At 51.0% G+C, this 139,482-nt stretch overlaps 5 protein-coding genes across 10 annotated transcripts; 4 read left to right on the top strand and 1 right to left on the bottom strand.

Annotated features, from left to right (window-relative positions):
- The first annotated feature begins 3,649 nt into the window (after positions 1 to 3,649).
- On the top strand, positions 3,650 to 19,818 carry SH2D3A (SH2 domain containing 3A). 4 transcript variants are annotated; one of them, XM_033198555.1, is made up of 10 exons: positions 3,650 to 3,835; positions 7,423 to 7,559; positions 10,523 to 10,872; positions 11,718 to 11,794; positions 16,691 to 17,175; positions 17,275 to 17,390; positions 17,582 to 17,756; positions 17,844 to 17,955; positions 18,307 to 18,492; positions 19,223 to 19,818. In XM_033198555.1, the coding sequence occupies exons 2-10, from the start codon at positions 7,491 to 7,493 to the stop codon at positions 19,381 to 19,383; spliced, it is 1,731 nt and encodes a 576-aa protein (XP_033054446.1). In that variant the 5' UTR covers positions 3,650 to 3,835; positions 7,423 to 7,490; the 3' UTR covers positions 19,384 to 19,818. The 4 variants fall into 4 exon arrangements, with proteins under 4 accessions (XP_033054446.1, XP_033054447.1, XP_033054445.1 ...); XM_033198556.1 differs by having other exon boundaries at positions 16,694 to 17,175; XM_033198554.1 differs by having other exon boundaries at positions 17,582 to 17,955.
- A 651-nt stretch (positions 19,819 to 20,469) lies between these two features.
- Positions 20,470 to 33,476, bottom strand: TRIP10 (thyroid hormone receptor interactor 10). 2 transcript variants are annotated; one of them, XM_033198558.1, is made up of 15 exons: positions 33,351 to 33,476; positions 32,026 to 32,141; positions 31,870 to 31,926; positions 29,456 to 29,603; positions 29,311 to 29,373; positions 28,968 to 29,072; positions 28,743 to 28,871; positions 27,882 to 28,028; positions 27,588 to 27,782; positions 26,388 to 26,555; positions 26,023 to 26,132; positions 22,245 to 22,377; positions 21,869 to 22,008; positions 21,668 to 21,789; positions 20,470 to 20,924 (listed from the first exon to the last, which is right to left on the bottom strand). In XM_033198558.1, exons 1-15 carry the CDS (start codon positions 33,372 to 33,374, stop codon positions 20,776 to 20,778), a joined length of 1,806 nt encoding a protein of 601 aa, XP_033054449.1. In that variant the 5' UTR covers positions 33,375 to 33,476; the 3' UTR covers positions 20,470 to 20,775. The 2 variants fall into 2 exon arrangements, with proteins under 2 accessions (XP_033054449.1, XP_033054450.1); XM_033198559.1 differs by lacking the exon at positions 26,388 to 26,555.
- A 2,019-nt stretch (positions 33,477 to 35,495) lies between these two features.
- GPR108 (G protein-coupled receptor 108) lies at positions 35,496 to 43,057 on the top strand. 2 transcript variants are annotated; one of them, XM_033198560.1, is made up of 18 exons: positions 35,496 to 35,663; positions 36,400 to 36,519; positions 37,156 to 37,206; positions 37,406 to 37,488; positions 38,786 to 38,910; positions 39,034 to 39,083; positions 39,176 to 39,244; positions 39,463 to 39,567; positions 39,828 to 39,961; positions 40,067 to 40,142; positions 40,576 to 40,649; positions 40,745 to 40,862; positions 40,970 to 41,100; positions 41,190 to 41,233; positions 41,602 to 41,651; positions 41,906 to 41,989; positions 42,076 to 42,200; positions 42,710 to 43,057. In XM_033198560.1, exons 1-18 carry the CDS (start codon positions 35,544 to 35,546, stop codon positions 42,780 to 42,782), a joined length of 1,632 nt encoding a protein of 543 aa, XP_033054451.1. In that variant the 5' UTR covers positions 35,496 to 35,543; the 3' UTR covers positions 42,783 to 43,057. The 2 variants fall into 2 exon arrangements, with proteins under 2 accessions (XP_033054451.1, XP_033054452.1); XM_033198561.1 differs by lacking the exon at positions 35,496 to 35,663 and adding an exon at positions 35,821 to 36,123.
- Positions 43,058 to 53,034: 9,977 nt separating this feature from the next.
- Positions 53,035 to 96,642, top strand: C3 (complement C3). Its single transcript, XM_033198562.1, has 41 exons — positions 53,035 to 53,195; positions 54,156 to 54,348; positions 55,539 to 55,704; positions 55,787 to 55,857; positions 59,723 to 59,817; positions 59,921 to 60,003; positions 60,086 to 60,176; positions 61,038 to 61,140; positions 61,235 to 61,361; positions 61,842 to 61,957; positions 62,058 to 62,207; positions 63,741 to 63,950; positions 64,091 to 64,297; positions 66,054 to 66,212; positions 68,638 to 68,767; positions 69,033 to 69,104; positions 69,293 to 69,490; positions 71,142 to 71,250; positions 71,510 to 71,595; positions 77,034 to 77,176; positions 77,272 to 77,484; positions 78,593 to 78,659; positions 78,787 to 78,873; positions 80,584 to 80,787; positions 81,409 to 81,484; positions 81,815 to 81,974; positions 84,212 to 84,310; positions 87,632 to 87,788; positions 88,246 to 88,409; positions 89,444 to 89,602; positions 89,755 to 89,814; positions 89,939 to 90,029; positions 90,150 to 90,201; positions 92,021 to 92,108; positions 92,220 to 92,309; positions 94,322 to 94,427; positions 94,966 to 95,055; positions 95,255 to 95,338; positions 96,017 to 96,100; positions 96,186 to 96,321; positions 96,454 to 96,642. The coding sequence occupies exons 1-41, from the start codon at positions 53,122 to 53,124 to the stop codon at positions 96,593 to 96,595; spliced, it is 4,992 nt and encodes a 1,663-aa protein (XP_033054453.1). The 5' UTR covers positions 53,035 to 53,121; the 3' UTR covers positions 96,596 to 96,642.
- A 9,387-nt stretch (positions 96,643 to 106,029) lies between these two features.
- TNFSF14 (TNF superfamily member 14) lies at positions 106,030 to 112,812 on the top strand. The gene is made up of 4 exons (XM_033198563.1): positions 106,030 to 106,373; positions 108,795 to 108,831; positions 109,089 to 109,130; positions 110,845 to 112,812. Exons 1-4 carry the CDS (start codon positions 106,155 to 106,157, stop codon positions 111,267 to 111,269), a joined length of 723 nt encoding a protein of 240 aa, XP_033054454.1. The 5' UTR covers positions 106,030 to 106,154; the 3' UTR covers positions 111,270 to 112,812.
- The last annotated feature ends 26,670 nt before the right edge of the window (positions 112,813 to 139,482 follow it).

Consider the following 139,482-nt stretch of genomic DNA (forward strand, 5'->3'; position numbering starts at 1 on the left):
ATCACAGCCTTTTCCACATTCCATCAGCCCTACCCACTTCCCTAGGTTAAGCCTGATCTTCATCCAACAAATCTGATTTTTTTATAGTTATTTCTTCTTTTTTTCTTCCTTCCTTTCTCTCCCTTCCTTCCTTCCTTTCTGTCTCTCTCTTACTTTCTTCCCTCCTTTCTCTCTTTCTTCCTTTCTTCTTTTCTTTCTTTTCTTTGTTTTTCTTTTTTTCCTTTTGAGACTGAGTTCCACTCTCATTGCCCAGGCTGGAGTGCAGTGGCACAATCTCAGCTCACCACAACCTCCATCTCCTGGCTCAAGCGATTCTCCTCTGTCAGCTTTCCAAGTAGCTGAGATTACAGGCATGTGTCACCACACCCAGCTAATTTTGTATTTTTAGTAGAGACGGGGTTTCTCCATGTTGGTCAGGCTGGTCTCGAACTCCTGACCTCAGGTGATCCACATGCCTCAGCCTCCCAAAGTGCTGGGATTACAGGCGTGAGTCACCGTGCCCGGCCTGCCTGCCTGCCTTCCTTCCTTCCTTCCTTCCTTCCTTCCTTCCTCTCTTTCTCTCTTTCTTTGTTTCTCTCTCTCTCTCTCTTTCTCTCTCTTTCTCTCCTTCTTTTTCTTTCCCTCCCTCCCTTCCTTCCTTCCTTCCTTCCTTCCTTCCTTCCTTCCTTCCTTTTTTTTTTGACAGGGTCTCATTCTGTCACCCAAGTTGGAGTGCAGTGGCATGATCTCAGCTCACTGCAAGCTCCGCCTCCCAGGTTCTCCCCCACCTCAGCCTCCCACGCAGCTGGGATTACTGGCGCCTGCCACCATGCCCAGGTAATTTTTGTATTTTCACAGACAGGGTTTCACCATGTTGGCCAGGCTGGTCTCAAACTCCTGACCTCAAGTAATCTGCCCGCCTTGGCCTTCCAAAGTGCTGGGATTACGGGCTTGAGTCACTGTGCCCAGCCTCTTTCTTCTGTCACCCAGGCTGGAGTTCAGTGGCATGATCATAGCTTACTGCAGCCTCAAGCTCCTGGGTTCAAGTGATCCTCCTGCCTCAGACCCCCAAGTAGCTGGAACTACAGGCTTGTGCCACTGTGCCTGGCTAATTTTAAACTTTTTTGCAGAGAGGGGCTCTTACTATGTTGCCCAGGCTGGTCTTGAACTCCTGGCCTCAAGCAATCCTCCCACCTCAGCTTCCCAAAGCACTGGGATTACAGATGTGGGCCATGAGGCCTGGTCATCCTTGCTTCTTTATTGTCTATTCAGGAATTTGTGTCTCTTTGGTTCACTACTGACCCCTCTCTTATGCAGCACCTGGCACATATGCATGCCTTGTAAATACGTGTTGAATGAATAATTGAAAGCTCTATTGACTGCACCTGACATTTATCCCAAATCTATCCCTTTATCACCATGTCCATGGCCACCACCCAAATCCAAGCTACCAACATCCCTCTCCTTATAGACTGCAATAGTGTTTTTTTTTGTTTTTGTTTTTGTTTTTGTTTTTTGTTTTTTGTTTTGTCTTGCTCTATTGACCAGGCTGGAGTGCAGTGGTGCATCTCGGCTCACGGCAACCTCCGCCTCCTGGGTTCAAGTGATTCTCCTGCCTCAGCCTCCCCAGTAGCGGGGATTACAGGTGCACGCCACCACACCCAGCTAATTTTGTATTTTTAGTAGAGACAGGGTTTTACCATGTTGGTCAGGCTGGTCTCAAACTCCTGACCTCAGGTGATCTGCCCACCTCGGCCTCCCAAAGTACTGGGCCCTCTTTTTAAATTATTATAACCACGAGGAGGCGCTAGACCCCTTCCCTGGACAGGCCCATACCCTCTGACTGTACCAATACTAGACCGATGGGGGATAAGGAAGAAACATTCTTCCCCTCTTGAGCTTGGAGTCTATTCCACATTGGCCAAGGCCGGTGGGGGGAGCCCAGTCTGGAAATTCCCTGCTTTGCAACCCTACAGGCATCAAAACTTTTCATCCCCAAGCATCTTTGGCCCTCTAGGCCTCAATTTCCTCATCTGCAAAATGTTGGGTGAGTAACTTTCGCCGCAAAGCAGCATCGTGGAGAAAGTAGGCATGCGAAGATTGAAAGGGAGGCAGACAGAATGAAGCTCCAGAGCTCCCGGTTTGATTCTCGCCTCTACCACTTACAAGCCAGGTTAACTTGGGCAAATGGTTTAGCTGCCTTGTGCCTCAGTTTCTCCATCTGGAAAATAGAAGTGATGAAAATACTACCTATCACCCGGGTGGTCTGTTTGAAAATTAAAATAGAGGCCTCACACTTGTAACCCTAGCACTTTGGGAGGCCGAGGCAAGTGAATCACATGAGGTCAAGAGTTTGAGACCGCTCTGGCCAACATGGTGAAACCCCGTCTCTACTAAAAATACAAAAATTAGCCTGTAATCCCAGCTACTCGGGAGGCTGCAGCAGGAGAATCGCTTGAACCCGGGAGGTGGAGGTTGCAGTGAGCTCAGATTGCTACCACTGCACTCCAGTCTGGGCAATGAGAGTGAAACTCCGTCTCAAAAAGAAAAAAAAAAAAGGCAAGTTGACAGAACAGCCCTGGTATACAGTAAGTGCTCAATAAATGTTAGCTGCTGCTACTCCTTTTCAGACTGTGGTTACTGGGGCCAAGCACAGTGGCTCATGTCTGTAATCCCAGCGCTCTGGGAGGCCAAGGCAGGAAGATCGCATGAGCCCAGGAGTCCCAGAGCCTGGGCAGCATAGTAAGACCCCATCTCTACAAAAAAATAAAATAAAATTAGCCGAGCGTGGTGGTGCGCACCTTTAGTCTCAGTTGCTTGGAAGTCTCAAGCGGGAGAATCACTTGAGCCCAGGAAGTTGAGGCTACAGTGAGCTATGATCAGGCCACTGAGCTCCGGTCTGGGCAATATAGCAAGACACTGTCTCTACAAGACAAGACGGATGTTAATATGAGGAACTTATCAATAAACGTGGCCAAAGCGTCCTCTCTCTTGCACTAGGTCCCTGTCACCTTTTCTCTTGTTCATCTCCAGGCATCATGATGGAAGTCCCCCCTACCCTTCCTCCCACCTAGGAAACCACCTGAATGATTTGCCTTCCACCTCCCCCAAAGTCTCGCCCCGCTCCAGCGTGCTGTCACTGAAGGAAGCTCTCGCGTTTTCCCGGATGTCTCTCCACAAAACCCGCCACCCAAATGGGGCTTCTTTCCGGAAAATCCAGGAGGGCGGTCTGGAGGAAGCGCACCCCTCCTTACGTCACAGCTGCCACAGCTACCCCAGCCTGGCTTAAGAGCCCGAGGGAGTTGCCCTGCCCTGACCCAGAGCCTTGGCGGGGAGGGGAGAGAGACACCCCACCCCACCCTGGTACCAAAGGACCATGGGTGCTTGGGGCCGCCTGGGTGGAAGGGCGGGGCCGGGTTCTAAGGGGCGGGAACGTTGGGATGAAATTTGTTCTATTTCCCTAAGGGGCGGGGCTAAGAAGGAGGTGGTTGCGGGTGGGCGTAGTCACCCGGGGGTGGGCGTGGCTATGTACAAGGGGCGGGGCCATTGACAGGAAAAGATGCGCGGTGCTCCCCTAGTGGGCAGGGTCTATGGAGAAAGCGGTGCGTCGCACAGGGGGCGTGGCTAGTAGTAAAAAAAATGTTTCTAGGGGGCGGAGCAAGAGCCTGGGAAGTTAGTTTGAGGCGGGGCCTGCAGGAGCCGTGGTCAGGTAATTGGGCTGGGTTCCCACTAGGTGTGGTCTCGGAAGGCTGGGGCGGTGGCAACGTGGAGGGCGGGGGTGACAGCAGCCCCGAGCGGCAGAGCCTCGGCTTCCGCCTGGTCCCAGCCTCGTGGGAGCCCCGCGGGTCCTGCCTAGGTGAGTGGAGCCCCAGGGCAAATCCAGAACCAAGATTATTGGGATGGGGAGTCCTCTCTTTCCAGGTGGGGCCACCGGCTCGCAGGGAGGATCTGGGGTAGAAGCGGTCGCCTCGCGAATGAGTGGGTCGCTGTGCGTTACGCGTGTCGGTGTGCCCGGGCTCACCTGGGCGTGCCCCCCTAAGTGTATTTCCTGTGCAGCACAGAAAGCCATTGTTTCCATTTTTGCCTGAGTGATCCTTTTAAACGGCGAATCAGATCGGGCCCCTCCTGTACTTAAAACCCTTGGGCCATAGAGATTAAAATTCAAAGTCCACCAGTTTCTGCCCAGTCTCTCCTCCTGATCTCTCTAACATCGCTGCCCTCCTATCTGCTCCTTGCTCATAGTATTCCGGCTACACCAGCCACCTTGATGATGTAAAACATAAAAAAGCAGGTCCATCTCACCTCCAGGCCTTTGCCCTTCTGTACCCGTCAGCCAGACGACTCCTCGAAATCTTTGCCTAACTGCCTCCTTCTGTACTGAGGTCTCAGTTCCAATGTCACTTTATAGGAGAAGCTGTCCTGTCCCTCCTCCTTTATCATATCTCCCTGGCTTATCACTTTCATTGATAACTCCTAGAAATGGTCTGTCTTCTCCATTCATCTTGTGCTTGTTTGTGCCCAGCCGACTGCAAGCTCTGGAGGGTAGGGCGGTGCCAGGCTTTAATCTCCTTAGTCACTGTATCTCTAGGTTCTAGAACAGAGCCTGGTGCACAGCAAGTGCTCCAGCAATGTTCGTCCAATGTCAAAAGCGAGTCCTGCATACATCTGTGTTTGTATTGCCTGTGCTGGTGGTTCCCACCCTCCACATCCCTCCCCACACGTGGACACATGTTTATGATCCAACTGGAACATGAATAATTCCCTCTCTCCTCTCCCCATGCTTGGTCTGATGCCTGACTCTGCCCCCTTCTTCTCTTCCATGCCCGAATAAATGATCCCAAAGGACTCAGAGGCAGGAGAATGACTTAGTAGGCCTTTGGCTGACCTGCGGCCACCCTGCGTCCCCAAACTAACCAGAACCTTGCCATTGACTCAACTTCACTCTCACTAAGGGAGACACAAGACAGGAACTTGGGGTTGGGAGACTCTGAGACCGAGGCTAGCCCTGGTCCAGGTGACAAACAGGAAGTGCAAAGGCATTCCAAAGACACACCTGGCTTCAGGTATGCCGCACGGGCAGCTAGCTCCCTGCCCAGAGCTCCTCCCCTAAAGCCACCTAGGGCTAGTCTGGGAACTTCCTGCTGACTCAGGAGGCAGGAATTTCTCTGCAGACCCTACCAGACCCAGAAGACTTTGCAGGGCTGTGGGGACAGCTTGCAGGAGAGTAAGAAGCAGATTATCTTCTTCTGGACCATCCAGAGAAATCTCCCCCACCAGACAGACACCTGAGACACACTGGCCCTGAGGCCTGTGAGATGATCAGGAAACTACCAAAATGTCTGAGATCTAAATTCGATCATCATGATAACCAACTGTATGGGCTCTGAAATACAAGGACCTGCAAAGGCAACATTGCTGTTTGCTGACACTGCTACAAAATGTGACCTTCTAAAAATCTTAACCCTGGGTTACATTTTTTTTTTTTTCCCTAGATGGAGTCTTGCTCGGTCGCCCAGGTTGGAGTACAGTGGTATGATCTCGGCTTACTGCAGGATCCACCTCCCGGGTTCACGCGATTCTCTCACCTCAGCCTCCTGAGTAGCTGGGACTACAGGCGCCCGCCACCATGCCTGGCTAATTTTTGTATTTTTAGTAGAGACGGGGTTTCACTGTGTTGGCCAGGCTGGTCTCAAACTCTTGACCTCAGAGGATCCACCCACCTCTACCTCCCCAAGTACTAGGATTACAAGAGTGAGCCACCACGCCTGGCCCCCAGTGTTGCATTCTAAAGCAAAAAATAGGGGTGAGATTTGCACCTATCCTGAGAACCTCTGAGTGTGCGCATAGGTTGCCGAGAAGCCATGGATGTTTGTCAGTTAAATTCCCCCTGATTGGGATGTTTTTTCACCCGGAGAGTCACCTGACACACTCCCCAGAATTCCTTCCAGACCTTACTCAATGAGACCTTCCCTGGCCACATAATCAAAAATGTTCACCCAGCCTGGGCAACATATCAGCCTGGGCAAGACCCTATGTGTGTGTGTGTGTGTATATATATATATATATATATATATAAAAAGCCAGGCATGGCCAGGCGCAGTGGCTCATGCTGGTAATCCCAGTGCTTTGGGAGGTTGAGGCAGGTGGATCACCTGAGGTCAGGAGTTCGAGACCAGCCTGGCCAACATGGAGAAACCCCATCTCTATTAAAAATATTTTAAAATTAGCCAGGCATGGTGTCACACGCCTGTAGTCCCAGCTACTCAGGAGGCTGAGGCACGAGAATTGCTTGAACCCAGGAGGCGGAAGTTGCAGTGAGTTGAGATCACGCCACTGTACTCCAGCCTGGGCAACAGAGTGAGACTCAGTCTCAAAAAAAAAAAAAAAAAAAAAATTAGCCAGGTACAATGGCCCATGCTCGTAGTCCCAGCTACTCAGAAGGATGAGTAGGAGGATCACTTGAGCCCAGGAGGTCAAGGCTGCAATGAGCTGTGATTGTACCACTGCACTCCAGCCTGGGCAACAAAGCAAGACCCTGTCTCAAAAAAAAAAAAAAAGTGTTCACCCCATTACCTGTACTTTCATTATATCCCATCCATGGTTGAGTTTTTTTGTCTAGAACTCACTCATGTACACCATCATCTAGTTCATTTCTGAGGTGCCTCTCCCCAATAGAATGTCAGCTCCCAAGGCCAGAGATTTCCCATCAGTTTTGTTCAATGCTATGTCTCTAGGGACTAGAACAGAGCCTGGGACCCCATAGGTGCTCAATAAATGGGGGTTCAGTGAATTCATTAATTACATTTCTGCAAGATGGAGTGCACGATGTCATCATCAGTCATGTTTTTTTCTTCATAAAAATTGCATTATATTTGGAACAGGCACGATGGTGACATCTGTCATCCCCACTACTTGGGAGGCTGAGGCTAGAGGATTCCTTGAGCCCAGGAATTCAAGGCTAAAGTGTGCTATGATCACACCTGTGTATAGGCACTGCACTCCAGCCTGGGCACCACAGTGAGACCTCTCTCTTTAAATGCAAAAAAAAGTCTGGGTGCGGTGGCTTGTGCCTGTAATCCCAGCACTTTGGGGAGGCTGAGGCGGGTGGATCACCTGAGGTCAGGAGTTCAAGACCAGCCTGGCCAACAAAAATACAAAAAATAAAATAAAAATAAAAATAAATTAGCTGGGTGTGGTGGTGCACGCTTGTAATCCCAGCTATTTGGGAGGCTGAGGCAGGAGAATTGCTTGAACCTGGGAGGCAGAGGTTGCAGCGAGCCAAGATCACACCATTGCACTCCAGCCTGGGTGACAGAATGAAACTCTGTCTCAAAAAAAAAAAAAAAAAAAAAAAGATTTGATGGAGCTGTCTGCAAAATTAAGAAAAGGATGGAGGAAGCTGACCCAGACACTCAGGCAGAGCTAATTATTCCCATTTTACAGATGTGGAAGACTGAGGCCCGTTGTAAGTGCAGAGCTCAGCCCTTGAACCCTCTGTCCCCAAGAGCTCCATGCAGGTGCCACAGGATGGAGAAGACCTTGCTGGCCAACCCTGGTACCACGGCCTCCTGTCCCGCCAGGTACCACCCACAGCAGGGCCTCAGCACCATCTGGTGGGGAGTCTCTCCCACCCTTGCTGAGGACTCCTGGGTCCCTGGATGAGGGACTTAGTGCCAAGGTCTATTGGGACAGATGGCAGAGGGCTGGGGACTGTCTTGAAGGTTGGCTGGTTGGGGACTGTCACTATATTTAAATTATCACTTTCTTTGGGATGATGAGATTGGTGATGGAGCTTAAGGAGAGTCCTAATGCCCCCCAAACTACTCTTGGCTCAGGCTGCCTCTCCCTCTGAACTCCATCTACCTTCTGGTATCTCCCTCTAAATCTGAGGCTCCCGAGCCAGGCACGGTGGCTCATGCCTGTAATCCTAACACTTTGAGAGGCTGAGGCAGGTGGATCACTTGAAGTCAGGAGTTCAAGACCAGCCTGGACAACACAGTGAAACCACATCTCTACTAAAAATACAAAAATTAGCCGGACGTGGTGGTATGCGCCTGTAGTCCCAGCTACTTGGGAGGCTGAGGCAGGAGAATCTCTTGAACCCAGGAGGCAGAGGTTGTAGTGAGCCAAAATTGTGCCACTGCACTCCAGACTGGGTGACAGAGTGAGACTCTGTCAAAAACATAAATAAACAAACAAATAAATCTGAGGCTCCCACCTCCATCTGAAACTCAGTTGTCATCCCCAAAAATTCTGGGACCCTGAGCATCTAATGAAATCATGAGAGGCAGTATAGCTTAATAGTTAAAAGCCCAGGCCGGGCGCGGTGGCTCAAGCCTGTAATCCCAGCACTTTGGGAGACCGAGACGGGCAGATCATGAGGTCAGGAGATCGAGACCATCCTGGCTAACACAGTGAAACCCCGTCTCTACTAAAACTAGAAAAAACTAACCGGGCGTGGTGGCGGGCGCCTATAGTCCCAGCTGCTCGGGAGGCTGAGGCAGGAGAATGGCGTGAACCTGGGAGGTGGAGCTTGCAGTGAGCCAAGATCCGGCCACTGCACTCCAGCCTGGGCGACAGACAGAGACTCCGTCTCAAAAAAAAAAAAAAAGTTAAAAGCCCATAATCTAGACCCAGACACCCTAGGTTCAAATCCAAACCCTACAACTCATATTGTGTGTGACCTTGGGCAGGGTATTTGACTTCTCTGGGCCTCAGTCTCCCCATCTTTAACATAGGGATAGCAGGCCAGGCATGTTGGCTCATGCCTGTAATCCCAGCACTTTGGGAGGCTGAGGCAGGAGGATCACTTGAGGTTAGGAGTTCCAAACCAGTCTGGGCAACATAGCAGAACTCTGTCTCTACAAAAAAGAGAAAAAATACAAAAATTTGCCGGGCATGGGTGGCATGTAACTGTTGTCCCAACTACTCGGGAGGCTGAGATGGGAGGATTGCTTAAGCCCAGGAGGTCAAGTCTGTGGGTGAGCCATGATTTCTCCACTGCACTCAGCCTGGGCAATCGAGAGGGACCTTGACTCAAAAAAAAAAAAAAAAAGGCCGTAAAAAAAATGGGCCAGGCACGATGACTCATGCCCGTAATCCCAGCCCTTTGGGAGGCTGAGGCGGGTGGATCACCTGAGGTCAGCAGTTCAAGACCAGCCTGACCAATATTATGAAACCCCATCTCTACTAAAAATACAAAAAATTAGCCGGGCGTGGTGGCACGTGCCTGTAATCCCAGCTACTCGGGAGGGTGAGACAGGAGAATCGCTTGAACCCAGGAAATGGAGGTTGCAGTGAGCCAAGATCATGCCATTGCACTCCAGCCTGGGCACCAAGAGTGAAACTCCGTCTCAACGAAAAAAAAAGAAAAAAGGTATAATAATACCTACCATCCCTGTTACAGGAATTACAGGAGTTAATACTACCCTTTACATTTAAAGCAGTGCTTGAAATATAGTAAGGATTACACATGTGTCTGCTACATCTATTATTCAGTCCCCAGACCCCACGTTCACCTCTACTTTGCCTCTCTCTGGGGTCCTGGCCTTTCTACCTGCTGCCCCACACCATTTTTTTTTTTAAGACATGATCTCGCTCTGTCACCCATGCTGGAATGCAATGGCTCCATCTCGGTTCACTGCAACCTCTGCCTCCTGGGTTCAAGCGATTCTCCCACCTCAGCCTCCTGAGTAGCTGAAATGACAGGTGCACACCACCACGCCCAGCTAATTTTTATATTTTTTAGTAAAGACAGGGTTTCGCCATGTTGCCCAGGTTGGTCTCAAACTCCTGATCTCAAGTGATCTGCCCGCCTCAGCCTCCCAAAGTGCTGAGATTACAGGTGTGAACCACTGTGCCCCACCCTTCCTACCCTATTTTGACACCAGCCACCACAGCTAGCATAAGACTGCTTGCAAATGTTTATAAAAGAGGGGACCCCAATCTGGAAGCATCCAGCTAATGGCTTCTCTTGAAGCCATATTTGCATAACAAGCCCAGTGCATTTACCAAATTGGATGTTGCATCCGTCAGCATCACCTAGTGGCTGTAACAAACATTCCCAATATATCGCCAGCTAAACACAGTCAACATGTTAATGTCATAGTCCAAGGTGGTTGAGAAGTGGAGATGCAAAACTCCATAAATCAGTCAGGAGCCAAGTGCATCATGTAGCTGTGTCATCCCTCAGGGCTTTGGGGCTATCAGCTGACAGATAGGGGACAGAACCTACAAGACTGTGCAGGAAGGTTTTATGGACCAGGTCTGGATATTTCCCATAGCCCTTCTACCCCACATCCCATTGGCCAGTTATCAGATGACAACCCTAGCTGCAAGGGAGCCTGGGAAATGTAGTCTACATAGGTGCCAGCCAAATAGGGGACAGAGCTTGGTATAAAATTTCCCAGTCTTTGCCTGCCACAGAAGTTTCACTGGGGTAGCTTTTCTTGGGTGATGGGGGTGATGATGGGGGGGGGAGACACCATTAACCACTGCTCTGGGCTCGTTCCTAATTCCTCTGCCCCCTGACCTCCATCCACAGAAGGCTGAAGCTCTTCTTCAGCAAGATGGCGACTTCCTGGTTCGTGCCTCTGGGTCTCGTGGGGGCCACCCCGTGATCTCCTGCCGCTGGCGGGGCTCAGCCCTCCATTTTGAGGTGTTCCGTGTGGCCCTGCGTCCCCGGCCAGGCCGACCCACAGCCCTCTTTCAACTGGAGGATGAGCAATTCCCCAGCATGCCCGCTCTGGTTCACAGTTACGTGACAGGCAGGCGTCCACTGTCCCAGGCCACAGGGGCTGTGGTCTCTAGGCCTGTGACTTGGCAGGGGCCTCTGCGACGAAGCTTTAGCGAGGACACCCTGATGGATGGCCCAGCTCGGACAGAGCCTCTCAGGTACTCACAGTCTCCCTGCCTCCTTGAGAACACCCAGCACTCTCAGGGTTTTCCAACTCAATGGTTGACTTTTTTTTTTTTTTTTTTTTTTTAAGACTGAGTCTCACTCTGTTGCCCAGGCTGGAGTGCAGTGGTGTGATCTCAGCCCACTGCAACCTCCACCTCTCAGGTTCAAGCGATTCTCCTGCCTCAGCCTCCCAAGTAGCTGGGATTACAGGAGTGCACCACCACGCCCAGCTAATTTTTTTATTTTTTTATTTTTTATTTCTTTCTTGAGTTGAAGTCTCACTCTGTTGCCCAGGCTGGAGTGCAGTGGCACGATCTCAGCTCACTGCAACCTCTGCCTCCCGGGTTTAAGCGATTCTCCTGTCTCAGCTTCCCGATTAGCTGAGATTACGAGGGTGCATCACCACGCCTGGCTAATTTTTGGTATTTTTAGTAGAGACAGGGTTTCACCATGTTGGCCAGGCTGGTCTCAAACGCCTGACCTCAAGTGATCCACCCGCCTCAGCCTCCCATAGTGCTGGGATTACAGGTGTGAGCCACTGTGCCCAACCTTGGTTGACTTTTGAGGCCTGAACATTTTTAGTTGTGGGGGAGGAAGTGGAGATGTTGTGTGCATCGTAGGATGTTGAGCAGCATTCCTGAGCTCCATCCAACTAGATGCTGCTAGTCGTGACAACTAAAGATGTCTCCACACGTTGCTAAGAGTCCCCTGGACGGAGGTCACCTTGGTTGGTTGAGACTCACCGGTACAGAGTAACTGGACACAGGGTTTTCCAGATATTGTTGAGGGATACTCTGCTTAAGTGGGGACTACAGGTCTCTCCCACTCTGTCCCCCAGGGCAAGGAAGTGGAGCAACAGTCAGCCTGCAGATTTGGCACATATGGGACGGTCAAGAGAAGACCCCGCTGGGATAGGTGAGTGTCTACCAGAACAGCCTGTGGCTCAGAAATTGGCTTTGCCACTCACCACCTAAGAGATCTTGGTCAGATGCAGGAACCTGTTGGAGCCTCAATTTCTTGCTTTAGAAAATGATGACAATCGCGATGACTTAAAAACACTCAGGGACTTTGTGGGTGCTTAAAAATGTGTGTTTACAAGGCTGAGCGCGGTAGCTCATGCCTGTCATCCCAGCACTTTGGGAGGCCGAGGCTGGTGGATCATTTGAGGTCAGGAGTTCGAGACTGGCCTGGTCAACGTGGTGAAACCCCATCTCCACTAAAAACACAAAATTAGCCGAGCGTGGTGGCATGCACCTGTAATCCCAGCTACTCAGGAGGCTGCAGCAGGAGAATCGCTTGAACCCAGGAGGCGAAGGTTGCAGTGAGCCGAGATGACACCACTGCACTCCAGCCTGGGTGACAGAACAAAACTCTATCTCAAAAAAAAAAAAAAGTGTGTTTACAGTTATTCCAAGGAGCTGTACCTGTTTTGACCACAGCTTACCTTGCTAACAACTTCTGCTACATACCCTCCTCATGCTAGTCACACAACTCTCCTTGTAGTTGTTCGAACCCTCAGGCTTTTATTCCTGCCTTGGGGCCTTTGCACTTTACATTTCCACCAGTGACACGAACATTCTCATTCCCCTAATTTTTTCCTGAATGGCTCCTCTCCATCCAGGGTAAGTTCCGCAAAGCAGTTGAGTCTGACAGTCTTACCTAAAGGAGGACTCCTGAATGCCCCCCTCATGCTCCTGTTTTCCCATCCTTCTCCCATCCGCATTCAACATGAGCCCTTCCTGCATCCCAGGCCCTGCACAGAGTGCTAGGATACATCAGTGAACCAGAAAGAGACAAAGATCCCTGCCCGGTGGGAGCCAACAGTCTATGAAAGGACAACAAACTATGAACCACAGAAATAAGGCAATTTTGTTTGCTTCAAGTTGAAAATTAAAACACAGTAAGGGAAGGCCAGGCACAGTGGCTCAGGCCTGTAATCCCTAGCACTTTGGGAGGCTGAGGAGGATGGATCACCTGAAGTCAGGAGTTTGAGACCAGCCTGGCCAACATGGAGAAACCCTGTCTCTACTAAAACTACAAAAATTAGCCCGGCATGGTGGTGCACGCCTATAATCCCAGCTAGTCGGGAGGCTGAGGCATGAGAATTGCTTGAACCCAGGAGGCGGAGGTTGCCATGAGCCAAGATCATGCCATTGCACTCCAGCCTGGACAACAGAGTGAGACTCTGTCTCAAAAAAATAAAAAAATAAATAATAATAATAAAACAGCAAGGGAAGGGTGAGGTGGCTCAGGTCTGTAATCCTAGCACTTTGGGAGGCCGAGGTGGGCGGATCACTTGAGGTCAGGAGTTCGAGACCAGCCTGGCCAACATGGTGAAAACGCATCTCTACTAAAAAAAAAAAAAAAAAAAAAAATTAGCCATGTATGGTGGCATATGCCTATAATCCCAGCTACTCAGGAGGCTGAGGCAGGAGAATTGCTTGAACCTAGGAGGTGGAGGTTGCAGTGAGCCGAGATTGTGCCACCGCACTCCAGCCTGGGCGACAGAGTGAGACTCTGTCTCAAAAAAACCAAAGCAAACAAAAAACAGAGTAAGGGAGATAGGGACTATAAAGAAGGAGACGTGTATTGTAATTTTATTTTATATTTGTTTGTCTGTTTATTTATTTTTGAGATAGAGTTTTGCTCTTGTTGCCCAGGCTGGAGTGCAATGGCACAATATCAACTCACTGCAACCTCCACCTCCTGGGTTCAACCGATTTTCCTGCCTCAGCCTCCTGAGTAGCTGGGATTACAGGCATGTGTACCATGCCCTGCTAATTTTGTATTTTTAGTAGAGATGGAGTTTCACCATTTTGGTCAGGCTGGTCTCAAACTCCTGATCTCAGGCGATCTACCCACCTCGAACTCCCAAAGTGCTGGGATTACAGGCATGAGCCATTGCACTCGGGCAAGCAATTTTAAATAGTAGTCAGGAAAGGCCTCAGTGCAGAAAAAAATAAAATAAAATAGAAGGAAATGAGGGAGGGAACAAGGTGGATAACTGGGGGATAACCAGGCAGGAGGAAGAGGCAGTGCAAATGCTCTGGGGGCAGAACAAGAATTTAAACTGTTTTGCCTGGCGCAGTGGCTCACGCCTGTAATCCCAGCACTTTGGGAGGCTGAGGCGGGCGGATCACAAGGTCAGAAGATCGAGACCATCCTGACTAACACAGTGAAACCCTGTCTCTACTAAAACTTCAAAAAATTAGCCGGGCGTGGTGGCGGGCTCCTGTAGTCCCAGCTACTCAGGAGGCTGGGGCAGGAGAATGGTGTGAACCTGGGAGGCGGAGCTTGCAGTGAGCCAAGATCACGCCACTGCACTCCAGCCTGGGCGACAGAGTGAGACTCCGTCTCAAAAAAAAAAAAAAAAAAAGAATTTAAGCTGTTCATTCAACCAAAACACAAGTGGGTAGCTGGGTGTAGTGTTGCACCCCTGTGGTCCTAGCTACTTGGAAGGTTGAAGCAGGAGGATACTTGAGCCCAGGAAGTCAAGGCTGCAGTGAGCCGTGATCGCACCATTGCACTCAGGCTGGCCACAGAGGGTGAGCCCCTGTCTCAAATTTAAAAAAAAAACGAACAAAAGAAAGGGCCAGGTGCAGTGGCTCATGCCTGTAATCCCAGCACTTTGGGAGGCCAAGGCAGGGGGATCACAAGGTCGAGATCAAGACCATCCTGGTCAACATGGTGAAACCCCATCTCTACTAAAAATACAAAAATTAACTGGGTGTGGTGGTGCCTGTAGTCCCAGCTACTCGGGAGGCTGAAGCAGGAGAATCACTTGAACCTGGGAGGCAGAGGTTGCAATAAGCTGAGATGGCGCCACTGCACTCCAGCCTGGTGACAGAGTGAGGCTCGGTCAAGAAAGAAAAGAAAGAAAGGAAGGAATGAAGGGAGGGAGGGAAGGAGGGACAGATGAGTGTAGCTGAAGCAGAGGGAATGAGGGGAAAGTCAGAGAGAGAGACCCTGGGGCTCAGATTGTGAGGATTTTTCAGCTACAGAGAGCACTTTGGACCTTAACTCAGAGTGAGCCGGGCACTGTTGGATGGTTTCAAGTTCCTAGAAAGGAGCCTATTCAAAGGCATGGTAAATACAGTCTCCCAAAAGTCTTAGTACAGTTTTAAGTACTAGTAGTCCAGGAGGTCAACATGCCACCAACTTACAAATGACATCATTTGAAAGTTTAGGGTGAGGGGAGGGGACTTAGAGGAGGAATCCAGTAGGTGCAGCAAAATCCACCATGGCACACGGATACTCGTGTAACCAACCTGCACATTCTGTATGTGTATCCTATTTTTTGTTGTTGTTTTTTTTTTTGGTTTCTTTTTTTTTGTTTAGAAGAAATAAAAAAGAAAAAAAGAAAAAGAAAGTTTAATAAGCTTGGTTTCTTTGATACTTATCTGAGTGTCATACCATACATGGTTTGGTCATGAATTTTTTTTTTTTTTTTGAGACGGAGTCTCGCTCTGTGGCCCAGGCTGGAGTGCAGTGGCCAGATCTCAGCTCACTGCAAGCTCCGCCTCCCGGGTTTACGCCATTCTCCTGCCTCAGCCTCCTGAGCAGCTGGGACTACAGGGACCTGCCACCTCGCCCGGCTAGTTTTTTGTATTTTTTAGTAGAGACAGGGTTTCACCGTGTTCGCCAGGATGGTCTCGATCTCCTGACCTCGTGATCCGCCCGTCTCGGCCTCCCAAAGTGCTGGGATTACAGGCTTGAGCCACCGCGCCCGGCTAGTCATGAATTTTTTATACTTTCTGTCTCTCTATAGATACCTGTATTAATTATATATATTTATATAGATATATCTATGGAGAGATATATATAATCATAAAAAAGAAAAGTAAAATATCTATCATATATAAATGTAATTATATATAATATATAGGGCAACATTATACATTTAATGTTAATTTTATTTAAGATATACTTAATTTAAATATATATTATATATTTATATATATATAGATATCTATCTGTATAGATATGATATAGAGAGATATATCTATACTTAATTCTAGATACATAGATATCTTTTTTTTTTTTTCGAGATAGGGTCTCTGTCATCCAAGCTGGAGTGCAGTGGTGCAGTCATACCTCACTGCAGCCTCTGGCTCAAGTGATCCTCCCACCTCAGCCTCCCAAGTAGCTGAGACCACAGGTGCATGCTATCGTACCAGCTCATTTTCTAACTTTCTGTAGAGACAAGATCTTGTTACGCTGCCCAGACTGGTCTGGAATCCCTAGCCTCAAGCGATCCTCTCACCTTGGCTCCTCCCAAAATGCTGAGATTACAGGCATCAACCACCACACTCATCCTTTTATTTAAAAAAAAAAAGTTTAATTTCGTGGGGTCACTGCTTACCACCTTTCAGTCAGAGGGGCAAAAACAAAGAATTCAAATTTAAAATGTAGTATTCAGAATTCATAGGGTCAGGCAAGGTGGCTCATGCCTGTGATCCCAGCACTTTGGGAGGCCAAGGAGGGAGGACATTGCTTGAGACTAGAAATTCCACACCAGTCCACCAGTCTGGGCAACACAGTGAGATCCCATCTCTATAAAATAAAATTAAATAAAATAAAAGAATTTACAGAACGACAGAGATGCCAAAGTTTTCCAACCATGTGTAAGCATGTTAGCATTTCTACTATTGAGGTTGTTGAAATTCAAAACTGCCCCTGGATAGGTTGGGGTACGCCATTACTGGAATGAGTGGATGGATCAGGTGCGTAGTAGCCCATGAAGCTCTCACCCCCGCTCATTCAGCAATCTTCTCTGTGTATTCCCATTGCCCTCTCTTGTATGATCCCCAGCAGCCTTCGCCATGCCCGTATCTGCCTTGCCCCGAACGGGCAGTGACCCCTTGTTGCTGAAGGCCCCTGCTCCCCTGGGAACTGTTGCCAACAGTCTCAGAGCCTCCGATGGGCAGCTTCAAGCCAAGGCACCAGCGAAGCCTCCCCGGACACCCTCCTTCGAACTGCCTGATGCCTCTGAACGTCCCCCAACGTACTGCGAGCTGGTGCCCCGAGTACCCCGTGTCCAGGGAACATCCCTGAGCCAAAGCTGCCCAGAGCCAGAGGCCCCATGGTGGGAGGCCGAGGAGGATGAGGAGGAAGAGAACAGATGTTTTACAAGACCACAGGCTGAGATCTCTTTCTGCCCCCCTGATACCTCCTCCTGCCTCCTGGGCCCCCAGAATCGGCCCCTGGAACCCCAAGTCCTGCATACTCTCCGTGGCCTGTTCCTGGAGCACCATCCTGGGAGCACTGCCCTTCACCTGCTATTGGTAGACTGCCAGGTGGGTCACCTGCTGAGATGCTCCTCCCCAGGCCCAGGGCAAGACCCCACCATACCTACATAATCACACTTCACCTGATTTCACCATTCCCTTCCCCAGGCCACAGGCCTCCTGGGAGTGACCAGGGATCAGCGGGGCAACATGGGGGTCTCATCTGGCCTGGAGCTGCTCACTCTTCCCCATGGACGTCGCTTGAGGTTGGAACTGCTGGAGAGGTGAGACAGCCGCTTGGAATCTTGGCTGGGGGAGGCCAATTCCCCCCGACTTCCCAAGGTCTCCAAACAGCTCCCCACTCATGGTTCCCCAGGGAAGAAGGGAGATGGAGCAATGCCACATCCTGTCCCACCTCACCCCTGCATTACAAACCTCCCCACTGCCCCCAGACCCTTGCCCTCCGCTTCTGCAGGCATGAGACACTGGCGCTGGCCGGGGCACTGGCGGTGCTCGGCTGCTCCGGGCCGCTGGAGGAGCGCGCAGCCGCACTGAGGGGCCTGGTAGAGCTGGCGCTGGCGCTGCGGCCAGGGGCAGCGGGGGACCTGCCCGGGCTGGCTGCGGTCATGGGCGCCCTGCTCATGCCCCAGGTTCGTGGGGAGCACGGAGTGGAGGAAGCTGGAGTGCGGGTGACTGGGAAGACGGGAGAGGAGGCATGCGCAGGTCTCTTCTCCCAGGTGTCCCGGTTGGAGCACACGTGGCGCCAGCTCCGAAGGAGCCACACGGAGGCTGCGCTGGCCTTTGAGCAGGAGCTGAAGCCGCTGATGCGGGCTCTGGATGAGGGCGCTGGTGAGTGAAGGTCTGGGGCTTGGCATCCTCCGGGGACCCAGACCAAATTTAACAGAAATCTTAATCTAGTCCTATGCCCTGTTCCTACATCAGTTCTAGGCCCCGCCCTCCACACAGGACTTGTTCCTAGGCCACGCCTCCTTACCAGCCTTGATCCCAGCCCCTTTCCCTAGGCCCTGCCCCTTCGCCATAGACCCCGCCCCCCATGCGGGGCTAGTGATCCTGGCCCCTGTCCACAGACCCCGCTGTCGCTCAGTCCTAAGCCCCGCCCTTGCATCGGTCCTAGCTTCCACCTCTGCCCCATGCCCTATCTACAGCCCCAAACCCAGATCAGACCCTCCCCCTCCGCAGGACCCTGCGACCCCGGCGAGGTGGCGCTGCCGCACGTGGCACCCATGGTGCGCCTGCTGGAGGGCGAGGAAGTCGCGGGGCCGCTGGATGAGAGCTGCGAGCGGCTGTTGCGCACCCTGCACGGGGCGCGTCACATGGCCCGGGACGCACCCAAATTCCGCAAGGTGGCAGCCCAGCGCCTGCGAGGTGAGCATTCCCTCTGCTCTGTACTGCAGACTTCAGATGCAGCAAGTTCTGGCCGGATCCCCCAAACCCAACCTGTCCCAGGAAGGGAGCCTCTCGCCACGCCTCCCGGAGCCCCACCCAAACTGGGACGTCTCCACTCCAGGAAGGTTCTCACCCCCAAGCAAACGCTGCTTCCAGCGGTATTGCTAGGAACAGGGCCGTCCACCTCAAAACGGGCTGTCCTGCCCCCAGAGCCACCTCCGCGGGTCCCCACTCCCCCTTCCCACCTAGAACGATCCCGCACCCCAGGGATCTCGATCTCGAGGAACGCCCTGCTTCCTCCAAATGATTCCTCCCTCCTATCCTAGGGCAGCCCAGCCGACAACATACCCCACCTTCCCCGACAACCTGGGATCCCGCCACCGGTGCAGCCCCACCTCCAGGCACAGCCCCTAAGGCGGGACCCCCAGGATCTGACACCTGAAACAGGCCACCCCCTTGCACTCTAGTAGAGCCCCTCAGACACCCCACCCCCATTCCTGCAGAGGGCTGGAAGCCCCCTCCCCTCTGACCCCACCTAGTCATCCCGCAGGTGGCCCTCCGACCCCACCTAGTCATCCCGCAGGTGGGGCAAGTCCCTCCCGGGCCGCTGTTGGGTCAAAGTCCTCAGGGGAAAGGCAGGTGCGGGAGGTTGGGAGGGGCGAGGCGGGCGCCTGGGCCCCGCCCCCAGCCCACCTGACCTTGTTTCCAGGATTCCGGCCTAACCCAGAGCTGAGGGAGGCCCTGACCACCGGCTTCCTGCGGAGGCTGCTCTGGGGTAGCCGGGGCGCGGGAGCTCCGCGCGCTGAACGCTTTGGGAAGTTCCAGCGCGTCCTCGGCGTCCTGTCACAGCGCCTGGAGCCTGACAGCTGAGAGCGCAGACCCCTTTCTTCACACTCGGGACCCCCAGGTTTTTGCAGACCCCGGAAGAGACCAAAGGAGTCGTCCCATGCTCCTCATGTCCTCAGGTGGAAACCTGCCCTGTGCCTCACAGCAGAGGTGGGGAGGGCAGTCAAGGTCATCCGGGTCATGGTGAACATGTGACCTGCAGATCTGGCATCAGAGGCCAGAGTTCAAACGTGACTCCACTTCTTAAAAGCTGTGATTTCTAGCAGATCACTTCACCTCTCTGTGTCTGCCTTTAACAAAATCATGGCTGTGCAGCAGCTCAGGCCTGTAATCTCAGCACTTTGGGAGGCCGAGGCGGAAGGAAGGCTTGAGGCCAGGAGTTCAAGACCAGCCAGGGCAACATGGTGAGACCTCATCTCTACAAAAACTGAAAAATAAAAACTTTTACAAAATGTAAAAGTTGAGGCTGTGTACTTTCTAAAAATTGTGGCTGGGAATGAGACCGCAGGTGGAGAATGCCTGCACACAGTAGGTCCTCAATAAGTGCTACCCATTCTCAGAAGCTGCAGTGCATTCAGAAGGGATGAAACTTGGTGTCCTGGCTGGGCACGGTAGCTCACACCCATAATCCCAGCACTTTGGGAGGCCGAGGTGGATGGATCACTTGAGGTCAGGAGTTCGAGACCAACCTGGCCAACATGGCAAAACCCTGCCTCTACAGAAAATACAAAAAATTAGCTGGGCGTGATGGTGTGCACCTGTAATCCCAGGTACTTGGGAGGTTGAGGCAGAATTGCTTGAACCCGGGAGGTGGAGTCTGCAGTGAGCTGAGATTACGCCACTGCACTCCAGCCTCAGCAACTGCGTAAGGCTGTCTCAGAAAGAAAAAAGAAAAAGAAAAGGAAACTTGGTATCCTTCTCCCTACCTGAGTCACAAGCAGATACCCACTGACAATGATATAGGCCAACTTCCAGAAAGGGGCAGGGTTGACCCAAGGTGTGCCCAAGATCACCTTCCCTTCCTCATTCCCTGCGTGGCCTGTAAGAAACGTGGTGTTAGATACTTCCAGTCCCAGTATCTAAATCCTCTAATAAGGCACCGACTCCAGGAACTTTATGTAATTTCTTTTTTTTTTTTTTTTTTCCATTTTTGTATAAAACAAAATGGCCGGAGCCGAGCGGCAGGAAGAAAAGATGTAAAACATGAGTATTTACATCAATGGTGGAACGATGGTAGAAGGCACAGCGGGTCCGTCCGGAGTGACAGGTGGGATTTGGTTGGGGATGGAGGGGGCAGCAGGTTACACAGGTCTCAGCCGAAGCCACGGGGTCAGAAATAAAGTGCATAGGTCCTGGGGCCCCCCGTGGCCCAGAAGCAGCAGCCGACAGCCCCCTTCTTCCCGCCTCTGGCAGGGTTCAATTGAGTGTGACTCGCAGGTAGGAGGTGGGCACATAGCCCTCGCCTCCCTCTTTCCGCCTGACCCGGGTCCAGCCGTCCCCTTTGTCTTCTTCCATCAGACTGAGGTCTTCACCCTCGGCCATAGAGATGGTGCCCTCGCTGGACCCTGTGATGGGGGTGGGGGTGGGCCCAGATCTGCTTTAGGCAAATGTATTATTTTTATTTTTTATTTTTATTTATTTATTTTTTTGAGACGGAGTCTGGCTCTGCCGCCCAGGCTGGAGTGCAGTGGCGCGATCTCGGCTCACTGCAAGCTCCGCCTCCTGGGTTTACACCACTCTCCTGCCTCAGCCTCCCGAGTAGCTGGGACTACAGGCGCCCGCCACCTCGCCCGGCTAGTTTTTTGTATTTTTAGTAGAGACGGGGTTTCACCATGTTAGCCAGGATGGTCTCAATCTCCTGACCTCGTGATCCGCCTGCCTCGGCCTCTCAAAGTGCTGGGATTACAGGCTTGAGCCACCGCGCCCGGCCGCTATTTTTTATTTTTGAGACTGAGTCTCGTTCTGTCGCCCAGGCTGGAGTGCAGTGGCGCGATCTCAGCTCCCTGCAACCTCCGCCTCCTGGGTTCAAGGGATTCTCCTGCCTCAGCCTCCCAAATAGTTGGGATCACAGGTGTGTGCCACCGCACCTGGCTAATTTTTGTATTTTTAGTTGAGATGGGGTTTCAACATGTTCGCCAGGCTGGTCTGGAATGCTTGACCTCAAGTGATCTGCCTGCCTCAGCTTCCCAAAGTGCTGGGATTACAAGCCTGAGCCACCCGCCCAGCCCTGCTTTAGGCGAATTTAAACTGAACCTAGCCAGAGACACTGCCACCCATCCCCCACCAAGCCCACTCTGGCCATTCTCACCTTCAAAGTGGTAGATGGCCACACAGTGACCTATGGGCGATGTGGGTTCCTCCTCGAAATCCTCATCAAACTCCGTGTAAATGGGGGTATCCTGGCTCTCTTCCGAGGGAGGCTCTTCAGAGCTGTTTGGGGAGAATTCGGCAGATAAAGACAGCCCCCCTGGGACCCTGGGAACAGACTCACTGTGGCGTCACCCCTCACCTCTCCTTGGTGTCCTGTGATCCGCTGTTCCTGCTGCTGTCTGGTGGGGCGCTAGCAGGGGGGTCGGGAGGCCGGGCGTGCCGGCTCAGGCTGTCTCCCCGGTTGCTAAGGACTCGACTTTCAGCTTCTGCCAGCCACGCCTGGGAGGAGGGGACGGCAAAATCGTTCCAGGGCAGAGCTCTGGGGTCAGCTCACTCTGGACTCAGAGGTTCCCTGAGATCACCCACGCACAGCCAACGCTGTGATGGAAAACAGTTGGAGACCCCCCCAGCTCCGAACACCTCCCCTCTCCCCGACCCCCCAACCCCCCCACCCCACCCGGCAGTGACTCAGCCAGGCACGCTGGCTCCCGCCCCTCCCCAGGGTCTTTTCTGACCTCATACTTCTGCACTTCCAATTTCAGCCGTTCGATGTTGCTCAGGGTTTCAGCGATCTGGGGCTCCAAGCTGGCGGGGTCTCCCATCTGGGGTGTCTTCTCATAGACATCCTTCATTTTCTTTAGGGCTTCCCTATGACAAGGGAGACAGGCAGACAGGAAAACATAGTTCCGTGTGAGATTTCTTGTTGCTGTTTTGTTTTGTTTGAGTCAGGGTCTTGCTCTGACTCCTTCCCCAGGCTGGTGTGCAGTGGTGCAATCATGGCTCACTGCAACCTTGACCTCCCCGGCTCAAGTGATACTCCTGCCTCAGTCTCCTGAGTAACTGGGACTACAGGCCTGCATCACCATACTCGCCTGATTTTTTTCAAAAATTTTTAGTAGAGATGGCATCTGGATATGTTGCCCAGGCTGGTCTCAAACTTCTGAGTTCAAGGGATCCTCCTGCCTCAGCCTCCCAAAGTGCTGAGATTAGAGGCATGAGTCACCAGGCTCCATGTGATTTAACAAGCGAAATACAGGGGTTTTGCATCAAGGAGCAAATAGCAAGGCAGGACAATGGTTAAGGATGCAAATACTAGTACCCGACTGCCTGGGTTCGAATCTCAGTTTGAGTATTTCCTAGTTGTGTGAGTTTGGCTTAAATCATTGAACCCCTGCTGCTGTTTGCTTATCTTGGAAATGGAGATAATGATCCAACTATCTCATGTGGGTCATTGTGAGGATTAATATAATGCCTGATACCTAGTAAGTCCTCACTATTACTGATAAACATATTGAGTACCTACTGCATACAGGTACTATTCTAAGCATCAGAAATATAACACTGGGCTGGCCGCGGTGGCTCACATCTGTAATTCCAGCATTATTTTGGGAGGCTGAAGTGGAAGGATCACTTGAGGCCAGGAGTTCAAGACCAGCCTGGGCAATAGTGTGAGACCTGTCTCTAGTAAAAAATTAAAACAATTTTTAAACAATTAAAAAAAATGAGGGGAAGGAGGGGGTGGGGAAAAAATAAATAAATATAACACTAAACAAGACAGGATCTTAAGTCTGCATGCAATCTCTCAGGAAAACTTGAAAATTCGAATAAATCCATGTACACTGTTTAGAATAGTGCCTAGAATACAGTAAGTGACTAATAAATACTGTTATCATCATTATCATTAGTTTCTCATCCCTGCCTCCTCTATGTCTGTACATACAGGTACTCACAACTATAATAGACCTTTGGAAAAGACCAGATCTGAGCTCAACTTCCTTCCAGTTATTTTTTATCTTTTTCTGAGACACAGTCTCACTCTGTCGCCCAGGATGGAGTGCAGTGGCGCAATCTCGGCTCACTGCAAACTGCGCCTCCCGGGACTCTTGTGCCTCGGCCTCCAGAGTAGCTGGGACTACAGGCGCACGCCACCATGCCTGGCCAATTTTTATATTTTTAGTAGAGACAGGATTTCCATACGTTGGCCAAGCTGGTCTCAAACTCCTGGTCTCAAGCCATCTGCCTGCCTTGGCCTCTCAAAGTGCTTGGATTACACGTGTAAGCCACTGCACCTGGCCAACTTCATGCCGGTTCTAATACCTGACCCACTTTACAGATGAAGAAACTGAGGAATTAAAAGATGAAACAAGCTACCCAACACCTCAGAGATGAAGCTGGAAATCAAGTTCAGTTTGTCGTGACTCTAGAACACGCACCCTTAATCCCTCCACCAGAGAAACCCAGGAACTAGAGAGTTCTGAATGGAACTTTACACCAATAAAAGCCATTCTGTCTAAGAGGTTACATGCAAATGGCAAAATATAATTTGGCTGCCTGTTTGCAAGTGGCAAACGTCATTCCTATTATGTAACAGGACTGGGAAGAGGATTTTGTTGCTTGGAAAGAGTGAGTAAAGATTCTTTTTTTTAATCTGGCAGATTTTTTTATTGTTAATATTTTAAGTGTTTGAGCCGTTAGATAACCATATGCTGCTTTTTTTTTCTTTTAGCCAATTAATGTGGTGAGCTAGATGGATACATTTTTTGATATTGAACCATCTTTGCATTATTGTGATAAAACTCAACGAATGGTAGCTTTTTTCTTTTTCTTTTTTTTTTTTTTTAGTTTTAAAAAAAATTTATTTAGGTTTTTCTTCTTCTTTTTTTTAAGAGATGGGGTTTTACTGTGTTGCCCAGGCTGGCCTTGAACTCCTAAGCTCAAGCGATCCTTCTACCCAGCCTCCCAAAATGCTGGGCTTATAGGCATGAGCCACCATGCTCGGCTAATGTATTATTACTATTATTATTTGAGGTGGAGACTCGCTGTATCGCCCAGGCTGGAGTACAGTGGCGCAATCTTAAGTCACTGCAACCTCCACCTCCCAGGTTCAAGAAATTCTCCACCTCAGCCTCCCAAGTAGCTGGAATTACAGGCACGTGCCACAATGCCCAGATAGTTTTTGTATTCTGTTTGTTTGGTTGGTTTTTTGAGACGGAGTCTCGCTCTGTTGCCCAGGCTGGAGTGCAGTGGCGCAATCTCGGCTCACTGCAAGCTCTGCCTCCCAGGTTCACAACATTCTCCTGCCTCAGCCTCCCGAGTAGCTGGGACTACAGGTGTTCGCCACCACGCCCGGCTAATTTTTGTATTTTTAGTAGAGACGGGGTTTCACCATATTGGCCAGGATGGTCTCGATCTAGTTTTTGTATTTTTAGTAGAGACAGGGTTTTACCATGTTGGTCAGGCTGGTCTCAAACTCCTGACCTCACGTGATCCACCCACCTTGGCCTCCTAAAGTGATGTATTATTTTGTAAACACTGGATTTGCTTGGCTAGGATTTTGCATCTATTATCATAAATAAGGTAAAATGAGCCCTCGATTTTATCTTCTTGAATTCTTGGCCATTGATTTGGGAATCAGGATTCGTCAGCCTAAAGAGGCTGACAGCTTTCACTCTTTTTCTGTTTGCTGGAATGACTTGTATAAGATAAGAAGTAACTGTTTCTTTTTTTCTTTTTGAGACAGGGTCTCACTCTGACACCCAGGCTGAGGTGCAAGTGGTGCAATCACAGCTCACTACAGTCTCAATTTCCCAGGCTTAAGCCATCCTCCCACCTCAGACTCCTAAGTGGCTGGGACTATAGACACAAACCACCACATCCAGCTAACTTTTTTATTTTTGCTAGAAATGGGGTCTCACTCTGTTACCCAGGCAGGTCTCAAACTCCTAGGCTCCGGTGATCTTCCTGCCTCAACCTCCCAAAATGCTGGGATTGCAGTCGTGAGCCACTGCATCTGGCCAAGAAGTAACTGTCTCTCATAAGTGTGGTAGGAATCACCTGTAAAACTGTCGGGGCCTTGGGATTGTTGGGGAGATCTTTGAGTACCACTTAAATGTCATTCATTTACAGACCAGGGCAGTGGCTCATGCCTATAATCCCAGCACTATGGGAGGCCGAGGCAGGCAGATCAACTGAGGCCAGGAGTTCAAGACCAGCCTGGCCAATATGGGGAAACCCCCACCTCTACTAAAAATATAAAAATTAGCTAGGCGTGGTGGTGCATGCCTGTGGTCCTAGCTACTCAGCAGGCTGAGACACAAGAATTGCTTGAACCTGGGATATGGAGACTGCAGTGTGCTGAGATCATGGCACTGCACTCCAGCCTGGGTAACAGGGTAAGACCCTGTCACAAAATAAAATAGAATAAAATAAATAAAAATAAATAAATAAATAAATGGAAATCATCTACTATTTTATCATGTTCCTTGCCTGCCCTTCCCCACCCCACCACCTTACCTCTGGTCAACCTCCTTCTGAAGTTCACGACTGCGTTCTTCTAACTGCTGTTGAAGCCGCTTTCGCTGCTGCTCTGGGGGCAAATGGCTAAAATCCTCGGTCACCACTGTCTGCAAGGTGGGTAGAGGGCTGAATTTGGGATCAAGGAGTCTAGGCTGCCGGACTCTGCACCCTTCTGAGATATTTCACTTCCTTCCCCAGCCATGGTTCTTGGTAGCGAGGCCATGCACAGAGCAAAGCGGGTCTGGGTTGGGCAACCAGGGAAGAGGGGCCCAGCCAGCGGCAGGAAGCGAGCCCAGGGTCCCGCCACCCGCCGCTGGGCAGGCTAGGGCCACCACCTTCTCCTGCCCCGAGGCCTCACTTACCCCACGGCTGCCTCGAAGGCTGCGGAAGGATGCTAGCCTCGGTTTGACCGACTTACTGATCTCGCTCAGTATGGCCAAGGGGTCACGGCCGGAGCGGGGGGACGGGGGTCCGTTAGGCAATGCCGAGGGTACGGGACCCCCCAGGGGGGAGAGGGGTGGGGGGCGAGGCTACCGGCGGGGGCCGGGGAGGGGGATAGGTTGAAGGGGTGGGGGGGGTGTAGGAGGATGTAGAGAATGAGGACGAATGAACAGAGGGATGGATGCATGGATGGACGGATGGACGCGAAAAGAAAAAAGGAAAAACAAAATGGAGAAAAGAAAAAAACGGTAAGAAAACCACAACTCAAGATAACACAATCACACAGAGAAAATGCATGCAGGAGCGACACAAAAAAATCTGGAAAGTGGCGGGGAGGATGTTGAACTGTAAGCCCGAAAGCCAGAACTCTCACACCCCCGGTATCTCCTAGGTCTCTGGACTGTTATGTCCGGGAGCAAGCATGGGTCCAGGAGGCAGGGAGGCCCATGTCTCTCTGTCCACTTAGCTTTCTGGGCTGATACTCTAGAAGACGCATGCAGGAATCCAGGTCTCAGACAGGTGTGAGGCCACAGAGGACACAAAAGATAAATAAACAAAAATAAAACCACAAGCTGAGAGGGAGTGGAAGGCAGGAAAATGAGAGGGGTTAGGGGCGTCAGAGGTTTAAGCTCGGGGATCACAGGTGTAAGTCAAGGAGAGGTATGAGAGTGTAAGTCAAGAGGGACCCAGAGTATAAATCAAAGGTATAAACCAAGGGTGCTAAGGTATATTAAAATCCAAAAACCCAAGAAAACAGGACGTGCAGGGTGGCTCCCGGAGTCCCATCAGCAGGATGGAGAGAGAAACTCGGGGAGTCCCCAGGGATGGTGTCACCAGCCCTCAGGCCAGCCCTGAATTCCACCAGCAGGTTTTCTCCCAGCATCCCAAGAAGCAGCAGACAAACGCCACAGACCTCCCCACCCTGCCCCCGCCTTCGCCTCGGGGGACTCCCAGGCCAAGCGGCCCGCCCGCCTTCCTTCCCTCCAGCCCGGGCTGGCAGCCAAGAGGAAAATTCCTGCCCGGGACTCGGCGTTCAGCAGCTGGGGCTGACTCAATAGGGGCCCCACTGTCCCCACCTCACTGTCCTTCTCCCCCACCATCCCAAGGGTCCCGGCCCCCACCTTGTTCTTCTTGCCAAAGGGCCAGCGCTTGGTGCGGATGCGGCCTGGGCCTCGGAGCTCAGGACGTCCTTCCGAGGGGGTGCCCAGACTGCTGTCCGAGGGTGCACGGTTCATGGGCTGGCTGAAGTCCTCGAATTCCACGTCGCCCGGGCGGGCAAAACCTGACTTGTGCAGCTCTATAAGGACTTGGGAGTCCTGGGGGAGGGGGACAGTGGATGAGTAGTCAAGTGACTAGCATATGGGGACTTCCCTCTGCCCTTCCCATGGCCCACTGGGCCCAGACCAGGCACCCACGTTCTTGGGATCCACAGCATTTGCAGCCACCTTCATGCCCTCCAAGCACTTGGCGATGATGGGCACCACCTCCAGCTCGGCCTCCGACAGGAGCCCATACCCGGCACCCAGGCGGGTGGCCCTGCGTTCATCCATGTCTTGGAGCTTCTGTAGGGATGGGGACAAGGGTGGCTCAGGGGCGCTAACGGAGGGACTAGAAGCACAGTGATTCACTCTGCAAATATGATCGCACTCCACGCTGGCCCCAGCCCCAAGCCAGTCTGGAGGGGAAGACGGACTCAGGAAGAGAGGCTCCAGCCCAGTGTGGTTGGGGAGAGACACAGTGCCAGGGGGATCTCAGAGGGGGACGCCTGCCTAGGGGGTCAGCAAAGGCTTCTCAAAGGAGGAGACAAGGGAGCAGGGATTTGAAGAAAAAGCAGAACGAGCCCTGATACTCCCAGGGCCAGGGATGGGACAGAGAATGGAGTGCTAGATTGAAAACAGGAGAGGGGAAATTCGAGACCTTTCAGAGAGGTTGTTAGAGGTGGAGCTTAAAATCATAAGTAGGAATTTCAAAAGGAAAGAAACCTTGCTTGAGCCCAGGGGTTCCAGGCTGCAGTGAGCTGTGATTGTGCCACTGCACTGCCTGGGTGACAGAGCCAGGCCCCATCTCTCTATAGAAGTAAATAAACAAACAAGTAAAAAGCATGCCCAGCAGGAAGAACAGCTGACTGAAAGCACAGCTCACTGTTATGATAGGTTTCTGATTCCCTTTCAATCTAGGGACTGGGACATTGCAGCTGGGGTTTTGACGAATGTGTAGGAGTTGGCTAACATTTGGGGGCTTTCGGGAAGGTAGGTCTGAGAACCGGGAGCACTCACATCGAATATCTGGGGCATCTGTGAAAAATAGAAGTGGGCTTGGTCTCGGTTGAAGCGCTGCAGTTGAGCTGCATATTCGTTTTTGCTTTCTTCGGCCATATGACTCCGAAGGTGGGCTTGCTGCTTGGCCTGAGGAATGAGGAGGTGGAAGGTACTGCCAGGTTCTGGTCATGTCCGACCCGGACCCCCTAAGCTTGTCCCAGACCCCGCCACCCCCCCACACACCTTCTCCACGTCAGCCTTGGTGGCGTTGATATCCTGGTCTAGCCGTTCAGCAGTCTGGGCTGCCTTCTCTGCCTCCCGGCAGTCCCGCTCAAATTTACGCTTACTCTGTGTAGGGGACAGAACCAGAGTGAGGGAGCCACCCTCCCAAAGACAGCAGGGTGGGAAACCAAGGTTTCAGGGGTTGTTGGGATGTCAACCAGTAAGTAGGGGACAAGGGCGTATTGGAAGCCTATGGGGCAGGGAAGGTCCAGGTCTGACAAAGAGGGCAGGTCCCTGACTCCGGGATCTGTAACCCTGACTCCGTGCCTCCGGGCCACAGTCACTGCCACCTCGGCAAACTCACATTCTCCAGCTGTTTGAAGCCGTTTTCCAGCTGCTGCTGGGCCCGCCGCCCTTCTTGGAAGTGCTACAGAAAGAAGAGCGATAAGGCTAGCCAGGGTTCCAGCAGGAGCCCTTTGCAAAACCTGAATGGGCAGGGGGGTCCTCACCATCTTCCTCTCCTGTTTCATCTCTTGTGAGTACTTGGTCAGCTCAAGACACACACGGACACTGAGGTTCTCGGCCACCAACTCCCGCTGGCCTGCAAAGTCATTCACCTCCTGGAGAATCTGTACGAAGGACTGTTGCTGGCTGAATCTGGGGTAGGATGAGAATCGGGGAACAGGGAGTCAGGCCCCCCAAATAGGCTGATGCCCCAGGACGCACCTCCAGGTGGAAAAGGGTTAAGCCCCAAGAATTTAATCCTTGAAGCAATGACAAGTTGTGGTCCATGTCCCCATGTCCCTTAACCCCAACCTTATAGAATGTATCTTTTTTTTTTTTTTTTTGAGACAGGGTCTTGCTGTCACCCAGGCTGCAGTGCAGTGGCATGATCACGTCTCACTGCAGCCTCAAACTCCTGGGCTCAAGTGATCCTCCCACCTCAGGCTCCCAAATAGCTGCGACCACAGGCACACGCCACCATACCTGGCTATTTTTTTTTTTTTTTTTGAGATGAGGTCTCAAACTCCAATCCCCCCGAACTCCACCTCTTCCCGCCTCGCCCTCCCAAAGTGCTGGGAGTACAGGTGTGAGCCACTGCACTGGACCTCGAATGTATTTTGGAACACAGAATTTTCCAGTTTTTTTTTTTTTTTTTTTTTTTTTTTTTGAGACGGAGTCTTGCTCTGCCACCCAGGCTGGAGTGCAGTGGCCGGATCTCAGCTCACTGCAAGCTCCGCCTCCTGGGTTTACGCCATTCTCCTGCCTCAGCCTCCCGAGTAGCTGGGACTACAGGCGCCCGCCTCGTCGCCCGGCTAGTTTTTTGTATTTTTAAGTAGAGACAGGGTTTCACCGTATTAGCCAGGATGGTCTCGATCTCCTGACCTCGTGATCCGCCCGTCTCGGCCTCCCAAAGTGCTGGGATTACAGGCTTGAGCCACCGCGCCCGGCCATTTTCCAGTTTTTAAAGATGGTATACTGAGGTCAAGAGATCAAGACCATCCTGGCTAACACGGTGAAACCCTGTCTCTACTAAAACTACAAAAAATTAGCCGGGTATGGTGGCATGTGCCTTAGTCCCAGCTACTCAGGAGGCTGAGGCAGGAGAACTGCTTGAACCTGAGAGGCGGAGGTTGCAGCGAGCTGAGATTGTGCCACTGCACTCCAGCCTAGGTGACAGAGCGAGACTCTGTCTCAAAAGAAATAAATAAATAAAATAAAGATGGTGTACAAGGCTTATACCATCTTTTATGCATCATTTCAGTGGGGTTGGGGACATCATTTTATAATCAAACACCATATCTATTTTTTTTTTTTTTGAGACAGTCTCACTCTGTTGCCCACGCTGGAGTGCAGTGGTGCGATCTCGGCTCACTGCAACCTCTGCCTCCCGGGTTCAAGGGATTCTCATGCCTTAGCCTCCCGAGTAGCTGGGATTATAGGCACCCACCACAACACCTGGCCAATGTTTGTATTTTTAGAAGAGACAAGGTTTCACCAAATGGCCAGGCTGGTCTCGAACTCCTGACCTCAAGTGATCCACCCGCCTAGGCCTCCCAAGGTGCTGGGATACCGCGCTCAGCACTTTTTTTTTTTTTTTTTTTACAATGAGAGGTGTTAACATTCATACTAAGTGGGATAAAAGTCAAAACTACAATTACCAGCCTGGCTAACATGGTGAAACCCTGTCTCTACTGAAAATATTAAAATTAGCTGGGCATGGTGGCAGGTGACTGTAATCCCAGCTACTAGGGAGGCTGAGGCAGGAGAATCACTTGAACCTGGGAGGCGGAAGTTTCAGTGAGCTGAGATGGCGCCACTGCACTCCAGCCTGGGTGACAGAGTGAGACTCTGTCTTAAAAAAAAAGAAAGGAAAAGAAAACTACAACTAACAAAAAGTTCAGGTCAGAGACTGCCGCCAAACAAGTGACCAAAGCAACTTGATTTCCAGGGCTTTTTGGATGTTGGAATTGGGGACTCAAAGTAAAGTCAAATGCTCCTTACAGCATTTAATATGGACTGCACACCGTTTTAACACATTAACTCAGCTCGTGTTCATGCAAGACCTACAAACCTGGAGGAATCGTCATCATCCCATTTCACAGATGAGAAAAACAGAGGCGCAAAACTTTAAGTCATCTGCCCAAACTTACTGGTTTTGTAACTGCTGGGGCCTTTGTATTTAACAGTTAAGAAAAAGAGTGGCAGAAAACCTGAATCACAAGCCCAAGGCAATTCATCTACACAGTAGTGGACTCAGGATTCCAACCCAGATAATCCCGCGTCTTGCATCCTTGCTCTCACCTCTAGAGGGGGAAGTGAGAGGGGCGGCGTGGGGTGTCCCCAGCTGAGGGAGGGGAAGTGAGACCCACGCACGGCCCTTCCCCACAAATCTAGCCCTGCAGCCCCTCTCCAACCTTACTTGGACTCGGGATCATCCTTGGCAGGTCTCTTGGGCAGATATTTTTTCACCAGGCTCCTAAGGGGAGACAGAGGTAGGAGGGCTGAGCCCGCAGTCCTCCCTCCGCTCCCCCTCGCCCCAGGCGCGTCCTCCGTAGCGTCCACCCCAGGGTCTCACCGCAGTTGTTTGGCGTAAGCCTGTTCCACTTCGGTGCGTTCTTTCACGAACTTTACGTATCTGTCCAACAGGTCCAGCCCCCACTGCGTGTGACGCTCGAGCACCTCGAACTGATCCTGACAGGGGACATGGTGGGGGAGGAGGAGAGAGGAGCCGGGGTCACGATCTTGGGACCCCACAACCCGCCGACCAGACTCCCAGGGAGCTCCAAGTCTCTGCCCTCCTAGGAGTGGCTTCCCAGCGCCGCCCCGGCCTGGCGCGGGGGGAGGCAGGAAACTGGCGGGAACCCCCTCTCCTTCCCGGGAAGGGCCGGAGAACAGCGCCCAGGCCCCAGCCACCCCGGCCGGGAGATAGGGGTCTCCGACATAGGACCGCCAAGAGGGGCGTGGAAGGGGACAGGGCCACTCCCCCAGCTCGGGCTCCCCTAATCCCCCCGGATTCCGGAAAATCCGGCCGGCCCGGCGTGAGTCAAGGCCAGAGGGGCAGGGTTCCTCGCAGATTGGGGGCCCCTGAGTGGCCAGGGGGCAGGCACCAGGTTCCCTGAATCTCCTTGCTTCCCGGGATCCCCCAATGGGTGACTCAATTTCCCCCACTGACCCCACTACACATCCAAAAGAAATCGCAGAGTTGGAGGAGGGAGTGGCGGTCTGGTTACCCTCGCTGCACTGAGAACTCAGGGATTCCACCACCCCCAGGAAGGGGAGGGGTCAGAGGTCCGGCTAGGATAGGGGGAAATTTCTGGGGCTTCCAGGGCTGAGGTTATAGGCGACCAGGGGGCGATCCCGCCCTGGGCCTGGGGAAGCCAGGGAGGGGGATTATGCCGAGCTTAGCATCCCCCTTCCCCTCCATGAGTGTCCCCAGCCCCTAGGTGTTGATGAAAGGCGAGGGAAAGGGCGGTCAGGCCTTCTAGGTCCCACGTGGGTGGGGATGAGGGTGACCAGAGGGTCCCCTCCCCCCTCCCAGCCGGACAGGCGGACGACGGGCAGGGACCCAGGGGCCGTAAGATAAGCCGCCTGCCCGGCCAGGGCGCCCAAAATAGGTGACCTCTCCCAGCCGCCCCGGCCGGGCCCCAGGATTCCTCTGCCCGCCTCACTCGCAACTCTGTGCCTCAGTTTCCCCATGCCGGTTCGGCAAAGTTGCCCTTCGCCCCTGAGCGTGCTGAGACTCCCAGATACACTCCGGGAGAGGGCGGAGGGTGGAGGGCGGGGACCCAGGGGTTGGTGGAAGGGAAAGGCGCGGAGCCCCCTCTAAGATACATTGGGGACAAAAGGGGGGTACCTGGACCCCAGCAAAGGGGAACTTAGAGGCGGGCCGATTGGACTTACCCACAGCTCAGTGCCCCAATCCATGCTGCTCCCGCCGCCGCCGCCGCAGCCACCACCGCACCCGGTCCCCGCCGCCCGCCGCCCTCCGCCCTCCCCGGGGAGACTCAGCCGAGGGCGGTGCGCCTGGCCCCGCCCCACCCCGCCCGGCCCGGCCCACCCCAGACTCTTCCACGCCCCCCGCACGCTATGCCACGCCCCCACCCGCGCGGAGCCCTAGTCCTGCGCCTCGGGGGCGGGGCCCAACGGACGCTCCGCCCCCTTTTAAAGAAACGTTGCCACTCGACGCCGCTGTACCCCTTAAAGAACCCCCACCCATTTTTCCAAATCCTCGGGGTCCCTCTCGTCCTCTCATCTTCCTTCCCCACTCCAAACGGTTCTTTCTATCTCCTTTTCCCCTTTCCCCGCAATTATTCCTTAAAGGGCCAAGATACTAAAACCCCAAACTCAAGAAGTCCTTCCTCAACCCCGTTGCAGGGGCAACCTGAGGTCACCCCGTTCTTGCGAGCCGGCCCGGCTCCAGGCGTCTAGGTTCGTCCCACTAATGGTCTGGTCCCTCCGGCCACAGGGCGGATGAGAGGGCTTCGATCCAACCCAGGACGCGCCTCCGCCAAGGCCGGGTCCATTAGCTCCCGCACCGCATCCTGTCTTCCCTCCCCCAGTCTCCGCTGGGAAACTGAGGACGGGCTGTCCTTGGGGCGCCAGGCCCAGGCCCAGGCCCTTCCCCAGCTGCCTTCCAGTTAGCTCCTGCATCTGCCCATTTTCCAGTCCCATCCATGAAAGTTTAATCTGGTTTAATTCTCAGTACCGCCCCTGAGATTCCGACTCCGCCCCTCCCCCAGACATCTGTCACCTCTCCCATAAAAGTCTGTTCACACCTTGTAAATCCCTTTGAGGTGCGGGGATGAAAGAGAAGAGGAGGCACCGGGGATTCCCACCCCCATTCTCTCCGGCCTTTGGCGCTTTCTCTGTAGCTACAGAGAAGACGGGGCGTCTTGCAGGGGGGCCCTTGGGGATACCTTCCCCTTACACAGAGCACCCAGGCTCCCAGGACAGAGAGATACAGGTGAGCCCAGGAGAGCTTTGAGAGCCCACACCGGGACTGATGTCTCTGCTGGGACCTGGCCCCACCTGCTGGTGGCTTCTGAGCTAGAAAATGTCTAATTGCAGTTGGGCAACTGAACCCAGTGAGTTTAGTGGCTCGTCTGAAATGGGGGCTCAGCCTAGCAAAGTTTTCAGTTCACCTCTGCTCAGAGACACAAATTGGAATTGGGGTTCAACCCAGGTCAGCACCACGGTGGGGATAGGGTCTCAAACTGAGGCCAGAGGCTTAACCAGAAGCATTAGAAACCCAGTAAGGGGTCAGGTCCAATCTGGAGTCAGGGCTAGTCCAGATCGGCGGCCTAAACCAGAGATTAAGCCTCAGTGTGTGGTGTGGGGGACGAGGGGATGTCAGAATTTCAGGCTGAAGTTGGGACTCAACTTGCAGGGGGAGTTCACCTGGGGTCCGAGTTCAGCCCGGAGTCCGGTCTAGCCTGTAATCTGGGGGTGGGGCTCCAATTGCCTCACTCTGGAATAAAAGGCTTAACCTAAGGCTGGGGTCTCAGCCTGAGGTCATAGGTCATCCTAGGGTCAAACTTTAACCAGAGGCCAGCTTTAGGCCTCTCTGTGGCCAGGAAGATTAGGAAAACAGGTCAGGCCTGAACAGATGCGTGTGTTTACCAAAAGCCTGAGCTCTGGCTGGGAGCCATATCCCTGGGGCAAGAAGAGGAAGTCCGTCCTTGGCGATACTGGGAAATGTAGTTTATTTAATGCCTTGTTGCACTTGTCTGCTCCCGCTGCATTCTGGGTAATGTAGTCCGGGACCGTTAAGACTGGGTGGAGAAATTCCGCTTCAAGGGCCGGATATCAGATCCATGACAATTGGTTAGATAAACTGCTCATTAAAGCACATCCTGGACAATCTTTATAGCGATTGGCGAGAGTGAGCGCGGGGGTTAAGCGTTGTCGGCACTCCCATTCGGAACCGGTGCTGTCCATCGGGTGTCGTAAGTAGGCGGGCTTGCGGAAAGGCAATTGCTGATTGGTTGGCGGACTGGAAATCCCGAAGCGCCGGGTCCCGCCGTGCGGCCATTGGCTCATCGGTGGGCGGGCTTCGGCGCCAGAGGCGGAGTCGGGGAGGCGGTGGCTCCAGAGATGGCAGTGAGCGAGAGGAGGGGGCTCGGCCGCGGGAGCCCCGCGGAGTGGGGTCAGCGGCTACTTCTGCTGTTGCTGTTGGGCGGCTGCTCCGGGCGCATCCACCGGCTGGCGCTGACGGTGAGGCCCGCCGCGTGAGGGTCTGGGGTCGGGGGCGCAACTTTGTCTCGGAGAAGCCCCCTGGCTTGGAGTGGTCTCGTCCTCCCTCCCCCGCCCCCGACGCGGGATGGAGTGGTCCGGCGCCCCCCGTTTCCGGGCCCGGAGTGGTCTCGTCCCGGGATCCCCTTCCGTCCTCCGGATGGAGTTGCCGGGCCCGCCTCGCTGGGGTCGGGCCCCTCCCTTTGGGGGCGTGGCTCCATCTCTTGGGGACCACCCCCCCCGGTTGGGTCTTAGTCCTTTAAATTATAGGAATCACTTTTGGGGCGCTAAAGATCCTGAAGCCGCACAGCGGGGTCCTGGAGGGCCTATAGAGTGGGGTCCTCGGGGCACTTAATGGGATTTGGGGGGGTTCCGTTGAAATGTTGCTGGGAGCTCAACTGGAATCTAAAAGTTCTTCCGGAAGGTGGCCAGCCCTTCCGAGGTGAATAACTGTTCTCTGGGTGGTGCTCATCCCAGTGGGGAGACTTCCAGGTGCCCCAGGATCTCTGTTCGTGGGCTCTCAGAAGAGAGGTCGGAGAATGCAGGACCACCCTTTCCCTGCAGGGAGGAAGTCCCTCTCAACTTTCTCTTGTCATCCTCGGCCTTTCCTAAACAGAGGGGTACCAGGAGGCCCTTCGGGGGATCCTCGTGCCAGACTCCTGGGGCTGGGCAAGCGGAAAGAGGTCTGAACTGCCTCTGCCTCCTTGGTCTCCGGCAGGGGGAGAAGCGAGCAGACATCCAGCTGAACAACTTCGGTTTCTACACCAACGGCTCCCTGGAGGTGGAGTTGAGCCTCCTGCGGCTGGGCCTCCGGGAGGCAGAAGAGAAGTCCCTGCTGGTGAGGGACCTTGAGGAGTTTGCTAAAGGAGAGCAGGATGCAATCGCCTGGTTCTGGGTTCCCAGCTCTGCCTCTACCCATGTAATCTTGTGAAAGTCCCGTGATCTCTCTGAGCCTGTTTCCTCATCTGTAACTGGGAATACTGACCTCTTAAACAGGATGTGCTAGGCACTTTTCTTAAGACTTGGGGGACAGGCAGGACGCGGTGGCTCGGGCTTTGTAGTCCTAGCACTTTGGGAGGCCAAGGTGGGAGGATTGCCTGAGGCCAGGAGTTCAAGACCAGCCTGGGCAACATAGTGAGAACCCCTGTCTCTACAGAAAGATTTTAAAATTAGCCAGGCATGGTGAGGTGTGCCTGTAGTCCCAGCCAGTCGGGAGGCTGAGGTGAGAGGATCGTTTGGACCCGGGAGTTCGAGGCTGCAGTGAGCTATGATCCTGCCACTGTATTCCAGCTTAAGAAACAGAATGAGGTCCACCCACCACCCCAACTCTGAAAAAAAAAGAGAGAGTGTGTGGGATCTAGCACACACTAGGTGTTCAGTAAATGTGAGGTTAGGTTTCTATTGCTACTGAAAGGGATAGCTGGGAGGTCTCTACTGTCCCTCACACCCTCCCCCTTTTTTTTGCATCCACCAGGTGGGATTCAGTCTCAGCCGGGTTCGATCTGGCAGAGTTCACTCCTATTCAGTGAGTGGAGGGAATGGGGAAGATGGGAGAAGGGGCTGGAGGGAGGGGGTGGGGTCTGTCCTCTGCACCTGTAACCCAAAGGCTCCTGTTCTTTCTCAGAGGCAGGAGCAGGAAGAGCCCCTGGGTGGACAGGGAGGGAGACAGGGTGGAGCTGGGCCAGGGGAGGACTAACCAAGACTCCCTCCTGCCCACCCCCTAGACCCGGGATTTCCAGGACTGCCCTCTCCAGAAAAACAGTAGCAGCTTCCTGGTCCTGTTCCTCATCAACACCAAGGATCTGCAGTGAGTTGGGGACCGGGGGCTCCTTCAGATCCTTCCTCTGCGTTTCCCTGTGTGATGCCCACAGGCACCTGGGCTGATCAGGTGGGATGAGAAGCAGAGAGAGAAAGCCACTTTTTACTTTTGCCTTCAAGTCTTCTGATTATTGGAAGGAAGGAGAGAGTGACTCGGCGGGTTGGTGTCTCAGGGCAGAAGGCCGGGATACAGAGGGCTGTTGTGAGAAGGAATAACAATTGTTCGCACATGTTGAGTGCTTCTGGTTTGCCAGGCTGTGTCCTGGAGCTTTAACACATTAACTCATCGATTCCTTATCCTGTGATCATCTCTGCTCTTCAGATGAGAAAACTGAGTCCCAGGAACTGGGATTTGGAGCCAGGCAGCCTGGGGCCAGGGTCTGACAAAACCATGTTGCTTTTCTGTAGATAAAATGTTTTATTTTTAAATAATATACTTAGGGCCGGGCAATGGCTCATGCGTGTAATCCCAGCACTTTGGGAGGCCAAGGTAAATGGATTGCTTGGGCCCAGAATTGTAGACCAGCCTAGGCAACATGGCAAAACGTTGTCTTTACCAACAAAAAATACACAGGAATTAGCTAGGTATGGTGGTGCACGCCTGTAGTCCCAGCTACTCTGGAAGCTGAGGTGAGAGGATCGCCTGAGCTGGGGAGGTGGAGGTTGCGGTGAGCCAAGATTGCACTGCTACACTCCAGCCTTGATGACAGATCAAGAGCCTATTATTATTATTATTATTATTATTATAAAGTAGGGTTGGCCACAGTGGTTCATATCATTAATTCTAGTGCTTTGGGAGGCTGGCTGAGCCAGGAGGATCACTTGAAGCCAGGAAAACAAGACCAGCCTGGGCAACATAGGGAGACCCCATCTCTAGAGAAAATTTAAAAATTAGCCAAGCATGGTGGTGGTGCCTGTGGTCCCATCTACTCCGGAGGCTGATGTGGGAGAATTGCCTGATGCTAGGAATCTGAGGCTGCAGTGAGCTGCGACACACACAGTGCTCCAGCTTGGGTGACAGAGCAAGACCCTGTCTCTAAAGAAAAGAGAAAAAGAGTAGATTGATGTCATGGGAAATGACAAATAATTGCTGGTGCAGGCAGCACAGGAAAGCGGTAGCCATCTTGACCAATGGAAACCAAAGGCTGAAACTCAGTAATAACTGACTCGGCTGGACCCCCGCCCTGCAAGAGGATGCCAGAGGCCACTGAGTCCTTTGCCTGGGCTTGTGTGCCTGAGCCAGGTTCGGCCCCCCAGCCTCATGCCGCACCCCACCCTCCCCGCAGGGTCCAGGTGCGGAAGTATGGAGAGCAGAAGAAGTTGTTTATCTTTCCTGGGCTTCTCCCCAAAGCGCCCTCCGAACCAGGGCTCCCAAAGCCACAGGCCACAGTCCCCCACAGGGTGGATGGCGGTGAGTCCGGCTGGCTGTGCCATCAGGGGTGGATGGGCAGGTCTGCCCCGTGCAACCTCATCCCATTTTCCTGCCGCCCCTCTATCCATCCATCTCTTAAAATCACTGCCTGGTCTCTTACAGGAGGGACCTCTGCAGCCAGCAAGCCCAAGTCAACACCCGCGGTGCCTCAGGTTTCAGGGAGGTGGGGCAGAAGGGAAGATGGCACACCCCAGGGCCCTGCGGGGACCCAGAGCCAGCTGATGGAGGGGCTCTGTCCCTTCAGGGTCCTAGCGGGAAGGACAAGGAGCTGGTGTTGGGTCTGAGCCACCTCAACAACTCCTACAACTTCAGTGTGAGTGTCTGCAGCGCCTGCGACCCTACCGTCACCCCAGAGCATGGGACCCCCGAGCTGAGCCCTCCTGCAATCCTACCGTCACCCCAGAGCACGGGACCCCCAGGCTGAGCCCTTCTGCAGCCCTACCATCACTCCAGACCATGGGACCCCCAAGCTGACTGTCGCCCCAGACCACAGGACCCCCAGGCTGAGCCCTCCCCTCTCCCCCCGCCCAGTTCCACGTGGTGATTGGCTCTCAGGCAGAAGAAGGCCAGTACAGCCTGAACTTCCACAACTGCAACAATTCAGTGCCGGGAAAGGAGCATCCATTCGACATCACGGTGAGTGGAGGGGAGGGTAGCAGGGCCAGGGAGCGCCCAGTGGGGGCCCGGAGCGCCACGCCCCGCTTAGCTTCTCCCAGCCCCCCGGGTGTGGAGTAGGAGCTGTTCTACCCATTTGGGAGATGGGGCCACCTGAGGCTCAGAGTGGATAAGTGGCCCCGTAGAAAGTGGAAGAGCGGGAGACCCCCACTCGCTGCTCTCCCAGGCCAGAGGTCAAGCTGTGCCGCTGCCACCGCCGCCCACCACTGTCCCCTCCCCAGGTGATGATCCGGGAGAAGAACCCCGATGGCTTCCTGTCGGCAGCGGAGATGCCCCTTTTCAAGCTCTACATGGTCATGGCCGCCTGCTTCCTGGCCGCCGGCATCTTCTGGGTGTCCATCCTCTGCAGGAACATGTAATGCCCCTGCCCCGGGGGGTCTTCCATGTCCCTTCACCAGACCCCCATCCCTATGCCCTGCTGATGCCCCCCCACCCCATCTCTCCCTGACCCTCCCACCAGGTACAGCGTCTTCAAGATCCACTGGCTCATGGCGGCCTTGGCCTTCACCAAGAGCATCTCTCTCCTCTTCCACAGCGTGAGAGCCTTGGACGGGGGGGCAGCTGGGGGGGGCTGGGAGGAAGAGACCATCTGGGCCATCCCCCAAATCTCTGCAGGCCCTGGGCTTGTGGGAGGGCCATCCACCAGCTCTCCACGTGTCCACCCATTTTACCAGTGTGGCCAGCCGCCCGTCCCCTCTGTCTGCCAGTCCCGCTGGGCAGCTCTGTCCGTCACTGTCCCTTGGTTCAGCTGTGAGATTGTCCAACGGTTCACCCTTCCAACTGTGACCGTTCCCTCCATCTTTTCAGCCCCAATTACCAGTTTTGAGTCCCACCCACCGCCCTCATGATTCAACTTTCTGACCACCCATCTGATGGTGACGGTCTGTGTTCCTAATCCCGCCCCCACCACCACCACCAGCCTCCCACCTCTCCGTGTGCCTCACTGTCCGTCTGTCCGTCCACCCCCAGATCAACTACTACTTCATCAACAGCCAGGGCCACCCCATCGAAGGCCTTGCCGTCATGTACTACATCACACACCTGTGAGTGCGCCCGCTCTGCCTGGCAGCTGGCGGGAGGCGGGCAGGGGAGGGCGGTCCCCCCACCTCATCATCACGCCCTCCCCTGCCCCCACCAGGCTGAAGGGTGCCCTTCTCTTCATCACCATTGCCCTGATCGGCTCCGGCTGGGCCTTCATCAAGTGCGTCCTGTCGGATAAGGAGAAGAAGGTCTTTGGGATCGTGATCTCCATGCAGGTGCCGACGGAGCGGCCTCCAGAGCAGGGTGGGGAGGGCTGCACGGGGTGGTCGGGGCAGAGGGGAGCGCGCCGGGCAGTGCCCACCCACCCCCGCCACCTGCGCAGGTCCTGGCCAACGTGGCCTACATCGTCATCCAGTCCCGCGAGGAGGGTGCCAGCGACTACATGCTGTGGAAGGAGATTTTGTTCCTGGTGGATCTCATCTGCTGCGGCGCCATCCTGTTCCCCGTAGTCTGGTGAGGACCCTGCCCCCGGCTGAGGCCCTGCCCTGTGCACATGGGCGATGTCCGCGCTGACTGCACCCTGTGTCCTCCACTTGTCCCAGGTCCATCCGGCATCTCCAGGATGCGTCTGGCACAGACGGGAAGGGTGAGGCCCTGCACCTGTGGGCCCTCTGTTCATGGCCCTCTTCCTGCCCCAGGCCCTTCTTTCTGCCTCTTGGATGCCCTTCCTGGCCTCTCTGCCCAGCCCCCAGACCTCTGCCTCCCTGGATACCCCAGTCTGGCCTCTCTTCCCCCCAAATGCCTCTCTCTGGCCTCTCTGCCCCATTGGGTGGCCCTTCCCTCCTCTCTGATCTCCCCCTTCGGCCTTTCTGCCCCACCTAATGTCCCTCCAGACTTTCTGCTCGTTGGACACTCCCTCAGATGTTCTGTTTGCCCCCTCTCCCAGCCCCCAGCCCCCTTGCCTCCCTCCCGCCTTCAGTCTCCCCTGACCCCCCTCTCTGTGCCCACCCTCAGTGGCAGTGAACCTGGCCAAGCTGAAGCTGTTCCGGCATTACTATGTCATGGTAGGAGCCCGCCTCGCTCACGGCGGGGTTGGGAGGATTACCGACCTGCTGCATGCCCACCCTAGCCCCTCCGCCGCTGCCCCATCCCAAGGCCCCCACCCAGGCGCCCCAGCCCGCGGTCCATCAGTCCAGCCCCACGCCTGCCCACGCCCCCACAGTCCTGGCCCCACGCCTGCCTGCGCCCTCACAGTCCTAGCCCCACGCCTGCCTGCGCCCCTGCAGTCCTGGCCCCATGCCTGCTTGCGCCCCTGCAGGTCATCTGCTACGTCTACTTCACCCGCATCATCGCCATCCTGCTGCAGGTGGCTGTCCCCTTTCAGTGGCAGTGGCTGTACCAGGTGAGCCTGAGGCCCGGGTAGGACAGGAGGGCGGCCGCGGTGAGGGGGGCATGAGCCTGACACCCCCACTCTGTCCTGTCCCCCAGCTCTTGGTGGAAGGCTCCACCCTGGCCTTCTTCGTGCTCACGGGCTACAAGTTCCAGCCCACAGGGGACAACCCGTACCTGCAGCTGCCCCAGGAGGACGAGGAGGATGTTCAGATGGAGCAAGTGTGAGCCGGGCACCATGGCAGGGCTGGCGGCTCTGGGGGTGGAGTAGGGGGCGGGCAGCTCTTAGGGCAGGGTGGGCACGGGGGAGGGACTGTAGCAGCCCTAGGGACAGTGTTAGGGCAGAGCCTGCTGTTGAGGAGGGATGGAGGGGAGATGGGGGCAGCCAGGGCAGCTGTGCAGGTGGGGACTGGACAGCTGTGGAGTGCCTAAGGCTGGGCTGAGCTGGGGGTGGGGTTAGGGCCGCTAGGGCGACACCCAAGGCTGCTCTGGGGGCGGGGGTGGGCGGGGCCTAGGTAGTTGGGGTGGAATGGGTGGGGCCTGGGCTACCGTGGGGGTGAGGTGGGTGGGGCCTGAGTGGTTCCGGGTGGAGTGGGCGGGGCCAGGGCTGCTGTGGTGGGGGCGGGGCCTAGGTGGTTGGGGTAGAAGAATAGGGCCTGGGCTGCTGTAGGGGACGGGTGGGCGGGGCCTGCTGCCCTGCAGCGCTGGACGCCTCCTTGCTGTCTGCCCCCAGAATGACCGACTCTGGGTTCCGGGAAGGCCTCTCCAAAGTCAACAAAACAGCCAGCGGGCGGGAGCTGTTATGATCACCTCCACATCTCAGACCAAAGGATCCTTCTCCGCCAGCATTCCTCACTCCTGCCCTTCTTCCATAGCGTATGTGGGGAGGTCGAGGGGGTCCATGTGGACCAGGCGCCCAGCTCCCCGGGACCCCGGTTCCCGGACAAGCCCATTTGGAAGAAGAGCCCCTTCCTCCCCCCAAGTATTGGGCAGTCCTGTCCTCACTCCGGGACCACCCCTCCCTTCCAGCTCTATGTACAATATAGCTATATGTACAATAATGACCAGTCTGTTTGGCTAGGCCGGTGTCTTGCCTTTTTGGGGGTTGGGGTCTACACGGAGGTTGTGTTTACAATGTAGAAACCTGTTTTCGCTGTGTGTGGGGGGGGCAGAGGGTCCGTGTCTTTGCACATTCAATAATATTCATTCAGTAACAGCTGCATGCAGGGCCCAAAGTCAGGCATTGGGATGGAGCAGTCACCAAGACCCACCTAGTCCCAGCCCTTGAGGGGCTCCCAGTGCCCAGGGTGGGGGTCAGGCAGAGGGACATGTCACCTGGCAGTACCATCACTGGGCCATCAGCGCTGTGTCGGGGACTACACAGGGCCCTGACCCAGCCGTGGGGGTCAGGGAAGGTCAGTAGAAACATGGTGGAAGAGCTCATGCCCCGATGAGGGAACCGCAGGCATGAAAGCCGGGGGCAAGGGGAAAACGGGGATTTGAAGACACCCAAGTGGCTCAGGCTACAGAGGAAAAGAAGGAATAGGCCGGGTGTGGTGGCTTACACCTGTAATCCCAGCACTTTCGGAGGCCAAGGCAGACAGATCGTTTGAGGTCAGGAGTTCGAGACCAGCCTGGTCAACATGATGAAACCCCGTCTCTACTAAAAATACAAAAATTAGCCGGGCCTGGTGGCAGGCGCCCGTAATTCCAGCTACTCAGGAGCCTGAAATGGGAGAATCGCTTGAGCAAGGGAGGCAGAGGTTGCAATGAGCAGAGATGGCACCACTGCACTCCAGCCTGGGCAACAGAGCGAGACTCCATCTCAAAAACAGTAATACTAGAAGCTAACCGGGCACAGTGACAAGTGCCTGTAGTAGTTCCAGCTACTCGGGAGGGCAATGCAGGAGTATCACTCAAGCCCAGGAGTTAAAGCCCAGCTGGGGCAACAAGCAAGACCCCATCTCAAGAAAAGAAAAAATAATATGAGGTAACACAGAGTGATTGCTATGCCACACTGTATATTAAGCCTTCTGTGGATTTTAATGTGTTAAAAAGCCCGTGAGGCACAGAGAGGATAAGAAACCTTGAGGTCACACAGCTAATGAGTGGGAGACTCGGGGCTCAAAGCCAGACACCGACTGTGTGCATTGCTGCTCTGAGCTAGACTCCCTGGGACCAAACCTCTCAGCCTGTTAGCATTTGCTGTGTGACTCTGGATCACTGGCTTACCCTCTCTGTTTCCTCACATATAACATGGGGCCTCCTAAGTTTGTTGAGTATTACATACAATAAGAGGTGTCTGGCTTGCCACAGCGCCCAGTTGCACAGCCTCGGCCTGACTTCTAGGGAACCAGCCCTGAATCTTGAGGGGCAACCGTGGAATTAGAGATCCACTTGTGCACACACTTAAGGGCAGGCTCCCAAGATGGGTCTCCACCCCCCACCCACCTGCCCTTCAACTAGAGTACCCAGAATGCCTTTTGAAGCTCAGAGAAGCCTTCCTCACTGGAGACCATAAGCATGGGACGGTGGCAGGGAACAGGGCTGGGGTGAAGGCTTCCTGTAAGCAGAAACACATATAGCTGAGGCCCAGATGAATAAATAGCCCGGTCAGACAAAGAAGGAAGTGGGAGGCATTGCAGACTGGGGAAGTTACATGAACACAGCGGGGAAGGCTGGGATGGCCCACAAGGCTGGAGGGGGCAGGAGGAGGGTGAGAGAAGCTGGCAGAGGCCTAAGGACAGGCAGGCACAAGGGGCTTCATCCAGGGGTCCACAGGAGCCATGGAGGAATTTAAAGCAGGGAGGAGCATGGCCGGAGAGACAGCATGTGCATGCTGCGGTCGGCTGAGTCATACGTCCCCTCAAAGATGGGCACATCCAGCCGGCGTGGTGGCTCACACCTGTCATCCCAGCACTTTGGGAGGCCTAGGCAGACGGATCACATGTCAGGAGTTCAAGACCAGCCTGGCCAACATGGTGAAACCCCATCTCTACTAAAAATACAAAAATTAGCTGGGCATGGTGGTGGGCACCTGTAATCCCAGCTACTCGGGAGGCTGAGGCAGGACAACCACCTGAATCCAGGAGGCAGAGGTTGTAGTGAGTTGAAATCGCACCACTGCACTCCAGCCTGGGTGACAGAGTGAGAGACCTGTCTCAAAAAATACAAAAAGATGTGCATGTCCAAATCCCCAAGGCCTGTGGATATATGTTCTGTCACACAGCAAAAGGGACTTTGTGCGTGGGATTAAGGCTATTAAAATGTGTGGGGGGGGGGGTTGGGGGGGGGTGGTATCTCGTATTATCTGGATATGCCCAATGTTGTCACAAGGGTCTTTATAAGAGGGAGGTGGAGGCCAGGTGTGGTGGCTTACGCCTGTAATCCCAGCATTTTGGGAGGCCAGGGATCACCTGAGGTTGCGAGTTTGAAACCAGGCTGGCCAACATGGTAAAACCCTGTCTCTACTAAAAATACAAAAATTAGCTGGGCATGGTGGTACACGCCTGTAATCCCAGCTACATGGGAGGCTGAGGCAGGATAATCGCTTGAACCTAGGAGGCGGAGGTTGCAGTGAGCGAGATCACGCCATTGTACTCCAGCCTGGGCAACAAAAGTGAAACTCTGTCTCAAAAAATAAAAAATAAAAAATAAGTAAGAGCCAGGTGGGAGGGTCAGAGTTAGAGAAGGAGACACAGTGACAGAGGCAGAGGCTGCAGTGATTCCAAGGAAGGGGCCACAAGCCAAGGAATGTAGGCGGTTCCTAGACACTGAAAAAGGCAAGGAAATGGGTGGTTCACCTGTTTCCTCCAGAAAGGAATGCAGTCCTGTTGACACCTTGATTTTAGACGTCTGACCTCCAGAACTGTAAGAAAATAAACATGTTGTTTTAACCCACCTAGTTTGCAGTCATCTTTTGCTGCAGCAGTTAAGAACTCACACAGTTTAAGAGCACGCTCTCTATACAGCCCAGCTGTCTGAGTTCAGATTCCGACACTTACCAGCCGCAGGATCTCGGGCAAGCGGCCAAAGCCTCTGTTTCTTCATCTGTAAAATGGCGCAATGATAGTACCTACAGCATGTGGTGTAAACAAGGGTTAAAATACATGAAATAGATAAGTTGCCACCACGCGCATCTCATAGGCGTTTGTGAACATGAGTGTGCATTCCTGTGTTATACATCATGATTGGTCAAAGGAATACAAAGGTAGGGTTTTTGTTGTTGTTTGAGACACAGTCTTGCCCTGTCTCCCAGGTTAGAGTGCAATAGTGTGATCTCAGCTCACTGCAACCTTCACCTCCTGGGTTCAATTAATTCTCCTGACTCAGCCTCCCTAGTAGCTGGGATTACAGGCATGTGCCACCATGCCTGGCTAATTTTGTATTTTTAGTAGAGATGGGGTTTCACCATGTTGGCCAGGCTGGTCTCAAAATCCTGGTCACAAGCTATCCACCCATCTTGGCCTCCCAAAGTGCCAGAATTATAGGCATGAGCCACCACGCCCGGCCTAAAAGGTGGATTTTAGAAAGGAAGGAGTCCCCAAGCCAGGCATGGTGACATGCACCTTGTCCCAGCTACTCAGGAGGCTGAGGCGGGAGGACTGCTTCAGCCCAGGAGTTTGAGGCCAGAGTGGGCTATGATTGCACCACTCCAGCCTGAGTGACAGGGCCAGACCCTGTTTTTAAAAGAATAAAATATGGCTGGGCGCGGTGGCTCATGCCTGTAATCCCAACACTTTGGGAGGCCCAGGTGGGCAGATCATTTGAGGTCAGGAGTTCAAGACCAGCCTGGCCAACATAGTGAAACCCTGTCCCTACTAAAAATACAAAAAATGAGCCGGGCGTGGTGGCTGGTGCCTGTAATCCCAGCTACTCAGGAGGCTGAGGCAGCAGAATTGCTTGAACCAGGGAGGTGGAGGTTGCAGTGAGCCGAGATTGCGCCATTGCACTCCAGACTGGGCGACAGAGCGAGACTCTGTCTCACCAAAAATAAATAAATAAATAAATAAATAAATAAATAAATAAATAAATAAAAGTAAAGAGTCCCTAGCTGCTGCAGATTAAATAGGCTGGTAGGGAGGAAGCTGGGGCAGCAGTTAGGGCAGATATCACAGGTGTGGAGAGGGAGGATGAACTGGGAGATTCCAGGCAAAGGCTTGGCCAGCAGATGAATTCTGGGAATGAGAAGAGGCGAGGAGTCCAGCTTGGAGACCTGGTGGGACCATCACCCAAGCAAGGCTGGGGTAGAAGATGCGGGTGTTAGCAAAAATAAAAATACAGTTCATCAGGAGTTCAAGACCAGCCTGGCCAACATGGTGGAACCCCGTCTCTACTAAAAATACAAAAACGAGGTCGGGCGCGGTGGCTCAAGCCTGTAATCCCAGCACTTTGGGAGGCCGAGACGGGCGGATCATGAGGTCAGGAGATCGAGACCATTCTGGCTAACACGGTGAAACCCCGTCTCTACTAAAAAATACAAAAAATGAGCCGGGCGAGGTGGCGGGCGCCTGTAATCCCAGCTACTCGGGAGGCTGAGGCAGGAGAATGGCGTGAACCCGGGAGGCGGAGCTTGTAGTGAGCTGAGATCTGGCCACTGCACTCCAGCCTGGGCGACAGAGCGAGACTCCGTCTCAAAAAAAAAAAAAAAAAAAAAATACAAAAACGAGCCGGGTGTGGTGACAGGTGTCTGTAATCTCAGCTACTTGGGAGGCTGAGGCAGGAGAATTGCTGGAACCCGGGCGGCAGAGGTTGCAGCGAGCCGAGATCGCGCCATTACATTCCTGCCTCAACCAATGACAGAGAGACTCTGTCTCAAAAAAAAAAAAAAAAAAAAAATACAATTCAAGTGTACTGAGCGCTCAGTACGTGCAGGGCACTGGGCTAAGGTTTGTTGCCCGGGTGCCACTCAGGACTTTCATTCCAAGACTAGAAAGGAGGCTCTAGGCTGTGGATCTCCAGTTGACAGATTAGGAACCAAGGCTGGGAGGAGGGGTTGGACCTTCCCAGGGGCCCTGCAGAGCTGGAATCAAAACCCACTGCTCTCCATTTTCCCAGGGCTGGAGTCCATAGGCCCCCAGCTAGTTTCTGCTGAGTATGAGACGGAGAGGAGGGAAAGAGCCATTGTTGCCAGCAGATAGATTCATTCAGCCAGGTCAAGGTTAACTTGAATTAATCAGTAATAGAGTGGGAGAAGGGGATGGCCTGGCTGTGGGTCCTGGAGAAAAATTCCAGGAAAGCAGTCACCTCAACCCAGAATTAGACGGTGGGATAGCGGGTTTCCCAGCTGCTCCCAGGCCTGGCTGCTCCTTTGTTGGGGGAAGGAGAGGGATGGGGCATAGTGGGCAGTAAGTGAACTCAGGCAGGTGTGAGGCGGGGGCACCTGGGTCCGCCACCCAGAAATCATTCCCACTTCCTTCCTCTCATTTTCTTTCTTCTTTGTCTTTCCTTTTTTTTCTTTTTGGAGACAGAGTCTTGCTCTGTGATCCAGGCTGGGGGGCAGTGGTGCAGTCATAACTCACTGCAACCTCTAACTCCTCCTGCCTCAGCCTCCTGAGGAGCTGGGACTGCAGGCACGCCAATATGCCCTGCTAATTTTTTTTTTTTCAATTGTAGAGACGAAGTCTCACTATATGTCTCAGGCTGGTCTCGAACTCCTGGGCTCAAATGATGCTCTCACCTCAGTCTCCCGAAAGTGCTGGATTACAAGCATGAGTCACCGTACCCCGGCCCGTCTCATTTTCCCCTTGCACCCCGGCTGGCATTGCCAAACAGAATACAGGAAGCTTAGTTACATTTGAATTTCAGATAAATAACAAACACTTTTTTCAGTATATGTAGCTTCCAGATAACCCATGAATGTTTAGCCCGGGTGGCCGAACTCCCCTCCTTGATTCCCGGAATGCTGGGCTGGGTGGACATGCAAATGGAAAGTACCCTGATGCACACCCAGACCTCCTTCTCTCCCTCCCCTGCGGGCTCATCTTTGTGCACTATTCCCCTATCAAACTCTGGACACAAATGCACGTCTCCCAGAAAAAGTCACGAGGTTCTGAAGAATTCCCCATCTCATCTCCCTCCCTCCCTCCCAGCAGGCAACCATCTGCTCCAGCCTCCAACCCCCTCACTTCTCATCCTGCCCCTCCCCTCTGGTCACTTCTTGGAGGTCAGGGTAGGGCCAGACCCTTCCCAGGTTCAAGTGGTCCTCCTGGCTCAGCCCCCCGAGTAGCTGGGATTACGGGCACCTGCCATCATGCCCAGCTAATTTTTGGTTGTTGTTGTTTGTTTGTTTGTTTAGAGACGGAGTCTCGCTCTTGCACCCAGAATGGAGTGCAGTGGCATGATCTCGGCTCACTGCAACCTCCACCTTCCAGGTTCAAGTGATTCTCCTGTCTCAGCCTCTCCAGTAGCTGGGAATACAGGTGCCCGCCACCATGCCTGGTTGGTTTTTGTATTTTTAGTAGAGATGGGGTTTCACCATGTTGCCCAGGCTGGTCTTGAACTCCTGACCTCAGGTGATCCATCCGCCTTGGCCTCCCAAAATGCTGGGATGACAGGCATGAGCCACCGGGCCTAGCCAGCTAATTTTTGTATTTTTTAGTAGAAACAGGGTTTCACCATGTTGGCCAGGCTGGTCTCGAACCCCTGACCTCCAGTGATCCCCCAGCCTCAGCCTCCCAAAGTGCTGGCATTACAGGCATGAACCACCACATCTGCCCCTCTGAGCCTGGTGGCTTCTAGGCATCCTGGCTTCTTTAATTGTCACAACTACCAGAACTATCTTCAGTCCCATTGTTTAGTTGGATTAACCAAGGTTCCTCCTCAGAGAAAAGAGGAACCCAGGTTTGCAGCTAGACAGAGGCCAGACAGGAATTCCTTCTCCAGGTTGTCAAACCACAGGGCCAAATGCTTGAGTCTAGAATGAAACCAGGAAACGGGGTGGCTTGAGAAGAAAGTGGGGGATAGAAGATGAAATGGGGCAATTGGAAGATTCAGTTTCTTTCTTTTTTTTATTTTTATTTTTATTTTTTATTTTTTGGCAACAGGGTCTCTCTCTTTCACCCAGGCTGGAGTGCAGTGGTGCAATCTCAGCTCACTGCAACCTCTACCTCCCGGGTTCAAAAGATTCTCCTGTCTCAGCCTCCCCAGTAGCTAGGATTATAGGCACCCACCACCATGCCCAGCTAAGTTTTGTATTTTTAGTAAAGACGGGGTTTCGCCATGTTGGCCAGGCTGGTCTCCAACTCCTGGCCTCAAGTGATCCGCCTGCCTCAGCCACCCAAAGTGCTGGGATGACAGGCGTGAGCCACTGCGTCTGGCAAGGGGATGCAGTTTCAAAAGCTGAACCCCAATTCTGGAGAGCAAGCAGGTGTTTTCATACTCTCTTTCTCCTCCTCCTCCTCTTCCAAAGAGTGTGTTGCAATCAGTGCAGACAGACGCCAGGTTTGTTCTCATGTTCCACGCCTCCCCCTACCCCTGGCACGGAAAGGAACGTGGTTTACAGGAAATCAGAGAAAACGCCCCATTAACCCCTTCAATGGGGTTTCAGAAACCACCTCTCTAGGGATAAGGGGGCCCTACCCACAGATCCTTCTCCTGCCTTCACCATCCACCTCCTATGCCTGGACAGCAATGCTGCTGACCATCAGAGGAATGCCAGTTAAGATGACACCGGCCGCAGGGGTGTGGTGGCTCACACCTGTAATCCCAGCACTCTGGGAGGCCAAGGTGGGTGGATCACCTGAGGTCAGGAGTTTGAGAACAGCCTGGCCAACATGGTGAAACCCTGTCTCTACTAAAAATACAAAATAAATAAATAAATAAATAAATAAATAAGCCAGGTGTGGTGGTGCAGGCCTGTGATCCCAGCTCTCTGGGAGGCTGAGGCGGGAGAATTGCTTGAACCTGGGAAGCAGAGGTTGCAGTGAGCCGAGATGGTGCCACCGCACTCCAGCCTGGGCGACAGAGCAAGACTCCATCTCAAAACAAACAAACAAACAAACAAACAGTCACCCACAAGGCTGGCAAAAATCCTCAAGTTTGCCCTGTGATGAGGCAGTGGGAGAAACTGACAGTTCTTTTCACGCAGGGCTCGTAAGTGTGTAAATCAATACAACTCTGTGCAGGGGAATTTGGCAATATCTAGCAAGATTACCAATGCATTCAGAGACTGACCCAACGTATTTCCTTTCATTGCAACAACAACTCTATGAACAAACTGAGGATCAGGCAGTAAACAGTAGCTTGCCCAAAGATTACAGCTAGTTTCAGAGCTAGAAAGTAATGCAGGTTCAAGCTTATTCACTGCAGAGAGCCTGGTGTGAAACCGCAGATGTCAGTCTGTCCATCAATAAGAGGCTGGTGGCTGGACACAGCGGCTCATGCCTGTAATTCCAACACTTTGGGAGGCCGAGGTGGGTGGATCGCTTGAAGTCAGGAGTTCGAGACCAGCCTGGCCAACATGGTGAAACCCCGTGTCCACTAAAAATACAAAAATTGTCGGACGGGGTGGTGTGCACCTATAATTTCAGCCATTCCGGAGGCTGAGGCAGGAGAATTGTTTGAACCCGGGAGGTGGCGGGTGCAGTGAGCTGAGATAGCACCACTACCCTCCAGCCTACTCTGTCTAAAAAAACCCCTCAAAAACAAATGAAATATCCCCCAACAAATAGCAGGCTGGTTACTTTCTCACAATATAACAAGAGGCCTGTAACCTGTAAGAATGAGGAAGTTCTTTGCGCACTGAGGTGAAATAGCCTATGAGGTATATTGTTCATGAAAAAAACAAAGCAAAATGAAACCCAAGATTTAACTGAAGAGAGCAGGAAGAATAATATGTAATATGTGCTGTCCACAGGGCACAGTGGTTCACACCAGCACTTTGTGAGGCTGCTACAGGAGGATCACTTGAGCCCAAGAGTCCAAGACTGGACTGGGCAACATCGTGGGACCCCCATCTCCACAAAAATAAAGAAATTATCCGGGCATGGTAGCAGCCACCTGTAGTCTCGGCTACTCAGAAGGTTGAGTCAGGATGATCACTTGACCCCAGGAGGTTGAGGCTGCAGCGAGCTGTGATTGCACCACTGCAATTTAGCCTGAGTGACAGAATGAGAAAAAGATTTAAAAAGGAAAAAACAAAAAGAATATGCTGTCAACAGGGGTGGGAGGAAGACTACCTTTCCCTCTATACACATTTCTACCTTTTAGATGTTGATCAATATGAATATATTATACACACAGACACACACACACACATACACAATACAATTTAATATCTGAAGAGGATGTTGACCTAAGACAGGTACAAAAGTTCTAGAAATGAAGACTTTCCTCAGTGATGACTTTTCTCACCACCAAAGTCACTCCGGCATCCTGACAAGGGTAAGTGCGGAGAGCTTCCTTGGAAAATAAGCTTACCTAGATAGTGAACTCCTACACATACCTCAAAGCCCATCTGAAATGTCCCCTCCTACAGAAGTTTTCCCTGACCCTCCAAGAAGCAGAGTTCTGTTTCACTGGGGAAAACATTTCTTCTTCTTCTTCTTTTTTTTCCCCGCTGCTCTGCACATGAGCTAGAAAACATTTCATGAAACTAGGAGTTTCTGTGCTGGGCTCTGTTCCTCCACCATTCGACTTCCCCTCCCTCAGCATGGAAGCCTCTAGAAGTGGAGCTCCAACTCCCAGCCTACAGAGAGATTCCTAGGAAGGTTCGACTGATAAATGCATGGCCAAAAGTGAACTGGGGATGAGGTCCAAGACGTCCGTGGTGGGGGGTTCTCCAGACCTTAGTGTTCTTCCACTACAAAGTGGGTCCAACAGAGAGAGGTCTGTGTTCACCAGCTGGCCCTGACCCTGGGAGAGTTCAGGGCAGGGTGCAGCTACATTCATGCTGCTGGGGAACATGCCTTCAGGTTACTCACCCCACAGACATGTTGGCCCCAGGGACTGAAAAACTTAGGAAATGGTATTGAGAAATCTGGGGCAGCTCCTGAAAGGGGAGAGGCCATGGGGAGAAGGGGGGACTGAGGAGGCGGGGGAAAGGCAGGAGCTGGATAAAAAGCCAACTCCAGCAGGCACTGCTCACTCCTCCCCATCCTCTCCCTCTGTCCCTCTGTCCCTCTGTCCCTGCACTGTCCCAGCACCATGGGACCCACCTCAGGTCCCAGCCTGCTGCTCCTGCTACTAATCCACCTCCCCCTGGCTCTGGGAACTCCCATGTGAGTGGTTACGACTCTACACAGAAACAAGGCTGCTTCTGGGGTGGAATCCGCCATTTGGGGGTCCAGGTCCCTGTAGAATTCAGGGTGCATTTGGGTGTTTGTGGATTCCGGGGTTAGCGGGTTGGGAATGTTTATATAAATGTTTGCTGCCTGTGAGTTTGGGTGTTTCTGGGTTGGGTGTTTGTGGAATCCAGGTATTGTGGAATTGGAATTTGGGATGTTTCTGGAATTGAGGTCGTCTGTTGGTTTAGGGTGTATGTGGTGTTTAGTGACGGTGTGGTTGGGGATGACTTGGAGACTCGGAGGTTTGGACTTTGCAAGATTTGGGAGTTTGCAGCTTGGCGACTTAGAAGTTTCAGTGTGGGTTTCAAGATTGGCTACTCTGGGTTCATGTATGGTTGGGGCGTTTGGAATTGGTTGTATTTATTAGGACCGGGGTGTTGGAGGTTTAGGCTGGGTTTGGGGTGCTCTAAGATTTGAGGTTTAGAGGTTTGGGTGTATGTGGGTTTGGGTATGTAGAGTTTAGGCTGTCTGGGGTTTGAGTGTTTACGTATTTGGAGTGTTTAGAGATGTAGAGGTTTAGGGTTTGGGGCATGTGTGGGTTTAGGCCATTGTGGGTCTGGAAGTCCAGAGACGTGGAGGAGTTGCTGACGCTGGTTTGGAGGTTCAAGGGTTGGTGGGATGCATGGCCCCTCGTTGCCCAGGCTTTCAAAGTCCAGGCCCAGCTGGCTGAGAGTGGGAGTCATGGTGGCTGCTGTCCTGCCCATGTGGTTGAGACGGTGGCAGTGCCCAGAGAATTCAGATCCAGATATTGGCACCGGCAGTGCGCCAGCAGTCCCTGGATCCTCTCCAGGACCAGGGGCTGGGGCACACAGCCTGCCAGGCGCTGACTCCAGTGAGGACTGGCGCCTCACACCCCGGAAATGACAGCCCCACTCCCGTGCCCCACTCCGACAGGTACTCTATGATCACCCCCAACGTCTTGCGGCTGGAGAGTGAGGAGACCGTGGTGCTGGAGGCCCACGACGCGAAAGGGGATGTTCCGGTCACTGTCACTGTCCACGACTTCCCAGGCAAAAAACTGGTGCTGTCCAGTGAGAAGACCGTGCTGACCCCTGCCACTAGCCACATGGGCAACGTCACCATCAGGGTGGGTGCAGACTGGTGCAGGACCCTGCTGACACCCACAGCCACGCCCACTCTCCCTCTTCCTGAGCCCTCCCCTTCTGTCTTCTCCCTTTCTTTATTTTTATTTATTTATTTATTTATTTATTTATTTTGAGGCAGAGTCTCACTCTATCACCCAGGCTGGAGTGCAGTGGCGCAATCTCGGCTCACTGCAAGCTCTGCCTCCTGGGTTCATGTTATTCTCCTGCCTCAGTCTCCCGAGTAGCTGGGACTACAGGCGCCTGCCTCTACGCCCGGCTAATTGTTTTGTACTTTTAGTGGAGACGGGGTTTTACCGTGTTAGCCAGGATGGTCTCGATCTCCTGACCTCGTGATCCGCCCGCCTCGGTCTCCCAAAGTGCTGGGATTACAGGCGTGAGACCCCACGCCCGGCACCTGTCTTCTACCTTTCTAAGCCCTGCCCTTCCCTGAGTTTCCACTCCTTTTGAGGCTCCGTCCCTTCTAAGAACCTCCCTTCTCTGAGCCCCCCCACTTCTGTCTCCTCCCCTGAGTTCCCTGAGTCTCCACCCTTCCATTCCCTGAGTCTCCACCTTTTTTGAGACTCCTTCCTTTCTAAGCCCTGCCCTTCCCTGAGACTCCACCCCTTCGGAGGCGCCTCTCCTTCTAAGCCCCTCCCTTCTCTGAGACTCCACCCTTCTGAGTCTCCTCCCCTTCTAAGCCCTGTCCTTACCTGACACCCCACCCCTTATGAGGCGTCTCCCATTCTAAGCCCCTCCCTTCTCTGAGACTCCACCCCTTCTAAGTCCCTCCCACTGAATCGCTTCCTTTTCTAAGCCCCGCCCCTTCAAAGGTCTCCTCTTCTGAACTCCTCCCCTCTTAGTCTTCACCACTTTCTAAGTTCCCTCACCTGAGTCCCTCCCCCTTTCTGAGCTCCCCATGTCAGCCCCTCCCCTTTTCTGAGTTCCCGCCCCTTCTGAGCCCCTCCTCCTATAAGCTCTCTCTTCCTTGTGAGCTCTTCCTTCTGAGTCCCCTCCCTGGTCCCCCCTCTCCGCTGGCACCTCCTTCACATGCCCCTCCCTCCCCAAAACTGGGCCACCCTGGGAGACCAAGAATAATGGGCAGGCAAAGAGGGACCCAGCCCAAGATCCGGAAGCTGAACCGTGGGCACGGGGACTTGGAACAGACCCCTGACAATGCCTTGCCCACACCTAGATCCCAGCCAACAAGGAGTTCAAGTCAGAAAAGGGGCACAACAAGTTCGTGACAGTGCAGGCCACCTTCGGGGCCCAAGTGGTGGAGAAGGTGGTACTGGTCAGCCTTCAGAGCGGGTACCTCTTCATCCAGACAGACAAGACCATCTACACCCCTGGCTCCACAGGTGAGGCTGCGGGCGGCTGGAGAGGGCGGTGCACCGGCGTGGGCCGGCCAGGGTCTCACCAGGCCTCCTTGTCTATCCCCAGTTCTCTGTCGGATCTTCACCGTCAACCACAAGCTGCTACCCGTGGGCCGGACGGTCATGGTCAACATTGAGGTACCAGCCAGAGGGGGCCCCAGGGGCAGCAGGGGCACAGGCTCAGGAGAGGCAAAGAGATCGAGAGAGACAGAGAAAGACACACCGGAAGAGATGCAGTGGCAGAGACACAGAGGCAAAGAGATATACAGACACACACCCACACAACACACACACATACAGCACACAGCACACACAGAGGCAAAGAGATATGCAGACACATGTGCACACACAATGCACACACACAACGCAACACACACACAACATATATGACCACACAATACACACAACACAACACACAACACAATACACACAACACAACGTGCATACCCACACAACACACAAAACACAACACAATGCACACAACATACACAAGCACGCAATACACACAAAACACACACAACACAACATACATAACCACACCACACACAACACACAACCACACAAGACAATCATACAACACACACAAACACACACAACACACACAAAACACAGCACAGAACATACACAACCACACAACACACAACCACACAACACAATGCACACAACATAGCACACACAACATACAACCCAACACACAACCACACAATACACCATATGGCACACACACACACAGGCCGAGAGACAAGGTGGAGATCCAGGGAGACCCCAGGGAGCAGTGCAGGTGTCCGTGGATTCTGCTTTCAGATAACTCCCCTGGTCACTTCACCTCCCTGAGCCTCAGTTACCTCATCTGAATATTGGGATCATGACAGATAATTCTGTCATCTATTCTACCGACGACAGCCAGAGGACGCCTGTGAGCACCTGCCTCAGGGCCCATCCCTCCTCTTCCTACAGCCCTCCATGGCTCCCACCTTCCTATGGGTCAAAGCCTAAGTCCTCCCTGCAGTCCACAAGGCCCTGCACACCCTGCCCTGTCCCTTCCCTGCCCTCCTCTCCTCCCTGTCTCCCCCTCGCTCATTCTGCTCCAGCCACACGGGCCTCCTCCCTATTCCTCCAACACCCAGGTGCAGTCCTGCCTTGGGGCCTTGGCACGGGCTGTGCCCTCTTCTCAAGAAAACCGTCTTCTTCCAAATATCCACACAGCTCCTCCTCTCTCCTCCTCTAAGTCTTAGCTCAATGTCAATAATGTCTCAATTTTACAGTGAAGTCTCTCTGAGTAAGCTGTAAAGTTGCAAATGCCCACCCTGACCACGCCCCCCAACGCCCCACACAAACATACACACACACTCCTCCTTCTTGCCATGTCATGCAAATAAGATTTATTCATTTGATAATTGCTTCTTCCCTCGTCTCACCCTCTGTTGAACCTAAATCCATCCAGGAAGGAATTTTTATGTTTGTTCAGGGTTTTGTCACCTGAACTCAGCACAAAGCTGGTATATAGCTTGGTTTAATAAAAAACTTACCGGAACAAGCGAGAAGGATGGGAGGAGAGAAGGGGAAGGAGGGTGTTCTCATAGAATTATCATGAGGATGTATTGAAATCATACAAGGCTAGGGGCAGTGGCTCACACTTGTTTTTTTGTTTTTGTTTTTGTTTTTGAGACAGAGTCTCGCTCTGTCACCCAGGCTGGAGTGCTGTGGCCGGATCTCAGCTCACTGCAAACTCTGCCTCCTGGGTTTACGCCATTCTCCTGCCTCAGCCTCCCGAGTAGCTGGGACTACAGGCGCGCACCACCTCGCCCGGCTAATTTTTTGTATTTTTTTTAGTAGAGACGGGGTTTCACCGTGTTCACCAGGATAGTCTCGATCTCCTGACCTCATGATCCGCCCGTCTTGGCCTCCCAAAGTGCTGGGATTACAGGCTTGAGCCACCGCGCCCGGCCGCACACTTGTAATCCCAGCTCTTTGGGAGGCCAAGGCAGGAGGATCGCTTGAGCCCAAGAGTCTAAGACCAGCCTGGGCGACAGAGTCAGACCCTGTCTCTACAAAAAATAAAAGTTAAAAAAAAAAAAAAGCTGTGTGTGGTAGTGCGTGCCTGTGGTCACAGCTGCCCCAGGAGGCTGAGGCAGGAGGATCACTTGAGCCCAGGAATTCCAGGCTGCAGTGAGTCATGATCGCGCCACTGCACTCCAGCCTGGGTGACAGAGTGAGACCCTGTCTCCAAAAATAATTGGGGCAAATGCAATGGCTCAAGCCTGTAATTGCAACACTTTGGGAGGCAGAGGTGGGAAGACTGCTCGAGGCCAAGGGTTCAAGACCAGCCTGGGAAAGGTAGGGAGACTCCATCTCCACAGAAAAAAAATTTAAAATTATCTAGACTTAGGGATTGGTGCGGTCTGTGGGGAACAGAGACCACACACCTCTTTTAAAGGCACAACAGTTGCCCAGCTCCGATTAGATGTCTCCTGCTAACCAGAGTACACTATCCACAGAAATTTCCTTGTTTCCAACAGAAGCTGGAAAAACAAACTTTTGGCCGGGCGCGGTGGCTCACGCCTGTGATCCCAGCACTTTGGGAGGCCGAGGCGGGCAGATCACGAGGTCAGGAGATCGAGACCATCCTGGCTAACACGGTGAAACCCCATCTCTACTAAAAATACAAAAAAATTAGCTGGACGTGGTGGCGGGCACCCGTCATCCCAGCTACTCGGGAGGGTGAGTCAGGAGAATGGTGTGAACCCGGGAGGCAGAGCCTGCAGTGAGCCAAGATCACGCCACTGCACTCCAGCCTGGGCGACAGAGCAAGACTCTGTCTCAAAAAAAAAAAAAAAGACTTTTATGTGTTTCAATACCTAAAGCCAGCTCACGGCCTTCAGACATGCCACTTGCCTGATCCCTGTTACCTCTGTACAATTTCTTTTAAATTTATTTATTGATTCATTTCATTGTTATTATTTTGAGACAGGGTCTCATTCTGTTGCCCAGGCTGGAGTGCGGTGGCACAATCACAGCTCACTGCAGCATTGACCTCCTGGGCTCAAGCAATCCTCCTGTCTCAGCCTCCTGGGTGGCTGGGACCACAGACGTGCACCACCACATCCAGATAATTTCTAAAATTTTTTGTAGAGATGGAGTCTCCCTATGTTTCCCAGGCTGATCTTGAACCCTTGACCTTGAGCAGTCCTCTCACCTCTGCCTCTCAAAGTGCTGGGATTACAGGCTTGAGCTATCGCACTCACGCTAATAAATTATTTTTTGAGATGGGGTCTCGCTCCTTCACCCAGGCTGAAGTGCAGTGGTGCGATGATGTCTCATGTTGTTTAAATGTTGGCAGCAAATGAAATGACACTACTAGTTATTAGTATTCAGAGAGACACTGAAGAAATGAGTCCCTACGCACACGAACTATGTCCCAAACTAATACAGTAGGTGCCATTATTATCTCCTGTTTCTAGAGTTTCACATTGAGCACAGAGAGGTTAGGTAACTTGCCCAGGGTCACACAGCTTGTAAGTGGCACAGTACAGATTCAAACTTAAGGTTGACTGACTCGGGTCGTTGTTCTTTTTTTTCTTTTGTTGCGATGGAGTCTAACTGTGTCTCCCAGGCTAGAGTGTCATGGAGCAATCTTGGCTCACTGCAATCTCCGCCTCCCAGGTTCAAGCGATTCTCCTGCCTCAGCCTCCTGAGTAGCTGGGATTACAGGTGCCCACCACCATGCCCGGTTAATTTGTGTATTTGTAGTAGAGACAGGGTTTCACCATGTTGGCCAGGCTGGTCTTGAACTCCTGACCTCAGGTGATCTGCCCACCTCAGCTTCCCAGAGTGCTGGGATGACAGGTGTGAGCCGCCATGCCTGCCCAGGTCCCTGTTCTTAACCACAGTAGACACCGCACAGAGAATGTCCAGACACAGAGAGGTCAGGGAGAGCTGAGAGGCTAAGCCCAGCCTCTGAAGAGTCATTTTATCCCGTATCCTTCCCTTCTGCCTCCCACAGAACCCGGACGGCATCCCAGTCAAGCAGGACTCCTTGTCTTCTCAGAACCAATTTGGCATCTTGCCCTTGTCTTGGGACATTCCAGAACTCGTCAAGTATGTTGGGCTCTTGAGGAAGGGGTTCAGGGCTCCCCTATCCCAGGAGAGGGAGCGGGGGGCTCCGAGGCCTGAGCAGACCACTCATCCGCCCTCCTCACAGCATGGGCCAGTGGAAGATCCGAGCCTACTATGAAAATTCACCGCAACAGGTCTTCTCCGCTGAGTTTGAGGTGAAGGAGTATGGTAAGAGGAAAAGGGGCCGGGGGAGGCAGCGCCCAGAACGCCTGGCCCAGCGCCGCCCCCACCAACACCGTCTCTCCCCCAGTGCTGCCCAGTTTCGAGGTCATAGTGGAGCCTACAGAGAAATTCTACTACATCTATAATGAGAAGGGCCTGGAGGTCACCATCACCGCCAGGTGAGGGACTGGGGGTGGGGCCAGGTAAGGGCTGGGTGAGGGACTAGGTGAAGACCAGGTGGGGGACTGGGGGTGGACCAGGTGGGAGGCTGCAGGTGGGGTAAGGTAAGGGGCTGGGGGTGGGACCAGGTGGAGGCTGCAGGTGGGGTAAGGTAAGGGGACTGGGGTGTGGGACCAGGTGGGAGGCTGCAGGTGGGGTAAGGTAAGGGGCTGGGGGTGGGACCAGGTGGGAGGCTGCAGGTGGGGTAAGGTAAGGGGACTGGGATGTGGGACCAGGTGGGAGGCTGCAGGTGGGGTAAGGTAAGGGGCTGGGGGTGGGACCAGGTGGGGGGCTGCAGGTGGGGTAAGGTAAGGGGCTGGGGGTGGGACCAGGTGGGAGGCTGCAGGTGGGGTAAGGTAAGGGGCTGGGGGTGGGACCAGGTGGGGGGCTGCAGGTGGGGTAAGGTAAGGGGCTGGGGGTGGGACCAGGTGGAGGCTGCAGGTGGGGTAAGGTAAGGGGCTGGGGGTGGGACCAGGTGGGGGGCTGCAGGTGGGGTTAGGTGAGGAGCTGGGGGTGGAGTCAGGTGGGGGGCTGGGTGTGGGACCAGGTGGGGGACTGGGGTGGAGTCAGGTGGAGGCGGGGCAAGGTGAGGGGCTGGGGGTGGGACCATGTGGGGGGCTGGAAGTGGGGCAAGACATGGGCCTGGGAGTGTGGCAAGGTGAGGGGCTGGGGATGGGGCCAGATGAGGGACTAGAGATGGGGCTAAGTTAGAGGCCAGCAGTGGGTCGGGGGCTCCAGTCTTTAGCACTGGCAGGAGAAGCTGGAGGAGATCCCATTCTCTAGGAGGGACGAACCTGAAGCCCTCCTTGTCTGCCCCGTAGGTTCCTCTATGGGAAGAAAGTGGAGGGAACTGCCTTTGTCATCTTCGGGATCCAGGATGGCGAGCAGAGGATTTCCCTGCCTGAATCCCTCAAGCGCATCCCGGTAGCACCACTGACAGAGGCCTCTTTGATCCCTCCCCTAGTCCCTGCTTCCTCTGAGCCCGCTCCCCTCTCTGAGTCCTCCTCTCCCTTCCCAGATTGAGGATGGCTCAGGGGACGCCGTGCTGAGCCGGAAGGTCCTGCTGGACGGGGTGCAGAACCCCCGACCCGAAGACCTGGTGGGGAAGTCTTTGTACGTGTCTGTCACCGTGATCTTGCACTCAGGTGAGGCCCAGTCTGAAGGCCAGGCTCAGGACCATCAAGTGGGCCGGTCTGAGAGGGGAGGCCAGCTCAGAAGAGAAAGCCTAGTCTAAGGAGGGAGGCTCAGCGTGAAAGTAGGGTCCAGTCTGATGGGGTAGGCCCACTCTGAGAGGGGAGGCCAAGTATGAAGGTGGAATCCAGGCTGATGGGGGAGGCAGGGTCAGTATAAACATGGGGTCCGGTCTGATGGGGAAGGCCCAGTATGAAGTCTGTGTCCACTCTGATGAGGGAGGCAGGGCCAGTATAAAGATGGGTCCAGTCTGATGGAGGAGGTAGGGCCAGTATAAAGGTGGGGTCCGGGTTGATGGGGGGCATAGGCCCAGTATGAAAGTGGACTCCACTCCGAGGGAGGAGGCCTAGTCTGAAGGTGGGGTCCATTCGGAGGGAGGAGTTCCTATCCTGAGGGGTGGCCCAGGAGCCTACACTCACAGCTGGTCCCCTCAGGAAGTGACATGGTGCAGGCGGAGCGCAGCGGGATCCCCATCGTGACCTCTCCCTACCAGATCCACTTCACCAAGACGCCCAAGTACTTCAAACCAGGAATGCCCTTTGACCTCATGGTGAGACCCAGGGCGGAAAGGGGTCCCACTCCTCCCTTCAGGAACACCGGCCGCACCCCTGAGCCTGCCTGAACTTCCCCCACCTCACCCCCCATCACAGGTGTTCGTGACGAACCCCGATGGCTCTCCAGCCTACCGAGTCCCCGTGGCAGTCCAGGGCGAGGACGCTGTGCAGTCTCTAACCCAGGGAGACGGCGTGGCCAAACTCAGCATCAACACACACCCCAGCCAGAAGCCTTTGAGCATCACGGTGCGTCTGGGCCCAGCCTCAGAACCCCACCACTGGGAAGACGGTACAGGGATCCTGGTGTTTGCACAGTGGGGTTCTGCCATTTGCATAGACATATTCTCATTTGCATAGAGGGGTTCTCTCCTGCACAGTGGGGTCCTGCCATTTGCATAGAGATATTCTCATCTGTATAGAAGTTCTCTTCTGCTGAGTGGGATCCTGCCATTTGCATAGAGATATTCTCATCTGCGTAGAGGGGTTCTCTCCTGCACAGTGGGGTCCTGCCATTTGCATAGAGATATTCTCATCTGTGTAGAGGGGTTCTCTCCCGCACAGTGGGGTCCTGCCATTTGCATAGAGATATTCTCATCTGCGTAGAGGGGTTCTCTCCCGCACAGTGGGGTCCTGCCATTTGCATAGAGATATTCTCATCTGCATAGAGGGGTTCTCTCCTGCACAGTGGGGTCCTGCCATTTGCATAGAGATATTCTCATCTGCATGGAGGAGTTCTCTCCTGCAGAGTGGGGTCCTGCTGTCTGCATAGAGGGGTCCACAGTTCCAGGAAACAGGACTCTTCCTCTTGCATGCCCTGCTCCTTCCACTCACACGGAGAAGCGCTCCATCCACGCACAGTCTTTCCACTCCCACGGGGGAAGGAGCCTGAATCGCACAAGGAGGGTTGTGCAGTGTTCAGGACAGGCCCATTGTTGTAAGGTGGTCTCAGTTCTCCTGGCTTCTGTGGAAGTGGCCCTGTTGCCCCTCACTGGGAAGGAAACAAGTCGCATGACAGCTGTGGAGGTTGCAGATGGCCTCCCGGTCCCTCTGCAGCTCCCAGGCTGGGCACTCCACTTACCCCTCACTGCGCTCAGCATGTGAATTTCCTGTGGCTGCCGTGACAAATGGCCGCAGCCTAGTGATCTGAAGCAACATACATTTTTGGGTCTACAGTTTGGGAGGTCAGAAGTCCTGGCTCTGGGGGAAAGTTTGCTCCCTTGCTTTTTGCAGTATGGAGAGGGCACCCTAAAGGCTGGCTCATGGCCCCTTCCTCCGCCTTTAACGGCAGCAGCAGAGCATCTTCCAGCGCCTCTCCCTTTCTCTCTGTCTCTGTATCTCTCTCTTTCCCCTTCCTCTCCCCTTCTCTCCCGGCTCTCCTTCTCTCCCTCTTTCTCCCTCTCTCTTTTCTCCTCTTCTTCCCTTCTCCTCCTCATCGTCTTCCCCCTCCTTTTCCTTTATCTCCCTCCCTCTCTCCTCTTACATTTTCCTCTCTCCTCCTCTTCTTCTCCTCCCTCCTCTCTCTCTCCCTCTCTCTCTCCTCTTTCTCTCCCTCTGTCTCTCTCCCTTTCCTCTCTCCCCTGCCCCCCCTTAATAAAGACCCTTATGATTATATTAGCTCCACCTACATCATCCAGGATAATGATTCCATCTCCAGATCCCTCACTTAATCCCATCTGCCAAGTCCCTTTTGTCAAGAAAAGCTACCAATTCCCAGGTCTCAGGGATTCAGGTGTGGGCATCCTTGGGCGGGGACCAGCATGCATCCTAATCCCCATCCAGGTGCGCACGAAGAAGCGGGAGCTCTCGGAGGCAGAGCAGGCTACCAGGACCATGCAGGCTCAGCCCTACAGCACCGTGGGCAACTCCAACAATTACCTGCATCTCTCAGTGCCACGTGCAGAGCTCAGACCCGGGGAGACCCTCAACGTCAACTTCCTCCTGCGAATGGACCGCGCCCATGAGGCCAAGATCCGCTACTACACCTACCTGGTCCGTGGCCACCTGGAAACCTCAGCCCCCCGCCCCTCCTTGCTTTTTCTGCACCCCCGGGGCCCCTTCCCCCATCCCGATCCCTCCCTGCGTTCCCTCCCACTCGCCCTCCCCAGCCTGATGCCAGCCTGTCCCCCTAGATCATGAACAAGGGCAAGCTGTTGAAGGTGGGACGCCAGGTGCGAGAGCCCGGCCAGGACCTGGTGGTACTGCCCCTGTCCATCACCACAGACTTCATCCCTTCCTTCCGCCTGGTGGCGTACTACACGCTGATCGGCGCCAGCGGCCAGAGGGAGGTGGTGGCCGATTCCGTGTGGGTGGACGTCAAGGACACTTGCGTGGGCTCGGTAAGTGTGCCCTGGACTCCCTCCCTCCCTCTTTCCCTCTCCCCACTCCTTCTCTCTCTGTCTCCCTGTCTCCTCTCTCTCTCTCCCTTTCTCCTTTTCTCTGTCCTTTCTCTCTCTCCTCTTCCTCTCCCTTTCTCTCCTCCCTCTCTGTCTCTCAACTGTCTCTCCTTTTGTTTCTCTTTCCCTCTCTATCTATCTCTCTTTCCCTCTCTCTTATTTCTGTTTCCGTCTCTCTCCTTCTCTTTCTCCCCTCTCTCCTCTTTCTCTATCTCTCTCCTTTTCTCTCTCCTCTCTCTCTCCTTTTTCTTCTTTTTTTTTTTTTTTTTTTTTTTGAGACAGAGTCTTGCTCTTTCGCCGGGGCTGGAGTGCAGTGGCCGGATCTCAGCTCACCGCAAGCTACACCTCCCGAGTTCACGCCATTCTCCTGCCTCAGCCTCCTGAGTAGCTGGGACTACAGGCGCCCGCCACCTCGCCCGGCTAGTTTTTTGTATTTTTAGTAGAGACGGGGTTTCACCGTGTTAGCCAGGATGGTCTCGATCTCCTGACCTCGTGATCCGCCCGTCTCGGCCTCCCGAAGTGCTGGGATTACAGGCTTGAGCCACCGCGCCCGGCCTCTCTCCTTTTTTCTTTCCCTGTCTCTCTTTCCCTTTCCCTCCCTCTCCCTTCTTTCTCTCCCTCTCTCTCTCACTTTCTCTCTCTCTCTCTTTCCTCTCCTCCCTCTCTCCTTCTCTTTCTTTCCCCTTTCTCTCCCTCTCTCTTTCCCTCTTTCTCTCTCTCTCTTTCTTTCTTTCTCTCTCCACCTTCACTCTCTCTCTCTCACTTTCTCTCTCTCTCATTTTCTCTCTTTCCCTCTCTCTTATTTCTGTTCCGTCTCTCTCCTTCTCTTCTCCCTCTCTCCTCTTTCTCTATCTCTCTCCTTTTCTCTCTCCCTCTCTCTCTCCTTTTTTTTTTTTTTTTTTTTTTTTTGAGACAGAGTCTTGCTCTTTCGCCGGGGCTGGAGTGCAGTGGCCGGATCTCAGCTCACCGCAAGCTCCACCTCCCGAGTTCACGCCATTCTCCTGCCTCAGCCTCCTGAGTAGCTGGGACTACAGGCGCCCGCCACCTCGCCCGGCTAGTTTTTGTATTTTTAGTAGAGACGGGGTTTCACCGTGTTAGCCAGGATGGTCTCGATCTCCTGACCTCGTGATCCGCCCGTCTCGGCCTCCCGAAGTGCTGGGATTACAGGCTTGAGCCACCGCGCCCGGCCTCTCTCCTTTTTCTTTCCCTGTCTCTTTCCCTTTCCCTCCCTCTCCCTTCTTTCTCTCCCTCTCTCTCTCCCTTTCTCTCTCTCTCTCTCTTTCTCTCTCTCCCTCTCTCCTTCTCTTTCTTTCCCTCTTTCTCTTCTCTCTTTCCCTCTCTCTTCCCTCCCTTCTCTCTCTCTCTCTTCACTTTCTCTCTCTTTCTCTCTCTCTCATTTTCTCTCTCTTTCCCTCTCTCTTTCCCTCTCCTCTTCCCCCTCACTATCCCTCTCTCTGTCTCTCCGTCTCTCTCTCCCTTTCTTCCTGTCTCTCCCTTTCTTTTTCTCTCTCTCCCTTTCTCTCTTTCCCTCTCTCTCCCTCCCTCTTTCCCTTTCTCTCTCTCTCTCTCTCTCTCCCCTGCCACCCCCACGGCTCCCCCCAACCTTTCCGTCGTTCCACTCTAGCCCAGCACCCCCTCCATCCCAGGCGCTCCTCTCTCCCAGGGCTGACTTCTTTCTGCATCTCCGCCCTCCCCACAGCTGGTGGTAAAAAGCGGCCAGTCAGAAGACAGGCAGCCTTTACCTGGGCAGCAGATGACCCTGAAGATAGAGGGTGACCACGGGGCCCGGGTGGGACTGGTGGCTGTGGACAAGGGCGTGTTTGTGCTGAATAAGAAGAACAAGCTGACGCAGAGTAAGGTAAGGATCAGTGTCCCAAGGCTGCTGAGAAGAGGCGGAGGCACAGAGCTGGGGCTGGGGGAGATGGATGGGATTGGAGAGGGCAGTACAGTGGGGGCATGGGCTAAAGGCAGAGATCAGAGCAGACCAGACACAGATGGCAGAAGCTGAAGATGGGAATGAGGTTGGGCATGGGTTCCAGTTGGGGATGGTCAAAAGAACTGGACTTCTTCTTCTTCTTCTTCTCTTCTTCTTCTTCTTCTTCTCTTCTTCTTCTTCTTCTTCTTCTTCTCTTCTTCTTCTTCTTCTTCTTCTTCTTTCTTCTTCTTCTTCTTCTTTCTTTCTTCTTCTTCTCTTCTTCTTCTTCTTCTTCTTCTTCTTCTCTTCTTCTTCTTCTTCTTTTCTTTCTTCTTCTTTCTCTTTCTTTCTTTTTTCTTTTCTTCTTTCTTTCTTTCTTTCTTCTTCTTCTTCTTCTCCCTCTTCCTCTTCTTCTTCTTCTTCCTCTTCTTCTTCTTCCTCCTTTTTTTTTTTTTTTGAGATGGAGTCACTCTATCTATCACCAGGCTGGAGTGCAGTGGCGCAGTCTCGGCTCACTGCAACCTCTGCCTCCCAGGTTCAAGCGATTCTCCTGCCTCAGCTTCCCAAGTAGCTGGGACTACAGGTGCCCGCCACCATGCGTGGCTAATTTTTGTATTTTTAGTGAAGACAGGGTTTCACCATGTTGACCAGGATGGTCTCGATCTCTTGACCTTGTGATTCACCCGCCTTGACCTCCCAAAGTGCTGGGATTACAGGCGTGAGCCACCACGGCCGGCTGAGACTTGGACACTTTCTTTTTTTTTTTTAATTTTTAATTTTTATTTTATTATTATTATTTTTTTGAGACGGAGTCTTGCTCTGTTGCCCAGGCTGGAGTGCAGTGGTGCTATCTCGGCTCACTGCAAGCTCCGCCTCCCGGGTTAATGCCATTCTCCTGCCTCAGCCTCCCAAGTAGCTGGGACTACAGGCGCCCGCCACCTTGCCCGGCTAATTTTTTGTATTTTTAGTAGAGACGGGGTTTCACCGTGTTAGCCAGGATGGTCTCGATCTCCTGACCTCGTGATCCACCCGTCTCAGCCTCCCAAAGTGCTGGGATTCCAGGCCTGAGCCACCGCGCCCGGCCCTTGGACACGTTCAACTGGGGCTCTGAGAGGCTGGTGGCAGTACGCCCAGGGGCATCCAGTGGGGAAGGCTTCCGGAGTAGGGACGAAGATGGAGGTGGCGTTGGCCTGGGATCAGGAGTGAGGATGGGAAAGCAGATGGAATCAGAGAGGGAATGGAGATAAGATTTGGAATGGAGGCCGGGTGTGGTGGCTCATGCTTGGAATCCCAGCACTTTGGGAGGTCACGGTGGTAGGATCACTTGAGGCCAGGAGTTCCAGACCATCTTGGGCAACATGGCAAGACCCCATCTCTATAGAAAAATTTAAAAATAGCTGGGCATGATGACGCATGCCTGCAGTCCCATCTGCTCAGGAGGCTGAGGTGCGAGGATTGCTTGAGCCCAGGAATTTGAGGCTGCAGTGAGCTGTGATTGCACCACTGCACTCCAGCCTGGGTGACAGTGGGAGATCCCAACTTTAAAAAAAAAAAAAAAGAATGGAAAGAAAGGAGAAAAAAGAAGAGAGAGAGAAAACAGAGAGAAAGAAAAGGAAAGGAGAGAAAGAGAAAGAGAAAGGGAGGGGAGGGAAGAACGAAGGAAAGAAGGAAGGAAGGAAGGGAGGGAGGGAGGGAGGGGAGGGAAGGGAAAGAAAGAAAGACAGACAGAAAGAAAAGAGAAGCCCAGGCATGGTGGCTCACTCCCAGCACTTTGAGAGACCAAGACAGGGGAATCATTTCAGGTCAGGAGTATGAGACCAGCCTGGCCAACATGGTGAAACCCTGTCTCTACTAAAAATACAAAAATTAGCTGGGCATCGTGGTGTGCACCTGTAGTCCCAGCTACTCGGGAGCCGGAGGCAGGAAAATCGCCTGAACCTGGGAGTTGGAGGTTACAGTGAGCTGAGATCACACCACTGCACTCCAGCCTGGGTGACAGAGCAAAACTCTGTCTTGAAAGAAAGAGAGAGAGAGAGAGAGAGAAAGAAGGAAGGAAAGAAAGAAAGAAGAAAGAAAGAAGAAAGAAAGAAAGAAAGAAAAGGAAAGAAAGAGAAAGAAAGAAAGAAAGAAAGAAAGAAAGAAAGAAAGAAAGAAAGAAAGAAAGAAGGAAAGAAAGAAAGAAAGAAAGAAAAGGAAGGAAGGAAGGAAGGAAGGAAGGAGAGAGAAAGGAAGGGCAGAAGCAGGAATGGGGGGGATGAAAGCAGGACGGGGTGGGGTCATTCAGGAAGAGATACACAGGTGCATATGTGGGGGATCCCAACTGCCAGCCTAGCCTCCCTGCGTCCTGCCACCCCTATGCCCCCGGCAGATCTGGGACGTGGTGGAGAAGGCAGACATCGGCTGCACCCCAGGCAGTGGGAAGGACTACGCCGGTGTCTTCTCGGATGCAGGCCTGACCTTTGCGAGCAGCAGTGGCCAGCAGACCGCCCAGAGGGCAGGTGAGGTCGCCACCAGGGGCTGGTGCAGGGACGGACAGCACCTCCACTTCCCAGATGCTGGGAGCAGAGCTCTGGAATCCGGGGCCCTGGATTCAAGCCCCGCCTCCACCACCACCACCAAGTAAACCCCTCCCCTCTGAGCCTCAGTTTGCTCTTCCATCAAATGGGAGCAGGAGCACCCCCACCTCCCACGATCGTGAGGGGTGAACCGAGGACACCTAGTAGGTGCCTCAGCCATCTTCTTTTCGGCCGCCTGCCCCTGCAGAACTTCAGTGCCCCCAGCCAGCCGCCCGCCGACGCCGTTCCGTGCAGCTCGCGGAGAAGAGAATGGACAAAGGTGGGTGCCTTTCCTACCCACTCCTGCCCCTGAACCCCACCCCTGTGAGCCCCGAGCCTGGCCGTGCAGGAGCCAGAGAGGGAGGAAGGGAGGTCCTGGCGGGAAATGCCTCCCTGGAGTCCGACCCGAGTCCCCCCTGCTGCGGGTCCCCAGCTGAGGGTGTGGCCTGGGGGAATGTGCTCCCGCAGTCGGCAAGTACCCCAAGGAGCTGCGCAAGTGCTGCGAGCATGGCATGCAGGAGAACCCCATGAGGTTCTCGTGCCAGCGCCGGACCCGTTACATCACCCTGGACGAGGCGTGCAAGAAGGCCTTCCTGGACTGCTGCAACTACATCACAGAGCTTCGGCGGCAGCACGCGCGGGCCAGTCACCTGGGCCTGGCCAGGAGTAGGTCCCATGGGGTGGGGCAGGGGGAGGAGTCCAATTGCTTTTATTTGCTGGTAGTGTCAAGCTGCTTTTGTTGATTTATATATTTATTTAGAGGCAGGGTCTCGCTCTTTCGCCCAGGCTGGAGTGCAGTGGTGCAGTCACAGCTCACTGCAGCGTCAACCTCTTGGGCTCAAGGGGTCCTTCTGTCTCAGCCTCAGCCTTCTGTGTAGCTAGGACTACAGGTGCATGCCACCATGCCCAGCTAATTTTTAGATTATTATTTGTAGAGAGAGAGTCTCAGTGTGTTGCCCAGGCTGGTCTCAAACTTCTGGGCTCAAGCCATCCTCCCACTTCGCTTCTCAGAGCGCTGGGATCATAGCACCACATTCAGCCTATTGAGATTTTTTTTTGAGACCGAGTCTTGCTGTGTTGCCAGGCTGGAGTGCAGTTATGCAATCTCAGCTCACTGTAACCTCCGCCTCCTGGGTTCAAGCGATTCTCGTCCCTCAGCCTCCCGAGTAGCTGGGATTACAGGCGCATGCCATCGCAGCTGGCTAATTTTTGTATTAGACGGTTTTTAAAGGCAACTGCTTCTTCCATGTTCTGCACCAGGCCTGGGAATGTTCTCAGCTCACCTAGTCACGTTCAGAACGGACAAATCCCTCAGAGGAAGCAGACACGGTTTCTCAGGACCATGATCCTTTCGAGGCACGTGCACATGCTTTCCTTCTTTTATTATTATCTTTTTTCGAGACGGAGTCTCACTCTGTCACCGAGGCTGCAGTGCGGTGGCACAATCTTGGCTCACTACAACCTCCGCCTCCCGGGTTCAAGTGATTCTCCTGCCTCAGCCTCCCAAGTATCTGGGACTACAGGTACCCGCTGCCATGCCTGGCTAATTTTCATATTTTTAATAGAGGCACGGTTTTGCCATGTTGGCCAGGCTGGTCTCAAACTTCTGACCTGAAGTGATCCACCCGCCTCGGCCTCCCAAAGTGCTGGGATTACAGATGTGAGCCACTGTGCCTGGCCAAATGCTTTCATTTCTTTAAAAATCAGAGGGAAAGGAATGAATATAATCCAGTCTGCATTGTGTATGTCCTTATACCAGTACATTTGTGGGATATAATTTTTAGGTTTTTTTTTTAAATGGAGAAGTAACTCCCAGGGCAGATGTGTCTGGGGCTCGTGAGAATTCATCCTACAGTCCTCCTTGTCTGGGATATATTTCCCTGCTAGGTATCCCTCCTGGGCAGAGGTAGGATCTAAAGGTGTGACTGCTGAGGAAGTAGGTGGCCTCTTTTGTTTGTTTGTTTTGGTTTGGTTTTTTTTTTGTTGTTGTTGTTGTTTTGAGATGGAGTCTGTCTCTGTTGCCCAGGCTGGAGTGCAGTCGTGCGATCTTGGCTCACTGCAACCTCCACCTCCTGGGTTCAAGCGATTCTCCTGCCTCAGCCTCCAGAGTAGCTGGGATCACAGGCATGTGTCACCATGCCCAGCTAATTTTTGTATTTTTAGTAGAGACGGGGTTTCACCATGTTGTCCAGGCTGGTCTCCAACTCCTGGCCTCAAGTGATCCACCCACCTCAGCCTCCCAAAGTGCTGGGATTGCAGGCATGAGCCATGGCGCCTGGCCTGGTCTGCTCTGAATGCAGATCTAAACCCCCTGCAGGTAACCTGGATGAGGACATCATCGCAGAAGAGAATATTGTTTCCCGAAGTGAGTTCCCAGAGAGCTGGCTGTGGAAGATTGAAGAGTTGAAAGAGCCACCGAAAAATGGGTAAGGCCGGGGTAACCCCCCATGCAACCCACCCCACAGCCAGACCATTTAATTTGCATGCACCTGCTATCTCTTGTCTTCTCTGGAATCACAGTGCAACCCCACAGCCCAACCTAGAAAAATTATTTGTTGGGTTACCTACATGGAGGCACCCCCAGACCCTTCCAGCCTGTTCCTTGGGATCCCTCTGCCCCAGTTCTCCCCCTCTACCACCCTGCTAGATGACGTTTCCTAATGCCCCAACCTCTTCTCCATCCAGAATCTCCACGAAGCTCATGAATATATTTTTGAAAGATTCCATCACCACGTGGGAGATTCTGGCTGTGAGCTTGTCAGACAAGAAAGGTGAGCGAGGGTGCTGGCTGGTCCCAGGCAGGCAGGGACCCCAGGGTGTCTGAGTGTCATCTCATTTTATCCAAAGTCAAGGAACCCTATGGTTCTTGGCACTTTATTCTCTGCCCTGGTTACCACAGAGGTGTTGTTATCAGGAACTGCGGGAATCCTTAGTTCTTGTCTAACTTGGAAGAAAGAATTCAACCAAGAGATGCATAGCAGGGTTAAGTAGCAGAGTTTATTGAAGGAAGAAACAGCTCTGGTCTGGTCCCCCTGGAAAAATAGTAGTCACAATGCTTATTTAAAGAGACAGGGCCAGGCTCGGTGGCTCACACCTGTAATCCCAGCAATTTGGGAGGCCGAGGCAGGGGAATCACCTCAGGTCAGGAGTTCAAGACCAGCCTGGCCAACACAGTGAAACCCCATCTCTACTAAAAATACTAAACAATTAGCCAGGCAGGGGGTGGCGAGCACCTGTAATCCCAGCTACTCAGGAGGCTGAGGCAGGAGATTCGCTTGAATCTGGGAGGTGGAGGTTGCGGTGAGCCCAGATTGTGCCACTGCGCTCTAGCCTGGGCAACGAGAGTGAAACTCCTTCTCTTAATAAATAGAAAGTGACAGTGTGCTCTGAAAGATGACACAGACATGGCTGCTCAAGAGAATGAGCCAGCAGCAGATACTGCTGGTGGACTCTTTTTATGAGACTCTTACATGATTTTTCATGAAGGGCCATGAGGGTGTGTCACTTGCAGGCATGTTTTGGGAGGTCTCTTTGGGCGAGCAGGCTCTGACTGTACGTGCTAGCACGCACACGGCATGTCTCATTAGCGTCTAAAATCTCCACCCACGGTGTGTTTTTTTCTATGATAATGAGCAAAAGACGACTCGAGGGTGGGTTTTTGGAGCAGTGTACATGCTCGTCATCAGGGAAAATCTCTAGCAGGGTTATTTCCAGCTAAGACCTGATAAGTCACCTTCAGCGCTGGAGGACCCCAACCACCAGGCCACACGTAGCTAATGCAGCTATCGTCCTTTTGCTGACTGCCAGTGAGCAGCGCTATCCGTAGGCAGCCTGTCTGGGACTTATTTTCCCAGGAAGCTCCCCTGCCTGCTCATTTCCACCTATCTGTCTACTCTAACAGTGTCAAAAGCTAGACAGGGTGGGGGTACAGTCTCTAACATTGATGCTTTTCTTCTTTCTTTTTTTTTTTTTGAAGGAGTCTCGCTCTGTCACCCAGGCTGGAGTGCAATGGCGCGATCTCAGCTCACTGCAACCTCCTCCTCCCAGGTTAAGCGATTCTCCTGTCTCAGCCTCCCCAATAGCTGGGATTACAGGCACCCACCACCATGCCCGGCTAATTTTTGTAATTTTAGTAGAGATGGGGTTTCACCATGTTGGTCAGGCTGGTCTCACACTCCTGACCTCAAGTGATCCACCGACCTCGGCCTCCCAAAGTGCTGGGATTACAGGCGTGAGCCACTGTGGTGATTTTTTTTTTAGTGCACTTTATTGTTTAGAGTCTTTTCAGTTCACAGCATAATTCAGGGGAAAGTACAGAGACTCCCCACATACCCCTAGTCCCCACACATTGACAACCTCCACCACTGCCAGCACCCCCAGTGGAGCAGTGCATTGGCTGCAATCAGTGAACCCCCAGTGGAGCAGTACATTGGCTGCAATCAGTGAACCCCCAGTGGAGCAGTGCATTGGCTGCAATCAGTGAACCCCCAGTGGAGCAGTGCATTGGCTGCAATCAGTGAACCCCCAGTGGAGCAGTGCATTGGCTGCAATCAGTGAACCCCCAGTGGAGCAGTGCATTGGCTGCAATCAGTGAACCCCCAGTGGAGCAGTGCATTGGCTGCAATCAGTGAACCCCCAGTGGAGCAGTGCATTGGTTGCAATCAGTGAACCTCCAGACACACAGCACTTCCACCCTAAGTTCCAAGTTTCACATGAGAGTGTTGTACATTCTGTGGGTTTGGTTCAATGGATGAAGATACGAGTCCACCATGCCATGACAGTGTTACAGAGGCAGTTACAAGAGAAAGTTTTCAGAGGTGATGTGGACATGAGAGAGGCAAAGTGATTCAGAAAAGATATATGAGGGGCCGGGCACGGTGGCTCACCCCTGTAAACTCAGCACTTCGGGAGGCCAAGATGGGCAGATCACCTGAGGTCAGGAGTTCGAGACCAGCCTGGGTAACGTGGCAAAACCCCATCGCTACTGAAAATGCAATAAATTAGCCGGGTGTTGTGGTGGGCACCTGTAGTCCCAGCTACTCGGGAGGCTGATTCAGGAGAATCGCTTGAACCCAGGAGGCAGAGATTGTGGTGAGCCGAGATCGCACCACTGCACTCATGCCTGGGTGACAGAGCAAGACTATCTCAAAAAGGAAAATAAGAAAAGATACAAATACAAAAGGAAGTAGGATGAAACACGTGATTAACACATTGGTGGTCAGACTGTGCAACATGACAAAACTGGGGACAAGGGGTGGTCCCATTCCTAGGTACTTGTCCTCTCCCCGCCATCTACAGCCTAATGTGAGACCCTGGCTAGCTCTGGTCAGATACAGATGGTTGACAGCAAGGCAAGTGAAGAGATGAGGCACCGTCCTCAGGCACAAAATTTAAGAGCATGCCAAAACAGTAACCACCCACCCCCCAAAAAATTACATTAGTGTAGTGTGGGAAATTTTTGTGTTTTTTTTGTTTTTGAGATGGAGTCTCGCTCTGTCGCCCAGGCTGGAGTGCAGTGGTGCCATCTTGCCTTGCTACAACCTCTGCCTCCTGGGTTTAACCAATTATCTTGCCTCAGCCTCCCAAGTAGCTGGGACTACAGGCAAGCACTAACACACCCAGCTCATTTTTTGTATGTTTAGTAGAGATGGGGTCTCACCATGTTGCCCAGGCTGGTCTCAAACTCCTAACCTCAGGCAATCCACCCACCTTGGCCTCCCAAAGTGCTAGGATTACAGGTGTGAGCCAACGTACCCCGCCAAAAATAGTATTTTAATGCAATATTATTTTCTTAAAAAAGTTTTCTTTGTCCAAACTGCCACTTGGTAGCAATTAGTGCAATGTGTGTGTGTGTGTGTTTGTGTGTACATATATCTTTATTTATTTATTCATTTTAATTTGAGATGGGGTCTTGCTTTGATGCCCAGGTTGGTCTCCAATTCCTGGGCTCAAGTGATACTCCTGCCTCAGCCTCTTGAAATGCTGGGATTACAGACGTGAGCCACTGCAACTGGCCAATAGGATACTTTTTAAACATCAAAGGGAATGCAAACAAAAAAATAAAATCCAGGATGACAAACAATCCACATTTTAAGTAGACATCAGCACTATGTCAAGCCATATGGGAGTCTGCCCCAAGAGGAAAAATGTGCACCTACATGCAAGTTTTATGTATATTTGAAAGGTTTATTTTTCCCAGAACTTTTAAGTAATTGAAAAAAGATTGAGTCAAAGAGTGGATACAAGAGAGGAAATATATATTGAAAAAGAGAAAGAAAAAAGATCAAATCATTAGAAAGTAGATATATTAAAATTCACATTAAGTGTAAATATTCTGTTTATACCCAAGCCATAATTTATATGGTTTATTATAATTTATAATAATTTATAATAAATTTAATTACAATATTTATTTATATATTAATTGTAATATGTTTATATTTAATTATATAATATATAATTATATATTATATATTGTATATAATTATATGTTACATAACATAATATATAATGTAATATATAATTATATATGACATAATGTAATATATAATTGTATATTACATAACATAATATAATTATAATTATATGTATATAATTATATTACATAACATAATATATAATATATTGCATATCTACATATTACATATATATTACATATTACATATACATATTACATATGTAATATATAAAATATATGTATTATAATTTATAATAAATTTAATTGATATAATTTAATGAATTATAATAAACAATTTATCATAATTTAATTTTGTTATAATCTATAATTATATTTACTACTATTATGTCATTTGTTATTATTGACATATTAACATATATAATGTATATTTTATTAGATGTTATATAAGTGAGATATTTATTATTGATTACATATTTATAATTATGCCATATCATAACTTATTACAAAACATTCAGGCCGGGCGTGGTGGCTCACGCCTGTAATCCCAGCACTTTGGGAGGCCGAGGCAGGCAGATCACCTGAGGTCAGGAGGTTGAGACCAGCCTGGCCAACATGGTGAACACTGTCTCTATTGAAAATACAAAAAATTAGCAGGGCATGGTGGTGGGTGCCTGTAATCACAGCTACTCAGGAGGCTGAGGCAGGAGAATTGCTTGAACCCAGGATACGGAGGTTGTAGTGAGTCAAGATCACGCTACCACACTCTGGGTGACAGAGCGAGACCCCGTCTCAAAAAATAAATAAATAAATAAAATAGCAATAATAATAAAATATACAATTCAATGGTGTTTCATATATTTACAATGAGCATCGGTTGTTTGTTTTGTTTCACTGGGTTTGGTTTTAGAGACAGGATCTCACTCTGTTGCCTTAGCTGGAGTGCAGTGGTGTGATCATAGCTCACTGCAGCCTTGAACTCCTGGGCTCAAGCAATCCTCCCGCCTCAGCCTCCCAAAGTGCTGTGATTACAGGCATGAGCCACCACAAATAGCTAGATCATCAGGTTTAAAGTTTACATCTGAATGAAATTAAATATATTTTAAAACAAGTAATTCAAATAAAAGTACAAATCCAGTTTCTCACTTGAGCAAACCCCATTTTGAGTGCTCAGCTCTCACCCACGGCTTGGGGCTACCATTTCAGAGATGCGGATATATTTTGGAGATTTCTCTTCCTACATGTAGATCTCTGAGTCAAACTACAAACAGAATGCAAATCATTAAATAATGGTAACTCCGGCCAGGCGCAGTGACTCACGCCTGTAATCTCAGCACTTGGGAAGCCGAGGGGGGTGGACCACGAGGTCAAGAGATCGAGACCATCCTGGCCAACATGGTGAAACCTCATCTCTACTAAATATATAAAAATTAGCTGGGCATGGTGGTGCCTGCCTGTAGTCCCAGCTGCTCGAGAGGCTTAGACAGGAGAGTCGCTTGAACCCAGGAGGCGGAGGGTGCGTTGAGCCGAGATGGCGCTACTGCACTCCATCCTAGTGACAGAGTCTTGCTCTGTCTCAAATAATAATAATAATAATAACAAAATATGGTAACTCCCAACCACCACGATCATCTGTCATTTATCACCATTGACAGCGTTTAGTTCATAGGCTTTTGCAAAGACAGGCTGAGTTAGGGAGAGCTCCTGCAGTGAGGACTAAGAGCTGAGATCCAGGAGCCTTGCCTTGTCCACTCCCCGACCTTAACGCTCCATGTTCTGTCTCTGCCCGGGAAGGGATTTGTGTGGCAGACCCCTTCGAGGTCACAGTAATGCAGGACTTCTTCATCGACCTGCGGCTACCCTACTCTGTTGTTCGAAACGAGCAGGTGGAAATCCGAGCCGTTCTCTACAATTACCGGCAGAACGAAGAGCTCAAGGTGGGTCCTAGCATGGCAGAGGCTTCATGGAGCCTGCAAGGGGGTAGGTAGCCTGTTGCACACACACTTGCCCTGATACTTTCTCTCCCTGGCAGGTGAGGGTGGAACTACTCCACAATCCAGCCTTCTGCAGCCTGGCCACCGCCAAGAGGCGTCACCAGCAAACCGTAACCATCCCCCCCAAGTCCTCACTGTCCGTTCCTTATGTCATCGTGCCCCTAAAGACCGGCCTGCAGGAAGTGGAAGTCAAGGCTGCCGTCTACCATTTTTTCATCAGTGACGGTGTCAGGAAGTCCCTGAAGGTCGTGGTGAGTGCTTGGGGCACCCACAAACCCTTGTCCTTCAGAGAGGGTTCCTGGTCTTCCTACTATTGACTCAGGTCACAGATCCAGGCTCTGAGGCAGTAAGAATCATAGTGTCTGGCTTAGGAAATTTGGCAGTCCCAGAATTTCAGAAGCAGAGCCAGGATTGCGGTAAAGTGAGTGAGATAACCCCAGGCATAGAATTTTAGGGGGTGCCGAAAAGCTCATCAACCATCACCAATCAATAATTTTTTTGTACTCAATTCAAAAGATTATTTATTTATGTATGTATGTATGTATGTATGTATGTATGTATTATTTTGAGACAGAGTGTCACTCTGTTGCCCAGGCTGGAGTGCAGTGGTGTGATCTCAGCTCACTGCAACCTCTGCCTCCTGGGTGCAAGCGATTTTCATGCCTCAGCCTCCTGAGTAGCTGGGATAACAGGCATTTGCCACCACGCCCGGCTAGTTTTTCTATTTTATTGTATTGAGACCCTGTCTCAAAAAAGAATTCAAAAGATTATGTTATTTTCTTATTGATTTATAACTTTCTGATAAATTCACACCACAACACAATAGGTAGGTGTTTATATGGCCTCCTCCTTCTACGGAGGGAAGCTGAGGCACAGAGAGGTTAAGTAACTGGCCCCTAATCACACAGCTGGGGGCAAGGGGCTGGGGTCAGATGCTTTGACACCTATGCTAGGGTAAATCTTTTTTTTTTTTTTTTGAGACGGAATCTTGCTCTGTCGCCCAGGCTAGAGTGCAGTGGCAAGATCTCGGCTCACTGCAAGCTCCGCCTCCCGGGTTCACGCCATTCTCCTGCCTCAGCCTCCCGAGTAGCTGGGACTACAGGCGCCCGCCACCATGCCCGGCTAATTTTTTTGTATTTTTAGTAGAGACGAGGTTTCACTGTGTTAGCCAGGATGGTCTTGATCTCCTGACCTCGTGATTCACCCACCTTGGCCTCCCAAAGTTCTGGGATTACAGGCATGAGCCACTGCACCCGGCTATGCCAGGGTAATTCTAAGGACAGTGCCCTGCTGACCATCTGTGTGTCTGTCTGTTCTTTTATTCATCCAATGACTCCCCCCACCTCCAACACTGTGTAGCCAGAAGGAATCAGAATGAACAAAACTGTGGCTGTTCGCACGCTGGATCCAGAACGCCTGGGCCAAGGTGAGTCAGCTGCAGGGGTAGGGGCTGAGGGGCTGGCAGGGTGAGGGGGGGAAGCGACCTGGGTTTAGTGAGGTAGGATAGGGCGGGAGGGAGCTAGAGCCATCGGTGTCTCTCACTCACCCTGCAGAAGGAGTACAGAGAGAGGACGTCCCACCTGCAGACCTCAGTGACCAAGTCCCAGACACGGAGTCTGAGACCAGAATTCTCCTGCAAGGTGAGCTGCCCTTGACCCTGACCCCATGGGTCTCAGTAGGGCATGGAGGGAGTCAAATTCCGTCTCATTCTGGAAGTGTTTAACCCATACCTTTCTCTTCCCCTTCAGCTAAAACAGCCCATCTGTGATCTGTTTTCCCTTTTTTTTTTTTTTTTGAGACGGAGTCTTACTCTGTCACCCAGGCTGGACTGTGGACTGGAGTGGTGCAATCTCGGCTCACTGCAAGCTCCGCCTCCCAGGTTCACACCATTCTCCTGCCTCAGCCTCCTGAGTAGCTGGGACTACAGGCGCCGCCACCACGCCCGGCTAATTGTTTTTTTTTAATTTTTAGTAGAGACGGGGTTTCACCGTGTTAGCCAGGATGGTCTCGATCTTCTGACCTCGTGATCCCCCCGCGCCTCGGCCTCCGCCCGACCATGTTTTCCCTCTTTTAAACATTTTTTAAAGCACACAGATATTCTTTGCTATGATCAGTTTTATAGAAGCCTCCAGATAGCATTTAGTTCAGCAAAGAGCTTTCACCGATACATCATTTTCTTTATTTTAATTTTTTGTAGAACTTCTGTGCTTCTCAGATGGGAAATCAGCTGAAATGAGAAGCCTGTAATCCCAGCACTTTGGGAGGCCGAGGCAGGCAGACCCCCTGAGATCAGGAGTTTGAGAGCAGCCTGGCCAACGTGGTGAAACCCTGTCTCTACTAAAAGTACAAAAACTGGCTGGGCATGGTGGCACATGCTTATAATCCCAGCTACTCGGGAGGCTGAAGCAGGATAATAGCTTGAACCTGGGAGGCGGAGGTTGCAGTGAGCCCAGATCGTACCACTGCACTCCAGCCTGGGCGGCAGAGGAAGACTCCATCTCAAAAAAAAAAAACAAAGAAAAGGAATATAGTAGAAGAGCAGAAATTCTGGAGCTCATTTCTTGCCCCAGGAGGGAAGACTGGAGAAAGAAAGGGCCTTGCAACCTGTAAGCTATAAGCTTTGGGGAAAGAGCCTTGGTTTTTTCACCTTTGATAGGGGAAGAATAATAGTATCTACCTCCAAGGGTTGGCGTGATCACTTTTTTTTTTTTTTTTTTTTTTAAATTTTGAGGCGGAGTCTCGCTCTGTCGCCAGGCTAGAGTGCAGTGGCGTGATCTTGGCTCCCTGAAACCTCTGCCTCCCGGGTTCAAGTGATTCTCGTGCCTCAGCCTCCCGTGTGGCTGGGACTACAGGCACCCACCACCATACCGAGCTAATTTTTGTACTTTTAGTAGAGACAGGGTTTCATCATATTGGTCAGGCCGGTCTCGACCTCTTGACCTCAGGTGATCCACCCATCCTGGCCTCCCAAAGTGTGGGATTACAGACTTGAGCCACCACGCCCAGCCTGGTGTGACGATTAAATGAGATACTCTATGGTGTTCTCTTAGAACAGTCTGGGAAGTAACATTAAGTGCAATATAAGTATTCCTGAATATTATTACTGGAATTATTTTACTGCTGGTGAAACGAGACCCAGGGACCAGGGTGATCGCGTGAAGCACGTCCCACTCCGAACAGTGCAGACCCCCGAACAGCCACTCAGCCATGCAGCCTCCCCTCCCCGCAGTCACATCCTCCCAGCACTCTCCTGTCCCTGACCCCTTCGACCTGGCTGGTTGGGAGGCTGGAATCCCCCAAGGTGGGTCACCTACCCGGCTTGAGCGACGTCCTCTTCCCACCTGCTGCAGGGACCCCGGTGGCCCAGATGACAGAGGATGCCATCGATGCGGAACGGCTGAAGCATCTCATCGTGACCCCCTCGGGCTGCGGGGAACAGAACATGATCAGCATGACGCCCACAGTCATCGCTGTGCATTACCTGGATGAAACGGAACAGTGGGAGAAGTTCGGCCCAGAGAAGCGGCAGGGGGCCTTGGAGCTCATCAAGAAGGGTGGGCTCCCTGCTCCTCTTGGAGACCCCAGGGACCCCTTTCCAAGCGCCCCCCTCCCTTAAGACCCCACCTCATTTCAAGACCACGCCCTCCCCTGAGGCTCCACCTCCTCTCCTAGCCACTCCCCACATTTGAGGCCCCACCTCTTCTCAAGGCCACGCCCTCTGAGGCCCTGCCTCCTCCCAGGCCGGGCTCATGAGACCTTGCCTCTTTTCAAGACCAAGCCCATCCCCTGAGGCCCCACCTCTTCTCAAGACCAAACCCTCCTGTGAGGTCCCACCTCCTCTCCCAGCCACTTTCATCTGAGGCCCTACGTCCTCTCCAGACCATGCCTCTTCCCTGAGACTCCACTCCATGTCTGAGACCCCTCACCGCCCTGAAAGCCCCCTACCCTCAAGATCCTTCCCCTCTCTGAATCCCTTGTCCTCTGAGAACTCTTCCCCCTCCTCGCTCTGATCCCCCACCGCCTTTCAGTCCTTCTCTCTTTAAGGTCCCCTCCTCCCAGAATCCCTGCCCGACCCTGAGCCCCTGTTCCCTCTCTGCACCCCGCCGCTGCCCTTTCTGGCGTGCCCCCTCTGCTCAGCCTCGGCTCTTTTGGGGGTTACTCTCTCTTCCCTACAGGGTACACCCAGCAGCTGGCCTTCAGACAACCCAGCTCTGCCTATGCGGCCTTCCTGAACCGGACACCCAGCACCTGGTGAGTCCCAACAGCCAGCTCAGGCCGTGCAGACCCTCCACCCTCAACCCCCAGCAGGGCCTGGACCCTGGCCAGGGGTGGTCCCCTAGGCCAGCCTTGCCTAAACAGCCCTGGACTTGCAGAGTCCAGGCAGGCGCTGGCTGAGTGACCAGCGGTCATTTAGCAACCTTAAGCACGGATCGCATGCAACAGCTGGGTCCTGGGACCTGGGAAAGCAAACGAGGCAAACTGGGCCAGGCCCTGGTCCCTCCCCACCTGCTCATTGGCTGGGTGGCATGGCAGTCTCTGGATCTCAGAGCCGATTGGCTCACGCTCTGTGCCCACCCCCAGGCTGACCGCCTACGTGGTCAAGGTCTTCTCTCTGGCTGTCAACCTCATTGCCATCGACTCCCAGGTCCTCTGCGGGGCTGTTAAATGGCTGATCCTGGAGAAGCAGAAGCCGGACGGGGTCTTCCAGGAGGATGCACCCGTGATACATCAAGAAATGACTGTAAGAGGCTGGGATTTAAGGCAAAATGGAAGAGAGGGGCTCCTGAGTCTCACAGGATGAACGCGAGAGAGATCCCTACCTCCATGTGCCCACCGCCCAATTCTCTTTGCAAATATTGGGGTGGGGGTGGGGGCAGGGAGATAAATGAGCCAGAGGCGTCACTCCAGCATTGCAAACACCAGAGACCTGCGAAGCCCAGTGCAAAATGAAGATGCATGGCCCCTTGCTCAGAAATTATTAAGCATTTCATTAAACCAAGTGCAGGGGTCCTGCCTGGGAATCCCTTTCTCACACTCAATCCAGCAACACCTGCATTCTCCCATGGTGTTACAGGAATCACCCCCTTCTCTCCATCCTCATGGCCAGCCCCTGGTCCAAGTAACACTCTCCCCGCCCCTCCTTATTTGGAGACCGTGTAGCAGCCACCTCCTGGGCATCATCCTGGTGGCCTCCACTTTTGTGGGCTCTCAGGCACTCATCACATAGCAGCTGGGGTGATTTTTTCGAATCCAGTTGGATCAGTCCTTAGAAAGTCCTGTGGCTCCCTCTATAGCTCTTAAACACAAAACTCCTTCAAGCACTGGTTCTCCAAGTGTGATCCTCAGACCAGCAGCAGCAGCAGCAGCAGCACCCATGACTTACTAGAAATGCACACTTTGTGGCTGGGCTCAACAGCCCATGCCTATAATCCCACCGCTTTGGGAGGCCGAGGCAGGAGGATGGCTTGAGCCCAGGAAGTCGAGGCTGCAGTGAGCCATGATCATGCCACTGCACTCCAGGCTGGTAACAGAGCAAGACCCTGTCTCAAAAACAAAACATATTCTGAGACCAGACCCCAGACTCACTGAATCAGAAATTCTAGGGGCAGGACCCAGGAATCTGAGGGGTGTGTGTTTATGTGTGTGTGTGTATGTGTGTTTGAGGTGGAGTTTTGCTCTTGTCACCCAGACTGGAGTGCAATGGCCTGACCTCGGCTAACTGCAACCTCCACCTCCCGAGTTCAAGCAATTCTCCTGCCTCAGCCTCCTGAGTAGCTGGGATTACAGGTGCGCTGTCCACCAAGCCCGGCTAATTTTTGTATTTTTAGTAGAGACCAGGTTTCACCATGTTGGCAAGGATGGTCTCAAACTCCTGGCCTCAGGTGATCTGCCCACCTTGGCCTCCCAAAGTGCTAGAATTTCAGGCATGAGCCACTACACCCAGCCTAGGAATCTGAGTCTTTAAAAGTGCCCCCATTCCTCCAGGTGATGCAAATGTGTGCTTGAGATGGAGAATCACTGCCTCAGTCTCACCTTTCAGGCTTCCAGCCTTCCAGCCTTTCTTTTCTTTCCAGGCTCCAGCCATTGATAGGAGCCTTGCTCTATCGTGCTATCGGGCCTTTGCACATGCTGTTTCTGCCACCTAGTATGCTAATCCCTGCCCTCTGTGACAGTTGACTGCCTCAGGGACACTTTTTCCGACCTCCCCAACTGGGTCACACTCCCACACTTCATTCTCACTGCTATGTCCTCTTCCCCTGCACAGAACTCATCCACTTTATAAGTATATATCTCTTGGCCGGGCGCAGTGGCTCACACCTGTAATCCCAGCACTGTGGGAGGCTGAGGTAGGTGGATCACCTGAGGTCAGGAGTTCGAGACCAGCCTGACCAACATGGGAAACCCCATCTCTACTAAATACAAAAAATTAGCCAGGTATAGTGGTGCATGCCTGTAATCCCAGCTACTTGGGAGGCTGAGGCAGGAAAATTGCTTGAACCCAGGAGGCAGAGTTTGCAGGGAGCCAAGATTGCGCCATTGCACTCCAGCCTGGGCAACAAGAGTAAAACTCTGTCTCAAAAAAAAAAATATATATATATATATATGTATGTATGTATATATACACACATATATATGTGTGTGTGTGTGTGTGTGTATATCTTGAGGATCTGAGTGGACTATATCCATCTTCCCTACTAGAGAAATGCTCTGTGAAGGCTACAGCCTATGTCTGGTTTTATAATGGATCAAACCACTGGACCCATTGTGCCAGCACAGAGGCCCTTCATTGACACTTGCAGAAGGATAAATGATTGCATGAATTAATACTAAGAAGTCTGACCTTCATGGGGTAGCGGGGTGACACCTAGAAGACACTCAGCCCTGCCCAGACCCCCGGATTCTGAATCTGCAGGGGGGATGACTGGCATGTGTGGACATACCAGTGACCCCATCCTTGCTTCCTGCTCTCCATCCCAGGGTGGATTCCGGAACACCAACGAGAAAGACATGGCTCTCACGGCCTTTGTTCTCATCTCGCTGCAAGAGGCTAAAGAGATTTGCGAGGAGCAGGTCAACGTAAGTGCCCCCCATCTTCCTACCCTACCCTCCCTTCCCCTATGCAGAGCACAGCCACCTTGGAGAATGAGAGGTTGCCTTCGGGGAATTTGCAGCTCTCCCAGTGCAATCATGTTCATACCTAACATGTATTGAGCACTTAACTCATCTAATACAGACCCCCTCTAATAGTTTCACATGTTAAGTCTCATAATCCTTTTAGCAGCCTGAAAGGTAGATTACTCTTATTATCCCCAATTTGCAGATGAGAGAACTGAGGCACAAAGAGATCAAAGGTGGGGATTCTTTCTGTCTACTTTAGCATTTTCATGAGAGTTTTCCGTCCATTTCCAAAAGTGCTTTCTACATCATTGCTACACAATCAGTACGGTTGCATCCTTGCTGCTGCTTTAAAGAAAACTTGGGATACAGAGCTGAGACTGTTTCCTTAGTCCAGAGGATCTTTCAGGTGATTTTCAAAGGGATCCATGACTCCAAACAGGAAATGGTGAAAACCGTTGGCTCATCACTGTCTCTTTTTCCTCTGGTTTTGATTCTGAAGCAGAGAAGCTTGGAAAGATGGGCCCCTGAGAGTCTGGAATGCCTTTGTCGGCTTTATTGTGTTTGTTTTGTTTTGTTTTGTTTTGTTTTGTTGTGATGGAGTCTCTGTCACCCAGGCTGCCATGCAGTGGCATGATCTCGGCTCCTGCACCCTTCGCCTCCCGGGTTCAAGGGACTGTCCTGCTTCAATCTCCAGAGCAGCTGGAATTACAGGCACCCACCACCACGCCTGGCTATTTTTTGTCTTTTTAGTAGACATGAGGTTTCACCATGTTGGACAGGCTCGTCTCGAACTCCTGACCTCAGGTGATCTGCCCGGCTTGGCATCCCAAAGTGCTGGGATTACAGGCAAGAGCCACTGCACCAAGCCTAAGTTGTGTATTTTTAGTAGAGACAGGGTTTTGCCATGTTGGCCAGGCTGGTCTCGAACTCCTGATCTAAAGTGATCCACCTGCCTCAGCCTCCCAAAGTGCTGGGATTACAGGCGTGAGCCTCTGCGCCCAGCTGATCGTGGGGTTTTGAGTGAGTTTTTTAACCTTTAGCTTTCAAAGTGGGAAGCCAAGGATTACACTCCTAGCGAGTGGCTTCTCCCCTCTTAGGAAAAGAGATAGAGGGGAGGGGCCAGTGAAGAGAAAAGCAAACACAGGGCCTGTTGCCTCGAACACCCAAGAGGGACCAAGGCCTTGAGAGAGAGAGAAAGAGAGAGAGAGAGAGAGAGAGAGAGAAAGTAGCATGGGGGTGGGGGACTGTGGGGTCAGCCAAGTCTGACTTCAAATCCTGACTCACGGGCACTTCCACCCTTGAGCCTCACTCAGTATGTGCATCTGTAAAATGGTGATAATAAATAATGATCTCTGTATTTTTAGGCCTCTGAGTTGTCCCAGATATAACACACATGTGACCTAGATTATACAAAAATTGATGGGGAATTTATGTTCAGGGTCCAAAGATATCAAATACAGAGGTGAAGGCAGCCTCAGGGACTCTGCCAGGATGCTTTGCTCCTCTCTCCCATCTCCCTCATTCTGTTCTTGGCCAATGATTACAGAAAATACCAGATCAAGGTTAGGGCCTCCATATTCCCAGGGAAGGACTCTGATTGGCTCAGCCTGGGTCAGATGACTACATCTGGACCAATCAGCTAAGGACAGAAAGTAGGTCTCAGTGGGCAGACATGGCTGCTTCCACTGTGGCCACCTGAATGGAAGGGAGAAGTTCTTACAAAAGGAGTGGATGTCAGAGAGGGAAGTGGGCAGGAAAAAAAACATTTGTTTCTGCTACAGCATGGCAGCATTGTAGTAGAGTATAGCACAGGCTGTGAAACCGAACTCCTGGGGTCAAGAGTATGCTGTAATCCCAACTACTCAAGAGGCTGAGGCAGGAGAATCACTTGAACTAGGGAGGCAGAGGTTGCAGTGAGCCGAGATCACACCACTACATTCCAGCCTGGGCAACAGAGCAAGACTCCATCTTAAAAAAAAAAAGTTAAATTTACAGAAATTTTTCAAGCTGGTCATTAAATACAACCATTATTAAAAACTAAGTATTAGGCTGGGCACAGTGAGCCTGTAATCCCAGCACTTTGGGAGGCCAAGGCCTGCAGATCATCGGAAGTCAGGAGTTCAAAACCAGCCTGGCCAACATGGCAAAAACCCTTCTCTACTAAAAATTAACCGGGCGTGGTGGAGGGGGCACCTGTAATCCCAGCTACGCAGGAGGCTAAGGCACAAGAATCACTTGAACCCGGGAGGCAGAGGTTGCAGTGAGCTGAGATAGCCCCACTGCATTCCAGCCTGGACCAGAGCGAGACTCCGTCTCAAAACAAAACAAAACAAAACGAAACAAAACAAAACCCAGCCAACCAACGAAACAAACAAAAAACCTAAGTTATAAAACTTACAGTTAAATAAATTCTATTAAACACAAAGGTTAGAAACACTCCAACTCATCACTTCTTACGCCTTACTCCCATAATCTATACTCTTGGGGTTATTTATGTGTATTGGATCTGTATAGTGAAAATACTATATAATACTGTGCTACTGCAAAGCTCTTCCCAACTCTACATTCAATGTTGCCATATTGGTAGCTTGAAATCAGTGATGGAAGTATTCACACCATGGAAACGAGGAAACAGTACACGTCATGTCTTCCTTCATCCCCAGAAGGCTGGCTTTGGATCCTAACTCTGCCACTTACTTCCTAGGTGGTCTTTGCAAAATTACTGCATCTCTCAGGGCTCAGTATTCTCAACAGGTTTTTATGAGATTAAATGTGCGGCTATCTGAATGACACAGAGTAAGTGTGAGCTATGATGATGAAGAAGATGATGATAATGACTGGATGAGGTGTTCACAGTGGTGTACCAAATCTGGCCCATACTAGTTTATGAGTAACAATTTGGAGAATATCTCCCCAACACTTTGTTCAGTGATGTCACATTGACACTGTGAAATTGGTCCTGGTGGGGGTATGTACACGACAGAAATTGTCAATCATAAACCAAGGATCTGTCACCCCTCCCACTGGAGAGCTGGTTGTTAAACATTCACCAGCACACCATGGGGTACATGGATTTCTCCAGATACATAATAGATATTCAGCAACAAGGCAGCTCATGGTGGCTAAAATATCTGGGAAATGCTCAGAAATGGACAAATCTAAGACAGATATATCCCAAGGATAGAAATCCCTGATTCTCAGGAAGTGCTGCTCGTATGATCCTTACTAATGTGACAGTAATGCCCACGTGACCAGAGAATCTGATCCTCTTTCTCATAGAGCCTGCCAGGCAGCATCACTAAGGCAGGAGACTTCCTTGAAGCCAACTACATGAACCTACAGAGATCCTACACTGTGGCCATTGCTGCCTATGCCCTGGCCCAGATGGGCAGGCTGAAGGGACCTCTTCTCAACAAATTTCTGACCACAGCCAAAGGTGAGGGATGGCCTGGAGGGGTGAAGGGAGATGCATGGCTGAAGCTTAGGGCAGGAGATACTGAGCTGGGATGCATGGCTTTTAGCTGAGCTGGGATGGATGACCCTAAGCCAAGCTGGGATGGATAGTCCTAAGGTATCAAGCTGGGATGCATAACCCTGAGCTGAGCTGGGATGCATGGTTCTAAGGTTTAGCAGGTCCTCATTGTAAACCACACAAGAAGGTTTGTTGCATCATCATTCAACAAATGCGTATTCAGCATTCATTTCAAAGGGAGAAGTGAGAGTTGATGAAACGAGAAAGGCAAGGCAGGAGCCAAATAACTGAGAGCCTTGAATGTCAGCCAGGACACCCGAACACCAGGAAGTCTAGCATGCATCTCTTTCTGAGCTTTCTCTGAGCCATCCCCAGGCTGGACAGAGCAGTGAGCACTGGGGATGGGGTGTCCTCTTTGCAGATAAGAACCGCTGGGAGGAGCCTGGTCAGCAGCTCTACAATGTGGAGGCCACATCCTATGCCCTCTTGGCCCTACTGCAGCTAAAAGACTTTGACTTTGTGCCTCCCGTCGTGCGTTGGCTCAATGAACAGAGATACTACGGTGGTGGCTATGGCTCTACCCAGGCAAGTGGCCTACAGCCCCCAGGCACATGCATCCCTGTCTCCTGTGGCTTCCCACCGGCCTCCTAGAGAACACATTGAGGCCCCGCGAGGCAATTCTTCTTTCCCACGAGCCAGTGTGATTGGAGTGGAATTGAGAATCAGTTTTCTTAGTTGCAAACCCATCTATAGGTTCTAGAATACAATCTGGATACTCCAAGCTGTGTGTTGAGCCTTCTTCTTGCCCCAGGTGTCTAGATCATGTTCTCAGGGCCCAGGTTCAGGTCTAAGCCTCTCTCTCCACCTGGTGGGTTCTAGACCAGGTTTCCAGTTCCACTAGGCTCACAATGTTACTCTGTCTCACTGGTGGGCTCTAGACCAGGTTCCCAGTTGTACTATCTCACAGTCTTATCCTGTCTTGCTGGTGGGTTCTAGACCATGTTCCCAGGTCTACCAGACTCCCAACGTCATATTGTCCCACTGGTAGGCTCTATACTATGTTCCCAGTTACCCTAGGGTATTATGCAAACCCTGTTCTAGGCCATGGTTTCAGTAACTTCAGGCTTCAGCAACTTCAGGCTCCAGTTGACCTCCTTTCTTTCTGGTGGTCTGTCAATCACGTTCTCAGTGTTACAGTGTCATTTTTGGGTTGTAGATTATATGCTCAGTATCCTCTGGCTACAGTTTTATTCTCTTTTTCATGAGTGGGTTCTAGACATATTCTCAGTGTCTCCAAGCCCTGGCCTGACTCTATCCTCTTGATGGGTCTAGACCACATCCTCAGGGTTGCTAGACCTTCAGTCTCACATCTGGACTTTCTGGTGGATTCTAGACATGTTCTCAGCATCTCCGAATCCTGGTGTAAGTTTCTGTCCCTTGGAGAGTTCTGAACATGTCCTCAGAGTTCAATAACCTCCAATTATTACTCCTGCACTCGCTAGTAGGTTTTAGGCAACTTTTTGATGTCCCAGCTCTGATTTGAACCTCTTTATCCCCACTGGATTCTAGACACTTTCCCAGGCTCCTAGATCACCATCTTTCTATCTCGTGGGTTCTAGGCCACCTTCATGGTGTTCCAAGCCTTGGCTCAATACCAAAAGGATGTCCCTGACCATAAGGAACTGAACCTGGATGTGTCCCTCCAACTGCCCAGTCGCAGCTCCAAGATCATCCACCGTATCCACTGGGAATCTGCCAGCCTCCTGCGATCAGAAGAGGTACAGTCACCCAGCCAAGCCCTCCTCACTCTTGCTGTCGCCCTCTACACCAGCCAGGATTTACTGGGAAGCAAGAGGGAGGGGAGGTGACCATCATAGGCAGTAGAAGGCTTAATTCCCAACATGCTGTCGTCTCTCTTTTCACTCTGCAGACCAAAGAAAATGAGGGTTTCACAGTCACAGCTGAAGGAAAAGGCCAAGGCACCTTGTCGGTAAGGAACAGAAACCCACACCTGCCTGGCCCACGCCCCTCTGCCCCAGAGGGACCATCTCCTCTTGTCCTCAGTATTCCTAGTCCTGTGGCCTGACATTATGTCTCCTCTCCCATCTTACCAGGTGGTGACAATGTACCATGCTAAGGCCAAAGGTCAACTCACCTGTAATAAATTCGACCTCAAGGTCACCATAAAACCAGCACCGGAAACAGGTAAAAGGAATCAAGGCCTTACCTGTCACCTTCCTCCTACCCCTCTTTTAATTTCTTCCCCCCTCCTGAATCAACACACAGGTATACCCTCTCCCATCTTTCTGTCTTCTGTGTTTCTAGAAAAGAGGCCTCAGGATGCCAAGAACACTATGATCCTTGAGATCTGTACCAGGTAAGAAGCTAGGTCACCGGGGTTCATCTTGGCCATCCCTCTATCTCTAGCAAGAATTCTTGCAAATAATATCCATGATATTCAATACTTTCCAAGTACACTGTGTATCTGATACTGTTCTATGTATCCACCATAAGGTAGAGAACACAGACAGTCCTTGCTTTGCGTGTCAATGTGAGACCACAGCAATGACCATGTAAGTTGAGACTGTCAAAGCGTCTTAGCAATCAATGGAGAAAAGTACACTATCATTCCATGACCTTTAAAGTTTTCTTGTTTTCTTTTGAGAGAGATAGGGTCTTGCTCTGTCAGCCAGGCTGGAGTGCAGTGGCACAATCATAGCTCACTGTAACCTCAAACTCCCTGGCTCAAGCGATCCTCCCGCCTCAGCCACTCAAGTAGCTGGGACTACAAGCGTGTGCCATGACACCTGGCTAATTTTTATTTTTTATTCTTTCTAGAGGCGGGGCCTCACTGTGTTGCCCAGGCTGGTCTTGAACTCCTGACCTTGAGCATTCCTCTGCCTTGGCCTCCCAAGGTTTTGGGATTACAGGCATGAGCCACTATGCCCAGCCTAAATGTTTCTATTATAACATTTAAAATTATCATACTGCCAGTTATAAAGATACAGGAAAATGAAAGACATAGTAAGATGAGTATTTGACTACACTGTAATTTAAAACATCAGAACATTGAGATGCAAGGTGTATTTTTTTTTTTTTTTTGTATGACACAGAGAGTGCTTTAGTTCAAAAAATGCTTGCTTTCTTCTCTTTGTATAATTTACAACATGGAGTAAACATCTTTTCTATGCCTTGGTACATTGTCTTGCCCCTTTCTAAGTTTGGATTAGCTTCCAATATTTTATCCTTTGAGCTTTCCATGTCACAAAATTCCTCCAAGAGTTCCCTTAAAGTGACTTTTTATTCTATAACGAACCTTCCTCTGGGACATCTTCATCCTTTTTGTCCCCACGACCTTCCTTATTTATGCTAATACATTTTGCCTTCACTGAGTTCCTCTACGCCACCTGTCTCTCAAATGGCAGCAGAGTCAACATCCCCATAGTCTGCTATTCTTCGATAACTCCACTTATGCCTTCTTTGAAGTTCACTTCTGGCATTGTCACTTTTCATTTCTTTGCTGCATTTTTATCTTTGTTGGCCAGTTCCCTCTTTTGGTGATACATTGTTGTAAAATCTCACGGAAGTTAGCCACCTGGAGACAGGGAGATAGCACAACTACACAGTTTGCTGTCTGTACATAAATTGAAGAGCAGAAGCTCAGTGACCAATCACTGATGGACTTCGAAAGGAGTGACAGTAACTGGCCCTCAATTATGATGCTCATCTTTTATTTACGTAGTGATTTCTAGACTGAAGAGTTAGCAACAAAGTTTATACCATGTGCAACTACTCATGATCAATATACCAATGTACTGAAAGTGAACCATGTCACTGGGCTACTAGTGTTACTAAACTGAATCGTGCAAAGTGAGGGCCACCTGTATTCTTGCCTTTGTTTTCTAGAACTGAAGCATGGAGGGGGTCAAATCATGCATCCAATGTTGCTTAGAGCTGGAATTTGAATCCCTGCAGTTGGGTTCAGAGTCTGAGCTCTTAATCAATCACCTTGACCATTACATTACCTTACTTTTTATTTCCTTTGGGGAAATGTTTCCTGAAAACTGTAATGCCCCTCTGTGCTATTGTGGGGGAATCGGAGGCCTCAGTGCCTGACCAGACCTCCTTGTCCAGGAACAGACCATTGGGGCTGACCCTATCTTGGGACCCAATGCCCTTCTTTCTGCACTATCCAGGTACCGGGGAGACCAGGATGCCACTATGTCTATACTGGACATATCCATGATGACTGGCTTCGTTCCAGACACAGATGACCTCAAGCAGGTACGAAGGGCTCAGGAGCTGGGATAAGTGGAAAGGAGACTGGGGTATGGAAGAGGCTGCAGGGAGAGAGGGATCCAGGAGGGATTTTTCACAGGCTCCACCTTTCCCCAGCTGGCAAACGGCGTTGACAGATACATCGCCAAGTATGAGCTGGACAAAGCCTTCTCCGATAGGAACACCCTCATCATCTACCTGGACAAGGTAAGACTGCATCATCCTTCCCTGGGAAGCTTCTATGGGCATCTTCACCTCTATCTGGCTGGTCTTTTCTTTTCCTTTCTGCTTTTGTCTCTGGGTCACACTAGCCCTAGGCTAGAGGAGACAAGGTCTGTGTTGCTGGGCGACAGGGGAAGGAGCTTGCAAAATAAGGGGGTCAACCCAGCATCTTCTATAAACATCTCATCTTCTGACCATTGACCTCCTCCAGCTTCTTTTTTTTTTTTTTGAGACGGAGTCTCGCTCTGTCACCCAGGCTGGAGTGCTGTGGCCGGATCTCAGCTCACTGCAAGCTCCGCCTCCCAGATTCACACCATTCTCCTGCCTGAGCCTCCCGGGTAGCTGGGACTACAGGCGCCGCCACCTCGCCCCGCTAGATTTTTGTAGTTTTTAGTAGAGACGGGGTTTCACCGTGTTAGCCAGGATGGTCTCGATCTCCTGACCTCGTGATCCGCCCGTCTCGGCCTCCCAAAGTGCTGGGATTATAGGCTTGAGCCACCGCGTCCGGCCCTCCTCCAGCTTCTTATCAGAGTCTTAACCAATGAAAAAGACCCCCTTCGGATTTTTTTTTTTTTTTAGTGCTTTGTAGACAGAAAGGTCTTGCCTTGTTCCCTTGTCCAATCCTGACCTTTGTTTCTTTTTTTGCATCTATTTCTCTCTTCCATTGCTTTCTTTCTTTCAAGAGACAGGGTCTCACTCTGTCACCCAGGCTCGGGTGCAGTGTCTTGAAACTGGCTCACTGCAAAGTCAAATTCTTGGGCTCAAGGGATCCTCCTGCCTCAGCCTCCTGAGTTGCTGGGATTGCAGGCCTGCGACACTGCACCCAGCTAATTTTTTTTAAATAAATATTATGCTTTTGTACCCAGCTTCTTTTTTCTTTTTTTCTTTTTTTTTTTTTTACTGCAACTTTGATCTCCCAGGCTTATATGATCCTCCCGCCCCTGCCTCCTGAGTAGCTGGGATTACAGGTGCATGCCACCATGCTCGGTGAATTAAAAAAAAAAAAAAAAGTTTGTAGATATGGGATCCCACTATACTGCCCAGGCTGGTCTTAAACTCCTGAACTGAAGTGATCCTCCCACCTCCGCCTCCCAAAGTGCTGAGATTACAGGCATAAGCCCCTGGTGCCTGGTCCCAGCTGAATTTTTGTTCTTGTTTCTTCATAAATATTCTGTGTAAGTACCCAGCTGATTGTTTTATTTTTTGTAGAGATGGGGTTCTTGATATGTTGCTCAAGCTGGTCTCAAACTACTGGCCTCAAGCGATCTTCCTGCCTCAGCCTCCCAAAAGGCTGGGATTCCAGACATGAGCCACCACACCTGCCCTCTCTCCTGTTATTTTCTCTCCATCTGGCATTCTCTTACTCTTTCATCTCAACCACGATTTGGGCTTTCTCCTCTCCCTTCGCTATTTCTTCCCATTCTCCTATCCCCATGTCCTCCCTGCTAACTCCTAATACCCACAGGGCCCCTCAATCCCATTTTAGTCAGCTTAGGTAACAATAGCTACTAAAACAAAACCACTAAGAATATAGGGTCTTAACACAACAGACTTGTATTTCTTACTCATGTGAAGTCCAGTTGGCATGGGAGGTAAGGAAGGGTCCCTCTGCTTCATGTAGTCACTCAGGGATCCAAGCACCTTCCATCCTGTTACTCTGCAATGCTTCGGATACTTTGTAGTTCTCTGCAGGATTCCTTCATTCTAGATGAAAATAAGATTGTGTATGGGTTTTTTTTATGGGTATAGATAGCAATTTGTTGGCCAGAGTTCAGCCACCTGGCCACACCTAATTGAAAGAGGAGCTGTGAAATGTAGTCTCGCTGTGAGTGTAGGAAGAAGAGTAAATGGATTTGCTGAATTGTTCATTCATCTTCGCCACTTCCTCCACTCCTCCTCTATCCTTCAGTTTCTCCACCACTGCCTCAGCTCCCAAGACCCAATGCTGGACTCCCTCCCATATCACCCCGCTGACCAAGCTCCTCCTTCCCCCTCAGGTCTCACACTCTGAGGATGAGTGTATAGCTTTCAAAGTTCACCAATATTTTAATGTAGAGCTTATCCAGCCTGGTGCAGTCAAGGTCTACGCCTATTACAACCTGGGTAAGCAGCCAAACTAGGGCCTAGGGTCTGATGGTTCCATGGGCCTGAGAGTCCCAGGTATAGATGAATTGTGGGGATCTGAGAATGAAGGTCTAAGGAGTCCAGGGATTTGAGGATTAGTAGTCTGGAGGTCCCAGGGGTCTGAGGGTCCCAAGGATCTATGAGTTGGTTCTAGGGATCTGAGAGTTGGAGGTCTGATGGGTTCAGGAGTCTCAGGGTCCTGGGAATATGTGAGTTGCAAAATAAGGGTCTAAGGATTCCAGGAATATGAGGGTTGGAGGTCTGAGTGTCCCAGGAAACTATCAATTTGGGGTCCGAGGGTCCCAGCCTTCTGTGAGTTGAGAGTCTAAGAGACTCAAGGGTCTGAGAATCCCAAAGATCAGAAAGTAGAGGGGGTCTCGGGGTCCGAGGGATCTGAGGGGTTGAAGACCTAGCATCTCCAGGTCTGAAGACTGAGAATTGGGGATCTGGGCCTCCCAGGCATGGCCTTGGGAGGGAGACCCTTATCCTCTCATCTTCACGTCACATCTGCCTGCAGCGGAAAGCTGTACCCGGTTCTACCACCCGGAAAAGGAGGATGGAAAGCTGAACAAGCTCTGTCGTGATGAACTGTGCCGCTGTGCTGAGGGTGAGTTCCCTGGAGCTGGGAACAGGTGGGCCTGAGCAAGACACACTTCCCCAGGTCATCCATCCCATGACCAGGGACCCCCAAAGTCGTACCCAGGAGATACCAAGAGGGGTAGGCTCCCAGGGTTGGCCACACCCATGGGCAGTAGGCCCCAGATAAGGAGTGGGACTTAGACCCTGTCTCCACCCCCACCTTGCAGAGAATTGCTTCATACAAAAGTTGGACGACAAGGTCACCCTGGAAGAACGGCTGGACAAGGCCTGTGAGCCAGGAGTGGACTATGGTGAGTGGGTGATGGGCGGGGTCACGCATGTTTGGCTGTGTGTCCAACTGTGTGGTGGGTGGTAGGTGTGGTTGTCACGGTGTGGCTTCAGGCTGTGGGCGTGGGTGACTGTGTTGTGTGTGTGAGCAGGTATTGTGAGGGGCCGTGATTGTGTGGGGAATCATGGCTGTGAGTGGCCTGGGTATGCCTATGTAAGGAAAGGTGGATGTGGTTGTGTGCATCATTGCGTGGGTGGCTGTGAGGCTGTAGTTGTGTGTGGCCGTGGTTGTGTGAGGCTGTGGTTGTGGATGGCAGTGAGTGTGAGGTCCTGAAGTTCTGTAGATGACCGTAGTCTTCGGTGGCTATGATTGTGTACATGGTTACGCCTGTGGCCATGAGGCTGCAATATTTTGTGCACATGAGTTGCTGTCATTGCATAGTATGAATAGTATGTTACTGTTATACTTTGTGGGTGGCTGTGACCTCTGTGCATGTCTATGAGCACAACTGTGTGTGGATGGTGACATGTGACCCTCTATGGTTGTGTGTGTAATGAGGGGTGGGCCATAGTGTGACTGGCTGTGATTCTGCAACTTTCCCTCGGGGGAGAGAGCCACGTGCCCGGGTGCACCTGCAAACCAGGGTGCCCCTCATGGTCAACCCAGCCCACTACCCACCCTGTTCGCCTCTCCCCCACAGTGTACAAGACCCGACTGGTCAAGGCCCAGCTGTCCAATGACTTTGACGAGTACATCATGGCCATTGAGCAGATCATCAAGTCAGGTCAGGTTCAGCACGCTGCCTCCCGCGGTTTTCTCCCTGGCTTCCTCCCCACGGCTCAGTTTCTTCCCTCTCCCCTCCACTCCAGGCTCGGATGAGGTGCAGGTTGGGCAACAGCGCACGTTCATCAGCCCCATCAAGTGCAGGGAAGCCCTGAAGCTGGAGGAGAGGAAACACTACCTCATGTGGGGTCTCTCCTCGGATTTCTGGGGAGAGAAACCCAAGTGAGTACTCGCCCTGCGCGTGCGCGCGACCGTCCGACTGCCCCGCCCATGCCACGCCCACACCACGGCCACGCCCCCCCGTGCACCACGCCCACGCCACGCCCCTTCCTGACCTGCCATTCCTCCCTCCAGCCTCAGCTACATCATTGGGAAGGACACCTGGGTGGAGCACTGGCCCGAGGAGGACGAATGCCAAGATGAAGAGAACCAGAAACAATGCCAGGACCTCGGCACCTTCACCGAGAACATGGTTGTCTTTGGGTGCCCCAACTGACCACACCCCCATTCCCCTACTCCCAATAAAGCTTCAGTTATATTTCACGTGTCTGGAGTTCTTTGCCAGAGAGCAAGAGGCTGAAATCCCCAGCCGCCTCACCTGCAGCTCAGCTCCATCCTACCTGAATCCCCACCTGTTCCCACTGCATTTTCTGCGGGCGTTCACCTGCGAGTGTGCTGACTTCTTTATCCAAGCACCATGGACCTGCCTCACCTGCACATAGCATAGCATGCACCTGCACCTCACCTCCATTTCAGCTGCACATTCACCGGCAACTCACAACGTCTTCACCTGAGTTCTCACCTCTTCGCTTACCGGCATCCTCACCTGATAATCTTACCAATGTATTTTTTTTCTTTTATTATTATTACTATTTTAAGTTCCAGGGTACATGTGCAGGATGTGCAGATTTGTTACATAGGTGAAGTGTGCCATGCCGCTTTCCTGCACCTATCAACCCCTCATCTAGGTTTTGTGTTTGTGTGTGTTTGTGTGTTTTGAGGCAGAGTCTTGCTCTGTCGCCCAGGCTGGAGTGCAGTGACACGACCTCGGCTCACTTTAACCTTTATCTCCCGGGTTCAAGTGATTCTCCTGCCTCAGCCTCCTCAGTAGCTGGGATTACAGGCACCTGCCACCTTGCCTGGCGAATTTTTGTATTTTTGGTAGAGATTTCACTATATCGGCCAGGCTGGTTTGAACTCCTGATCTCAAGTGATCTGCCTGCCTCGGCTTCCCAAAGTGCTGGGATGACAGGCATGAGCCACCACACCCAGCCCCCCATTACCTAGTTACTAAGTCCAGGATGCATTAGGTCTTTTCCCTAACGTTCTCCCCGCTCCCAATGCTACCAATATTTTCATCTGAATCTTTACCTGCTCGCTCCTCTGCACCCTCAGCTGTATCCATGTGTGGGTTTTTGTTGTTGTTGTTTCTGTGGGTTTGTTTTTTTTTTTGAGACGGAGTCTCGCTCTGCCGCCCAGGCTGGAGTGCAGTGGCCGGATCTCAGCTCACTGCAAGCTCCGCCTCCCGGGTTTACGCCATTCTCCTGCCTCAGCCTCCCGAGTAGCTGGGACTACAGGCGCCCACCACGTCGCCCGGCTAGTTTTTTGTATTTTTTTTAGTAGAGACGGGGTTTCACCGTGTTAGCCAGGATGGTCTCGATCTCCTGACCTCGTGATCCTCCTGTCTCGGCCTCCCAAAGTGCTGGGATTACAGGCTTGAGCCACCGCGCCCGGCCGTTTCTTTTTTTCTTTTCTGAGATGGAATTTCACTCTTGTCCCCCAGGCTGAGTTCAATGGTGCGATCTCAGCTCACTGTGACCCCGCCTCCTGGGTTCAAGCGATTCTCGTGCCTCAGCCTCCCGAATAGCTTTGGTTACAGGCCCACGCCACCATGCCTGGCTCATTTTTGCGTTTTTATTAGAGATGGGGTTTCACCATGTCCGCCAGACTGGTCTCAAACTCCTGACCTCAGGTGACATGCCCACCTCAGCCTCCCAAAGTGCTGGGATTACAGGCGTGAGCCACTGCGCCCCACCAGGGCTTTGTTTTGTTTTGTTTTGTTTTTTACTGGCATCCTCCCCTGGCCCCAACACCTACATCTCTATCTATAAGTTTACCTGTATCTTTACCTTCACAGCACTCTTACCTATATTTTCACCTTTTTACCCCTACATCCTCTCCGTCGAGTGTATTTTCTCTGTATCTTCATCTGGGTCCTCACCTGCATCTTCACCTGCATGCTTTTCTAGGTATTTTCTTGTGTTCTTGCCAGCATTCTCACCTACACTCTCACCTGCAGATTTACCTGTCTTCTTACTGTCATTACCCAGTGGGATCACTTTGCCCCCTGCCTAGACAGAACCAATTTATCAGACGCGGGTTGCAGTGGAGAAAGAGTAATTCACGCAGAGCCAGCTGTGTAGGAGAACGGAGTTTTATTATTACTCAAATCAGTCTCCCCGAATATTTGGGGATCAGAGTTTTTACAGATAGTTTGGTGGGCCAGACGCAGTGGCTCACGCCTGTAATCCCAACACTTTGGGAGGCTGAGGCAGGTGGATCACCTGAGGTCAGCAGTTCGAGACCAGCCTGGCCAATATGATGAAACCCCGTCTCTACTGAAAATACAAAAATTAGACAGGCATGGTGGTGCACACCTGTAATCCCAGCTACTTGAGAGGCTGAGGCAGAAGAATCACTTGAACCCGGGAGGTGGAGGTTGCAGTGAGCTGAGATCGCACCACTGTACTCCAGCCTGGGTGACAGCGAGACGTCATCTCAAAATAATAATAATAATAATAATAGTTTGGCAGGTAGGGGTTTGGAAAGTGAGGAGTGTTGATTGGTGAGGTGGAGGTTGGAATCATACGAGGTCGAGGTGAGGTTTTCTGTCTTCCGTTCCTGGGTGGGATCACAGAACTGGAGGGGTCACATTTCAGGCCTGGGTGCTGTCAGCTGATCCACTGAGTTCAGGGTCTGCAAAATATCTCCAGCACTGAACTTAGGTTTTACAATAGTGATGTTATCCCCAGGAGCAATGTGGGGAGGTTCAGACTCTTGGAGCCAGAGGCTACATGACCCCTAAACTGTAATTTCTAATCTTGTAGCTAATTTGTTACTCCTGCAAAGGCAGACTGGTCCCCAGGCAAAAAGGGGATCTTTTCAGGAAAGGGCTGTTATCAATTTTGTTTCAGAGCCAAACCATGAACTAAATTCCTTCCCAAAGTTAGTTCGGCCTATGCCCGGGAATGAACAAGGACAGTTGAAGCTTAGAAGCAAGATGGAGTCGGTTAGGTCTGATTTCTTTCCCGTCATAATTTCCTCAGTTATAATTTTGCAGAATTGGTTTCATTTCTGCCATGCACCTCCCCCGGCATCTATCCCTGTAGATTCGCCAGACCCATCGACCCGCAGTCCTGCTCTGCCCTCTCACCTGTATCCTCACCTGTCCTCATTTGCATCCCTTCTGCCCTCCTCCAGCCTCACATCACTCTCCCAGACCCCGTTTCTAGATGGGCCTGAGCCAGGAGTCAATGCTTTGGGGTGAGCCATGTCTGATGACTGCACCCGAGAGGGGGCAGCAGGGGGCTGGCGGGCAGGGCAGTGTTTCCGGCTGGAGCCCCAGGGAGGGAAGACATGAGTCAGTGGTTAGGGAGGGCGTGTGGGGGCTCTGTGGTCACAGCATCACCAGCACTGCGTGGGGAGCAGCAGCCTTGAGTGTGGGGAGCGGGGACACTGTTGCTAGAGGGGACTGGGGCCCCGAGCACCTCCTCTCACTGCACCTCCGGTCCCCTGGGGACTGGGAGGGTGTGTGTATGGAGAGTGGGATGCAGCCTCCCAGCTCTGCACCAAGTCATCAAGAAACACCCAGTGAGACTGAAAGTCATGCCTCCGCAGCCTCTTTCCCTAAGACACCCCACAGCTCCAGGGGTATGGGGGAAATAGATGCATAGCCTACCCTACTCCCTCAAGCTCCCAAATGCCAAAGCCTCCTGCAACTCAGTGCGTAGCCCGGCTGACATCTGCCAAGACCGCCACTCTACTTCACATCCTTCCTCTCATTTCTTTTTTCTTTTCTTATTCATTCCTCCTTTCTTTTTTTTCTTTTTTTTTTTTTTTCTTTTTTTTTCAATTTGAGAGGAGTCTTGCTCTGTTCCCCAGGCTACAGTGCAGTGGCACGGTCTCGGCTCACTGCAACCTCCGCCTCCAGGTTCAAGCAATTCTCCTGCCTCAGCCTCCCAAGTAGGTGAGATTACAGGTGTGTGCCACCATGCCCAGCTAATTTTTTTGTAATTTTAGTAGAGGTGGGGTTTCGCCATGTTGCCAGGCTGGTCTCAAACTGCTGATCTCAAGTCATCCACCCGCCTTGGCCTCCCAAAGTGCTGGGGTTACGGGCATGAGCCACTGCACCCAGCCTTCACTCCCGCTTTCTCCTGTTTGGGATTCATTTGATTCATTTCTTCAACATATGGGGGTGTTTGCAGCTTTTGCTTGTGTTTGCTTTTCTTTTGAACTAAAACTTATCACTTGAGACTGTGAAGGGTGCAGATAGGATCTTATGAATCTTACATTCTAAAAGGGGAAGCAGGAAAGGACCCTTGAAGGCTGCATGGGGCCAGGCATGGTGGCTCACGCCTGTAAGCCCAGCACTTTGGGAGGCTGAGGTGAGCAGATCATTTGAGGTCAGGAGTTCGAGACCAGCCTGGCCAACATGGTGAAACCTCATCTGTACTAAAAATACAGGCACCTGTAATCCCAACTACTCGGGAGGCTGAGGCAGGAGAATCACGTGAACCCAGGAGGTGGAGTTTTCAGTGAGCTGAGATGGCACCACTGCACTCCAGCCTGGACAACAAAATGAGACTCCATCCCAACACCTGCTCCCCAAAAAAGAAGACAGTGTGGAATGGATTTTGGATGGTGAGGATGTCCAAAAAGGAAAGTTCACCCACGCGATGGGTCCAGCAGTTAAGAAGATCTCTTAGATTGAGTGGCCTGAGGGCTAACGTATGTGATAACATAGCCAGGCTATGTGACCAATTGTTTGGTAAAACACTAGTCTAAATGTTGCTAGAAAGGTATTTTATATTTCTTTATTTTTTTGGTCTTTTTCCCCCGCCCTTTTTGTTGAGAACAGAGTCTCACTATATTCCCCAGGCAGGTCTCAAACTCCTGGGCTCAAGGAATCCTCCCACCTCTGCCTCCCTGAGTGCTGGGATTACAGGTGTGAGCAGCAACACCTGGCTAGAAAGGTATTTTTCAGACCACACCAACAACCACAGTTGACTTTCAGGACAGAAGAAAAGCCTAGGTATTGTGAGTGGGTTACACCTGATCAGTTGCAGGTCTGAGCAGTAAACACCGTAGTTTCCTGAAGAAGGAATTCTGCCTCAAGGTTGCAACTTAGAAATTCTGCCTGAGTTTCCAGCCTTTAGGCTTTAAGACTGCAGTGTCACCTCTTACCCGAGCCTCCAGCCCAACTGGCTTGTCCTGTGGACTTCAGACTTGCCAGCTCCCACGATTGTGTGAGCTAATTTCTTAAAATAAATGTGTCACACTCTCTCTTGCTCTGACTCTATACTTCTCTCTGTCTCTCTCTTTTTCTCCGTCTGTCTTTGTATCTCTGTGTCCCTGTCTCTCTAGCTTTCCATGTCTGTCTCTTCTCTGACTCTGTACCTCTGTCTGTCTCTACAGATTTCTTTCCTTTTTTTTTTTTTTTTTTTTTGAGAGAGTCTCACTCCATTACCCAGTCTGAAGTGCAGTGGCGCAATCTCAGTTCATTGCAACTTCTGCCTCCCGGGTTCAAGTGATTCTCCTGCCTCAGCCTCCCGAGTAGCTGGGATTACAGGAGAGCGCCACCACATTCAGCTAATTTTTTTTTTTTTTTTTGTATTTTTGATAGAGACGGGGTTTCCCCATATTGGCCAGGCTGGTCTTGAACTCCCGACCTCAGGTGATCCACATGCCTCAGCCCCGGAAGTGCTGGGATTACGGGCGTGAGCCAACACACCCAGCCTATAGATCTCCATCTCTATCTCTGTCTATCTTCTATTGGTTCCGTCTCTCAGGAGACATCTGACCAATACCGGGAGGGCTCCTGTGAGGAGAAGTTTCTTGAGTCAAGACACAGATGACCAGGGGGAGCTGGCTTTGGAGATCTAGGGAAGATGGTCCCCAGCAGCAGGAAGAGGAAGTGCAAAGACCCAGGATGTCTGCCTGGGGCAGAGTGAGCAAAAGCACAAGGGCCCAAACTCAGAGGCCCCAGTGAAGGTCACTTGGTGTCTTAGCCTAAGGTCAGGGGCAAGCTGGCAGCAAACTGTATCTATAAAGGGCCAGATAAGTGTTTCTGGCTTTCAGAGCTAAGAGGTAAAATCCAGGATATTACAAAGATACTTACGAAACAAGAAAGGAGCCAGATGCAGTGGCTCATGCCTTTGGGAGGCTGATGTGGGCAGATCACCGGAAGTCAGGAGTTCAAGACCAGCCTGGCCAATATATATACCACATATATGTTACAACATATGTAATGGCCAACATATAATACAAAAATTAACCGTGCATGGTGGTGGGTGCCTGTAATCCCAGCTACTCAAGAGGCTGAGGCAGGAAAATTGCTTGAATCCAGGAGGCAGAGGTTGCAGTGAGCCAAAATGGCACCACTGCACTCCAGCCTGGGTGACAGAGCAAGACTCTGCCTCAAAAAAAAAAAGAGGAAAGAAAAGAAAGAAAGAAGAAGAAAGAAAGAAAGAAAGAAAGAAAGAAAGAAGAAGAAAGAAGAAAGAAAGAAGGAAGGAAGGAAGAAGGAAGGAAGGAAGGAAGTAAGGAAGGAAGGAAGGAAGGAAGGAAGGAAGGAAGGAAAGAGAGAGAGAGAGAAAGAAAGAAAGAAAGAAAGAAAGAAAGAAAGAAAGAAAGAAAGAAAGAGGCTGGTCTCAGTGGCTCACACCTGTAATCCCAGCACTGTGGGAGGCCGAGGAGGGCGGATCACGAGGTCAGGAGATCGAGACTATCCTGGCTAACACGGTGAAACCCTGTGTCTACTAAAAATACAAAAAAATTAGCCAAGCATGGTGGTGGTCATCTGTAGTCCCAGCTACTCGGGAGGCTGAGGCAGGAGAATGGCGTGAACCTGGGAGGCGGAGCTTGCAGTGAGCCGAGATCACACCACTGCACTCCAGCCTGGGTGACAGAGCAAGACTCTGTCTTAAACAAACAAACAAACAAGACAGGATCCAGGCACAGTGGCTCATGCCTGTAATCCCAGCACTTTGAGAAGCCAAGGTGGGAGGATCACTTGAACCCAGGAGTTCTAGACAAGCCTGGACAACATAGTGAGATCCCGTATCTATTATACGAACTTTTTTTTTTTTTAATTAACCAGGTGTGGTGGTGAGTGGCTGTGGTCCCAGCTACTTGGGGGGCTCAGGTGAATGGCTTGAGCCCAGGAGGTCAAGGCTGCAATGAGCTGTGATTGCATCGCTACACTCCAGCCTGGGCAACAGAGCAAGACTCTATCTCAATCAATCAAACAAAGAGGAAATTTCCAGCGTGGAATGCCCTGTTTGCTTGGGATGGGCCACCTGGGATGGTGGGCAGGCTTTGCTCCCAGCCACTGGAGACGTTCTCTGGACAAAGAGTGACCCGTCTGAGGGGGTGTTGTCTGGAGGTCCAAGCAGGTTGGGTTGGCAGGGATGAGGGATGACCACCAAAGTCAGTTTCTCTCTCTGCTCCAGGGACCCAGACCCCAGAGAACTTTTCTCTGCAGACAGCCTAGCTCTCATCTCTGCAATTCAACCAACAATTTGGCAGGAGATTCTACCACTCAGCTCCCAGCAGTCATCAACAGAGGAGGCTCCAGCAAGTAGGTGACCACCATCCCATACCGTGCTGGGATTACAGGAGTAAGCCATCATGCCCGGCTGAGTTACTCATTTTTTAAATGGGTTTGTTATGTGACTTTTCACCCCAACAAAACAAAATCCAAATAAATAAATAAATAAGTGAGCTCACAGTAGATAGAGGGTAGAAAGTGAATTTTAAAGTGGCAACAGATGAAGCAGGACATCTAGGCATCTAATGAGGAAGCTACTGCAACAGTCCAAGCGAGAGATAAGGGTACCTTAGTGTCTCAGTCAGCTCGGGATGCTCTCAAGATACCGTAGACTGCATGGCTTAGATGACAAGCATTTATTTATCATAGTTCTAGAGGCTGGAAGTCCAAGGGCACAGTGAGGTTCTGGTGAGGGCTCTCTTCTTGATTTACAGATGGCCACCTTCTTGCTGCATCTTCACATGGAGGAGACAGTGAACATCTCATGTCTCTTCCTATATTGTTACAGATCCCATCACGGGGCTCCACCACCATGACCTGATCACCTCCCAAAGGTCCCATCACCTAACACCATCACACTGGGGATTACGGCTTCAACATATAAATTGGAGGTTGGGGTGGGGCGGACACAAACATTCAATTGATAGCACTGAGCTAGGGTGGTAGCAGCAGGGATGGAAACAGGTGGCGGGATTTGAGATCTGGTTTGGAGGTTGAATGAACAGGACTCGCTGCAGGGTAGAATGTGAGGACAAGACAGAGGGAGGGACTTCCAGGTCTTAGGCTCGGCTCACTGGGTGAACAGTGGTTCTAACACCTGACTTTGAGTTCCAGTTTTTAAAATCCACACATGAATGCATGCACACTTATACATGGACCTCCCCACACACATGCACACACCCGTGCAAGCGCACACACACATACACATGCACCAATGCACAGGTACACACATGCACACACCTGCACACAGCACATATATGCACACTGACTTGCACATGTGATGCATGTACACACATACACACACGTGCACATGCATGCAGGTACATGGACCACATGCACATGCACACAGATGCACAACACACATGTATGCATGCACCTGCCCACATAAGCACACACATTTACACGCCAGCACATGTATGCATACACAGGCATGCACACATGCAAGTGTGTACACAAAACACACTTGCATGCACACAACTGAATACACACTTCCACATGCACACACCACACACATATATGCATGCAGACTCAGGCACACACACAGAGCACACATCCACTCCTTTATTCCGCTCTCGTATTTTTCACTGCACTTGTCACATCCAAACACAACAGAAGGCCAGGCACGGTGGCTCATGTTTGTAATCCCAGCACTTTGGGAGGCTGAGGTGGGTGGATCACTTGAGGTCAGGAGTTTGAGACCAGTCTGACCAATCACGGTGAAACCCCGTCTCTACTAAAAATACAAAAAGCAGCCAGGCATAGTGGCAGGTGCCTGTAATCCCAGCTACTTGGGAGGCTGAGGCAGGAGAATCGCTTGAACTCAGGAGGTGGAGGTTGTTCTAAGCTGAGATCGTGCCACTGCACTCCAGCCTGGGCAACAGAGCGAGACTCAGATGCGTGGACATGTGGTTTGTGGCTTATGGATTCATGTGTGTCTATAGACACGGAGACCCAGAGACAAAGACACACAACACAAATACACCAGCTGCAGATAGGCGGGTGTATTGTAAACAAAAACAAACCCACAACATTTGATTTTCTTGTTCATGAGGTTTCTTGTCTCTCTGGCTTCACCAGAAGAGGAGCACCATCGAAGCAGGGAACCTTGTCGCCATTGTTCACTGCTGCATTCCCCACACCTAGAGCAGAGCCTGGCATGGACAGAAAGTCCTCAGTAAATATTTGGTGGCCCCAAGCAAAAGAAGCATCCAGGAAGGGAAAGCTGGGGGCTCCCCACTGCACTTGCCACTTGAGTCACATTTTCAGAAGCCTCTGGAAAGTGTGAGAGTCTGCATGAGTGAGAGTGAGACAGGGCCGAGGCCGGGGGCGGAGGGGACAGGAAGAAGAGGAGGGTGAGTGGGGGAAGGGGTGGGGCTGAACCCCAGCTCTAAAGGCGGCCTTCGGGTGTCTGTCCGCAGCGTGCACAGCCCAGGAGGGTTGAGCAATTTTGGTTTCCTCTGAGGTTGAAGGACCCAGGCGTGCTAGCTCCGCTCCAGGCACCTTGGGCATGGAGGACAGTGTCGTACGGCCCTCAGTGTTTGTGGTGGATGGACAGACTGACATCCCATTCACGAGGCTGGGACGAAGCCGCCGGAGACAGACGTGCAATGTGGCCCGGGTGGGTCTGGGTCTCTTGCTGTTGCTGATGGGGGCCGGGCTGGCCATCCAAGGCTGGTTCCTTCTGCAGCTGCACTGGCGTCTGGGAGAGATGGTCACCCGCCTGCCTGTGAGTGGGACCGGGGGACTGACAGTAGGTGGAGGCGAGGGGGGCTCTCCTGTGTCACTATGGGTCACTGCGTGTCTGTGTGTGTGTGTGCAGGACAGGGCACAGGCTGAGAGCAGCTGGCTTGACTGGTTGCTGCTCCCAGCCTCGGGCAAGTGAATTCACCTCTCTGAACCTCAGTGTCTTCATCTACAAAATAGAGGCAGCCTCTTCATAGGGGACGAAGTATGCTATGGCGTGTGTGGTACCAGACAGTGCCGGCTCCACCCGACGGAACTGACACCCCAACACTGCCATGCACACCCCTGTGCACACACACGTGCATTTTTTCTGTACTTTTTTATTTTCGAGACAGGGTTTCACTCTTGTTGCCCAGGCTGGAGTGCAATGGCGCAATCTCTGCTCACCACAACCTCCGCCTCCCAGGTTCAAGCGATTCTCCTGCCTCAGCCTCCCCAGTAGCTGGGATTACAGGCACGCACCACCATGCCCAGCTAATTTTGTATTTTTAGTAGAGATAGGGTTTCTCCATGTTGGTCAGGCTGGTCTCGAACTCCTGACCACAGGTGATCTGCCTGCCTCAGCCTCCCAAATTGCTGGGATTACAGGTGTGAGCCACTGTGTCCGGCCTTCTCTGTACTCTTATCACTGCTACTGAGATTGTCATTAATCCTCTGACCATTTCCATCTGTGGAAATCTCTCGGGCTGCTTCCAGCTGGCTGTGGATGTGTCCACGTGTCTGTGTGCCTCACCTGGGGGTCTGTGTGTGCCCAACACCATGCCCATGTGGGCTTGGCCCCTTTTGTGTCCTGGGTCTAGATCCGGTGGCCACACATTCCTGTCCACGTAACATGTGGACGTATGTGTGTGTACCCACATGTCCACACACCCGCCTATCTGCAGCTGGTGTATTTGTGTTGTGTGTCTTTGTCTCTGGGTCTCCGTGTCTACAGACACACATGAATCCATAAACCACAAACCACATGTCCACGCATCTGAGGCCACATGTGTCTTCTCAGCATCATGACGATGTTGAGGTCTGTGCCCTGTGGCAGGTGCTATATCCCAAGGGTGGCATCCATGTGTCCAGCCATCTCACTGACCGCATTTTCTTTTTTTTGAGACAAGGTTTCTCTCCCATTGCCCAAGCTGTAGTGCAGTGGTGCAGTCTTGGCTCACTACAACCCCACCTCCCGGGTTCAAGCCATTCTCCTGTCTCAGCCTCCTGAGTAGTAGCTGGGATTACAGGCATCCGCCACCGTGCCTGGCTAATTTTTGTATTTTTAGTAGAGACGGGGTTTCACCATGTTGGCCAGGCTGGTCTCAAACTCCTGACCTCAGGTGATCTGCCTGCCTCAGCCTCCCAAATTGCTGGGATTATAGGTGTGAGCCACCACGCCTAACCTTGTCCATGTATTTTTAAATATTACTTATTTATTTAATTAATTACATATTTATTTATCTTAGAGACTGGGTCTTACTCAGCTGCCCAGGCTACAGTGGAGTGGCATGATTAGAGCTCACTGCAGCCTCAAACTCCTGGGCTCAGGCAAGGCTCCTACTCCAGCTTCATAAGCAGCTGGGACTACAGGCACCCACCACGATGCCCAGCTAATCTTTAAATTTTTTTGTAGAGATGAGGTCTTGCTGTGCTGCCCAGACTGGTCTTAAACTCCTAGCCTCAAGCCATCCTCCCACTTTGGCCCCCCAAAGTGCTGGGATTACAGGTGTAAGCCACCGCACTGGGCAATGTTGCTTATTTATTAAACCCTTTTATTTTATTTTATTTATTTTATTTTATTTTATTTTATTTTATTTTATTTTATTTTATTTTTGAGATAGAATCTCACTCTGTCACCCAGGCTAGAGTGCAGTGGCACAATCTGGGCCCACGGCAACCTCCCGGGTTCAAGCGATTCTCCTGCCTCAGCCTCCGGAGCAGCTGGGATTACAGGTGTGCACCATCACCACGCCCAGCTAACTTTTGTAGTTTTAGTAGATACAGGGTTTTACTGTGTTGGCCAGGCTGGTCTCGAACTCCTGACCTCAGGTAATCTGCCTGCCTCAGCCTCCGGAAGTGCTGGGATTAGAAGCGTGAGCCAATGTAGCCGGCCTATTAAACCCTTCTCTAGGGCATACTATGTGCCAAGCACTGTCATAATGCCTTACATATATTAATTCATTCAATGCCAAGCAGACACTATTCATAACTCTATTTGCATAGAGGGAAACTGAGGCACCAGGTGGTTGTGAGGCTGCTGGGCGGGTGTGTGTGTGTGTGCAAGTGAGTGCATGTGGCCCTGTGTACGCGTCTGAGGGTGGTGTCGGTGGCCATGGTCCTCGTGTCTCACAGCCGTGTGTGAGCAATGCGAGGGCGTGGCCCCACTGCAGGTTCTTACCGGAGGCCCCTTCTGCATTTTCAGGATGGACACGGAGGCTCCTGGGAGCAGCTGATACAAGGTGAGTCAGGGTCCTGGTCCCAGGGAAGGAGGCGAGATGATTCCCACGCTGCCCCCACCCCTCAGTCAATTGCCCAATATGATTTGCACAACTGGCCAAATCCTCACAGGTGCCCCTCCCCCAGGCCTGAGAAGCAGAAGTTTGGGTCACTCCGGAAGGGGTGGGGTTGAATCCAGGAGGTGTACACGATGACCCTGTAGGAGGCTGGCTTTTACCTCCACTGTCTTCGTTTCTAACCTCTGACCCTCTCTCCCCAGAGCGAAGGTCTCACCAGAACAACCCAGCAGCGCATCTCACAGGTGAGAGGGACCCCGGATCCTGGCCAGGGGCAGGGGTCAGGGCGTCTCGGGAAGACCAGATAAACGCCATACATACCAGTGTATTCATTCATTCATTCCTTATTTACTCACAGAGTTGCTCAGAACATAGGCCGCAAGTGCTACGTGTTTCCAGTTTTATTTATTTTATTATTTTATTTATTTATTTATTTATTTATTTTTGAGAGAGTCTCGCTCTGTCACCCAGGCTGGAGTGCAGTGGCATGATCTCGGCTCACTGCAGTCTCCACCTCCAGGGTTCAAGCGATTCTTCTGCCTCAGCCTCCCGAGTAGCTGGGATTACAGGCACCCACCACCACACCCGGTTACTTTTTTTTGTATTTTTAGTAGAGACGGAGTTTTGCCATGTTGGCCAGGCTGGTCTCAAACTCCTGATCTCAGGTGATCCTCCCACCTCGGCCTCCTAAAGTGCTGGGAATACAGGCGTGAGCCACCGCGCCTGGCCTAGTTGTATTCATTTAATGAACTCTCATATAGTACTTATGCTGCGTTATGTGCTATGACATGCTTTCTACATATTAAATCATTGCATTCTAAGCAGGTGCTATTAATGTGTCCATTTAACAGAGAGGGAAACCAAAGCACACAGCAGGTACGAGATGCCGCCTTGGTTTCTTGGTTTTGCAAATTTGCATGTTTGGACACTTTTTTTTTTTTTTTTTTTGACACAGGGTCCCACTCTGTCACCCAGGCTGGAGTGGCACTATCATGGCTCACTGCATCCTCAACTTGCCAGGTGCAAGCGATCCTCCCACCTCAGCTTCCCCAGCAGCTGGGACTACAGGTACCTGCCACCAGGCCCAACTAATTTTTTTGTTTTTTGTAGAGATGGCGCCTCCCTATGTTACTTCATCTGGAACTCCTGGCCTCAAATTCCTGAGTTTAAGGGACCTTCCTGCCTCAGCGTCCCAAAGTGCTGGGATTATAGGGGTGAGACGCCACATCCAGGCAAGTTTTGACACTTTGGGCAAGTCACTTAACGTTTCCATGCCTCGGTTTCCCCACCTGCAAAAGAGGGATGCAAAGAGTTGAGATGTAGACTAAACAAATTAATTTGCTTCTCTGTGCCTCAGTTTCCCTCATCTGCAAAGCAGGGATAAAGCTAATTAATACATACGAACAGGCTAGGCAGTGCTGTAATCCCAGGACTCGGGAGCCTGAAGGATCGGTTGAGCCCAGGAATTTGAGACCAGCCTGGGCAACATTGTGAGACCCCGTCTCTACAAATACGCACATATGCACGCGCGCACACACACACACACAGCCTAGTGGTGACTGGCCTGGAGTCACACAGCAAGAATAAGACATGTGAGGCCAGACGTGGTGGCTCACACCTGTAATCCCAGCGCTCTGGGAGGCCGAGGTGGGTGGATGACCTGAGGTCAGAAGTTCAAGACCAGCCTGGGCAACATGGCAAAACCCCGTCTCTACTAAAACTACAAAAAGTAACTGGGCGTGGTGGCAGGCACCTGTAGTCCCAGCTACTCAAGAGACTGAAGCAGGAGAGTCGCTTGAACCTGGGAGGCAGAGGTTGCAGTGAGCCGAGATCACGCCACTGCACTCCAGCCTGGGCGACAGAGTGAGACTCTGTGTCAAAAACCAAACCAAAACAAAACAAAAACAGAGTAACACATGTGCTGACCGGCAGCCCCCTTTGTCTCTCTCTCCCAAACAGGTGCCAATTCCAGCTTGACGGGCAGCGGGGGGCCGCTGCTATGGGAGACCCAGCTGGGCCTGGCCTTCCTGAGGGGCCTCGACTACCACAATGGGGCCCTTGTGGCCAACAAGGCTGGCTACTACTACATCTACTCCAAGGTGCAGCTGGGCGGTGTGGGCTGCCCGCAGGACCTGGCCAGCACCATCACCCACGGCCTCTACAAGCGCACGCCCCGCTACCCCGAGGAGCTGGAGCTGTTGGTCAGCCAGCAGTCACCCTGCGGACGGGCCACCAGCAACTCCCGCGTCTGGTGGGACAGCAGCTTCCTGGGTGGTGTGGTGCACCTGGAGGTTGGGGAGGAGGTGGTCGTCCGTGTGCTGGATGAGCGCCTGGTCCGACTGCGTGATGGCACCCGGTCTTACTTCGGGGCTTTCATGGTGTGAAGGAAGGAGCGTGGTGCATTGGACGTGGGTCTGACATATGGAGAACTCAGAGGGTGCCTCAGTGGAAAAAAAACTCACAAAGCAGAGGTGGGGCGCAGTGGCTCACGCCTGTAATCCCAGCACTTTGAGAGGCCTAGGCAGGCGGATCACCTGAAGTCAGGAGTTCGAGACCAGCCTGGCCAACATGGCAAAACCCCATGTCTACTAAAAATACAAAAATTAGCCGGACGTGGTGGTGCCTGCCTGTAATCCCAGCTACGCGGGAGGCTGAGGCAGGAGAATTTTGTTTGAACCCGGGAGGCGGAGGTTGCAGTGAGCCGAGATCGCACCACTGCACTCCAACCTGGGCAATAGAGAGAGACTTTGCCTCAAAAAAAGAAAGAAAAAAGAAAACTCAAGAAACAGATCTTGGAGCACATGCTAGGGAACCCAAAACTCGAAGGCGGAGAGTTCAGTGGGCACCACCAGGGACCAAGAACTCAGCCATCTCGAGGGGCTGAAGACCCAGCAGGCACCTTCAGAAGACCCACGTAGACTGCAGACCCTGCCATGGACAATACTAAGGACAAAGACCCAGAAACTTGGGGTCTGTGGGCTCCCAAACATTGGGTAAAGTTGATTTGCCTGATATTCAGGAAGAAGGGGTGAGGGGTGGGTATTTATGCTTTTGATTCAGAAGAAAGTGGGACTTGGGACTCCAGGCACTTGGCTGGGGGTGGGAAACTTCCTCCACTTCCCTCCCCTCATCATGAGTACAGACAGGGTGGGCGGGAGACTGATCATCAGGACTCATCATGGAGAGTCCGGCCCACCCCACCTACAGTCAGAGTCACATACTCAGATCCCACCCACAGACTGGTGGCCACACCTCAGCCTGGTCACAAACAGTTGCACTCGGATATGTGGGCACAGCAGTGTGCTCATAAATGTTTAACAACCAGCTGTCCTCGGAGGGGGACAGCTTTGTAATGTTTGCCAATTTCCATGGTGCAAATGCTGCCACCGTGGCTGATTTCATCACTGCCAAGCATAGACATCCCTAAGAGGACACCACAGATCTGTCCCTGGCATCCAGCCCAGGACCTGGCACAAAGCAGGCCCTCGGGAAATGCTTGCTGATTGAAAGGAAGGAAGAAAGAATGACTACACAGTCACACCTATGGCATCCCACGAAATCTGTCACATGGCTGTGTAATCTCAGCCATTCTTTCACAATTATAGACTCATACACACGAAGTGCCAGATTCATGCACAACCGCACAATCACATGGAAGTCATAGACGGCATCACAGACAGTCGCAGCACTGTGTGTATGTTAAAACACAACCACACAAAACTCAGACAGCATCCCAGCCACACAGCCACCCCCAGAGGTGTCACTGTCACACTTGGTAATTAATACCCATTAGATCAGACACAGAGAGACCAAGTTATAGTCAGACCTGGTTACACACACATACACACACACAATACCACAATGGCAAACACACATGACACACACACATCACAATGACAAACACACATTATACACACATCACAGTGACAAACACACATGACACACACACATCACAATGACAAACACACATGACACACACACATCACAATGACAAACACACATACACACACATCACAGTGACAAACACACATGACACACGCACATCACAATGACAAACACACATTACACACACATCACAATGACAAACACACATGACACACACACATCACAATGACAAACACACATACACACACATCACAATGACAAACACACATACACACATCACAGTGACAAACACACATGACACACACACATCACAATGACAAACACATACACACATCACAATGACAAACACACATGACACACACACAACATCACAATGACAAACACACATGACACACACACATCACAATGACAAACACACAGCATTACACACACACACACAACATCACAATGACAAACACACATGACACACACACAACATCACAATGACAAACACACATGACACACACACATCACAATGACAAACACACAGCATTACACACACACACACAACATCACAATGACAAACACACATGACACACACACAACATCACAATGACAAACACACAACATTACACACATATGCACACAGCCTGAGGGCCTTCCTCAGCCCAGACTAACACATCTTGGGGTGAGGACCAGACCTTGTCCATAACCCTGGGCCTCTTAACCACTGATCTTTGAAATAAATGGCAAATAGTTGTACCTGGATCTGTCTATTCTTAGGGGAAGAAACTGAAGAAGGGTAGAGAGGAAAGAGCCCCACAGGGAAAGGGAGGAGTTGGAGGGGGGCAACCATCAGCAACAGGGGGTGGCTCCTAGAGGCAGAGGGATGGAGGTAATGACCCGTGGAGGTCATTTTACAGACAAGGCACCTGAACCCAGTTGGCTCAAGTCCATGCAGGAAATGTGGCGGAAACCAGAGACCTCACATCTGGATCTGGCTTCCTCTCCAATCTGCAATCCCTGAGGAAGTAGAGGCTACATCCCGCAAGACGCCCTTATTAGACACATCCAGGACAGAGTGACAATCTGCCAAGCTAGTTGGAAGCATAAAACACGGGGAGCTGGTGGGTTGGGTGGGGGCAGATAATGATATGCACGCAAATTAGAGGGTCTATGCAAATGAGCATTGCCACAGTGTGGCTGGAGGGACTCCTTAGTTCCTACGACTCTAGGATATGGGTTTGGACCCCAGAGGTGAATGTATTGTTATTATTGTTTTGTTGTTGTCGTGAATGACAAGTCAAAATTTGTGGGCTGTTGTTATTATTGTCAATAGTATTCTTGCTGTTGTTGCACAGTACAGGGATGAAGGAAACAGACTTTGCAATCAGATGATCCTGGGTTCTGAGTCCACTCTGCCACTCACTAGCTACACGACCTCGAGCGAGTTCCATCACCTCTCAGTGCTTCAGTTTCCCCATCGGCAAAATGGTTGTGGGGGGAGAGGAACAACCGTACAGATTCACCATCCCAGATTCAAAATGCTCCAAAATCTAGGCCGGGCGTGGTGGCTCGTGCCTGTAATCCTAGCACTTTGGGAGGTCAAAGTGGATGGATAACCTGAGGTCAGGAGTTCCAGACCTGGTCAACATGATGAAACCCCATCTCCTAAAAATACAAAAAATTAGCTGCGTGTGGTGGGGGGCACCTGTAATCCCAGCTACTCGGGAGGCTGAGGCAGGAACCCGGGAGGTTGAGGTTGCAGTGAGCCGAGATCACAACACTATATTCCAGCCTGGGTGACAGAGCAAGACTCCCATCTCAAAAAAAAAAAAAAGAAAAAGAAAAAAAAAAACATGCTCCAAAATCTGAAACTTTTTGAGCTCCAATGTGATGCCGCAAATGGGAAATTCCACAACTCATCACATGTAACAGGTTGCAGTGGAAATGCAGGCACGTACCACGAAGTTTACTCAGCATCCTCAAGGGAAATCCCCGTCAGTAGCTATTATCATTTTCTCACATGCCAGATAGGCATCTCACATCTTTTACTGTTAAGTGCTTATGTGTGAATAGGTGGAGGAAAACGATTGTTGGTTAGTAGTATATAAATTCAGAGTCAGGAATGATGGTGATGTTGGCCAGGTGCGGTGGCTCACGCCTGTAATCCTGATGTGATACCCTACCTTATTTTTAACCTGATTGACTCTCCCTTAGCAGAGAGAGCCAGACAGAGTCCATTCTGACTCCTTCACTGACAGCCCCTTACTTACCCCACTTCCTTAAAGGACTTAAGCTGACTCCCAGCACATCCAAGAATGCAATTACTGATAAGATACTGTGGCAAGCTATATCCGCAGTTGCCAGGAATTCCTCCGGTTCATAGCACCCAAAGCGCCAGTGTCTATCACCTTGTGATACATTTAAAGCCCCTGCACCCAGAACTGTTTGTTTTCCTGTTACCATTCATCTTTTTCACTTTCTTGCCTGTTTTGCTTCTGTAAAATTGCTTCAGCTAGGCTCCCTCCTCCCCTTCTAAACCAAGGTATAAAAAGAAACCTAGCCCCTTCTTCGGGCCGAGGGAATTTTGAGCGCTAGCCGTCTCTCGGTCGCCGCCGGCTAATAAAGGACTCCCGAATTAGTCTAAGAGTGTGGCGTTTCTCTATAATTCGCTCGGTTACAACACCAGCACTTTGGGATTCCAGCCGAAGGGGTGGATCAACTAAGGTCAGGAGTTCGAGACCAGCCTGGCCAACGTGATGAAACCCCATTCCTACTAAAATACAAAATCAGCTGGGCGTGGTGGCGTGCGCCTGTAATCCCAGCTACTCGGGAGGCTAAGGCAGGAGAATTGCTTGAATCCAGGAGGTGGAGGTTGCAGTGAGCTGAGATTGTGCCATTGCACTCTAGCCTGGGCAACAGAGCAGGACTCTGTCTAAAAAAAAAAAAAAAATACAAATAATAAATAAATAAAAGGAATGATGACGATGCCAAGCAACCACAGATTGTCCACATGGGTGGCTGAGACAGTGACCTTTGCTTTCAAACGGTTCAGTGTACACCAACTTTGCGTCATGCACAAAATTATTAAAACTATTGTATGAAATCATCTTCAGTCTATGTGTACAAGGTATGTATGAAACATAAACGAATTTTTTTTTTTTTTTGAGGCTGAGTCTCCCTCTGTCTCCCAGGCTGGGGTGCAATGGTGTGATCTCGACTCACTGCAACCTCTGCCTCCTGGGTTCAAATGATTTTCCTGCCTCAGCCTCCCGAGTAGCTGGGATTACAGGCACCCATCACAACTGGTTAATTTTTTTTCTTTTTTTGTATTTTTAATAGAGACAGGTTTTCATCATGTTGGCCAGGCTGGTCTCGAACTCTCAACCTCAGGTGATCCACCACCTCAGCTTCCCAAAGTGCTGGGATTACAGGCTTGAGCCACTGCGTCCGGCATATTCAAGGCCTAGGCATCTTGTGTGAGTTATACATTTATATACATCCTTTGGCTTCGGGCAGGAGCTGTTACTGTCTGCACATTTTAGATGCAGAACTGTGGCCCGAGAGAGGCAGGGATGCTCTTTACCTCTGCCAAGGGTAGGCCGTGGATTCAGGGCAGTTTCCTGCCTCCCTGCCCTTGCTGGGCTGGTGGGAGGTAGGAGAGCCCCCAGTACCTGGCCCCAACCCCTGCTGGAATTTCCTTCACTCTCATCATGGTCTTTCTGTTTCTGTGGCTTTGATGAGGAAACCAAGGTGTGGAGAGCATGTATTGATAAAAGTCACCAGCAGCTACCAGCTTCCGCCTGGGGATGGAACCTCTTGCTAAGTTTAGCCTCCAAAAAATCATTCTGGGAGGGGTCTCTCAACCTGAAGGAGCAGGAGAAAGAGGAAGAAGGAGACATGGGTGAGGAAGAGGATAGAAAGAGTTGGGGAAGGGCAGATGAAGAAAGAGGGTGAAGGAGGAGGAGGTGGAAGGAGGGAGGAGGAGGATGGAGAGGGAAAGAAGGGGGAGAGTCAGAGGAAGAGTGGGGGTGGAAGGAGATGGAGGGGAAAGAGAGGAGGGAAAGGAAAGTCAGGGAGGGGAGGAAAAGATGAGAGGTGAACAAGGAGAAACCCCACAGTGATTGGTGCAACAAGAGATGTTACACCCATACTTGACCTTCAATAAAGTATAGGAACAGAGACCTCCTAAACCAGGCTGCTAACCCACTTTTGACTTCTGAGAAGTTTATCTACCTCATTTCCGCTTCTCGCCTCCTGGGCTCCAGCGTCTTTTCAGATTGCATCCTCACTGCACCCTCCAACCCACCACCACCGTCAGCTCTTCCTCAGGACCTGAAGTCCACCGTCCTCACCCTACCCCCACCCCCTGGGCAGGAAATCCTCCCCCCTCTTCATCTCTTGCCAAGACCAAGAGGTGGTAGAAGTGAAAAGGCCATGATGAGAAAACAAATTATTATTATTATTTTGAGACTCAGTCTCGCTCTGTCGCCCAGGCTGGAGTGCAGTGGCGAGATCTCGGCTCACTGCAACCTAGGCCTCCCAGATTCAAGCAATACCCCTGCCTCAGCCTCCTGAGTCACTGGGATTACAGGCGCACGCCACCATGTCCAGCTGATTTTTTTTGTTTGTTTTTTTTGGTAGTTTTATTAGAGATGGGGTTTCAACATATTCACCAGGCTGGTCTTAAACTCCTGACCTCAGGTGATCCACCTGCCTCGGTCTCCCAAAGTGCTGGGATTACAGGAGTGAGCCACCGTGCCCGGCCGAGAAAACATATTATTCATCTCATAGTAGGATGCTATGTTCCTCCTGCTGAATGCCACGGCATTTGAACACTTGAGATGCATCGTTGCAGAGAGTCAGGATGGTTCTTATACTGGTCCGATGACCAGAATGTGAGACAGAGGCAAGAGTCAATTCACCAAGGTTTTCTAAGCTAGCTTTAGCACACATCTGAGAAAATCACCAGCCACAGATGCCTCTCTGGCTGTTTTTCCAGAGAAGTTTCAGGAGGTTTCGTATTTACACAGTTTTTCTTTTTCTTTTCTTTTCTTTTTTTTTTTGAGGCCGAGTTTTGCTTTTCCGCCCAGGCTGGAGTGAAGTGGCACGATCTCAGCTCACTGCAAACTCCACCCCCTGGGTTCAAGTGATTCTCCTGCCTCAGCCTCCCGAGTAGCTGGGATTACAGGCGCCCGCCACCACGCCCGGTTAATTTGTGTATTTTTAGTAGAGACGAGGTTTTGCCATGTGGGCCAGGCTGGTCTCAAACTCCTGACCTCAGATGATCCACCCGCCTCGGCCTCCCAAAGTGCTGGGATGACAGGCATCAGCCACCCCGCCCGGCCTACACATTTCCTTAAAGAGGGGAATGGCACTGAGGAAGAGAGGCAGGTAGACAGTAAGGCAAACCCTTACGTTCTTGCGAGACTTTAGTTAGTACCCAGTAAATCTACATTTTACATAGGATAAGGTGGATGTTGGAAGAGGAAGGGAGGAATGACTAATCTTGCCTTGTCTGTGTTCTTCACCTGGGAAGATAAGCTTGTAATCGACATTGTCACTGTGAAGTGGAACAGACTTTAGCTTTAGATTACAGACCTATCGTTAACATTTTCACGTTCTTGTTTATAGGAAGCCAGCAAAGAATTTCTTTCTTTTTTTTTTTTTTGAGACGGAGTCTCGCTCTGTCGCCCAGGCTGGAGTGCAGTGGCCGGATCTCAGCTCACTGCAAGCTCTGCCTCCCGGGTTCACGCCATTCTCCTGCCTCAGCCTCCCGAGTAGCTGGGACTACAGGCGCCTGCCACCTCGCCCGGTTAATTTGTGTATTTTTTAGTAGAGACGGGGTTTCACCATGTTAGCCAGGATGGTCTCGATCTCCTGACCTCGTGATCCGCCCGTCTCGGCCTCCCAAAGTGCTGGGATGACAGGCTTGAGCCACCGCGCCCGGCCGGCCAGCAAAGAATTTCCTGAGGAAAGATCTGTAGGGATTAGACCTTCATAGATGCCTGCGGAATTGACTTTTGGGGCTGGGGGATATAGCTGATACATGAAACCAGTGACAGCTATTCACTGGATAAGGCTGTGACAATAACTCAGCTTCCAAGCTTAGCCTTCCCTTTTGCACAAAGAGGTGGAGGGTTCTGATATTTTTTATTTTCCTTTACAAGCCAGAGCCCCTGAGGTCAAATCCCCACTCTGTCACTTCCCAGATGGGTGACCTTAGGATTCATCCTTGGCAGCTGTGGGCCTCAGTTTCCTCATCTGTAAAAGAGGATGAAAAGTGGCCTCTACCTTACCCTGGTTATTGTGAGATTACATGGCTTGAACCCTTAGGTACTTTTACAGAGCTTGGCCCACGGTGAGCTCTTGAATCCTTAGTAGCTATTCTTTTGGTAAGCACGTTATAATCATGCGCACATTTAAATGTCTGATTCTTTTCAGTTATTACACCAAAAGTGGCCTCACACTCACAGGCCACATCTAGTGGTTTTTTTTTTTTTTTGAGACGGAGTCTCGCTCTGTCGCCCGGGCTGGAGTGCAGTGGCCGGATCTCAGCTCACTGCAAGCTCTGCCTCCCGGGTTTATGCCATTCTCCTGCCTCAGCCTCCCGAGTAGCTGGGACTACAGGCGCCCACCACCTCGCCCGGCTAGTTTTTTGTATTTTTTAGTAGAGACGGGGTTTCACCGTGTTAGCCAGGATGGTCTCGATCTCCTGACCTCGTGATCCACCCGTCTCGGCCTCCCAAAGTGCTGGGATTACAGGCTTGAGCCACCGCGCCCGGCCTCTAGTGTGTTTTTCAAATGGGAATTGGTAGCCAGTATGTAAACATTGGAACATTTTGCACATGGGTGGCTCATGCCTGTAATCCCAGCACTTTGGGAGGCTGAAGCAGGTGGATCCCCTGAGGTCAGGGGTTCAAGATCAGCCTGACCAATACGGTGAAACCCTATTGGTGTTCCACTCCCAAGCCAGGCGTGTTGGGAGGCGCCTGTAGTCCCAGCTACTCAGGAGGCTGAGACAAGAGGATTGCTTGAACCCGGGGAGTGGAGGTTGCCATAAGCCAAGATCGCGCCACTGCACTCCAGACAGGGAGACAGAGCAAGACTCCATCTCAAATAAATAGATTAATTAATTAAAGAAAATGTTGCACATGGAGATGGACAAATCCAGATTTCTGGGTTTTCTTGGGGTTGTGGAAGCTGTGACAACAGCTCAGGTTGGATAGTGGCTGTCTCCTTTGAATACAGCAAGGCCTCATCAGCTTGCCACAGTCCCCACCACTCCCAGTTGCCTCTCACAGAGGCTGAAGGCCAGTGGTCTTTCATCATCATACTCATGCTGTTGTTTTTAAGTTATAGTAATGTTAATTATACTTCACATTTCTGGAGTACTCGCTGTGTACCGTGAGAAGTATTATTCATTCACTTTAGCTTATTTAATTATCACAATAACGTTGCAGGGAGGGACTATTTTGACTCCTATTTTATGGAGGGGGACATCCAGGCACAGAGAGGTTAAGTCACTTCTCCATCAAAGGTAAGAAAATATATAACAGCCTGACATGACCAAAAGTTTTAAGAAAAATGAGAGTTCATCGTTATATTAGTTCCCTGTTGCTGCTGAAACACATTATCACAAACTTAGTGGCTTAAAACAACGCTGTTTTATTTTCTTACAGGTCTAGAGGCCAGAAGTCCAAAATGAGTCTTATGAGGCTAAAATTAAAGTAACAGCAGAGTTGTATTGTTTTCTGGGAGTTCTAGGGAATAATTCATTTTTCTGCCTTTTCTTTTCTTTTTCTTTTTCTTTTTTTTCTTTTTTTTTTTGTTTTTGAGACAGAGTTTCACTCTGTCATCCAGGTTGGAGTGCAATGGCACGGTCTTGGCTCACTGCAACCTCTGCCTCCCAGGTTCAACTGATTCTCCTGCCTCAGCCTCCTGAGTAGCTGGGACTAAAGGCGTCCGCCACCATGCCCAGCTAATTTTTGTATTTTTAGTACAGAATGAATTTCACCATGTCGGTCAGGCTGGTCTCGAACTCCTGACCTCAGGTGATCCGCCCACTTTGGCCTCCCAAAGTGCTGTGATTACAGGCATGAGCCATTGCACCCCGCCTTTCCTGCCCTTTTTTTTTTTTTTTTTTTTTTTGAGACGGAGTCTCGCTCTGTCGCCCGGGCTGGAGTGCAGTGGCTGGATCTCAGCTCACTGCAAGCTCCGCCTCCCAGGTTCCCGCCATTCTCCTGCCTCAGCCTCCCGAGTAGCTGGGACTACAGGCACCTGCCACGGTGCCCGGTTTTTTTTTTGTATTTTTAGTAGAGACGGGGTTAAAATTAGCCAGGTGTGGTGGTGCATGCCTGTAGTTCCAGCTACTTGGGAGGCTGAGATGGGAGGATTACTTGAGCCTAGGAGTCCGAAGCTGCAGTGAGCTATGACTGCACCACTGCACTCCAGCCTGGGCAACAGTTATACACTGTCTCTTACCAAAAAAAAAAAAAAAAAAAAAAAAAATTAAAAAAAGACAAAAAAAAAATCCTTTTGACTACGTTGGACCTACCCACATATCCCAGGATAAGGTCCTTAACTTAATCACATCTACAAAATGCCTTTTGCTGTATAAAGGAACAAACATATCCATAGATCCTAGGGAGGAGGATGTGGACATCTTGAGGCGTGGGGTTGGGGAGAAATTGCCTTATTCTGCTGGCCGAAACTGTCCTTTGTGGCAAATAAAGACGTTTTCTATATGTTAAATAATGAGGGCGTGTGCCTATGAGTGTTAAAAACAGAATCCAGCTTGCTTTACATGTTTATATCAATTACTTGGCCCCTGTAAGTATTTGAGCTTGGAATCCTTGAATGGTTAGATAACATGGCTTGTGACCAGGATGTGGGAATGCGAAGGACTCTGGCATTTGATTTTTGAGTTGGTAAAACAAAGAGTGGAGGTAAGAGGACTCTAGGCGAAGGCAGCAGCTTGTGCAGAGGCTCTGAAGTAGGAAGGAGCTTGAAGACATCCAGGAATCAAGGGAAATGCAGAGTCTCTGGAGTCCGGAGGTGATGGGCGAGGAGGAGAGCGGGGTGCAGTGAGCAGTGGCTGGAGGGGTGGAGGAGATAGGAGGTGAAGGACTTTGTACAAGCCATTACAATTTTATTCTAAGTGTAATGGAAGACTTCTAATGGAAGACCATTAGAATACTTTTTAAAAATTGCTAATCCCCTTTGGGAGGCCGAGGCGGGTGGATCACGAGGTCAAGAGATCAAGACCATCCTGGCCAACATGGTGAAACTCCGCCTCTACTAAAAATACAAAAAAATTAGCCGGGTGTGGTGGCTGGCACCTGTAGTCCCAGCTACTCGGGAGGCTGAGGCAGGAGAATCACTTGAACCCGGGAGGTGGAGGTTGCAGTGAGCCGAGATTGTGCCACTGCACTCCAGCCTGGCAACAGAGTGAGACTCCGTCTAAAAAAAAAAAAAAAAAAAAATTGTTAATGCCTAGAGATTTTTACAAAAAATTAGGGCTGGGCACAGTGGTTCACATCTGTAATCCCAGCACTTTGGGAGGCCAAGGAGGGTGGATCACTTGAACCCAGGAGTTCAAGACCAGCGTGGGCAACATAGCGAAACCCCGTCTCTACAAAAAATACAAAAATAAACTGGGTGTGGTGGCTGGCACCTGTAATCCCAGCTACTCGGGAGGCTGAGGCAGGAGAATCACTTGAGCCTGGCAGGGACGGAGGTTGCAGTGAGCTGAGGTTGTGCCATTGCACTCCAGCCTGGGCAATGGGGGTGAAACCCTATCTCAAAAAAAAAAAAAAATTACTAGGGCAATTTATGAACATACACAAAATTATGAACATACAAAATGTATGAACAGAGAAAAATCGTCTAAGGAGCTCCCATAAATCCATCACTTAGATTCAATAGTTTCAATGTCCTGTCATACTGACTTTATCAACTACCCTCTTTCTAAATTTGATATTATTTCAGATAACATCCCATTTCACACCCCCCCTTGAATATCCAAGGGGTAGAAGGTATATCTCCTCCATGTATGTATAAAACCACGTTGCCTCAAGCGATTCTCCTGCCTCAGTCTCCCGAGTAGCTGGGATGACAGGCACGCGCCACCACACCCAGCTTATTTTTGTATTTTTTGTAGAGATGTGGTTTTGCTATGTTGCCCAGGCTGGTCTTGAACTCCTGGGTTCAAGTGATTTGCTCTCCTTTGCCTCCCAAAGTGCTGGGATTACAGATGTGAGCCACTGTGCCAGCCTTCCAAAGTGCTGGGATTACAGATGTGAGCCACTGTGCCAGCCTTCCAAAGTGCTGGGATTACAGATGTGAGCCACCGTGCCAGCCTCCCAAAGTGCTGGGATTACAGATGTGAGCCAGATTCAAATCACCCATGTTAGTCAGGGTTCTCCAGAGAAAAAGAATCCAGGAGGGGAAGGTAGAGGCCTTTCCAGCAGCAAAGAAGACTCAGAATGTAGGTGCTCCATGCACTCAACCTCATCCTTGTTTTCCGACATAGCCCAATTCCAGTTTCCAAGACCTTGGCTCTACAAAATATTTTATTTTATTTTATTTGAGACAGAGTCTCACTCTGTTGCCCAGGCCGGAGTGCAGTGGCGTGATTTCGGCTCACTGCAACCTCCGCCTCCCAGGTTCAAGCAATTCTCCTGCTTCGACCTCCCGAGTAGCTGGGATTACAGGCATGTGCCACCATGCCCAGCGAATTTTTGTAATTTTAGTAGAGACAGGGTTTTGCCATGTTGGCCAGGCTGGTCTTAAACTCCGAACCTCAGGTGATCCGTCCACCTCGGCCTCCCAAAGTGCTGGGATAACAGGCGTGAACCACTGCACCTGGCCTACAAAAAACTTTTAAAATTAGCCAGGCCATGGTGGCACATGCCTGTAGTCCCAGCTACTCAGGAGGCTGAGGTGAAAGGACTGCTTGAGTCCAGAAGTTTGAGGCTGCAGTGAGCTATGATCGCACCACTGCACTCCAGTCTGGGCAACAGAACGAGATGCTGTCTCAATTTTAAAGAAATAAAATAGAAATTTAAAAGATGGCAAAGGTGATGGGCTGTCACTCCCTTGATCAGATCACATTATATAGGACTATCAGACTAGAATGAGAAGCTCCCTGATGGCCTTGAAGAAACACATTGCCAATTGTGACCTGCCTATGGAAAGGGTCACACGGCACAGAACCGCAGGAAGCCTCTGAAAGCTGAGGGCCTGGATCCTACCACCAGAAGGAGCCGCATTCAGCCAACAAGCAGCTGAGCTTGGAAAAAGACTCCAGACTCCAGGAAAGAACGTAGTGCGGGTGACATCTGAACTGTAGTCTTATGAGACCCTCAGCAGAGTGCACAATTAAACTGTCCTGGACCTGGACCTTTTTTTTTTTTTTTTTTTTGAGGCGGAGTCTCGCTCTGTCGCCCAGGCTGCTGGAGTGCAGTGGTGCGATCTTGGCTCACTGCAAGCTCCGCCTCCCGGTTTCACGCCATTCTCCTGCCTCAGCCTCCCGTGTAGCTGGGACTACAGGCGCCCGCCACGGCACCCAGCTAATTTTTTTGTATTTTTAGTATAGATGGGGTTTCACCGTGTTAGCCAGGATGGTCTCGATCTCCTCACCTGGTGATCCGCCCGTCTTGGCCTCCCAAAGTGCTGGGACTACAGGCGTGAGCCACCACGCCTGGCCTTCCTTTTTTTTTTTTTTTTTTTAAGGAGCTTCCCTCTTGTTGTCCAGGCTGGAGTGCAAGGCGCGATCTTGGCTCACTGCACCCTCCACCTCCCAGGTTCAAGCGATTCTCCCACCTCGGCCTCCTGGTACCTGGTAGTACAGGCACCTGCCACCATGCAGGGCTAATTTTTGTATTTTTAGTAGAGACGGGGTTTCACCATGTTGGCCAGCCTGATCTCAAACTCCCGACCTCAGGTGATTCACCTTCCTCGGCCTCCCAAAGTGCTGGGATTACAGATGTGAGCCTGTACCTGGACTTCTGACTGAGGACACTGAGGTAATGATAAAGGTGTGTTGCTTTAAGCTGCGAAGTTCGTGATAATTTAATTTCTTACACAGCAATAACTAGCTAATAAACCTTTTGCACTCATATTTTTTCCCCAGGGTCTTCTTTTCTTTTCTTTCTTTTTTTTTTTTTTGAGACAGAGTCTCGCTCTGTCGCCCAGGCTGGAGTGCAGTGGCCGGATCTCAGCTCACTGCAAGCTCCGCCTCCCGGGTTTACACCATTCTCCTGACTCAACCTCCCGAGTAGCTGGGACTACAGGCACCTGCCACCTCGCCTGGCTAGTTTTTTGTATTTTTTAGTAGAGATGGGGTTTCACCGTGTTAGCTAGGATGGTCTCGATCTCCTGACCTCGTGATCCGCCCGTCTCGGCCTCCCAACATGCTGGGATTACAGGCTTGAGCCACCGCGCCCGGCCCCCAGGGTCTACTTTTATGGGAATTCATACTAAGGCACAAAAGCAGTTTATATAAATCTCAATCCAGGCCCGGCATGATGGCTCACGCCTGTAATCCCAGACTTTGGGAGGTTGAGGCGGGTGGATCACCTGAGATTAGGAGTTCGAGACCAGCCTGGCCAACATGGCCATCTCCACAAAAATTAGCTGGGCATGGGGACACACGCCTGTGGTCCCAGCTACTTGGGGAGCTGAGGTGGGAGGATCCAGTGAGCCTGGAAAGCGGAGGTTGCAGTGAGCCGAGATCATGCCACTGCACTCCAGCCTGGGTGACAAAGCGAGACCCTGTCTCAAAAAAAAAAAAAAAAATTAAATCTCAATCCACAGGGAGTGCAAAGTTAACTTTCTTTTCTCATTAATGTCACATTATTTATATTTCAAGACCCCTTTGTACCAGAATGCCAAGAACCTGCCATCAGTCCCTCAGAAACCATCTCTTCCTACATCTTGTTTTCCCAAGACTTTCAAAGCTCCAGGAAGCTTTAGAAGTGCAGAGGCATTAAGGGTGAGGAAAAGACTCATTCTCAAAATGCATGTCCATAAAGCGTCCACCATCCGTCTGCTCCTGGCCTATCAGACCTTCTTTCTTGTCCTTGTTGCTTAGAAAGGCAGCGCCTTGGCTGGGCGCGGTGGCTCACGCCTGTAATCCCAGCACTTTGAGAGGCCAAGGCGGGCGGATCACGAGATCAAGAGATGTAAACCATCCTGGCTAACACGGTGAAACCCTGCCTCTATTAAAAATACAAATGTTAGCTGGGCGTGGTTGTGCATGCCTGTAGTCCCAGCTACTTAGGAGGCTAAGGCAGGAGAATGGCTTGAACCCAAGAGGCAGAGGTGGCAGTGAGCCGAGATCATGTCACTGCACTCCAGCCTGGGTGACAGAGTGGGACTCTGTCTCAAAAAAAAAAGAAAAAAAGAAGAAAGAAAGAGAGAGAGAGGAAGGAAAGAAGGAAGGAAGGAAGGAGGGAGGGAGGGAGGGAGGGAGGGAGGGAGAAAGGAAAGAAGGAAAGAAAAAGAAAGAGAGAAGGAAGGAAGGAAAGAAAAAAGAAAGAAAGAAAGAAAGAAAGAAAAGAAAGAAAGAAGAAAGAAAGAAAAAGAAAGAAAGAAAAGAAAAAAGAAAAGAAAGAAAAGAAAGAAAGAAAAGAAAGAAAGAAAGAAAGGAAAGAAAGAAAAAGAAAGAAAGAAAGAAGGAAGGAAGGAAGGAAGGAAGGAAGGAAGGAAGGAAGGAAGGAAAGAAAGACAGACAGACAAGCAGGACTTTCTTTTCTACTCCTATACCTTTCTCGTGAGGCCGATTTTCAGCTGAGTTGAGGCACAGGAAATTCTTTGAGGCTTTCTGTGGCTTCAAATGCCCAAAGCCACTATTAAGTCACTTCCTTTTTTGCAGACCAGTCGCTTCTCTGGTCTCTGTTGTGGGGAGCAGAGTCCAAGCCCATTTTATCTTTGGGTCCTCTAAAACTCCCCTGGGGAACTTTCCATGTTTCTAGATCTCTACCTAAAAAGCAGGGTATAGGAACTTTCCTCCATGTTATGGGCTGCACTGTGTTCCCCCGAAATTCACACACTGAAGTCCTCACCTCCAGCACCTCAGAATTTGACTGTATTTGAAGATTCGATCTTCGAAAAGGTAATTAACTTAAAATGAGGCCCTTAAGGTGAGCTCCAATTCAATAAGACTAGGGTCTCTACAGGCGGATCACGAGGTCAGGAGATCGAGACCATCCTGGCTAACACGGTGAAACCCCGTCTCTACTAAAAAATACAAAAAACTAGCCAGGCGAGGTGGCGGGTGCCTGTAGTCCCAGCTACTCGGGAGGCTGAGGCAGGAGAATGGCGTAAACCTGGGAGGCGGAGCTTGCCATGAGCTGAGATCCAGCCACTGCACTCCAGCCTGGGCGACAGAGCGAGACTCTGTCTCAAAAAAAAAAAAAAAAAAAAAAGACTAGGGTCTCTATAAGAGGAGGAGATTAGAACAGGGACACAGACAAAGGGACCATCCTATAAAGACACAGGGAGGGCAGGGCGTGGTGGCTCATGTCTGTAATCCCAGCACTTTAGGAGTCCGAGGCAGGAGGACTGCTTGAGCCCAGCGGTTGGAGCCTGTAGTGAGCTATGATCAGGCCACTGCACTCCAGCAGCCTGGGTGACAAATAAAATTTTTAAAAATCACAGGAAGAAGCCTGGTGAAACTGATTTTGGACTCTGGGCTCCAGAACTGTAAGACAATAGACTTGTGGTGTTGTTTTTATTAAGAGACAGGCTGTCAGACAGGCTGGAGTGCAGTGGTGTGACCATAGCTCACTGCAGCCTCAAACTCTTGGGCTCAAAAGATCCTCCTGCCTCAGCCTCCCAAGTTGCTGGGAATACAGGCCCATGCCACACTGTACCTGACTAATTTTTTAAATTTTTTGTAGAGTCAGAGTCACGCTATGTTGCCCTGGCTAGTCTTGAACTCCTGGCTCAAGTGATCCTCCTACCTTGGCTTCTCAAAGCGGTGGGGCTACAGGCATGCACCACCATGCCTGGCTAATTTTTTTTTTTTTTTCTGTAGAGATGGGGTATTACTATGTTGCCCAGGATGGTCTCAAACTCCTGGCTTCTCACTACACTCCCACCTTGGCCTCCCAAAGTGCTGGGACTGCAAATGTGAGCCATTGTACCCAACCAGTTTGTGTTGTTTTAAGCCATTAAGTGTGTGGTAATTTGTTACGATAGCAATAGGAAAATGGTGGGGATTGAGTAGCACACCACAGCATCCACCATAGCCCACCCTTCATGCCACGCAGATTCGTGTGTGTGTGTGTGTGTGTGTGTGTGTGTTCGTTTGTTTTTTGACTGGAGTGCAGTGTCACGATCTCGGCTCGCTGCAACCTCCTCCTCCCGGGTTCAAACGACTCTCCTGTCTCAGCCTCCTGAGTAGCTGGGATTATAGGCGCCCATCACCACATCCAGCTAATTTTTTGTATTTTTAGTAGAGATGGGGCTTCACCATGTTGGCCAGGCTGGTCTCCAACTCCCGGCCTCAGGTGATTTGCCCAACCCGGCCTCCCAAAGTGCTGAGATTACAGGTGTGATCCCCCGCCCCCGGCCCGGATTCATTTGTTTTATAAAGAGACTCACTGCAGCCAAGATCGCGCCACTGCACTCCAGCCTGGGCGACAGAGCGAGACTCCGTCTTAAAAAAAAAAAAAAAAAAAAAAGACACTGACTACATTTGAGAACAGCTATTTAGCATTCTTGGTCTCTATGCCAGCCAGAAAATGAAGGTTGGTGGGATGAGCCACAGTCTACACTGCAGGAGCGGAATCTAGCAGCCTCCATGAGTGTTCACCCTTCCCCTTTCCCACTGTCCCTTCTAAAGTCCCTTCATCTTCAGAGACCCTTCTGTTAGTGTAAGTGGCTCACCTGGTGGAGTCACCTAGATCCTCATCCCTGAGGGATCTGAGACCTTGCTCACCACGTCTTTAGGCTTTTAAGGGCGACATTAATCTCTGCTATTCCACTGTGATGCAACCTTGCATTTGTTTATGTTTTTGTTTGTGTTTGTGTTTTTGCTTTTGCTTTTTTTGAGACAGAGTCTCACTCTATAGCACAGGCTGGAGTGCAGTGGCGCAGTCTTAGCTCACTGCAACCTCCAGCTTCCGGATTCAAGTGACCCTCCTGCCTCAGCCTCCCTAGTGACTGGGACCGCAGGCACATGCCGCCACGTCCCGCTAATTTTTGTATTTTTAGTAGAGACGGGGTTTCACCATATTGGCCAGGATGGTCTCGAGTTCCTGGCCTCAGGTGATCCATCCGCCTTGGCCTCCCAAAGTGCTGGGATTATAGGCGTGAGCCACCATGCCCAGCTCAACCTTGCATTTGATTTACTGTCTTGGTTGGTGAGAGGTGACAAGGAAAGCGATTTTAGGGGTTTCCATTGGTCTTATCCACAGGAAAAGTTTGCTGACACCTTATCTACTGAGTCACTTCCGTATGCTCAGCGCTTGACCCAGATCATCTCACCATCACCCCACGATGCTGATACTCTGATTGGCCCCTAACTACAGATGAGGAAACGGGGACACGAGGGGGTGAGGTTAACTAGTGCAAGGTTCTTCATCTAGGAAGTGGTAGATCCTTCTGGCTTCGGAAGGATCTCACCTATATCTTCTGGGTAGATATATGGACTGGTACCAGCCTATGCATAGACCCCATTTTATTATCTGCTCTCCTACTGATGGGCACATAGCCTGCTTCACAGTGTTATGTTCATGATGTTCATGACATCCAAATGAATGTCTTTCTGTGCAGGTGGGCCCGTCGTCATAGGTCCTGGGTGACCTCAGATGAGGGTTTGCAGAAGGATTTTGAGCCTTTGGGCGTATCATCCCAGGACTTCAAATCCAGCCCTTTGCACCTGCTTCCCTTCATTTCCCACCCTTTCTTTGTTGTTGTTGTTTTTGTTGGTTTGTTTTAATTTTTATTTTTTTTAGATAGTTTCTCTCTGTCGCCCAGGCTGGAGTGCAGTGGCACAATCTTGGCTCACTGCAACCTCTGTCTCCCAGATTCAAGTGATTCTTCTCCTGCCTCAGCCTCCCGAGTAGCTGGGATTACAGGCACTCGCCACCACACCCGGCTCGTTTTGTATTTTTAGTAGAGATGAGGTTTCTCCATGTTGGTCAGGCTGGTCTCCAGCTCTCAACCTCAGGTGACCCGCCCGCCTCGGCCTCCCAAAGTACTGAGATTACAGGAGTGAGCCACTGTGCCTAGCTGTTTGCTTTATTTATTTATTTATTTTTAGACAGAGTTTCTGTCGCCCAGGCGAGAGTGAGTGGTGCAATCTTGGCTCATTGCAATCCCCGCCTCCCAGGTTCAAGTGATTCTCTTACCTCAGTCTCCCAAGTAGCTAGGATTACAGGTGCCCGGCACCACGTCTGGCTAATTTTTGTATTTCTGGTAGAGATGGGTTTTCGTCGTATTGGCCAGGCTGGTCTTGAACTCCTGACCTCAAGTGATCCACCCGCCTTGGCCTCCCAAAGTTCTGGGATTACAGGCATGAGCCACTGTGCCCGGCCCTCCCATGCTTTCTTCTCCATGTTCCTCTTTACCCCGCCCACGCCCTACTTCAGGACACTCTCACTAAAACTTGGCCTTCAAAACTGAATTGTCACAGTTTGGGGTTCCTATATCACTCTGGTCAAGTCCCTTCACCTCACTGAGCCTCAGTTTCCCCAGCTGTACAATACAGAAAAAAAATAGCTCATTCCTCACTAAGTCACTGGGAAGATTCAAAGAGATCCTGCATGGAAGGATAATGATTTTGAAATAATTTAAGATTTTTTTTTTTTTTTCCATTCTTCCTTCTGATCCAAATCTCTACTCTCACTTACTGGTTGGGTGACCTTAAGCAGCTGACTTAACCTTGCTGTGCCTCAGTTTCCTTACCTGTAAAAAGGAATAAAAGCATCCCCACCATGTCATACCTCATAATATTTTCCCCTACTACTCGGGTATGGTTAAGACAGCACAAGTGTTTAGTTTTTTGTTGTTGTTGTTGTTGTTGTTGTTGTTTTTCAAGACTGAGTTTCACTCTTGTTGCCCAGGCTGGAGTGCAATGGTGCGATCTCGGCTCACTACAACCTCTACCTCCCGGGTTCAAGTGATTCTCCTGCCTCAGCCTCCTGAGTAACTAGGATTACAGGCATGTGCCACCACACCAGGCTAATTTTTTGTATTTTTAGTACAAACGGGGTTTCTCCATGTTGGTCAGGTTGGTCTCGAACTCCCAACCTCAGAAAATCAGTCCGCCTTGGCCTCCCAAAGTGCTGGGATTACAGGCATGAATGACCGCACCCAGCCCACAAGTGCTTAGTTTAGCAGTTCTTGGCACAAACGAGGTGCTCAATAAATAACGGCCACTAGCTAGGCATGGTGGCACCTGCCTGTAATCCCAGCACTTTGGGAGACAGAGGCGGGTGAACTGCTTGAGCCCAGGAGTTCAAGAGCAGCCTGGGCAACCTAACGAGACCCTGTCTCTACAAAAACTAAAACTAAAAAATTAGCCGGACATGGTGGCACCCACCTGTGGTCCCAGCTACTCAGGAGGCTGAGGTGGAGGATCACCTGAGCCTGGGGAAGTTGAGGCTGAAGTGAGCTGTGATCGCACCACTACACTCCAGCCTGGGCAACAAAGAAAGACCTTGTCTCAAAAAATAAATAAAATTTAATTTAAAATTATTTTTAAGGCCGGGTGCGGTGGCTCACCTGTAATCCCAGCAATTTGGAAGGCTGAGGGAGGCAGATCACTTAGAGTTAGGAGTTCGAGACCAACCTGGCCAACAGAGTGAAACCCCATCTCTAGTAAAAATACAAAAATTAGTCGGGCGTGGTGGTGGGCTCCTGTAATCCCAGTACTCCACAGGCTGAGGCAAGAAGTCACTTGAATCCGGGAGGCAGAGGTTGCAGCGAACCAATATTGCTCTACTGCACTCCAGCCTGGGTGACAGACTGAGACTCTGTCTCAATAAATAAATAAATCATTGTTTTGAGACAGTCCCACACTATTCCCAGGCTGCAGTGCAGAGGCACAATCTCGGCTCACTGCAACCTCCGCCTCCTGGGCTCAAGTGATTCTCCTGCCTCAGCCTCCTGAGTAGCTGAGATTACAGGCACCCGCCACCACGCCTGGCTTATTTTTTGTATTTTTTAGTAGAGATAGGGTTTCACTATGTTGGTCAGGCTGGTCTTGAACTCCTGACCCTGTGATCCGCCCACCTCAGCCTTCTAAAGTTCTGAGATTACAGGAATGAGCCACCGCACCTGGCCAATAAATTTAAATTTTAAAAAGTGGAAGGAAGGAAAGAAGGAAGAAGGAAGGAAGGAAGGAAGGAGAGGGAGGAAGGTAGGAGAGGGAGGGAGGAAGGAGAGGAAGGGAGGGAGGAAGGAAGGAAGGAAGGGGAGGGAGGTGGGGAGGGAAGGAGGAAGGAAGGAAGGAAGGGGAGGGGAGGGAGGAAGGAAGGAGAGGGAGGAAGGAAGGAAGGAAGGAAGGAAGGAAGGAAGGAAGGAAAGAAGGAAGGAAGGGGAGGGAGGGAGGGAGGGAGGGAGGGAGGAAGGAAGAAAGAAGGAAGGAAGGGGGGGAGGTGGGGAGGGAGGGAGAGAGGAAGGAAGGAAGGAAGGAAGGAAGGAGAGGAAGGAGAGGAAGGAAGGAGAGGAAGGAAGGAGAGGAAGGAAGGAGAGGAAGGAGAGGGAGGGAGGGAGGAAGGAGAGGAAGGGAGGAAAGGAGGGAGGGAGGAAGGGGAGGGAGGGAGGAAGGAGGGAGGGAGGAAGGGGAGGGAGGGAGGAAGGAGGGAGGGAGGAAGGGGAGGGAGGGAGGAAGGAAGGAAGCAGTATATTTTTCCTTCCAGCAGAGGGGAAAAACATGTTTCTCCTTCCCCTACAGCTGACAAAAAAAACAATTATTCTGCACCATGAAACTAGACTTGCAAACATTCTTTTATACAAGAAGATTTCTATATTCTATACACCTGAATTTCACAGTCAGATGGCGTGTTCTGGTAAAGTAACTGTCAGTCTCTGAAATCTCTATAATTCTGTTTGATTTTCTTAATTTGTTGCCCTGGAAACACCATTGAAACTAAAATCTCTGTTTCTAAGAAAAGGCAGCCGGGCATGGTGGCTCACACCTGTAATCCCAGCATTTTGGAAGGCTGAGGTGGGCAGATCACCTGAGGTCAGGAGTTTGAGATCAGCCTGACCAATATGGGGAAACCCCGTCTCCACTAAAAATACAAAATGAGCCGGGTGTGGTGGCGGGTGCCTGTACTCCTAGCTACTCGGGAGGCTGAGGCAAGAGAATCACTTGAACCCAGGAGGAAGAGGCTGTGGTAAACCGAGATTGTGCCATTGCACTACAGCCTGGGTGACAGAGCGAGACTCTGTCTCAAAAAAAAAAAAGCAAATACTTGTCAGTTTTGATTTCTCAGCCTCAGCTCTGTGGACATTTGGAGCCAGATTGTCCTCTTTGGTGGGGCCGTCTGGGCACTGCAAGGTGCTGAGAAGTGTCCCTGGCCTCCATGCCAGGAGCACCCCCAGTTGTAATAACCAAAAATATCTCCAGATGTTGCCAAATGTTTCCTGGAGGGACAGAATCACCCCAGTTGAGAACTACTGAATTAGATGATAAATACAGGCACATTTTTTGCCTATTTAAAGAGTCTGAAAGGCTCTGCTTCGTTTAAGATTCTAGGCTGGATGCGGTAGCTCACGCCTGTAATCCCAGCACTTTGGGAGGCCAAGACAGGCAGATCATCTGAGGTCAGGAGTTCGAGACCAGCCTGGCCAACATGGAGAATCCCTGTCTCTACTAAAAATACAAAAATTATTCAGGCATGTTGGTGGGTGCCTGTAATCCCAGCTACTCAGGAGGCTGAGGCAGGAGAATCACTTAAACCCGGGAGGTGGAGGTTGCAGTGAGCCGAGATCGTACCATTGCACCCCAGCCTGGGCCACATAGCGAGACTCTGTCTCAAAAAAATACAAAATAAAAAAATAAATTAAGATCCTAGATATTGTCGTAATTACATTTTTATTCCTCCTCTGATCCTCCGTGAGTAACTTAGAGAGCCTGTATGATATCAATTCCTTTGATAAAGATGTGATTTATCACCCAGTATAAGGCCAATTTTTCTAAATATTCCCTAAGCTTTTTAAATGCATCTATTTTTAATTATGGTAACATATATAAGATAAAATTTACCTGTAATCCCAGCACTTTGGGAGGCCGAGGTGGGTGGATCACCTGAGGTCAGGAGTTCGAGACCAGCCTGGCCAACATGGCGAAACCCTGTCTCTACTAAAAATACAAAAATGCACTAGTTTAACAATTTTAAGTGTACACTTCGCTGATATGAAATATATTCACATTGTTATGCAACCATTACCACCGTCCATTTCCAGAACGTTTTTTCTCTTACAAAACTGAAACTCTGTACTCATTAAACACTCACACTCACTCCCCATTCCCTCCTCCCCAGCCCCTGACACCCACCTTTCTCCTTTCTGTCTCTATAAATTTGCTCCATGATTTCTTTATATAAGTGGAATCATAACAGTATTTGCCCTTTTGTGGCTGGCTCCTTTCACTTAGAAAAATGTCTTCAAGTTTCATCCATGTTGTAGGATATATTAAAACTTCATTCCTCTTCAGGGCTGAATAATATTCCATTGTATGGATATACCACATTTTGTTCATCCATTCAACCATCAGTAGACACTTGGGTTGTTTCTATATCTTGGTTACTGTGAATACTGCTCCTATGGCCACAGATGTAACAATATCTGTTCTCATCCCTGCTCTCAATTCTGTTGGGTATATACATAGAAGTAGAATTGCTGGATCATAGTAATTGTATTCTTATGTTGGGAGGAAGTGCCATATTGTTTTCCATAACAGCTGTCCCATTTACATTCCTACCAGATCCCTAAGTGTTTCTTTTTTCTTTTTCTTCTTTCTTTTTTTTTTTTTTTTTTTTTTTGAGATGGAGTCTTGCTCTGTTGCCCTGGATGGAGTGCAATGCTGCCATCTTGGGTTCAAGCAATTCCCCTGCCTCAGCCTCCCGAGTAGCTGGGATTACAGACACCTGCCACCACACCAGGCTAATTTTGTATTTTTAGTAGAGATGGGATTTCACCATGTTGGTCAGGCTTGTCTCAAGCTCCTGACCTCAAGTGATCCACCTGCCCCAGCCTCCCAAAGAGCTGAGATTACAGGCATGAGCCACCACGCCTGGCCCATAAGCATTTCTTAATGTGTTTTTTTGTTTGTTTGTTGTTATTGTTGTTGTTCATTTGTTTGTTTGTTTGAGATGGAGTCTCACTCTGTCACCCAGGCTGGAGTGCAGTGGCTCCATCTCGGCTCACTGCAACTTCCACCTCCCAGGTTCAAGAGATTCTCCTGCCTCAGCCTCCCAAGTAGCTGGGATTACAGGTGCCCGCCACCATACCCTGGCTAATTTTTGTAGTTTTAGTAGAGACCACATTTCACCATGTTGGCCAAGCTGGTCTCAAACTCCTGACCTCAAGTGGTCCACCCGCCTTGGCCTCTCAAAATGCTGGGATTACAGGCATGAGCCACCATGCCCGGCCACAACAACACATTTCATTTCAGATCCACATTCCAAGTGCCGTATAGTAAAATATGGCTATTGACATGGAATATCATGGTATTGACTAGCACAGATTTGGACCATCTGCATTAATTGCAATTCTTCATACATTTTGAATTTTTTAGAGGAATTATTTGCCTCTTCTGTATTTCTGTTTCTCTCCTTCTTTGCCTTGTTTCAGATTTTTTCTCATTCCAGTTTTTTCTTTTGAGTTCAGAAATTATACATTTTATTCCTATACTTTTAAAGATTTTAATTTACATATTTAATCTATCAGAGTCTAAATCTCTTATCTGCAAAAAGCCTCCTACCCTGTCTCCCTGTAGCCACTGGCTCCCCCTACAGGCCATTCTTCATACAACAGCCAAAGTGAGACGTTTTGTAAACGTTTTATTCCATAGACAGTTGAAATTTGAACAACGTGGGGTCTTAGGTGCACCAGTCCCTGAGCAGTCGAACGGCCACATACAACTTTTGACTCCCCAAAGACCTAACTCAGCCTATTGTTAACCAGAAGTCTTGCTGATAACATAAACTGTTGATTATCACATATTTTGTATGTTACATATATTATATATTGTATTCTTACAATAAAGTAAGCTAGAGGAAAGAAACTCTTATTAAGAAATCATGGCTGGATGCGATGGCTCATGCCTGTAATTCCAATACTTTGGGAGGCCGAGGCAGGAGGATCACTTGAGGCCAGGAGTTCAAGACCAGCCTGGGCAACATGGCAAAACCTCATCTCTACAAAAAATTACAAAAAAATAGCCTGGCATGGAGGCATGGACTTGTAGTCCTAGCTGCTCAGGAGGCTGAGGAGGGAGGATGGTTTAAGCCTGGGAGTTTGAGGCTGCAGTGAGCTATGATGGTGCCACTCCACTCCAGCCTGAGCACACAGCAAGACCCGGTCTCCACAAAAAAAAAAAAAAAAAAAGGAATAAGAAAAGAAAAGAAAGAAAAAGAAAAAAAAAAAAAACTCCACCAGCCATATGTGAGAATTTCTGTTGTTTCTCATTCTGCCAACTCTTATTATTTCCCATATTTTCCCCGGTTTTATTTAGGCATCACTGGCAAATAAAAATTGTGCATATTTAATTAAGGTGAAAATGTGATGCTTTGCCGGGCATGGTGGCTCACGCCTGTAATCCCAGCACTTTGGGAGGCTGACGCGGGTAGATCATGAGGTCAGGAGATCAAGACCATCCTGGCTAACATGGTGAAACCCTGTCTCTACTAAAAATACAAAAACTTAGCTGGGTGTGGTCGTGGGTGCCTGCAGTCCCAGCTACTCAGGAGGCTGAGGCAGGAGAACAGTGTGAACCCGGGAGGTGGAGGTTGCAGTGAGCCAAGATCACGCCACTGCACTCCAGCCTGGGTGACAGAGCGAGACTCTGTCTCAAAACAACAACAAAAAAAGTGATGCTTTGATACACCTATACACTGAAATGATCAGCACAATCATATCTCACTGTGGTTTTAATTTGCATTTCCCTGATGATTAATGATGTTGAGCATATTTTCATACACCTGTTAGCCATTCGTATGTCTTCTTTTGAGGAATGTCTATTCAGACCATTTGCCCATTTTTAAATTGAGTTATTTGTTATGTTCCTGTTGAGTTATATGAGTTCTTTATATATTTTGGATATCAACCCTTTACCAGATATATGGCTTACAAATATTTTCTTCCCATCCATAAGTTGCCTTTTAATTTCCTTGATTGCTTCCTTTGCTTGGCAGAACCTCTTTAGTCTGTTGCAGTTCCACTTATTTTTGCTTTTGTTATCTGTGCTTTTGTTGTCAAATCCAAAAAATCATCACCAAGGCTGGGCATGGAGGCTCATGCCTGTAATCCCAGAACTTTGGGAGGCCAAGGCATGTGGTCAAGCCAATGAAAATTAGATAGATTTATTCATAAGGTTTTATTAAAATTAGCTTTAACATTAATAAATACACCATATAAAGGTAAAATTTGGGTTTTCTCTTTTGAACAAAATTTGTGTAATATTAATAAGAGATAAAGTAGTTTTATTTACCTTTTAAGTAAACTGGAGGGAAAAAATGGAGTGGAGAGAGATTTGTTTGGTCTCATGCTGTCTTATTGTTTGAGAAACTACATCTCCTATTAAAACGTAAGCATTTTTGTTTTATCATTTTGGCTAAATAAATGACTATTTTTTTTTGAGACAGAATGTCATTCTTGTCCACCCAGGCTGGAGTGCGGTGGCCCGATCTCGGCTCACTGCAACCTCTGCCTCCCAGGTTCAAGTGATTCTCCTGCCTCAGCCTCTCAAGTAGCTGGGATTAATAGGCATGTGCCTCCACACCCAGCTAATTTCTGTATTTTTAGTAGAGATGAGGTTTTACAGTGTTGCCCAGGCTGGTCTTGAACACCTGATCTCAGGTGATCTGTCTGCCTTGGCCTCCCAAAGTGCTGGGATTACACGCATGAGCCACTGCACCTGGTAGTAAATTACTATTTTATTGTGACCTGTGATCATGTTTTGTGATTTCAAGTGTTTTAAAATTTTATAATTGGCAAAATTTCCAGGAGCACAATTTAAAGGTCTTTTTGACCTCAAACTAACTTTTTTTGGATATTAGGTTCCCTGAAGTCCAAGAGAGACATATTAGGCTTATTTGTTATGTTGTTTTGTTGGAATTAGGCAGGAAACATTGTCAGATCCAAGGTGGTATTTAGCTTCCTTCGGGTTATATTTTATTTTTGAGACAGAGTCTCGCTCTGTCACCCAGGCTGGAGTATAGTGGCTCAATCTTGGCTCACTGCAACCTCTGCCTCCCAGTTTCAAGTGATTCTTCTGCCTCAGCCTCCCGAGTAGCTAAGATTACAGGTGCATGCCACCTTGCCTGACTAATTTTTGTATTTTTAGTAGAGACGGGGTTTCACCATATTGGGCAGGCTGGTCTCGAACTCCTGACCTCGTGGTCTGCCCGCCTCGGCCTCCCAAAGTGCTGGGATTATAGGCATGAACCACCACACCCAGCCCTTAGGGTTAAATTTATATAGATGAGTTGTTAATATATGTTCTAGGATTGTATGAGAGTCCTAAAATTCTGATGTCAATGTGTTTGTTGGCATAGTTTCAATAAAAAAAATTTTCTTTTATAATGGAACACAGTGAGAGGTTCCAGCAAGGCCAATTTAGAAGAATGTATGTGGACAACGATTTTTGCTGCATTTTGTGTGGGTAATCAGGCCAAGTATATGGGACTGAATTTTTTTTTTAAGACGGAGTCTCGCTCTATCGCCCAGGCTGGAGTGCAGTGGCACAATCTCGGCTCACTGCAAGCTCCACCTCCTTGGTTCATACCATTCTCCTGCCTCAGCCTCCCAAGTAGCTGGGACTACAGGCGCCCACCACCATGCCTGGCTACTTTTTTTGTATTTTTTAGTAGAGATGAGGTTTCACCATGTTAACCAGGCTGGTCTTGATCTCCTGACCTCATGATCTGCCCGCCTCAGCCTCCCAAAGTGCTGGGATTACAGGCGTGAGTCACTGCGCCTGGCCTTTTTCTTTTTCTTTTTTTTTTTAGACAGAGTCTCACTCTGTCACCCAGGCTGAAGTGCAGTGCAATGCATGATCTTGGCTCACTGCAACCTCCGTCTCCTGGGTCTCGAACTCCCGGCCTCAAGTGATCCACCTGCCTTGGCCTCCCAAAGTGCTGAGATTACAGACAAGAGTCACCATGCCCAGCCATGGACCGAAGCTTATTTTGCCGGTAGGTTCATCCTGCTGTGACTTGTCTTTGGTGGGGGCAGCAGTGGCTGGAGAATGATTGTGTTTCAGAAGATGGCCATATGGTCACCCATGGTATGGAACTGCCCATGACGCCCCTCCTCAGCATGGAGCAGCCAGAAAGATCGATGGCCTGATTTCCCATGATTTAAAACAATTCGAAAGAGGGGACCAAAACTGACTCAATAGTCCCATAGACTATTTTGGCTTTTTTGGTTGTTTGTTTTTGATAAATAGAAATTGACACTTGCGGTCTTAAACCTTGAAACTTAGGTTTCTTTTATCTGAATTTCTTCTTCCTCAAGAAAGAATCCCCCCACCCCCACCCAGGC

Source organism: Trachypithecus francoisi, unplaced genomic scaffold, assembly GCF_009764315.1.
Source record: "Trachypithecus francoisi isolate TF-2019V2 unplaced genomic scaffold, Tfra_2.0 Lachesis_group5, whole genome shotgun sequence".
NCBI classification, from domain to species: Eukaryota; Metazoa; Chordata; class Mammalia; order Primates; family Cercopithecidae; genus Trachypithecus; species Trachypithecus francoisi.

Bases quoted from the DNA above. Each gene is read 5' to 3' on its own strand.
- C3 (XM_033198562.1), top strand. From the start codon at position 53,122: ATGGGACCCACCTCAGGTCCCAGCCTGCTGCTCCTGCTACTAATCCAC. The intron at 78,660-78,786 runs GTGAGTCAGCTG...CTCACCCTGCAG, and splicing joins TCCAGAACGCCTGGGCCAAG to AAGGAGTACAGAGAGAGGAC. The intron at 81,485-81,814 runs GTGAGTCCCAAC...GCCCACCCCCAG, and splicing joins AACCGGACACCCAGCACCTG to GCTGACCGCCTACGTGGTCA.
- GPR108 (XM_033198560.1), top strand. From the start codon at position 35,544: ATGGCAGTGAGCGAGAGGAGGGGGCTCGGCCGCGGGAGCCCCGCGGAG. The intron at 40,143-40,575 runs GTGAGAGCCTTG...GTCCACCCCCAG, and splicing joins TCTCTCTCCTCTTCCACAGC to ATCAACTACTACTTCATCAA. The intron at 41,101-41,189 runs GTGAGGACCCTG...CACTTGTCCCAG, and splicing joins ATCCTGTTCCCCGTAGTCTG to GTCCATCCGGCATCTCCAGG.
- TRIP10 (XM_033198558.1), bottom strand. From the start codon at position 33,374: ATGGATTGGGGCACTGAGCTGTGG. The intron at 29,604-31,869 runs GTAAGGTTGGAG...ATCCTACCCCAG, and splicing joins AAGGATGATCCCGAGTCCAA to ATTCAGCCAGCAACAGTCCT. The intron at 27,783-27,881 runs GTGGGTGCCTGG...CCCCTCCCCCAG, and splicing joins ATGCTGTGGATCCCAAGAAC to GACTCCCAAGTCCTTATAGA.
- TNFSF14 (XM_033198563.1), top strand. From the start codon at position 106,155: ATGGAGGACAGTGTCGTACGGCCCTCAGTGTTTGTGGTGGATGGACAG. The intron at 108,832-109,088 runs GTGAGTCAGGGT...CTCTCTCCCCAG, and splicing joins CTGGGAGCAGCTGATACAAG to AGCGAAGGTCTCACCAGAAC. The intron at 109,131-110,844 runs GTGAGAGGGACC...TCTCCCAAACAG, and splicing joins CCCAGCAGCGCATCTCACAG to GTGCCAATTCCAGCTTGACG.
- SH2D3A (XM_033198554.1), top strand. From the start codon at position 7,491: ATGCAGGTGCCACAGGATGGAGAAGACCTTGCTGGCCAACCCTGGTAC. The intron at 7,560-10,522 runs GTACCACCCACA...CTCCATCCACAG, and splicing joins ACGGCCTCCTGTCCCGCCAG to AAGGCTGAAGCTCTTCTTCA. The intron at 17,391-17,581 runs GTGAGACAGCCG...CCGCTTCTGCAG, and splicing joins AGGTTGGAACTGCTGGAGAG to GCATGAGACACTGGCGCTGG.